This window comes from Chaetodon auriga, chromosome 18 (genome assembly GCF_051107435.1).
Source record: "Chaetodon auriga isolate fChaAug3 chromosome 18, fChaAug3.hap1, whole genome shotgun sequence".
NCBI classification, from domain to species: domain Eukaryota; kingdom Metazoa; phylum Chordata; class Actinopteri; order Chaetodontiformes; family Chaetodontidae; genus Chaetodon; species Chaetodon auriga.
The window spans coordinates 19,703,953-19,834,849 of record NC_135091.1 but is presented as its reverse complement, the minus strand read 5'-3'; the positions used below and the strand labels follow the sequence as shown (position 1 = coordinate 19,834,849).

Below are 130,897 nucleotides of genomic sequence, written 5' to 3'. Positions count from 1 at the left end.
GTACACGCAACTGAATTATTCAAAGTAAACAATGGAAAAGAAACGTTCCACAGAGTGCCTCATGCAGTGTCATTATTCCTTCACATTAAATAGGTTAGTCTCCTTTTGATTTAATTGAAAATGGTGAAGGCATTCAGCTGTTACACAGGACTGACTGAGAACCCAAATACAGAACACAGGAGCTGAGAGACGTACGTGCAACAAGGAGTTTATTAACACAATACTTAATATTAATAGATGGGCAGAAAAAGGGCTGAGCTGTGAGCCCCTGGGGTTGAGCAAGGCAAGGTCAGGGGTCATCAAAATAGCTCCTCCAGAAACAGTGGTACAATAATAACCTTATCGCACCAAACATGGAAGTGCATGCAGGGCGATGATAATGCAAATGGGTTGTGCATAAAAGCTATAAAACACAAAGATGACAAATGCCTAATGTGATGAATGCTAGCCGATGTAAATGTGGATGTAAACAATTCAGGTTTCAAAAGCTTAACAAAAAGCTTTGTAGGGGACGTAGTCTTTGGCTTTGTCTATGAATCTGTTATGGCTGTGTTTCTGGCTGCTCTGATTCTGCCTCTGTGTTTCCCCAGGGCCTGGAGTGTGGCGGGGGCAGGGCCGATCTCCTCTGAGGTGAGCGCGGCTGGACACACCTGTCCCTAATCCTGGCTCATCAGGACTCTCCTTTTTAAGCTGGCTTCTCTCACACTCCCGTGCCAGATGATTCTCACACGTGTCCTTTGTGTCTCGCCACAGACTGATCTCCTGCTCCCTGCCACGCTTCTCCAGCCGGCGTGTTGTCTCGCTGTATCTTGGTTCACTCCTGTGAGTTCATTTTTTGCCGGCCTGTGTGTTTTTTTTTTCCCGGTGATTTTTCGTTCCTATACTAGTGGTTGGTGAGTTCTCCTCCAGCAGTGGTCATTATGTTTTGCCTGCCTGTGTGCATTTTCTCCCTAACAGTGATTTTTTTGTTCCCTTACCAGTTGGCTGCTGAGTTTTACCTTCCAGCAGTGATTTTGTTTTTTCGTCTGCCTGAGCTGCATTATTCCCGTCTGGAGATTTGTGTTGTTTCTTTAATTAATAAACTGTGTTCGAACTACCTCTCTGCATTCTGGGTCCTCGCCTTCCTTGCAGTCCATAACATGAAGCAGTCTTTTTTGAACGACTCTTAAAGAGGTGTTAACTAGAGTTGCAAGCGGAAGTGATTTCAAAATCCTGCTTGTGTGTGTGGCATCCGCAATTTTGCATAAGAGACAGGTTAAACAATACAACAGTCATCACAAAGGACACTGGTCTCATAAATAAATCATTATTTTTTCCTCTTACAGTTAATGTCTACATAAAGACGACTGGAGCAGTTCCATGACATGAAATGCATCCCATATTACCTCCAAATGGACCCGAGGTTGGTGTATTATTGGTGTCTTTTGTCAGCAACAGAATGGGTCCATGCCCACATGAATGCACAGCGCTCTGCAGCCAGATAAAGTTCAGCTGTCTGTGCATTGATGCAGACACCTAAATGAACCATTGCTGCCTTAGTCTGGCCACAGGTGGGGTATGGCAGAAATTACAGCTACACCAGATATTTTTAGCTAATATTCCACACTTTATGACACACCTTCTTGAACCCTTGTGTTGATTTAATGCTATTGGCAGTCAATATTAGACTTTTAATCTTATCTGACAAGTAATCAATTCATAATAAAGCTCCCTTGTAGTTAAATCTTAAACGAGTGTGTTAGAGGCAATTTAATTTGCTTTATAGCTTATTGACTCTTCTCATGCATGATTACTCACTGTGTACTGTAATTTGTTCAGAGACACTCACTAGACAAGGCTTGACTATTAATTGCATATTCTATCAGCATGTCTCTCCACACCAAATGCATTGTTATGCTTTAGCTTAATCTATATGCAATCTAATGAATATTTTTATGCTCCAGCTTTTACTGTTATGAAATGATCCTTTTGTTTTATGTACATTTTTACATGAATTTTGTCTTTAATGACATAAGCAAGGCAACAGTTGGGTCTGACCTAGAGGTAATAAAGTACTGATGTGTTATGTGTGGCCCTCTTGATGTGAGCCTGTGAGTACAGACATTCTCAGCACTGCATGTATCTGAGAGGTTTAGTCAGAAGAAGTTCAAGCAGAGATCCACAGCTAAAGAAACTGACAGAAACAAAACACAGAAGTCATGTTAGGATGTCCTGAGGAAGAGTTAGGGTTAGCGCTGGGGTTACTGTTAATTATATTGTACTCTTATACACAGTTCTTGTTTGTAATGGCAAAGAACTTTGATGATCGTATGATACAACTTGTCATTGGTGTGGGCCAGAGATCCTGCCAATTTTAGGCTCAACACTACAAGTTTAGGTCCGGCAATGTTCACAAATCTGCTATTTAACATAGACATTTTTGCTATTGGATACTTTTTCGATGACAGGATTTTAGTGAAGTGCTAAAGTGTGAGGTATAATGAATGAATTGAGTCTGAAACCGCAATATTTTGATAATGATTTCTTACACTATCATGATTTCATGCAAACTACTAGATCCAACTTCACATCAGTATTGTAAGTGTAAAGGGTTGCAGTGTCATATAAAAACTCCTTATGGTAGCCTATGACAGTTTCATCAGTTGTTTCAGAGCCCTGACTAAGATCCACAGAGATCACACAACGGGTCAATCACCCAGTCAAAGCTTTTGCTAACTTTCTAGCCTACCTTACAGGTTAGACTCACTGCCTTCACTACATAGACTGTACAACTGTACTAAAAACCTCATCAAGGTGCTGGTTTTTACCACAGTGGCACATTGTCTTATGAAGGTCATGTTCACAAAGTCCAACGGTAAGCAAAAGATGCCCAACAGAGGCAGAGGGAGCCAAACAGCAACCTTTTCTTTGCAGCAACTGAGAGGATACTGCAATAATGAGCCTGTTATTACAGTTAAAGTTGGTATATGTATTGTTTTTATTTGATGAATAGTTATTTCCGTCTGTGTGCTGGAGTACAATGCATCTTGCACTCTATACTCCACTACTGAGAAGTGCCGACTAGCTCGTGTAGTCACACCTCTTCTGGTTGATAGTGCCAATTAAGTCTGTTCAAAACAGTGCCAGAGCAATGGTAGAAATGAGCTTCACACCTTGTTTGTATTTTCACACATTAAAACCAGCAGCATACGCACAAGGATGCCACAATTTTCTCCTCAAGGTGTCTGTCAAATTTTCTCATGTTGATTTAAATACAAGGCATCCTTCCACACAACTCTCCACAACTACTCCACTGTCTTTACTGCTTCTCCAAGAGAACCTCAGTTTTTACTGGCACAGGGTCGGAGCATGGGTGAAATACATTTTCAGCCGGAAATGACTGATTATTCTGCTCATGATACCAGTTAGTGTCTAGCAAGCTGCTGGACTGCATGAACCCTGCAAAAAACATGCTGACCTACTGTGACTTAGCAGACCTTAGCGGCACAGTTATGTGACATGTTCAAAGGACCCCTGCCCTCTCTCTCTCTCTCTCTGCTCCTCTCTCTCTCTCTCTCTCTCTCTCTCTCTCTCTCTCAGGCAGTTAGTGTGTCAGAGCAGAGAGTCAGAGGCTCTGTTTTGCAGCGTAAGCCTCGGCTGTCAGTGAACCACGGCTATCGGAGCCAGCAGCATCCTCCTCTCGCTCTTTTTAAAGCCCCCACTTCAACATTATGTCCCCCTCTGAAGTGTCAACTCCCAGATTGAACTCAAACCTTCCATACACAAGTTAGTATGTCTGATGCTGCTCTGTCTGACCCACCACATCAGCATGCACACACTCATACATGTGCAAATTCAAGCGGCCAACCCAAGTTGCTCATCTTTTCAGCTGAAAATACTGTGAACTTGACCCACAATAAACAATGTGTATGTTCAAATCTAAATGTATTGTTAAAAACCTGGAGTGTGTGGATCAGTTGAAACACAGTGTGTAAATGGACTGTTCAGATGCTGAATTCATATGAGACATTTCTATCAGCATTCACAAAGCACAACGGCTTCTCAGAAAACACTACCTTTCAGAAAACAAGACGATTTTTCAGAAACAACAATACTTCACAATGCACAATGTTTCAGGAAAAAAAAACTTTCAGAAAACATAACATTTCACTAAACACATTTCACAAAATAGAACATTAGAAAAAAAGACAAATGATCAGAAAAGAACCAATCACAGCAGCATAGCGTTTAGAGCATCCCCTGGCTGATCCAACCTGGCACCGGCCCACCTGAACACATCCATTGTTGTCACTTTTTACTTAATGTGTCATTGTGTTTTGTGAAATGTTTTTTCTGAAAGGTCATATCTGTCATATATATGATGATGCACTCAGGGCCACCGAACATATGATCAGCTTTTAAGTTAATATGGCAAACTTTTTGGCAAACAGTTAAGTATTTATATGTCCAGTAGCATTCAATTTGACATTTCAGTTGAGATATTTTTGCCTCTTGGCAAACTCTGCACACTCTCTTCGTGTTTTTGGTCTCCTGTTTTTTTGGTCATTACTGACTCTCAAGGGGAAATATCTGGCTCTTTATTTGCTAAATGCTCCACTATGTTCACCAGATAATCTCCGATTGTTTGCTGTTTGCTGCTGAACAGGTAGTGTACTTGAGTTTATCAGAGCTTCTTACCTGAAGGCAGCTGTCAGCTGCTGCTAGAAACAACTCTGTAAGAGTGGTGAGAGTGAACCAGAACAGGAAAGTTACAGACTGGACAGCTAAACAATGAGCTGAAACTCACTGCAAAGCTCTGTAAAGCTGGGGGAAGCTGCACATTCAGCTGATAAATGTCTGTAGGTTGATCACTACAAGCGACCTCTTTCACATTGCGACACTGTTTTCACATTGTCATGTATTGTTCACGTAAAATGAAATTAAAAATGAAAAAGAAAGTACATCGCACCAATCTATGGCAACATGTCTTACTGACAAATTGATTATTTTCACACACTGACTTGCAAGCTGCTCAGATATATTTGTTGAAGTGTTGTGATACTTGCCCAGGTACCTGATGAAGGTCGAACACACTGAAACATCATAAATTAATAAATATTCCAGCAGTCAGCAAAACAGTTTTCTCATTTTTATTCATGTTTTTAGATATTCAGGTGTACAGAAACTCTGCCAGTGTGTTTACTGCTGAAAGACACTTATTGATTACGGTATCATCCATGATACAGAGTAAAAAGAAAGACTTGATTGAAGAAAGTGGTTTGTGGTTCTTTTTTTAATTTAGATGGTGAATCAGACAAAATCAAAAATTTCAACAGTGAATCTAATACACTTGAGTCTAATCTGTTGTTTGTCCCAGTGTAAATCTGCAGTGATGCAGTTTCAAAGATTTCAAAAGGTTCTAATAAAGGGGTGTGCCAAGGGTGGTAAAGGACGTCTGTGTAGGCTGGCACCATGTGTCCTATCACATGTCTCCTCTTCCCATGTTCCTTAATCTTCAGAGCAGAAATCAATGGAAATAAGGGAATTTAAACAGAACAGAATAATTTACAGATCAGGCAGGGAGTGAGGAACAAAGAAATTAAGGACTTGGGATGTGTCTTTTAAATGTTTACCAGCGTTGCTCACCCCCCTCTCAGCTTCAGCAGCAAGCACGGGTCAAGCAGATGTGTGTGTGTGCATGTGTGCGTGCATGTGTGTGTCAGGGCTTTGGTTGGGGTTACAGATAATGAGATTGTACACAGGCAGCCATTACCATTGTTCCAAGCCATGCTCTAACTTTAGAAAGCCGAAATGAATGTCATTATTGCAGGAACCAAATGTTTACATTGTCTTTGTTGTTTTGTGTTGGACAGCTGAGCTGCAGCATGTCCTCCACTGCAGCATGCGTAGTTATAGCCCCTCCAACCCCCACTTTTCTCCTCAGCTCCCTCTTTTATGTCTTTGACACCATCAGTGTAACAGCATTATGGTGCACACAGCGGCCTGGGTGGTCTCTGATCACGTCACACGAAATGATACAGTAAAGAGGAAGTGGTTTTGCAGGTTTTAACCAAATCACTTGAAGTCATGTCTACTTGACATCACTGGTGACCATTTTCCAAAGCAAACCATTAGTTTAGCCCATCCTCTTGACAGCTGCTGCTTTCAGTTCGTGCCAGCTCAGCAAGAACGTGAGGAGACTTCATGTCATCGGTAATTCATCACAGTGAACATTTGGATGCCTTTATCATTTTAGCAAAGTTATGATATTGTTGTGTGGTAGTGCAGGGTATGTTTTGTTCTTTGGTGGTGCGTTGAAAGAAGTTTCGGCTTCAAAGAATGATTCACTTGTGAAAAACTGCAGGAACACACAAAAAACAAATTCGAGGAAAATGTATGGTAGCAACAAATCTCAAGGAAGTTTTAGTTTTCTGCAAGTTCATTTTTATTCCACACTGATATACAAGGTAAACAATGGCAGCCTGGAGGGAACCAGCCTCAGTTCCAGGGGAAATCTGAGAGGGAGTGAAAAGAAAAGGCCAAATGAATTCTGTAAACAGAGCAGGCAGCGAGAACACAACAGCCACAGCTGCGTAGAACAACAGGAATCTTCAACAATGAAGCAGACTGTTGAATATGAAGATAATAAATTCTCTGTGGTCTGAAGTTCACGACACACAGATGTAGCACGCGTGTAGAGCCTGCATGGCATTTCAACATGGTGACAGCGGCGGAGGTGTAGAGTTTACTCTGGGGATGTTAGCCCTGTTTGGCTTTGGAAGACAGCTTGGCAGGATTGTGCAATATCTACAGTTTGTAGTAATTGTTGAGATGCTTCAAAGTGTGCTCCCCACATGTGGCATTTCCCTCCTGTAACACTGTCAGACTTATGATGGACACTTTTGAAAAGGTTTTGAAAAGATCAAAATTGATTTGAACAGCAGAACCAGAGTTAGCGTCCTATTTATTCCATGCATGGCTCGCTCAGTCCATTACTCCCTTGCAAATATTTCAAATCTGCTGACAAAAAATGCTGACAATGGCAACCGTCTTGCTTTGCATTTTTGATGAACAGCTAGCCCAGTTAGCCAAAAACTTTGCGATGAATGTGTTGTTTCATGTAGCTGCTTACAGTAGTAAAAGTGAGTGAGACGGATATTGGTGACATGAAATTAAAACAGCAACCATGGATTACATGCTTTCTATATATATATAGATAGACATAGATATAGATATAGATATAGATATAGATATGTAATCGAGGAAGCCAGCTGATAGACAATAATTTAATGCCCGTTATCAGAATATCTGAGAATTAAGATCTGTCAGTCTTTTAAGTAATATTATGGTAGCTCATCATCCAAAGAGGACACAGAGAGCTGACAAGAGTATTAATTTAGATCTGGAAATCTATGTAAAAGTCATCACTAAATCTAATGTAACTTTTGACAGTAAGGATTAAAATAATGAAAAAGTAATTTAGCCATAACAGTAATGTAGTTATCACTAAATGTGAGCTACAGTAAATCTGCTCTTTAAAGTTGACATCTAGTAAAATACAAATAAAGTATGTGTCCGTGACACAGGTAAATGTCGATGAAGAGGAAATACTTTCTCATCCAAACACGATCATAATCACTTAGTTCCTGAGTATTTGTGTATATAAAGCTTCACTGAGAAATATCCTCTTCTCTTGATGCCGGCCAGTCTGAAGCATCATGTCACTCTTGAGCCTTACACCTGGATATTGATTCGTGTACTGCTGTCATCGAGATCTGATAAACTATGTCTAGAAATGGAAAGTGATGTGATGTGCACAAGTTCGAGTCCCAGCAGCATGTGACAAGCAAATCGGTCAAACAGAAATTGAATGTGCACAGTAATCAGTTTTGTATTTTCTGTCACTGTTCTGAAAGAGTGACTTGCTCTTTAAAGCCCAGGGGTTCAATATGTCCTCCACACCACATAAAGCTGCCATTCATTTTCTAACTCTTTGTATCTCCGGGTTCCCGAAAGGGAAATCTTGCTCTCTTATCCCCAGGAACTTCATTTATTTCCCATTATTGTGTGAGATGCCTATTTGTTCGCCAAATATAAGTCAGGTGTCCTTGGAGACAAGTGCACAAAGGATCCCCTTTGGGGGCAGGGAGTTAATTCATTGCTCGACAGCCTCCTCCCACCACATTCCATCAAGCTTTCACATAGCTCACATGAGTCTCAGTGAAATTACACAGTAGAACAGAATTGCATCTTCAGTACCTTGGGAGAAAACCCGGTAGGACACTTAAAATTGGATGGAAAAGATTGGCTCAGTTAAATGCACAATATTGTCTCATTTTTTGACACTGAGGTCAGGTTAGGATGGCAGCAACAACAAAATGTGAAGCACAATCCCAATCCAAGTGCTGGCTCTAACTGACCTTGATCACAGTTTTAGGGCCCCATTTTTTTTTTTTTTTTTGACATGGCAGCATGTTGCAATGTTAGCAATAGTCCGCATTTTACAATTGATTCCATCTGTATTGACTATACTGAACTGTATACCCCCGAAAAATGGGGGATATGGACAATTATCTGTCCAAGGCAACAAAAGATACCACAGAGATCCTGACAGGCGATCCAGCTGTGCAGTGGATTTTAGGTTAAGTGAATTCCTCTTTCCTCACTTCCTTTCCTTGCATGTTGTAGGGTCTAAGAAGAATAGACTAACCTGATTCCATGATCCCATATTCAGAGGTGTTCACAAACATGATGGTCACTGATGAACCATGACTTGCAAGTGTGACGGCCCCAGTATGTCTGTGTGGTGTGACTAACTGTGCTGTCTCTGAGGTGGGAGCTGATTGCAGTGGCGACCAGGAGGACCTGATTGTGGTTATTGGGAGCACCTGGGCTCAGTGCTCCGCAGGATATAAAAGGCCCAGCTTCTCGCCTGCCGCTCTCTTTCTGTCTCTCAGATTCTGACCACGCTTGCTTTTTTTTTTTTTTTTTTTTTTTTTTTTTTCAAAACTTTAGTTTACTTTTCTGCACAACACCCATCACCAAACCACACCATCCAGGCAACCACACAAACACTACTGATAATACTGATTGAAACACATCCCATTTCTTTTGGATTGTTGTTGATTTATAATAAAAGGGGGACGTGCCAGTCTTTTGTTGTCTTTTCCCTTCACTGTCATGGCATAGAGCCAGGTTTGTGACACAAGAAAAAAGACAAAATCTTTTTTATAAGATATTTGTAAGGAAATGTTGAGATTGAGATTGAGTTTCTTAATAGGTCTAATGATATCATGAAAGAGCATTATTAAGGGAACTTCATTCATGAGCTCATTGCCACAGAATCAAAAGGCAAAGAGTGGAGAACTGATGTCGTATTCAGAGGTCTGAGAGTCTTGTGACAGCAAATTGAGCGTGTGTTCAGGCCAGGATGTTCTCGTCTCCTCTGCTCTATCTAGAGGTCGTAGTTTTGAAGGTTATGGAATGTGAAGGATCTTAAACATGTGTTGATCATTATTTGAAGCACGGGACGTTATAGGCACCAGCCAGCTGACCTATACAATGATCTACTGGAAAGAGATAATGATACACATCGGGGGATTTTAGTGTGCGTAGGTAAGTGTGTGATTGTGTGCGTAAATATACATTGTGCTGGTGTCTGTGGAATGTGTGTTTGTTTCTGACATAGTTTTGGGGACAAAATTACAGACAAAAGACCAAGTAACCATGTCCCCAATTGTAAAAAAAAAAAAAAAAAAGCTGATTTTTGGGACAGTGGCTAAGGTTAGGGTTAGTCTCCAGGAAATGGATGTAAGTCATGTAATGTCTTCAAAAATGACGTGTGTGTGTGTGTGTGTGTGTGTGCGTGTGTGTGTGTGTGTGTAAGACTGTTAATATACTGTTCTGTCAATGACCATGCTTTTACTGAGTCTGGTTGTGGTGTGAACAAATGAAGGCCTGTCCTTAACAGAGAAGAAATCACTAGCGATGACCTGATCAGGTTTTTTCAGCCCTGATCGAACTTTAATTTGGGTATCTACCAATGTTGAGTCTGATCTGACACTTATATTGACCTTAATGTTGATTAAATATTTATCAGACACACTGAAATAACAGCTGTAGACTACGTCACCATATTTTTCACGACTTACTTGATCCATAAACATTTTTTTAAGCTTAATTTATCAATGTGACGCACATTAACCAGACAGGTAGGTTTGATTTTAGTCTGCCATCAAGTTACACATGAAATCAACCTGCAGTCAGCGATGGTCAGCGCAGGCTAAAAACGAGAAGCTGCTAGCTGCTTTCTAGTTGGTATATTTAAAGCCCTTAAAGTCACTTTTTGAGAATTTATGGCAGTGCTTCCCAACCTTTCCCCTTGAAAAAGAAGCTATGTCTACTTGATCCCTTATATATCATACTAAATGTGATGCTTTAGTTTAATTCCATTACCAAAATGCTTTTGTTTTTATTGCTAGCTTTCTTGTTAAGTTTTGTGGACTGTGTTTGAACTGTGTCTGGAGGTGGTAGAGTCAGTGGTAGGATACTGTATGCTTTGTTTTTGTCTCCCATCGCTGTCCTGCAGTCTCTCACCGATGGTCAGGCCTCAACGTTGCCCCATCTTTCAGAGATGCAGCAGACTTGTGGTGGACCCAGAGCTGTAATCACTCTGAAGCTGAAATCACTGTTATTTTAACCCAGCAGCATGAGGAAATACTACATTCCAAACGCAGCCGTGCAAGACAGAAATGGAGCATGTAGCTTATTTCTTGCTCCCAAAATGATTCTTCGGTCAGTTTCCTAGAAGTGTTGTCTGATCTCAGTAGTCCCGTATGATGCATCATTGATACGTATCAGGTGTGTCCAGATCCCTGGATTCCTACTGGAGGCCCCATTGCCAGGGTTGCATTACCCTAAGATGGCCTTAAACACACCATAAAATCATCCAGCTACTGCAGGGATTTTGACTTGCTTGTATATGAACTCTGGCAGGAGCTGCAGGAGACAGTCAGTCACAATTTCACCAAGCACACAGGTCATCTGATACTGCCAGTCCAAAGTGAGTCATTTGGGAGATTTTTGGGAGAGATTTGATAGATTTTTCCTGTACATTTCATTGAGAGCTTGTGTTCAGGTCAAGACCCTCAGGATTCAGGATCATTAAACTCTGGCAAACATTGAGAAAATGAAAAACATGAAGTTATTCCTCTCTTTGTATAAAATAGCGTGTCATTTTGTCCCGACGTGTTGCTGTACCAGCATGCAGGCTACTGTGTGTATAAATAAATGATATGCCTTGTTAACAGCAGATCAGCTTCACAGAAGAATGAAATGCACACCATAGCACACATTTATTTATTACTGTATATCATTTATTTCCCATAGCTTTTATTTTTCACACAGTTCTGTTGAATAACACATCTTTTTGTGCTTTCAATGCACAGATTTGACATAGTAATTTGAGGCGTCTTTTTCAGCCTTCTTACGACACAGACATGTTCAATACTCTTTTGGGGGCTCATGTGATGTCCATACAAACATTCCCATTGTTTTCCTCCCACAGAATCTATCCTCTCTGGGTATCATGGTCAGTAAGTGGATTACTGCAGAAAAAGTGTTTGGTCTGTCACACCATGAAGGAATTTCCTGCACTGCTCCAGCCTGGAGATTGTCACCCAGGTCAGTCTGTCCTTCACTGTTCAGAATAATGTGTCTGACGACCATTGTGCAGGCGTGTCAGCCTGTATCTGTGCCTGCCCACTAAAACGCCAATGCCCTGACCAGTAGACCATGGGAGGGATTGTGATGAGGGTCACAGACAGGCCATTTGGCCGTTTCAGGCAATCTAATGCCAACTCACCCCTCCCCTCCAGCCAGGGAGCGGTCATCTGTGTCCACAACACAGTCCGGTGCCGGACCTGCATATTGATTACGACGCAGACAATCTGAGGCTGTACACATGGCTCACTCCACCGAGAGCATGATCAAATGAGCCAAATGACCATCTGAGTGTCATATTGTTGTTTTCTAATGAGTTTTCCATTGTGTGCTCTCTGGCACAAGTCCAGCCTGCATTTAATCACACACAGTCTTTTATCCATAGTTGTGAGTGATGAGTTTGGGGTTTCAGTTACAACATGAAAGAGTGTTTGTTCAGCTGTTCCCTGTGGTCTCGAATCCATCCTGATGGAATTCAGAGAGCGTACGAGCTGTTAACAGCCGCAACCGAATGGTGTCAAATCAAATTTCAGTCACAAGATGATTATAAAGTTTTAAAGTTGTTCACATCCTAATGTCAATTATTTTGTACCCAAAATGATCAGTTTAACCAATTTAGTCAACTGAACCAAGATGAATGTCTTTAGGGATTACATGAAGCTGCCCGACAAGAAATAGACTTGTGGCTTGTGGCTTGTGACTTGTTTCCTATAAGAAAGTTGATATATTGTCATTTGGAAAATACAAGTACAGACTCATCGGGTAGAGTAAGCAATGTAAGACTCCAAATAAACTGGCTGCCCACACAGATTATTGTTCTGTGAAGCCAGAATAACAGTCCCAAGAAAATGTGGAAGACGAGTACACTTGTGTTTCCCGCACTGCAAAAAAATAATCCAACAAAAAAAACAAGATCCACAGTAATTTTAGGAACGATACAATGTTGAAAATATAGCTTTTAGATGTTGGGTATTGACTTCACATAGAGATTTCAATTTCTATGCTACTTTTTCAGATGATTGTTGAAGTCTTAATAAACTTTATTTATAAAATGCCTTTCAAAACAAGGTGCTGCAAACATAAAAAAAAATAGGAAGTTAAAACAGGAAATAAAGTCTCGCCCACATTTTGGACCAACAAGAGCAAAGACAGAGGAGCAACTCAGTAAACAGTGACTAACAGTAATCAAGATAGAAGGAGACAAAACATGGATGACTTTCTCCAGATCTTCAAAGGATAACACAGCTTTGATTTTGGAAATGGTTCTTAATTGGAAGAAACAGGATTTGACCGCTTCTGTTATGTGACACTCAGTTAACAGTTGACAGTTCATTTGTTGGTCAAAGAAATCACAGACTCATTTGAGGTTTGCTTCATATTAGCTGCTAAAAGACCAACACAGTGCTGTATTTCATCTGAAATGACCTCAGGATCTACGATGAGGACTTCTCTTTTGTCAGGGTCAAGTTTGAAGAAGTTATCTGACGTCCAGTCCTTGATATCAATTAGGCAGCTTTACAAGGTTTGATGAGGTCAACTGAAGTGAAAGAATAGTATTGCGGGGTGTCGTCCACATAACAGTGACAAGAAATACCCTGAAATCAATGAAGAAACCAAGGGGGAGCATGATATTATTAAATACACGGCAGTCTGAAATGTTGCAGTAATACAATGTAAAAATAATAGTTCAGCATTTGGAAAGTATGCTTATGTGACTTGAAGAGTCACATGAGATGATAAATACCACTCTTGTCTCTGTGTTCAGTACGGAGCTGGAGCAAGGTATGGGTTAGCCTAGCTTAGCACAAAGAATGAAAGCAGAGGAAATGGCTAGCCTGGCTCTGTGCACTGTGTGTTTGTGTGACAGCTCAGATCATGGCTGATCTCAGAGATTACCAGGAACTCCATTTGTTTCTGTTACATTTCTCTGTTCTCTACTATTTCTGCTCATTTTTGTGCATTTATGAAATAGATTCATAAAGGCCTACAAAATAGGTTGCTCAAGTTTGCCTCAATTTGCATTTCCAAGCGCATTTGCGTCCACAATGTGTGTCTAAAATTTGCTTAGCATTCTGTCTTAAAAACGTTAGAGAAAACTTACGTTGGAAGGTGCTTTTTTATGCCACGGTAGCTGATTCTATGTGTAACACACTGTATAAAGGATATTACTATTTGGGCTCAGTGACACTTCTTAAAACCATAGGCAGGAAACCGTTTGTTTGCAAATGATGGCATTCTGTTTTTATCCATGTTTTACACAGTGTCACAACTTTTTTGGCATTATGGTTGCACCTGCTTTAATCAAATTTTTTCTCATTTTGGGGGGGAGGGCCATCTGGGAGCAGCACAACAACACAACACATACACACACGACATATTATCATGGTATAAAGCTGAAATGGTGAACATGTTAGCTGAAGGGTTGCTCATTGTTACACATCAAGACACAGAGCAGCATTAACATTCACTTAGATCCATGTTTCTGGCCACCTGCCAAATGTAAGGCCAATATTCAGTCTCATTTTAGCTGTTTTGGTTTCCACTGACTCCTGAGGGAAATATGTGGTTCTGTCTGCTAAATGCTCCACTGTGTGTTCACCAGCGAGTCGCAAACTGTGTCTGTCTGCTGTTCGCTGCTGGGCAGGTGGTGTAGTGGCTTTATCAGAGCACTTTGCTGAAAACAGCTGCCTGCCTTAAATGGGGTTGAACAGAGCAGTGAGAGTGAACCAAAACAGTGATGTCGCAGGCCATAAAACCAAAACAACAGGATATACTGCACATATACTGCACTGCATGAGACCGAAGCTGCTGCCTTCCTGTGACACAGTTAGTTACTCAAGACAAGCAGCATCTTTCACTTCATCATGTGATCAACTACCAATAAAAAAATATTATTCAGAATAGCTTTTGTCTGAAATGTCTTGGCATCTCTTAAGTGTTCAGAACTCAAATCTTTCATCTCAGTGTTTTAGAGTTTTCAGAAATTTCATATTGTGGCCTCAAACCAACCAAAGAACAGCAGCAGTACAAGGAGCGTGTCCACCCAGCCGTCAGCTGAGTGGGCCACACATCCTCCCTCTCCTGAAGCACTCCTCATTAAAGTTGCATTAGTGAGGATTCAGCTCCGCCGTACCTCCCGAGTGAAGGGATTTTTCTTCAAACTTTCTCTACCCCCATGTTCAGCAAATGCACACACAATGGATGTTGAAAGACCAATATGCTTGGCTGAGATCAGCTTGACATTTGAATGGCCATGGAAGGTAAAGCAGAATGGGAAGTGGGGACTCTCTCAGGGGCCACTTCCTCCTCACTTTTTGATTTGAAAATAATCTGGAACTCACAACATTTTGCTGCAGAGATAAGATTTAACAGATATTTAATAGATACTTATGGTAATGAAATTTCTTCATCAGCAATCGTCCCTCATTGAGGTCCATACTGAAATATCTTGACTTTGGAAAGGATTGCCTTGAAATTCATTCCTTGAGGACAAATTCGATTTACTTTAATGATCCTCTGACTTTTCCTCTTGTGTCATCAGCAGGTCAAAAATATGAAGGCCTACAACTAAATAGTGCAAAAATATATTAAACATTATATGAAGTTAATGTCCAGAAACGAAAAAAATGACTCATCCTGCATCAATAAATGTCCATCCTGCATAGTTTTACAAGGCAGACAATTTCAATTTCCATGTAGGCCCCATAGGTGAAAACATGAATAGTGTATTCAGTATGCCTTCATACTTGCATCAAATACTGTATACGAATACAAAAACTGAACACCTATCTGAATGAAATACCAAGTTTTTAGGGAGTCCCTACTTAAATACAGCCTTAGAGCCACTAGCATGGCTATACACTCTTTGGTCTCTTTGATTCCTAAAACAGAATGCAAATGCAAGTACAATATCCAAAATCCCAATTTTGGTGACCATGACCATGACCATGAGTGTGTAGGATTTGGATTTGGATTAGGATTTGACCATGAGTGTGTAGGATTTGGTGGCATCTAGTGGTGAGGTTGCAGACTGCAACTGACTGAATACACCTCACCTCACCCTCCCCTACAGAGGTCACTTAAAATATCAAAATCAGTTCCTAGAAACTGTGCTTGTTATGTCCATTCTGGGCAAAAGGACCTGCTCCCTCTATAGATCTAAAGAGCTCATTCTGAAGTAATGAAAACATAACAGTTCTTACCTGTAGGTGATAACAGGTTATAAACTCATGAAAAAATAATTCTGATTATTATATTCTATTTCTGCCTATAGAGTTCCCCTCAAATCCTATACACTGGAGCTTTGAAAGCAACTGCAGTTGAAGGAAGGGAGGAAAGAGACTGAGGGCTCTGAGAGAGAGTAAAAAAAGTTGTAGAGTGGAGTTTCAAACTACAAAATCACAACACTTATTCAATTCAATTCAGTTCAATTCAGTTCAATTCAGTTCAATTCAATTCAATTCAATTCAATTCAATTCAATTCAATTCAATTCAATATTCCTTCATTTGTCCTGCGAGGGGAAATTCCAGATTACAGCAGCATCAGTAGAGCAGATTAACATAAGAAGTGCATGCAAATTAGAAACAACATCAGAATATATACAAAAGAATGAGAATTTTAAATAAAAGAAAGAAATTGTAAAAAATTGTAAGAAATTGTAAATAGTATTTAAAGAATGTTATGTGCATGTTTTATTGCACAGCTTTTTGTACAGACTATTGCACTGATTACTTGGAGCAGTTTTTATTGTACAGTCTGACAGCTGCAGGGAGGAACGACCCGCAATGCCGCTCTTTCACACACTTTGGATGTAGTTTATTATGCACTGCTCAATTTGGTAGAATGAAAAGCTAGTTGATGTACATCATTGCCCCAACAGCTAGAATCAATTTCTGTCGAAGTCCAGCTCAAACAATTGACATTATTGGTAAAACTGTTCGTCAATCACATTACAATATGTTTTCTATTACAAACTCGATTCTAAAAATGTTGGGCCCCTGTGTAATTCATAATAAAATTGACTCCATTCATTTGCAAATGAACTGTTCACCAACAACAGTGTTCCTGAGTCCATGTAGTAATCTTCTTCATACAATCATGTGTTCACAAAGTGGTGAACCTTGGTCCATCCTTGCTTGTGAACGACTGAGCCTTTCCAGGATGCTCCTTTCATACCCAATCATGATGCTATCACCTGTTACCAGTTAACCTGTTTACCTGTGGAATAATCCAAACAGGTGTTTTTGGAGCATTCCACAAATTTCCCAGGCTTTTTGATAAATATATTGTCTTTGTACTGTTTTCTGTTGAGTATATATCAAAAAGGATTGGTAAATTATCACGTTTTAATTTATGTTTTACACAGCCTCCCTGAAGTTGCGGTTTTATGATGAATGATCTGCAGTAGATGAAAAACCGTGCAGCAAACTGATAGAAGCAGAATTCTATGTATGTAAATGTATGTAAAAGGTGTTTAGAGATTCAGGAGAGCTCTGTGCATGTGCACCTCCTCCATCTTAAGCTACCAAATGATGGTCTGAGCAGGTTTTAATGTAAACACAATTCTGTCCCAAAATGAGAACCAGAATTGCATCTAATCAGCATAAACACAGCTTCAGCTGTACTTCCTCTTCCACCTTGGCACAAATCCATTTGTTTGGTGCCAAGAAATGACCAAACAGGCGCACATACAGTGTCCGAGGAAAATAGCATAAAAACTGCGTTTGCACTGGCTTTAGCCTGCATGAAACGTGTAGTGTTTTTGGTTGGTGGAGCTCGTTGGCAGCCATTCAGAGCCAGTGAGACAGGCAACGTTTAGACCAACATCAAAACTGTGTAAAAAAAAACAAAACACAGCCCCCTCATTCATTTCAATGAGACCACTGTGCACACAAAGCTGAGAAGATTACTTGATTGCTCTCTAATTTAAGTACGGAGTTGTAAAATCCTGTCTGATAATATTATCAACCGTTCTGCAGTATGTAGTGTATGAGAAGCATTCAGACTGATGGATCTTAGCTTTGCCTGTCTAAAGAAACAACACAGTAACATAACCAGCCTAATGCAGTGTTATTTTCAGTCTTAGAAGAAGAAGAAGAAGCTGACTTGGAGGGAAACCTAGACCCTTAGGACTGAATGTATTGGATTATTTATCAAGGCTCAGCAAAAGATGAGCAGAGGCTCTGGAATTTTAAGGGCAAGGAAAAAATTCATGTATTGGCCAATATATTTTTTTCCATAATCGCATCATAAACAAATTCCAAATATGTTTATAATTTGGGAGGGTGCAGCAATTTACATTTGAACAACAATCTTTATCAAAGTTGGCAAGTAAGAGAAAACACAAGATAACAATGAACTGGAAAGTAAATTATTCTACAGAGTAGATTAAAGAAAGGAAAACAAAAGTGTATCTTATATAACTTAATAATACATACAAATGAAGTGTGTAAAAACATTAGGTGCTGTAACTCATTCCTACATATATGCCAATATATATATACACAGTTATACAGCGCAGTTCTATCTATGATAAGCCAATCCTATCAAATAATGCAGGGATTATTTGTTTTTCTTCTTCGTAACACACCATCTCACATTCCTTGAGGGGCTGCTTTCTGTTATGAACCAACTATACCTTACTGTGCTGGGTGTACTGGGTGTACAGTACTAACCGTCGTGTAAATAGCGATAAGCAAAACATTATCTTTGAGCTAAAAGTGTAAGCAGCCATTCCGAGAATTTCACAGATTCTTGGATGAACGCAAAACAAACCAGACGACATAATGACAGTGTAGAAATGTTTGAAACAACAAAACAATATTCTGAGGTCATAACAGCAACCTGGTCAGTGCAGCGGCCCGGTCTGTTTACACTTGGAAGGGGGAGACATTGCAAGTGTAACCACAGTCAAAGAATGTGTGTGTTGATTGCTATCTTACATGTCCCGTATACATTCTGAGGATAGGAATGCTGGTGGTTTTTCCAGCTAAATGGTAACAGCTGTTTCTGAGTGATGTGTTTGATGGAGGTCGAGAGAGCGGTCTGCTTTTATTTACTTTGGCCACAGCCTTAGAAGGGGAATACTTCAAACGGACGTAGTCTGCCATCAGACGCCAGGCCCAGCAGTCAAACATTCTTTGGTTTCCTGCAGCAAAACATGGCATGTTACCCTGGGCGTTCAGTTTCAACGGGAAAGACCCAGTTTGTGTTGGGTTCCACAGGACCCACAGCTGGGATTTTACAGGTCAGCACATTTCAGCCGGAGGCTTTACGTCTGATTATGGGAGGGAAAAGGAAAGAAAATAGATTTACCTCAGCCTGGGAATGTGTTTACAGGCTGCTGGTTATCCTCACACTTCACAGATAGCATAGCTGTTTTTACTTCTCAGTGTGTTTACATGACAGCTTAGGGCCTCCACACACTACAATTTATGGCACCATTTGCCTGTCACTGACAAATTTCTTAGATCTGAGTCAAATAAACTGAAGTTGGCTTGAAATCTGCATACGTGCCTATCGCAGAAGACCCTCCAGTTGAAGCAGTTCCAGGATGGGTCCTGACCACACGGTGAGTTGTCCCAATGAGCTACACCAGTTTGAATATTTGATTTCATTGCACTTAGAAGCATAGTTGGGGCACCTTGGAGACAAGTCTGAGATGGGAGAACAAGGAAACAGAGGTCACGAAAAACAATACACCTTGTCGAAGGTCAGGTGTGTAGTTTGTGCTTCCTCATGGACACATAAGAAGAGTCAGGGACAAAACATGTCTTGTGGTTTGAGCAGCACAGCACCGCTAAGATTTTCAAACTCTTGGAGTCTACACTTATATTATCCAGTGAGAGTATGCCATGTCAGTGCAGTGGCAGATTTGCCTGCCTTAACTCGCTCATAAGCTTCGCTTCTTTAAGAGTCTCAGTCGGACCACAAATCAGACTGCAACTTCCTCCTTCAACCACACAGATCAATACTCTCTCACCCACACAGACTAGACTGATCAGGGATCAAATAGATAAATACAACAACACACTGCACCTCCTGTATGACCATTTTGCATTTTGAGATTGCTGGAGCTGCTGCTTTCCTGTGGCTTTAATGAGACCAGGAGAATGATGGCTCATTTCAGTGTTATCACAGGGAGCAGACCTTGCAGGCAGTTCCCACAGAGCACTTTCTGACTTACAGTAGTTATACTGTAGAGATCATGTATGTACCTTTTGATGCATTTCCATCTTTTCCAACATCTGGATAGAATGTTTCTCAAACCATCCAAGGTGGTTTTGGACTGCCAACAAAAGTGGTTTGAACAATCGGATTCCAAATCACCTATAATGCTTCATGGTAGCATTTTTCACTGAGCAGATCTGATGGTTATTCAATCATTCCAGGATGGACTAATGAAGTGAGTGGAACTGAGGTGTAAGTTGGGTTCCAGAAAGGATTCCATGAGGAGATATTGTGCTCTCTCTGCTCTCTTGGTTTCTTGTGTTTGTGTCTAAGGGTATACGTCTCTACCAGTTACATCAATCTCTCATTCAGAATATTTTCTAATCTCCTCGACCACAGCTTTCTCTGGATCTGAGCAGTTAAAAGCTGCAATAGATGGATGAATGGTCATTTTTAAAGATAGGGTAATTCAGAACATTTAGCCCATTGGAGACATTTTAAGAGCCAGAACCCGCACAGCACGCAAGCTTTGAGGTTGACTAATGCGTACTACAAGCTCTGCAGCCACTCAGTGTTACAGCTGCTAGTCATGCACAGGGGACATGTCCTGAAGTAACAGCATTAATCATGGTTTCACAGATAAATTAGATATTATCACAGAATCTCTAGAAGCATTTTTCGTGTGACCTGCACTTGAATCCAGTACTTGTTTCCTCTAAGATACAGTCGTCCGTTGACTTTGGAGGAAGTTTCCAAAACAAACATGTGTTCTGTGATTATGTTCAGCCTCCTCCATTTGTCTGTGTCTGTGATGTTGTACTGTATGGCCCGCCTCAGCCTAAACACTCCAATGCCCAACTGCCTGAGATGTTTAACATGTCTGCGGTGCTGGTGGTTGTCCACTATGTGTGGTATTTTGAGACAGAGGTTGTTAGTTAGTTAAACAGGATATTTATTCAATGCTTTGGTCAAAGATACCTCAGCAACTGCTGAATAGATTTCCATGAAATATGTGGTGGATATTCATGGTACCCAGAAGATGGTCTCCATGCATTTTGTCAACCTTCCAATCTTCCCTCTTGTGCCAACATAAGGCCAAATTTTCCATGTGTACAAATAACATTTGTGGTGTCTTTGCTTGGCTAGCTTTTGGATAAGTGTCTTAATTCTTTCTGATCCACAAGTTTTCCATCCACTTTTCCACTTTTTCTTACCCAATCTCAGGTCCAGCCTCAGAGTTGTTCAGCCTCTCATCAGATTCTGTTCATATATTCTGTTCATAGTTTCTTCATCTGTGTAGCTGCAAATTCAGTTTCACCAGGTGGTCATGACTGCTTAAACATCCATGTGACATGTCAAAGTTATGACCACACAAACTACATGTGTGAAACCTGTCCATGTACACAGACACCAAGTGTATTATGTACAAAACCTTGTGCACATTGACTGTCCATGCTGCTGTGTCTGCCCTGAGTATTTCAGGGTTTCAATGCAACAGTGGAAAGGTAATTGCTTTGAACAGCAGTTTGGTTTTTTTATACGTTCGATTTTGCATATATTTGCTATATAATGATACATGTAGATATTGGATCTGTAGTGATTTCATGATAATGATTTAGACCATATCACCCAGCCAGAGCCCAAGACAAACTTTACACTTGTTGCCCCAGATCTCTAAGGTTCTAAGACTAGGAACTCATTAGTATGCAACATACTTTCTAACGCTTTTGTATTGCATGCTGTAATTAACTTCAGAGTTTAATTCCACATGTTGTCACACTAATTTCTGAGAGACATTTTCTCAAATTGCCATTTTATCTCAGGTGTTTTGTTCCAGAGTTGCCACAGTTTCTTGTTGGGGCTGCACACTCATTCTCCAAAACCAATCAAATGTACAATGGGACTGCTGTAATCTTTTTATGCATGGGAAGGTGAAGTTGAACTTAGTCAACTCTGGCAGTAATCTCTTCTTCCTACACTGTCTTCACCTCCCTCCCTGCCCCACTCCTCCCCCTGAGACACAGAGAAGACAAGTGGGAGCTGAGGAATGCACTTTAGCACTGGCACAATGGAAGCCTTTTGTAGAAGATGAAAAGAATATTAGTCACCACTAATGAGATTTGATGTAGGACTGCCATTGTCAGTTCAGACCAGATGGGTAGGGAACATGGTGAGGCAGCCAGTCTCCACACATCAAAGATCCCTGTATTGCACACTCTTCTGGCATTTAATGCAGTGATAGAAATGAAGAGATTAATTAAAGGCATGGTTTTTGTAAGCTGCATTGCTAATGAGAAAGCTGTTCTGTGCGCAGCCTTAAGCAGCAGCCACCTACAATCCATGACTTGGGTCTGTGCTTTGAACTTGACAACAAAACATCCTCTTGGGCTGTATTCTTTTCATCTCACATTGTGCCTCCCTCTGATTCTTATCTTAGGTTGGTTCACTCTTCCTCCTCTGCACTGTTTGCAGATACTGTATGATGACACAGTCCTGAAAGTTTTGTAAAACATCTTTCCCATCTGCAACGAAATCATGGAAATATACTGTATGTCCATGAATCTAAACTCAGATTAGTTTTAGATTCAATATACTAAACACCATTATGCTGTGAATATACTGTATATAACTACATGTTAGTGAACACAAGTTATCCTTCCTAAAAATTAAAACTTTTGCAAATGAGATTTTCTCAAATTCTGCCTTACTGGAATCCTATTAGTTTAAATAGGATGAGAGGTTTATATTTTAGATCCCTTCGGTGATACTTTTGTTCTTTTGCGTATCATTTTTATTGTTAATAACATCATTGGGCTTACCGAGTTAGGTGTTTGAGATCTGGGACACATCATGAAAAAGAAGTCAGACCATTATACATTTTAGTCAAAATTTGAAAGAGAAAAAAAAAATGAATGGCAAAGTTATTACCCAACTTTTCAATTGCAAACATCCATCACAGTCTACAGCTGAGGTTGAGAATAGCAGCTCTGCATTCAGAGTTCAGGATGGTTCACCTTTTTCAACTTGCAGTGTGACCATGGCAACTACAGCAATGGAGACACTACAGGAGCTAATTTTATTGTATCTGAGTTCCCCAAGTGAAACACCTCTTCACCATCAATCAGATCAATGAAGAGAAACGGGATTTGGAGCAGCATTAGCTTCAAAGTCTGAGACAAGAAACAACTTTTATCATACCAGCAAGTCGCTCTAGTTAAGTGCGTAATGACATTACACTTGGTGATAGCACAAGATGATACAATATAATATATATATAATAGTACGCATAGATATAATAGTAATAATAATAAAATAAAAAGGAAGAAAGATTTCTGGGAGTTTTTAAAAGTTGGCAAAATGTAGATGACATTAGCGTAATTAGTCATTAGAAAATGACCGTATTTCAAGGAATTAAACACCAAGTTGAAGTAAGTTTGATAATCACTGGTTTTACCCAACACCATAGCTCCACTGAAGTTAGTTTAAACTTGCTATAAATGATTTTTCATCACCTGGGGGCAGCAACAAGCTGTGTTAGCAACATCTGCATTCATTATGAATTCACCTGAGGAATTTCAGTCCAATGTTCACTCTCCTTTGAGCTCTGTTTTGGTCTCCACCAACTACTGAGGGAGATATCTGGCTCTTCATCTGTTAAATACTCCACTATGTTCACCAGCTTATTGTTTACTATGTCTGTCTGCTGCTGACCAGATAGCATACAGTGAGTTTATCAGAGATCTTTTAGTGGAAACAGCTGCTGCTGCCTCTGAAAATTGCTATCAGAGCAGTAAATATATTGATCATAACCATTTTAAAGTTTGATATTGATCATGTCCCTTTGGGCAGAGCTACAGTTCACAAAGAGGACAGGACAGGAGATGGAACACTGGGTAGAGGTGCACTTCAACCTCCTGTCGCCAAAAATGGATATTACAACAACAAAGACATAGAAAAATGACCCTGAACACAAAAAAATCACCTGCCAAATTCACAACCTTTCCCCCGAGCTGTTTCACAAATGAAAAACAATTTAAGGGATTTAGAAAGATTATCATGGCTAAACATTTTTCCCTGTTATTAAGTCACAAACACAGGAGAGAAAACAATTAACAGCACACTCAGAAGATGGATCACCAGATTTTTTTTTCCCAGCTTGCCTCTCAGGGCTTCCATACTAAAGCCAAAATACCCTGCAGCATTGAGAGGTTATTTTAAGGCCATATCAATGTCTCTACCTCTTTCAGTTTTCTGTGGTTTAGGTAATCTAGTTAAACTGTTGGTTAACTTGCAACTTGTATGACGTTTTTCTGTCTGATTTTGCATATCTCAGCACTTCCTTTGGTGAATTCAGTGTTAGAACTAATGAAAATGAAGGCCCAAACTACAAAAACAATAACCAGGTTATAATAAACCATAATTATTCTTCCAGTTTCAACATCAAAACAAGCTCAATGTTCCATTTTAGCACTGACACTAACAGATGAAACAGTCTGCTGTGACTCTGTCTTTGTCAGAGGAGTATGAATGGTAAGATACATTTTCAAGCCTGGAGTCTCTGTTTTAACATTATAGCGGGCTGATTCCTTTGCATAAATCTTGATTGAGTGTCCACCACCAAAAGAAAAACCATATGTGGAATTTCCCATTGGATGTTTCTCTTCTTTATTAATGTACTGATGAAGACTTGAGCCAAACATACTTCATATAAATTTCTCTCTCTCATGATTAAGGATTGGAAACAGGCAGTCTTTATCAAATGTTTTCAACGAGTATATTACACTTGTTCTTTTCTTATCAGGGCTTAAATTAGATTTATTTCAGACTGAGGAGGTTTGCCAGATATTAATAGGAGATTTAAGGAAGATGTGTACGTGTGTATATTTCATGTAATACAACCCTTGATTCAGCTGAAGGGATTCCTTCCTTATTGGACACGATCCAGGCTTCTTTCTCCAGCTTCAGCTTGTAACAGCAGAGCAGTGCTAGAAATCTGTCTGGGGTGTTTTGCCAAACGATTGCAAACGCGCCATTTATGACGACCCATCTTCGTCAATGGAATCTAATGAACAACTTTGTTCTCTATGCCACTTTCAGCATCAGATGTTCATTTGTTGCTTTTTATGCATTACTAGCCTTGACTTCTCTCTCCATAGCTGGGATGATTGTTTTTAGCAGGCAGTGAGTAAAAATAGTGATAGAAAAATTAAGATGTGTGCCTTGTCTGTGCGAAACAATTCATGTGAAGGTTTTAAAAGTACGGAGCCCCTAAAAGGACATGGGGGGAAAAAAGAAAGAAAGAAAGAAAGAAAGAAAGGAAAACAAGCAGAAAAAAAAAGTTTAGATGGACGACGACGGATGGATCACGCACGCTCCAGAAACTTATCATGTTGGCTCGAGATACATATCTCATGCGCTTGATCACGTTAGCACGACATAGCATTTCTGGTATACAGGTTACCTGGCAGGCTAAGGTATCTCATCTGATCTGTATATTTCGTGATTTTAAGAAACCATACAGGTCCACTCCTGCAGCCATCCTCCAGAAAGTGCAGCTCTTCTTCATGTTCCTTTAGGGGCTCTGTAAAAAAGTCCACCATGAGTCTGTTTTCTGACCTGCCACCTCTGGGATTAAGGTCTGTTTAAGTTTTGGGACAAGCTGCCTTCATGGTTAAAAGAAATCCACATTGACTGTTGATGGAGACATGGTGAAAATGGTTTTCTGTGTTGAAGTCACACTTTGTAAGTCCTCTGTAAAGCTGAATTTATTGACATAAAAGATAAATGGGTTTTCAGATGATGTAACACCTACAATTAGGTAGGTTTTAGCGATCAAATTGCACCCATTGATTTTACCATGACAGCACTAAACAGATGAATGTACGTGATCGGGCTGTGTCACAATTTTAAATTCTGTTCCACACATAAACTGTGTTTACATGCTTTCATTCACTTTGTCTTATGAAGCAATGGTGGCCTATGAAAGCATTCATATAGCTAGAATAACTTCCACTTAACTTCTGTTTCCACCTTGTCTAATTACTGAATAGAAGATTACTGCTGTACAGTTGCTGTGTTTACATTCATTCATTCTCTGTGACAGAGAGCTGTGATTTCAGCACACTGAAGGTTTACACTGGAAGTGTCTTTGTTAGAGGTGCATCACTGAAAAACAGCAATCACTGAACTGTTCTTTGACTTGTTACTGGCTGTCTTTACTATCAATATTCTTTTCAATAATGACAAAAATACCTCCCTTTCTATTGTACTACCTTCTTATATGTTTTTGTCATGTGTGATCTGTGCCTCTTTTTTGTGCTTTTAATTTGGAGGCGCACTGAGTCGATGCCTGTCTTATGAAATGTGCCATATAGATAATATTGATTTGACTATCAACAATCTCCACTGGCAACACAAACTTGGAGCAAACACAAGCAGCACAAACTGACCAATCACAGTTCTTGCACTCTCCAGTTGGTCTCTTTGAAGCTCTGACAAATAGTTGCTTTTTTTTTGTTTCTTTTGTTTTATTTTTCAGATATTTTGACTTATTTCATGCCTTTAGAGAAGCAGTCGAGAGGTGACAGGGAATGACGTAACATTCCTAGCAAGTTCAAACTGTGGTTGTTGCAGCTTATGGTTTAAACTTTATGGCATCCTGCAGACACTTTTATGAGGAGCCACAAGTCAACTACAGTATAACTGCAATTATGTGCATAGGCTTCATAGTTTTTCTGTAACCCCATAACCCCATCTGCCTTGTTCAGTGCTACCTGAAGCCTGCTCATTCATTTCAATGTGACCACTGTGCTGATGATGTAAGGGTCCCAAAACAGAACGCTCTTCGCTCTAAGGCTCAAAATAGTTGAACCTGACTAAGCATTTGCTGCAGTCTTACAGTGATAGCTTTCCAGGGTTGTAAAGTTCTCTGTCTTTGTATTATAAATTGATGTGTTTGATGTCTGCATAAGTCTTTAAACTCATGTGTATCACTTAAACTGGACTTCCTAAATCATATTTCTCATTCTCACCAGTAGCTGTCACAGCATGCTAAAAAAAAAAAAAAAAAAAAAAAAGGCTCAGCTAATAGTGTGCTGAAATGAACAGAAACCAGTGGGTGCATGGAAGGTTAAAAGTCAGTTTAGAAAGTGATTTCATTCTTTGGAAAATGCTTGGCACAGTGTGGAGTGTACACAATTTATGGTTAACTGGAAAATGTGGTATTTCCTGATGGAAATGTGATTATGCCTTGGGAAGCAGTAACTGGCCGTCTCATATGTTGTACATTTTTTTGCACAGCTGGGGTTTGAACTGACAGTGTTTAATTGAGGCATAAGCTGATGCTAATGCATGATACTGTAGTGTGTCTGCAGGGCTGCAAGAAATTATCATTTTCATCAGCAAATAATCTGATTGATCAGATTCTCGATTGATGTACTTGTCTGTAAAATAACATGATAAATCTGATAAAGAACAGGTATAAACAGTAATGGCTATGTGAGTGACTTGCTCACAATGTTTAAACCTGGTAAGATAACAAGTAGATGGAGAGGTTTGAACCCTCAGATAAACTAGCAATGAATGGGAGAGGAAACACCATGCACCACTGTGAGCCATGCATTCTTGTGAAAACAGAAAGTTGCAGTGAATAAACCAAATTCAATTACCCGAACAGCACTGTCAGGAGCATCTTTGTCAACCAGGAGGGAGACTGCCAATAGCATTGAACTTTGAGCCTTCTGATTATGAGACTGTAGTGCTAAGGAGTGAGCCAACACAACTCCCACGAAATGGTTCACAAATTCTCATTTAGTTGAGGAGAAGTAATTGCCCAATGAGTAAAGCTTGCCGCTCTGAGACTTATATTATCAGTTGCAGCAGCAGTGCATGAGCATTAGGATTTATTGGTTGGTTATGGTGCACATAAGTAATGCTCTGCCTGCAGCAGGAATCAAACTCTGAACCCTTTGACTTAACACAGAACCCCAACCAGGGAACAGTTCTCACTACTGAGCCATTCAGGTATCCCATGAATACACGCAAGTTAATTGGCCCAAAACTGATGCTGCTACACTAAAGATTTTTGTGATATTAATGGCAGCAGGAGAAGCTAAGCGTGATGATATAATAATGTTACACAGTGTTAAAATTAAAGAAGAAATTGCATGTTGAAGAAAGTGAAAGGTGGCCTGCAGATAAAATGGCAGTGAATGAAGTTTGAGTGCACTGATACCAATTAAGGGTCAGATCTCAAAAACTGTAACTGCTGTGGGATAGACATTTATCTTTTGAGAAAGAAGAGGCTTGTGGCTCCATTTTAAGGCATTATATGGTTAAATTCATGCCCTAGAATAACCACTCCTCACAGCCTGATCACTGGCTGATCACGACACACAGCTGAAGCCTTAGAAAGCCTGTGAAAGCAGTCACTTTTGACTTAAATAGCTGCAAAAGTTCTAAAAGAAATCACAACGCAGAGCATCATTTTGGATGTTCACTGTCTTTCAAAGCTGAGTAGGTTTGAACAGAACTGGTTCATTCCTCTCATAGACTTTCATTGTGAAATCAGAATTTTCAAAATATGAATATGAAATTGGAATATGCTTTAAAACAAGTAATGGCTCATATCTGCTGAATGAGATGCACAATGTGAGGTTTATTTGATGCTATAGGGCAAACCACATGGGACTTGTTTGATGCCAAAAAACATACAAGAAAATCATACTATGAGATATATTCAGAAGTACCAAGAATTTTCATTCCTGTCAGCAACATCTCACCTCTGAACAGAAACAGCTCTGTATTTATTCAGCTTTTTATTTCCCAGTGGGCTGCTGGTCCCAGACACGGTTAGCTGAAGCTGGCCGGAGAGATGTTTACTTGACCCTGCAGGGAGATAACCCAAGTTCTGTCGTTATTCACACAATACAGCCACTTCCTTCCTACCCACCCTGATTAAGAGGAGAGGGTTCAGAGGTTTGGTTTGTGAAACTGTGTTCAACACCAGTGCATTATTTATGTCACTGCAGTGGCCTAACTCTGTCTGGAGTGTAGCTGTCTATTAGGATGATTTACAACCACAAATATTGACACTAAGATTGCAGTAATTTGAGGGGGTGCAATAGAGAAAACTGTCTTATCTGTAAAAAAAAAAAAAAAAAAAAAAGTGGCACTTACACATGTATCAATACAACACTGTGATTTTTTTTCTGATTTCCTAATGAGACACATAACATTTTCAGTGAAGCAGAATCAGTTTCATTGTTCTGTGCCAGTGAGGAGCAGACAGGAATTTCCTGGATGGATTTGTTTACTGGTGACCTGCAGTGGGTTTGGCAGGATGGCCTCTCACCTTTAGTCCCACAAATTCAAAATAACAGAATAAAGCTTCAGCTTCAGGCCTGCACTCAGCTATTATCGGTGTCACGTTCACAGGGAGCTCTCCGCTGCTCTTGGGTTTCGTCTTCATAATTCAATGGTTTTTAAAATGGTGTCTGTGAACCAACTGGTTCCTCCTCGGCTTTCTGCAGTGACTTGCTCACCACTTGTGGTCCTTTTTATTCCTTACCTTTTCTACATATGGTTAACTGCATTGCATTGCAGTAATATTTAATACCAGCAGGTGAGTGATTCATACATGAAAGTCTTATTTTTTCCCTTCTGTTGCCAAGTGTCTTGTTGATTGGACCAAGTGGATGCAGAAGCTCTTTCGAAGACAATGAGAAGTAGAATTTCAAGTGCAACCAAAGAAAAAACAGCAGTCAAGTAGCAGTGAAAATGTGTTTTTCCTCCTTTACTATTTATGTGTTTCCTCTCTGACAAACTAAACTGAAAACTTTGTAATTAACTATAGATGCATTCCTTCTGAAACATGACCGCTTGACATTCTCTGTATTTCCACCCCAAAGTGATGTGATCTACTGCTGAAAAGACTTTTCTCTTGGACATTAAATATGTTAGACAGAATATATTACCAACTTACTTTTGTCCTGTGCTTAGTTGCATAGAGCAAAGAGTTTAATTAACGTGCAGCAGTCTGTTGTTACTCCAAACTTTTACATTCAGTTCAGTACAAAAGCAGCCTGTAAAAGCACAGCACATAACAGCAGCCTATTATTTACAACTGAGTTATCAGATAATGATGGTTTCTGTGGCTTTCACTATCTTTTAATGAGCTTTGTCATTTGAACATAAACATGTCATTTTTTTCACTTAATGATGAGAAGTGCATTTTATTTGACTTTAACTAGAAAACATTTCTCAAGTGTGCAAACAGCAGGCATGCCCTGCAAACCAAAACAGATTCAGACCGCTGCTGCCAATGTATGGTGGCAATGGTCCAGCTGAGGGGGTCAACTTCAGTTTCTCTTTGAGCTGCAGGGCATGTTTCCCCCCCTGCCCCCCACCTACCCACACACACACACTTCCTCTGCCATCAAAATAAGTCAATCTCCTCAGCTTCCAGGAACAGGAGCTGCCCATTCAGTTCCCAGATTGCACACAATATAACCAAAAGGCTGTAACAGAATGTCGTTGTGACAACAGGAAAAGTGTTTATGCACAATCACAGCTGACGCAAATCAGAGAATTTAGCGGTAACAGTACGAAAACCAAGGCTATAATTTGACTCCTCTTCATCCCTGGGAATGAAAGTTGGTTTGGAATTCACACTGGTAATGAAAGTGGTGGACAGTTCAACAAGATGACATGGTGACGGTCTGGAGAGGAAGCCCTATATGACATTTTTAGAGACATCATTCTCTCAATGCAGGAAGTTTTCCTGTTGAGTTTCCTTCAACTATAATCAGTTACATTCCCCAACAAGTTTCCTGGAAATCCTGGATGTGGGCAGGACCAGCAGGACTTTTAAAACAAGCTTAGATCTTTGCCACCCTGCCCCAGAGCCTTATACCCAGTGTTTGAATCAGCTGACACACTTTGTGGATTTAATGAGTTGCATTGAAATGAACACCATCTGTCTAATTGGACAAACCATGCGCCTCCATGGCCTGGCTTGCACTGACTCATACACAGAGGTTAATGTGGAGGTTGAAACTGCCTGAGCCACCTGCAGGGTTTTCTGATGGGATCAGAGCTGATCTGTACATGACAAAGACCGCAGAGAGCTGCTTCCCATATGGCTTTGCCAATTCACAACTTAATGTCCAGTCTGCCTGTTACTCTGTAGGTGTCTGGCCTATTGTTTTCATATGCATACAATTAACTATGTGCCTACTGTAAATCATTGTTATTTTCAATTGCAGCTACCAGGTAATTGGTACAGTGATTTGCAGTTGAAAGGAAACCAGGGAGTCTAGTTTTAACCTGGATTGAATATGGTTGAAAAGTTTATAAGTACTGACTGACATTTGGCTCATATGGTCCAGACCAAGGAACAAAATGATTTGCTTTTGTCTTTTAGTTCTGGTCTTCATGTTTACACTGGCAAATTACAAATGAACAAAGAGCTTTAAGCATAAGCTTATGAGGACTGTAACTCATTGACTGGACAGTTTTGGTTGCATCGTGGTTACATGGACCAGAGACTGTCAGCAAAGACATGAGGCAGTTTTCTGAACCTGATGTGTTTATTTATGTTCTCTGGTGTCACAAAGAGCTCACTAAGAAACAACTGATTATGAGTATGAAAGACTTTGACCTAGAGAAATGACTGTAACAGGGGTCGTTACTGTGATGTTGCATAAATATAGACTATACACATGGCTTAAACAGATGAGGAGATAGCTTTCTGAACATTTCAAAATCAACAAATGAATTTAAAAGCGGACTGAACCAATTTTACGCATCAGCAGGCGTTTTTGTGTCTGATAAACTACAGTGATGTCACTTAAGTCAGCTTTGAAGTTAGAAAATGAAACAAATCTCATTAGATTTGTCTTAGTCTTAGATACTTGATGCAGATACTTGCAGCCACACAGAAACCATAAATTGACATGTAGTCTTGTTATATGATAAAGAAATATGTGATACTGTTATTAAGGTCATCAATTAGCCGAAGCTATCGCCAGTTTTTTTTTCCTTTGATCTGCATATTGAAATCTAATCAGTGCAGGTAAAACTAAGATCATAATAACAAAGTTGAAGGCCCTATGATCAGATTTCATTCCAGATATCATATTTATCCACAAAACATATTCAGATAACAGATGCATGCTCATAGCAGGTGGGAACGGGTACCTCGCTCTCACTCAATCTAAACATGCAGAAATTTTAGGACCTGCAACTCACTAAATCAGTCTTTACTGGGTATATTTTCCTGGCAAAACCCTATGTTCAGTCAAATGTAGTTTCTGGGATGCCTCACAATGCTCCATCAACATAGTCTAGTTCATTTTTACTCTACCTGCATCCATCTTGTTGTGCACCCTTGGCCAGTTCACTGGTGACTCAGGCAGCAGGTTTCCAGAGAGGACAAAGCCTGGAGCATCAGAAACTTGTGGAGAAAGGAGTGTTTTTGTTTAGGTCCTCAAAGGGACCCAGAGGCCGTCTGTCCCTCTCTATCTCCCTTCTGTCTGAGGAGGGAGTGGGGAGGGGTGCATGGTGACTTTTGACACCGGGCATCTGTTGCTTAACTAAGGAGCTTTTTCTGGAGTCCATGTGCAAACTAATACTGTACCAGCATCCCCCTCCCCCAGTAGCATCTGACCCACAGCACATGGCCCACACTTCTCAGGTTAATGTTGGACTAAACATCAATGGATTTGGTTTCACTTTTGTAGGGCAGTGTTTCAAGTGAGTCTAAGAAAAGTTTTTAAATCTCACAAGATTTGGAGGATGTTCAAGGGCTGACTAGTCTACATTTACAGCTTGTTTCATTGCAGGCAATTAGTTAATGACTCCATTGTCCCTCCAGAGGATAGAAACAGCAACAATGTGCTAATATGGGTAGTAGATACTTTTGTCAAGGGAAGAATGCACAATCTGTCTCCCATCTGAACATTAACAATGTCATGTTTCCAACTGTTTCCCTGAAAATGTGCTCTAAAGCTCCAAATGAATAGTACAATCTGTTTCCACTTGGATAAGGGAAACCCTCAGTTATTGTCAATCTGTGCTTTTTTTCTTAATTAAATAAGAGGTGTTCCTGTTTTTTTTTTCCTTTTCTTGCTCCGCTGAGTAATTCCCATTCATTAACGGCACTGCTGTGATTAATGGCTCCGCTTCAAGCAGGCAGTGTGCTACATCTGCTGTCCTCTCGGTCAGGGGGATGCAGAGTCCTTTTTAACTTGTAGGAGCAGAGACTTGGCCATGTGGATGGCGGTGAAGATCGGAATAATAGCCAGGACTTGAAAAATGAGCAAGTTCATTGAGCAGTCACAATGCACGAGTCGACTATTGTAGGATTAAATATACTATAAATGAATGTCAATGTTGAGAAAGGGATGGGCCTAGGTTTTTGCTTTAAACAGTTTACAGTTTATACAATAAAGTCATGGTCCAAATTTCAATGTTTAATTTGTCATAGGAAACTCTGTCTCTCCAGTAGATGAAATTGTGATTGTGGCAATGACCCTTTGGCACTGAATTTAAACTCAGGAAAATGCAAGGGAACAACATGCTCTCACTCCCAACTTGTCAAATACAGCAGCTTGGTCAGTGGCCATACACTTCAAACTATGATGGTATGAGTTCCCCTTTAGCTTCAGTTTTGTAGGTCTCAACAGTGAAGATACCAATAATAAAAATGTAAGGTCCAGTGTCAGAATTATACTTTCAAAATAAAGCTTGCTGAGAACAATAATAACCACATGGTTAATGTAAAATGGTTGCTGTTTGGTTAGGTTTAGGAACCGAAACATCATGGCTGGGTATGTTATGTATGTTCATTATGTACACTGGTTATGTACATTAAGTTTTATAACTTCAGTTACAAACATTATGTTCTTAAGTCAAAAAGGAGTTGCCACTTTTGGTTTCACATGGGACACTGACCTCCTGTGTAAAAGTCCTCTTTTTCAACCACCGCAACCTCCTCCATTTTTTTCTATGTTTGAAGTGCTTCAACAAGACAACTTTTTTGCAGTACTAGAAGACCTCTCATCCAAGAGCTCTTCTCCAGTTGGATGTGATGCGAAATGTCTTCTAGAACCTCCTGTTGCCTTTTTAAAGCTCTTAGAAGTACCATGGCCTGGATGAATGAGAGTCTTCATCCAGACAAACTTTTATTTTCTATCCATCTTTTTATGTTTATTCTATGTCTTTCTTTTATGTATCATATTATGAGCTAAAGGTGCTATGCAAATTAAGTTTATTATTATTATTATTATTATTATTTTCTTGCTGTTTATACTATGCCACTTGACTTCAGTTGCACAAAACATTATGCTAAAGGACCACCTTCAGATATGACAGTAGAGGGGTACCTACATCGTCAAAGTTTAAAGCATGGGGCCACTGATCAGGCTGCCATATTTGACACACTGGCAGTGAGAACAGGTTGGGAGGGAACACTGCAGGGCAAAGCCTGGGTTTTAATCATATACATCCCAGCAGAACTGATGTCAGTTGAGTGCTCTTGAGATTAACAGTAAAACCAGAGAAATGATCATATCCAGTACACACTACATTCCAGACTTGGACCCCTACAGTCCTACAGCCCCATCTCATGCCAAAGTGTTAGAACTGCCAATCCACCAGAGGATAGCATGTCAGCATGATGGGTTGCCTCACCAGTACGTGAAAAGCACATTCATCCATGAAGGTGCACTACCCGCAGGAGGCAATAATGAGAGTAGCGAAGGACAAATTTAGTATAAGAACTAGCAAATTCTGTCTAGATGTCCAGGGTACAGTGGAGGACCACTCAAGAGACATGGGCTCGCTTCCATGTTCAGCCAGTGTTGACTGTTTACTAATTATGTTAAGCGAAACCATTATCTCTTCCTGAGCCCAACCAGTTTTAGTGCCTACACACAGACGCAATTGACCAGCGTGCACACTTTGGTGCGATAGTGGGTTGACCCATGAAAATCACAGGACACCCTGTTGAAAAGGTCATTTGTCTTAAATACTTCAGAACTAATATAGATAGCCACCCTATTTTGTGCTAACCCTAGCCCATAGAAAATAGATTCTGTTTTCTGATTGTTTTTTAGTTTTTTTTTTTGTTTTTTTTTTTTTAAAAAAGCTATGCAGAGGATATACCTACATAGGAGGCAACAAAAACAAAGCCCTTGATATAATAATAATAATAATAATAATAATAATAATAATAATAATAAGTGATCCGTCCCATTCATTGTACCCACAGTCTGAATTCCTTCTCTTTAGGAGGGAGCTTTAGACTGCCACGAGCCACCTAAATTGTCTACAATAAACCATTTGTCCCAAGCACAGTTAAATTGTTAAATACATAGTTAATCAGGCAGTGCCGCTCCCTTACCTCACCCCTCACTGAATTTGTACATCTGTATGTTGGTGGAGGTTGGCACTTTGTACTTTTTGTAATAAGGCTATAATCCTGTGTTTAATTGCCTATGATTACTCCAAGCTCTCCCAATTTACTCTTACTTTTTACCATTGCCCATGTTGATTGTGTTGAAGTCAAAGACAATTTTCCACGTCATGGACATAAAGTTCTGTTCTAACAAGAACAGAATATGCTATTGGAATGAATTCATAGCTTAACAAAAGAAAAACTTAACTCAAGGTCCACTGACGAGCTGTCGCTCAAGCTTTCAACAGCACCTCACAGTCTTTCTTAGCTGTTGGGAATGGCTCAGTTGTCATGGAGCTGGCTCGTCACTCCATACTTAGGTCACATGATGACAACTGAGCCATCTCCATCTGGTGCAAAAGACTGTAAGATCCCTTTCAAGGCTTCAAAATGGTAGCATGTGAGCTGCCAATCTCAAAACAAACAAACAAACAAAAAACCTTCACACAATTTAAATGACTATCTGAAAAACTTTCACTTCCATTGCATTCCATTCCACATCCATTCCATACAGGCATGCCCATCTTGCTATACCTGGTTCTATTCAGGTTTTCTTGCAGCTTGTCAAATATGCTTCCACTGCTCTTTTTCTCCCCTGAACACTCCAGCCTCTATTTGCGATTATCAGTGAAGGCCAGCATGGATCAGTAGGCCTTTCCAACCTGACAAGGTAACACAGTAAGTCACTCTGAAGGATCCAAAGAGGGCTTCTCCGGGAGCTGGCCTGCTCGCTGAGCCAGAGAAAGCTGTCAAGTGCACCATTAAGCCAGGCGCAACAACCAATAAATCTGCCAGCAGAGATATGTTACAGATGTCTAATTCCACACACAAGAAAGACAAACGGGATGAGAGTGAACCAAGCATGGAAGGGTTTGAATGGTATGTGTCAAACATAAATCTCTGAAAACAGACGTCCCTCTCTCTCCGGTGTTTATGTTAAATTTCCCTTCCGAGACCACAGCATTATTGGATCTGCCCCTGGAATCAAACCAGAGTCAGGTTTGAAGCACTACTTAGCCAGTAATTTACGTAGATAAAACACTGAATGTTTAATGTCCCAGAGAGCTGAATGCAGTATTAAGTGCTTGTAAGCAGGAAATTAAACGCCTACTACTACAGTCCAGCAGTGTTCCTTAGTGCATTACATGAGAGTAAATGTGTAAAGAATGACTCTAAACTAGATCAGCTCATTTCCATGATATCATGACATTAGCATGATATCAGCAGTGCCACAAAAATGGCTCCCAATGGGGCCACCCATGCAAAATAATCTATGTATCATGACCCTTTAAGTGACTGATGAAATATTAACTTTTGAATATCATATTGAGTGGTTGTAGCTTAAATACTTTACTTAGACCTGACTCAGATTCTTATAAACCTAGACGATTCTTTGTCTGCAGGAAAGCAGAGGTGAACTGTTGAATCTTTGGGAAAAGGAGTGTCGGCTTTCAAAAAGGTCACTTCCTCCTTTGGGGGAAAAGTAAAGAGGAATCAGCCAAAGGGAACAGGATATGAGAAGCCAGGGCCTCCTTTGTGACTGAGCACTTTGTAATTAAACCCTATAAAGCCTTAATTATGGTGAACTTGTGTTAAATCATCTGTTAGAGATGAAGAAACTGGAGATTATGGGTGTGCCATCCCAGGATACACACTTTGACAATGTTGAAATGGGATTTAAATTGCTTTTTTTAAAAGACAAGGACAGACTGTGCCACCTATTAGCCCGAAGTCATGGCTGCTAAGCTGTGTTTGCCGCTGGCAGGTCTCCATTTCTTATCAGATAATCAGATTATGATCCTCTCGCCTGTCCAGACTATGATGTCATAATCGGCATGAAAACAGGAAGAAGAACTCAATATCCTCGTCATTATATTACAGATAAATGGCAGAACAACCAATGATAACACTGGGTTCCTGCAAATCCAATCAGGCGCCTTCACTGTGTGGCTTCATGCACCCATGACGTTCATGTGTGTGCAGTGGAACCTGGCTGCCGGTCTGTTCATCTGTACCATCTGCTGCTCTTTTGGACATTGAAGCACCACATCTGTCTCACTGCATTCTTGGATTTGTGCATTACTAATTTAGAAGATGACACACAGCAGAGAGTAGTGGCAAAAATGTTTGAAAGGTACCATTTCTCACATGTTGAATTTAAAAAATATATATATTTGTGGTTTAGAGAAAATATACATATCAAATTGCTATGTTGATGTTGCTCATACTGCTTAACCTGATTTAAAAGTTAAAGAGGGGAACTTCAATATCAAGGTTGTGTTCTGAGGCTGTTTAGTACTTTGTAGATGGCATCACACCAAGTGGCAGCACATCCTGATATAGTAGGATCGCTGTTATTACATTTATGCTCACTTTGTTTTGTGTAAGTATACTTTATTATTGTGTAACATTAATTTTCTTTTGTCCAGAATGATAGATTGCACATTAATACCCAGTTTCCATGTGATTGCCAAGAATTGATTATATTGGCTGCAGTTAAACTCAGAATAATGGAACTGTGTTTGATTTCTGGCAGTTAAAAAGGCCAAACAGGACATTTCCAAAACTCAGCACTATTCAAGAGAGTGAAGCTTATATATATAAAGACAAAATACAGAAACCAATCAATAAATTGAATAAATGTTATATTACACAGACTTACCAAATAAGAACACAACTGTTGTTGTTGTGTGTGTGTTGTTGCCATTGTCATCGTTGCTGTCGTAAGTTACATTGCCAAAGAGCCCCTATTCTGCACTGAAAAAACATGTTGTCATACTAGTATATTCAGGTAGTAGCCTCCATTACTTAAAACGTCCTGCACGCCTGCATGGGTAGTGCCTCTGAGGAGTACAAGCTACACACTGTTGCGCTTATATACTGTGAATTTCGAGCATGGAACTTCATTATTGACTTTCAGATGTAATTATGAGCTCCAAGAAGCTATTAAGCGGACCTAAAATTAACTAACAATTCCTGACACCTATTTTTACACCTTTTAATAGCTTTCTGAACTCTCAGAAAATCCTGGTACATTTGTCTTCCATTCAAAGATAAAGCAGAATTAGAAAGATAAACTGAATGGCTGATGTTTTGCCAGAAATTCTCATTCTGTGGAGATCTGCAGTCTCCCCTTCCCCATTCCTCTTCCTTGTGTCTCCTGTCTGTCTCTCCCCCATCTGTCTAGTCTGTGTTGCTGTAGGGCATGGCCAGCAGGTTGAGACCGGCCTCTTGAGCACACCTGTGCCCAATCATCAATCAGGACTCACCTGCTGGCTCAGTATATAAGCACCCAGGTTACAACCAGTATTCCTTGTATCATTTGCCTTGCTGCACGGTAATGACCAGACCTGTAGCTCGTGCTAGTACTCTGTCAGTATTTTTGTCTTGTCTGCCTTCTATATTCCTAATTAGTTGTTTTCCCTGTTGTGCTCAGGGACCTAGCCCACACCTGTTTTGTCCATGCCCTCTCTCCCTACTCTCACAAGGAGTTTGGATCTGCCAACCCTCCAGCTCAGTGACTCTGCCTCACCTGAACTCAGTCATTGCTTGTTACTAATAAAACAGTTTAGACTGTTTTTTCCACCATCTGCCTCATTTTTCTGAGCCTGGTAATTTGGGTCCTGCAAACTCAGCTAAAACTGAACACATTCAGCTTTGCCTCATATTCATTATTAACTTCTCTCCTCACGTAACAGGCCAGATCCTTATCACAGCCTGCCTTAAAGTATTGAGCTTTGTTTAGACAATTATTCCCTCCTCATGGATTTAAAAAGAAAAACATTTATCTTCCTCTAGCTCATGTGCAGCACATCATGGCAGGATATAAAGCTGTCCTACAAAAGGTATGCAGGGAACCTCAACTGTGAGCAGATAAGCACCATAATCCAGCAGATAATGTGAGTGTAATAGCTACCTTTTACACGGCTGTCTCTCTGTGTGTAACAGCAGGGATCCTCTAGATCTTAAAATATACCTTAAACAGTTTTTTTCATGTCAAGTCAGGTCATGTTTTATTCACACAGCATCCCACTCCAGAAATGTCGCTCTAAACTGTGTTGGAAAGAAAAACACATGCCTATCATTGTCATGGATGTCTAGTAAAAGAACATAAGAAATGGAAATGGCCATCCATCACAGCTATGACAGGACAGGAATAAGCACCTGACGCTCCATCATAACTACACTGTCCTGTTCAGTCCGTGTTGGGTCATCTTCATGCCAGAACACCTTCAAACAATCTTCATGTTGTCATTTTGTCTGTTCTGATAATGTGACTAAATGAAAAAAAATGCTCCATTGGAGTTAGAATCATTTATATTTTCCTTAAACCAAATGTTAATACTGTTTACAGCCATTTTCTAAATGAATCTCGAAAACAGTTTTCATTGGTACTGGCAGAGTCTGCCTTTGCCAGTCCACTAGTTTTTCTTTTGTTTTGTTTCTGAAGCTTTAAACCACAATAGCTCAGTATCACCGTGTCAGGGACAGGCCAGGTCGATACTGGGAGATCAATCCAAATAATAATGCTGGAGAGTCTTGCATGAAGGCGAAAAATAGTCTGGCACTGAGTGAGAGGAGGGGAGCAGCTTAAGTATTGTAGTGACTGGTGATGAGCCCCAGGTGTGTGTCAGGTGATTGAACAGGTATCCGTGGTTGCAGTGGTGCCAGAGTGCTGGCTGAGCAGATGAGAGGAAGAGTGGCAGCAGGTAAGGAGCCGACGAGTGTGACAAGTTCACTGTGCTTGAAACGAGATCATTCTTACGAGGTGTCATCTGTCAAAAGCAAAAGTTTTTCCAAAAGGGGCTTTCTGGGGCCCTAAAACTTCAAAGTCTTTTGTGGTGTTTCACCCAGTTTGTCACATGAAAAGTGACAGAAGTAGTTGTGTCAAGAATGAAAAAAAGACCAATCCCTGCTTACTCTCTCACCTCCATAGACCTGACCAATTGCTGTTTGAACTGGACATGATTGTGGGATTCACAGTCAGTAATGGAAGATTAGAATTGTTGTCAGACAAAGCCTCCCAATTCCACTGTCAAGTCTGTTGGAGGAGGAGTGTTTCAGAAGCTGTTAAACTATTTGAAAAGCTTCAAAGCATACTGTCCCCCCTTCAAAAGTCCTTTTTGTTAAAGCAGTGTAACACAATGAATTTGTTTGCTGCTTAGTGTGACATTTCTGACAGAGTGGCTTTTCAAGGCATTTGCTGCCCTCAGTGGTTGATACACATTGTTTTCTGTGTAGTAAAACACACTTGCAGTAATCACATTGTCACCAAATCAACCAGGACTGAAATCTTGAGCATTATAACTTTAAGGATACCAAAGATGGTTTTGCTTCTTCACATCTGTCTGGGAAAGCGAGTGTGGTTGTGTCAGGTTCAGAAATCCAGATCAGCAAATCAAGTCTCAGGTCATTTTCCACAACATTTCACAGGAAGTCTCACAATGACAATGAATAAACACGAAACCATAGGGAACGAGGATGCACTGAGGTTTCCCATCACAGTCGCTGAGGAACAGCGAGAGAGAGGGAGGTCACCTGCTTACTAGAGGGCGAAATGAAAGTAAAATATTCAGTGGTTACTAAAAATATCCCTGATCCCAGAAGCTCTTTAAAATTACATTCTTGTGTCTTGTAAGTTACGTGATAAATATTTAATTACCAGCTCTGTGCAGTTGCTCTCTGCTGGTTCTCTGCTTTGAAGTTTCTTTTTATTTTACATTTTTACGTTTGCTTGACTCTTGCTGTGAGGGTGTTGTGTGTGGGGATACATCAGGAGGCTAGAGAGTTGTATTGTGGTTTATAGTCTATTACACTTTAGCTTTTTGACCAAGGACAGCAACTGTGACAGAATCTTCTATGATGTGTTTAGAGAATACCAGTAAGACATACGGCTATAGAGTAGAGCAGAGGTAGGAATTATTTCAGGCATGTGAAGGTCCTGGAGCAGTTAGCTGCCAGTTGGAGCTTCAAGGCTTGGATGGGTATGAAACTGCTGGCTTAATATTATGTAGGAAAATGAAAAGGCTGCAAGCCTGTGCACGTAAACTATAGCAGAGAAGTCAACTATGCCTCACAAGGAGCATTTTGATAAGAAATATCACCTAACTTACATGTGCCACTGACAGTGAGCTGCAGCTAAAAATTACAAGTTGTAAAAACCTCATAATGCATTTATAAGTTTGCATCTGGTCACGTCTACTTTAGTTCTGATCCATCACTGAGGCTGATGGGTACCATAATATTCAGAGCCAGTCACCGTACCACCATACTTCTGAAAAACAAAGCTGAAATATTTAAAACTGACAATGCTGCTATTTTGAGGCCCATTGTGATAATCAGAAGATAAGAGAATAAATCTTTTGAATGATTATATACCATGGGCATTAATGTTCTGTAACTTTTTTAATCAACTGTGAGTTGAACAGTAAGTCCTTCATTATCGTAATATGATCACTGTGGGACGTTTAGTGCATTCAAAGAGTGATTACAAGATATTTCATGCTGATTCGTAATGATTGTATTAGTGATTTCCTACACCTCCCAGATTGAGTACACAACAACACGACACAGCCTGCTGCTTTCAGCTGTGAATTACAGCGATGATGGAATGAGCAGAAGTGAAAGCGATAGCGCAGACAGCAGAAGAATGGGGAGGAAACAACTTTCCAGCTGCCTTGTTGGCCTGTTGTGATGTAGTCTGACTTGAAAGACAGATTTTGAAACACTGTGCCTGAAGCGGGACTGCAGGTTTTTCAAGTACTGTAAAGAGTGATGTGTTTGTACTGTAAAAAGTGAGAGTGAGAGTCAACATGACATGTCATCCTGTGCTATTAAGTCTACTGTCAGGACAGAAATTGATATCCCCTTCTTCCCTATAGTGGAGTTCTCTCTATATGATTGCTACATCTCAGTGTAAAATTTAAAAAAAAGAATATCCAAACACCGGGCTCCAGAAATGGAAGCTAGATACAGTGTAAAGTGTTTTGTGGTCATTTTTCTCCATTGGTTAGTTATTGAAAGAGTAAAAGAATTTAAGTAGTCTACAGAACAGCCTGTTAAACCATTACTGAACGTACTGAATGTGTTTCCACCCTGATTTTCTACAGAATTATGTCCATGTTGGACAATTCCACCAATACAGGAAGTACCACATCTGACTTCCATGCAGGAGACTGGAGTTTGCATCCTGGCACAGACCTGCAATTCAAGTTTGCCCTTTTGCTAACTGTGTCTACAGTCTTATCCTGATCTCAACCGAGTCTAAATCTAAACATATCTTAACCATAATTTATTTGCCCATAATGCCCTGACCTTCCCTAACCTTAACCATGTCATAGTTGCTATGTGCAGATATTGTAGAAAGTGAGAAATGTAAAACCAATGATATTGAGTGCATTCCATGGTTTTAAAGCAGTCCAACATTGACATTGTTATGTGGTCATAGGGTTGCAGAAAAATGCCACTGGACAATTCTGCAAAACCATGGATTATGTTCAATGACCACATTTTGAATGTTCAATGCCAACATTTTTTTAGCCATTGTAGTGGCTTCGCTCTAGGGATGGCAGTGTTGGTCAGTCAGTTGGTCCACCGCTTTGGTCCTGAGTGAAATATCTCAACAGCTATTGGATGGGTTCCTGTGAAATTTTGTAGGTTACAGACACCCATGCACTGAAAAAAAATTGGAGTGACATTTACTTAAAAAAAGCTAGGCAAGTTTTTCCACACGGAAATCCCTTGTAATTTTTACTCAGGATAATTCTAAGTAGCATTTACTTCCTAAAAACACCTTTTCTTTACAAAAAAAACTCAAGTAAATCTCACAAGCAGTACTCGCCTATTGGAAGTAAATTTTACTTAATTACCATTGCATTTTAATTGCAAAATCCAGTTAAATATTTCTGGTGGTTCTTACTCTTATTTAACTAAGCTTTTCTTTGTTTAATTCTATGAAATGATTAAGTAATATTTACTTGAATTAAATTTAATTTATGACCTCACATTACCACAATAAATTTGTTGCCATTTCTGTGAAGTGAATAAATAAATAAACATTTTCAATTTTTCAAATGGACATTTTATTTTCCCGTTTGCACTGACATATATGTATGTCTACATAACATCATAACCTTCCTTTGGTGTACATGAACAAGGATTGAAAACACACACACACACCTCTGTCTCATTACAGACAGACACCCACTCACGCATGCATGCATGCACACACACTCCTGTCCACACACAATAGGGCTGAGAAACAGTGAACATCCTTTAAAATCTAATAAACACAGCTTTTTTATTGCACGTGAGGTATCCTCCCACACACTCAATGGAGAATTAGTGTGAATATCCTCCGACACCTCTTTCCCCTGTTGGCTGACATCCTGTGAAAACATATACAACTAGAATTAGAAATCAATGGCTGAGTCTAGATTTCAAACAGTTTGTGAAAGGGAGGTTGAATAACATGGAACAGTTAAAAATGCGGTAACACTTAACAATAAGGTACACAAAAAAAGAGAAGTTACTGAGGAACTAATGAAGAACTCATGAGTAGTTACTGAGGAACTGAGGTACACAAAATTAGAGTAGATTAAAATTAAATTAAATTAACCCTCTTCTCTGATTCAAACCTACATATCTTACACACCCATCTCATGTTGTTGCACCTGAAAAATACAAATTCAATACATAAAAACTAAGCCTGTGTTCTCTGTTCCTAATCATTACGAATTTGATCTTACCTTATCTCAGCTGTGGACTGGAAGTTGCAAAGTGATGAGCAAATGACCTTCTAGGTTCTGTAAAAGGGAAAAAAGTGTTATCTATTAACTTTTTAAATACATTTCTATTAACACAGCCACAGTCGACCCAGACAGACATACAGACACAGACACACACGTTTGTACTTCTATCTCCATGGGGACTCTCATTGACATAATGCATTACCTAGCTCCTTACCCTAAACCTAACCAAAACCCAATTCAAACATAAACTCTAAAACCAAGTCTTCATCCTCACAAAGAGACAGTTAGTCCCCACCAGTATAGTAAAAGTCAGAATTTTGTCCCCATGTGAATGGAAAAACACACGCACGCGCGGGCGCGATATCCCTCTCAAATGCGGGTATCCGGTTTTGCACTTGTTTTCATCCGAACTTTGCAAACATGGTCGGGAGTTGCAGAAGACTATGGGGCGACACATACACAGACACACAAAACCTACAAACAAGGTTGGGGCAGAGGACTAGCTGACCGGTGGGATCGAACGGGAGGGCTGCGGCTCGCGCTGGAATTTCGTAGGCGCGTCCAGTTTGAACCCAACTTTGAATTTGACCTGCGAAGGTGGTTGGGTGGGTCTGGGTCATACCCATAGGTCATACCAGACAGCACAATCACATTCGCTCAGCGTTAACGTTATATCTGTTAAACGTTTATCATATTACCATGCAAGCCAGCCATTCCACCCAGCAACATATCCAACTTTGATAAAACCACAGCCTCCAGGCAAAAACGACAAGTGCGCTAGCTAGCTAACATTAGCAGAAGACGACGACGACGACTAAAAACGAGCCGCACCGACTTACACGAAAAATAACACATGAAACGGGCCTCACAACGTCTGTGTGCTTGTTAGTTTTTGTCAAGACTTACCTCCGCGGTCCCATGTCGACTAAAATCCCACTGCTGATCGACGGTCTCAGGTGTCCACATGTGCGAGGGAAGAAGCACTCAACAGCACAGCGTGCAACGAACGGCCTCTGACGTCGCACACCGAGTGCAAAGGAGGTTGCCAGGTTCACTGATATCACCCAAGTACATTTTACTTGCACATTTCAACTAATAAAGTTAATGGAGTAGTTTAGTGAATATTACTTGGAATAAAGAGTAACATTTATATGCAAAATTGAGGATGCATTCTTACAAACAAACACCAAGTAACAAACCACATGAAAACCGACATTTTAAAGTAAAAGCACTCAAATGTTATTTGTTTGTAGAATTATATACGTAATTGAAGTAATAATTACAGGGACAAAAAATCATTTTTTTCAGTGTGGTCTGCATTGGGTGTATGACTTTAATTATCCCCTCACTTCTCTTCTAGTGCCACCACAGGGATGACATTTGTGGTTCAAAGTACATTTCCTTAAATCTATTTGATGACGTGCCATGCAGTTTGCTTTAAATGCTCAAGTTTCCCGGTGGAAAAATTCTCCTGACTTTGATGATCCTCTGATTTTTCCTACAGCACCACCAGGAGGTCACAATATCTATTTGTCCAATACATTGGTTTATGGCCAAATACCTGCAACACTACAGATATTCCCATCAGCTTCAGCTGTACTTTGTTTGCTGCTAATTAGCAAATGCTAAAATGCGAACATTAGCTGCTTTACATCAGCATGTTAGATATTGCGTATCTGCATGCTGAAACTGTCAGCATGCCAACGTTAGCATTTAGTTCAAAGCACAGCTATAGTGCAGCCTGACAGAGTTGCTAGACTCTAGACTCTTAGTCTTGGTGAAATCTTTAAACCTACAATATCCATACATAGAATAAAATAAGACCATAAGTTCAACTGAACCAGAATCATCTTCATGATCTGATTTGCAGGTGTGGCCATTTAATCCCGTTTTACATTGAATGTAGGTATGAACTGAACCATGGCACTAGGATATACTTCCCTTTTTCACTATTTCTGGTCAGAATTGAAATGGAAGGAAACACTTGGTGTGCTGTATCGGCTCATGAAATATTGATGTAAAAAATGTATTCAGTATGCAACAACACCCTCTAGGTCTCCGCAGTCTTCCTGGGCATGAGCTTTGAAGCCCTGTGAGTTGGTGTTCGCTGCCAACCATCTGTATAGGGAAAGGAGTGGGTTATATTTAGATATGCCTTGCATTCATGTGTAGACACCCACCAGGGGAATCATAGCTACTATCAATACACTTCCTGTCTGAGTTATTCGTAGGTTCCATAGGTTAGTTACAGGCTGCTTCCTGTGGGAGCTGATCATATACAAAAGAAAGTGGGCGACTTACTTAACCTTCCAAACGTATGTTGGAGATATGCATGCTAATTAATCTTGCTTTTTTGCATTATTCCTCCATTGTGTAACTGTTGAAAAATCACAGTTCAAATTGTGACACTTCCGTCCTTGTCACTCAAACCAACATGCAGTTTATCTATGTCGATCTTTATATTGTAGGTTTTGGATCACATTAAAGGGATAGTCATTTGAAATGAATCCAAATCTGGGCTCAAACAGTCCAGAAGGTTTTTGAGTTAACATGAATGCCAGTGTCTCCCTGGGAAGCTAATTAAAATGCATCCTGATAATAGAAAAATAATTGAAAACTTGTTGAAGGGGAAGTAAAGAATGTATTATCAAAGCATGGGATGTAAGGTGTAGGCATCGTAGGAAGTCTTTCTAATGAGGTAGAGAGTCCAAGTTGAAAGACTACAAAGCTGTAGCACAAACTCTTTTTCTATTTTTCATTACTTTTGTTTACTGTCCTGTGCTTTCGTGAAAAGTTGTTAAACATTGTTATTTAACCAAGGAGCAAAATTGTCTTTACATCATTTTGTACGAGTCTCAAGTCCGTGAGAGAAACACCCTGATGCCCTGAGAGTTAATCCGTACAGATCTTAATGAACAAGTTCAAATTTGATGTGAAAATTTGTACAGTTGACCAATGGCTTAATGCTGACATTTAAAGGAACTGAGATGTGGATGGTATGAAATGGAGGAAGCTATCCTGTGACCTGTTGCTGCACCATCCACTTTTACAACCCTGATTCCAAAAACTTGGGACGCTGTGTAAAATAGAAATAAAAACAGAATGCAGTCATTTGCAAACAAATCGTGTTTACTGGCAACGGTTTTATGAATTGTTCCTGAGCCCATGTAGCACCATCCTTTATCCAATCATGTGTTCACAAAGTGATGAACCACACTCCATCTTCGCTTGTGAATGACTGAGCCTTTGGAGGATGCTGCTTTCATACCTAATCATGATACTATCACTTGTTACCAATGAACCTGTTTACCTGTGAAATGTTCCAAACAGGTGTTTTTGGTTGCTCCTGAACCAACTTGTTTGAAAAGCGTTGCTGCATCAAATTCAGAATAAGCAGATATTTGCAAAAATCAATGAAGCTGATGAGGTCAAACATTAAATATATTGTCTTTGTGCTGTTTTTAATTCAGTATATGTCGAAAAAGAATGCGCAAATTATCATTCTGTTTTATGTTTTACACAACATCCCAACTTTTTGGAATCAGTCTTGTATATAACCCTGTTTTGCCAAAGTATAGCTCAAAAAAAGAAAAAAGAGTTGCAGTCAGTCATGATACAGGTACATCTGAGCTGAAAAGGAGATGAATGAGCCTTTCTTCACTGACTTGCTGTATTTACTGTGAACAATATCCATCAGCATCAGAAACTTGCAGGAGACAACACTATCAGCCCTTGCTGACCACTAATAGTTTTTGCAGTCCTCCTTTAGTAATTCTGTAATTGCAATATGTTGAATGTGTAGTCACAGTCTTCAGGACGCAAATATCAGCTACAGCACAGCCTAAGGCTACAGACAAGCTATGGAGTGTGTGCACACACAGTAGGTAGAGTGTAACCCCTTAATGCAGAATGAATCCAAGAGACAAGATACAAGTCTTTCTGAGATGTCTGAAGTTATTGTTTCACATATTTTTTATGTATTTATTTATTTTTCAGTGTTCTTACTTTCAAGTTCCAGATAATTCTGATCCTTCAGAAATCAAGTCTCATGGCAGCACGAAAGAAGTCATTGTTCCATTGAATGTTTTTGATGAAAAACTTTTATTTCAGTTTGAATATGAAAACTGCAAGCAGTTTAGATTTTGAAGCTTAGAAAGATCATGAAGAGGACATCATTACGGTTAACTTCAAAAAGATTAAATCATGAGAAACTCACAAGTAATAAATGATAAAATAATACGTTAATGAATTACTGCCCTCAAATGCCACTGTGGTCAAACATTGAACAGATGCAACTATTGTTGCTGTATTTGGTTTGAACACTTTCTCAGTCTGCTTGGAGCAGACAGACCTTCAAAGTCCACAGTCACCTCTGCACCAGTTGTTCTCTGAGCTTTATGTGGGGGTGCCTCATTCCTCAGTAATCTCCTCAGCCCTGGTCTGGCCTGAGCCATGACCCCTAGTGTCTTCCACTGCCATGTGATGAGCACTGCAAGGTCTTGTGGGTGCCGACGCTGTAAATCATCGATCCCAGCTGCACTATTGGATCAAGTGGAGGACAACGAGGCTTTTGTAAAGTGTCTCTAACTGATTCTCCAGGGTGATGAACACACTGGTTAGCCTCTTCTCCGGTGCTTGCTAGGGCTACATCGATTTTCTCCAACTTGTAACAAGTCACACACACTGGAGATTCCAACACAGAGAGGTTGGGATCCTCTTGGACACCTGTTCTGATTCACCTCACATACATGTCTTGTCTTTTTTTTCTTTTTTCTTTTTCTTAGTTTTGTTTTTACCAACTCAAGGTTTAGAATGTGGGCAGGCAGCTGCAGTTCATGATTTCAGAGGCTAAAGAAAAAAACAAAGGTGAGATAAAGACATCTGGTTCTGGTCATCCCCATTTCCAGCCCCCCCTCTAACATTTCAGGCCATAGGCTTTTAACCAGTGTCCATACATTACCATTAATGTCTTAGAAAATATACTTCCAAATACATGATGGGTTTATTTTCATCTATTTTCTCCTGTCAAACTGCTTTATGTGCAACACATTTGGAAGTAATCAACTAGAGATTCATTTTCTCACAGTGTTATATATAATACTGTTATACAGCTGCTCAGATGTTTTTTTTTTCACTTTTCAGTATACATAATCCGGCATTTGTTTTGTGAAACCAAACTAGGAAACCACTTGTCTCAAATGATGATCCCCTGCTACAGTTCCTCTCCTCTCGTTCGTGTTTGTATGATTTTCAGTTTCTCAGAGTTATCTGATTTTGTTAAGAATGATTGGATTTGCGCAAAACCTACTTGACAGAATATCAGCATCTGTTCAATTTGTGAACAGCTCTCCACTGCATCTCCACCAGTGTACCACAGGAAGGATACTTAGCATAAGGGAATGATTCTCTGAGAGCTCAGTCACAAGAGTAGAAATTTGAGGTTACTGTTGAGGATAGACCAAACTAATCAGCCTGACCAAAAGAGTATGGCTACTCTATATCCACATTATTCATGTTGCTGAGTCACATTTTTAGCCCCTCTAGTGGTGTGGCTTTATGTCGGTCACAACACCAACAGCCATGACATTTTCTATAAACATTCATGAGCCTGGATTTTTTTGGTTTTCATGTATCTGTTCACATCCATACCATTTGGTTAGATGAAGTTTGGTACAAATATTCATCCTTACCACAGGATGAATTGTTAAAACCTTGCTGATCCCCTGAAATTCTTGTCTAGTGTCATAATAAAATGAAGAATTCAGTTTGTCCAATACTGGTTAATAACTAAATACCTGCAAAAACTTCTTTGTTGATAGTAAAAATTACCTGCTAAACAATAGCATGTATACATTGGAATTAGTCATTTTAACCACAATGTTTACAAAGAAGTTTTTGTGGCTAAACATGACCAAACTTTAACCATAGTGTTGTCAGAACATCAGACAGATTTAGCGATTTGTAAGAGTTTGTGAGGGCACAGACAGATGATATCATCCTGACGATAGGGTCATCAGATCAGATGTCGTCTTCAGTCTTGATAAAACTGAACTGCCATCATTCAGAGACAGTATGCTGCGTTAACTAGTGGTGTAACAGAGAGTATTGTGATGCAGAATTATTGGACCAACAGAGTACTGACTAATCAGTGATACAGTATTGTTGAGAATAAGATCCCAATACCTGAGACCTGTTAGAAGTTAAACACATGTTACGTTTCAATCCAAGCCCTGATAACCCTAAACGGTGAATAGCTGTGTTTTTACTCTCAGAGTTTCTTGTGACAGAATGAGAAGTAAGTGGACAGAAAACAAACCATTCCCTTGTTTTTCATGCACATCCCTATTGATTCAAAAAGCTCAAGGGTTATTCTCTGCCTGTTCAGAGGGACTTGTGCTGGGAGTCATTCCAAAACCAGAATAAATTAATCAGAACTTCACATTGCTGCCTGGCCCCTGAGGAGCAGCCAGCACTATAATCAAAACAGGGCTCAGAGGGGTGCACTGTTTCCACAGGATCATCAGGAAGAAATCAGCCTCTCCACTTATCACACCAGTCACAGCAGAGAAAAAGCCGGCAAACTCCAATAGACTTTCCTAAGTGGGTGATGATGCAGGAGTTTTGCTAACACTTTGGAATGGCTCCATTCCATTGTGTTAGCCTGTGCATTATCAACCCTGCCTCCCAACAATGAGGCTACTGTCATGCAGTACACAACTGATTTGAATCAGCTAATACATTTAGGGTGATACATAATGCTGACTGGATTACATCTTTATCAGCATGTGTATTCAACATATCTGCAAACAGATGAACATGAATCTGACAATGAAAGTTATAGTTATTCAGAGACATTCCCATGGTTGTTTTCTATGTGCACAGATTTCAGGGATTCATTCTAACATGTCTCTCCCTTTAACATCTGTGAGTATATGAGGAGATTATGGGCAATACTGTAAATCAATGATCAGGACTCCACCTTGGTAATATTTGATTAAATGTATAGATGATTGGAATATTGGATGTTTATATGCTATTAGCATAGCATTGATTTGTCAGGTTTTTGATTCACTGCATTTGCCAAAAACAAATGGCCCTGTCTAGTATTTTATTCATTAATGAATTGGTAATCGTGATAATAACTAACAGTCAATCATTGACTGTCAACATATATTATCATTTATTTTCCTGTACCTGCTTGTGGCAATTAAAGCATATTAAATGGGGTTCTGATCAAATTTAAGCACCTCAAAGCTTGTGATTGAGGTTAGGAAGATTGTGGTCTTTTTTAAGTACTGAAAAGCCAACACTAGCTTGAACTAGAAGACAGAAGACTGATTTAAGATTTAAGCAAAACCCGCAATCTTTCGCTAACCTTAAAGGAAGAAGTGCAATGTTTGGGAAAAGTGGAGCCAATGGTTTGCCTCAGAAACTTCTCCATTTTAGCCGCCAGAGCTCTGATGGGTAGTTAGATTTTTGAGCAGGCGCACATCAGACATGACACAGCTACAGAGCCCACACTCATACAGCAGCTGTCATAGGCAGAATAAACCTTCAATGCAGTCATATGAATCCAACTTAACTCCACTAAAACCACAACTTATCATTTTCAGATTTCTGTTCACGTATTTGTTAAACATCATGTAACTAGCTTTATTTTGTTACTGTTTGTCACAGAGCCAGGCTCTTCCAGTCTTTCTGCTGACTGCAGCTCCATACTTAGCATAGACGTGAAATTGGTATTGATCTTCTCATCTCACTCAGGCAATAAAATTGCAACTGTTAATTTAAAGGTGCCATATGTAAGAACTGGCCACCTGTCAAAGGTCACTCCAAACAAAGAGAGGCAAGCATATTACCAGAACAACAGCTAACTGCTGCTCACTATATTCTTTGCTCTAGTTATCTATGGCTGTAGCTACAAGCTGCCATTATCTAATTAGTTCAGTTACCCATGCAGCTAGTGGTCTGCTAGTGGGGGTTTGTTGTTAACATTGCCGGCAACAGATGACAGCTCACATTACCAAGGTACTGGGGGCTGAGCTATACTATCAGACTATGGCCCCTGTGGGGACAAAGTTTTATTATTAGACAGGACGGGCCAGCTGGCTGGTACTGGTTAGCAACTTCAGTAGATGTCTCTGCAACACAATATATGGACATGTTTGACGTTACATCAACAGATATTTTCTGACATTCTGTTGATAATTTGAGTTAATTTTTGAATGTTTTAAATGAAACTTAGATAAAGATGACATATCACACCTTTACCCAAGTATTTTATTAGCCTAGACCAACCAACATTCAGGACACGCGACACAAAGTTTGGAGTGACCTTCAACAAAGGTTTGTGTCCGGCATGTCCTGTCTCTGCTGTCTGTGCTTTGTACACCCAACCATCCACCCTGATCTTCTCTATAAGAATGTCATACTGCCTTCAAGTGAAAAGATGTCAGCATTGAATGTAATCTGGGCAGCAATTACATTTCCTCCGAAACAAATTAGTTGTAAATAAATGTTTTTTAGGAGGCAAGGTCGGCATTACAACATGGAAAAAACCTGATAAATACAAAGTAGTTAATGATCTTTCTACCATAGCCGTAAAAGCACAATTTAAAGCCTGAAAATATAATGTACTCTCTATCTATCATATTGACAGGATTGCCATTGACCTTGGTTGGAGTTTACTGTGATTGATTTCTCTTCAGTTCCTCACCCCCCATTAGTGGAAACAGATAATGAATCAGGAGTCACTCAAAGCCAAAGAATCTTTTCAGTCCAGGAACAAGAAAGCTATTTAATGGCACAGACACACTTGTCTGCAATGATGAAGAATGTCCTTGTAATGCCAGCTTTTAATTACCCCGCAATATAAAGGAGATATATCGCAGTGCTGAACAACAAGTGGAGCATTCTCAGACATAACCACAGCCGCACACAGTGATATGTGTGCCACTGTTGATCACTGCCATCCCGACACACACTCAGGCTCTCCAGAGGACTGGACTGACATTGTAGTGTAAACCTACTTTAGCACTGGTTCAGAAACAATGGCAGTCATTTATCATCAAGTGATGTGCTACTTGTTGCTGTGTCTCTCTATGTCATAAATAGATATGGGACAAAAATGTACTTCAAAATGTATACAATAATTTTGTTTTGTTTAAATTTGAGAAAGGGGTGTAAAATTCAAAAATTAAAAGTTCCATTAATCCGGTTCATTATTTATTGAGTTTAGAGATATATTATTTCTCAGTTCTGTATGGGTCAGGATCCCAGTTTTCAAATAACATACAGGTCCAGTTTGGTTCTGGGTAGGACCTTTCCGGATCTCTTTGGGTTCGAGCACAAATTTCTTTTGCTGTAGAGAACAGAACAGCCATCTTATTTAAATGGACTAAACCATTTTCCAGTTTCTACAGATGATCATCTCCATTTGCTTGGGAGCTCGAGTACTGAAAGGTAATGGTGAGCACCCCCCCCCCCCCAAAAAAAAAAAAACATACATAGTTTAGATAGATAAATAGATTGATAACTTTCTCCAACAGAGATAAACAAGCGCAAATTTGCAAGAGCTGCAACCATATACGTGCATGCATTCACACACACAACCACACAAACACTTTACTTCACTGCCATGGCAAATTTCAGTCGCATAGAAAGAAAGCTGGAGTTGCTATAGGGTTGGCACACCTTTTGGACTGATAAACAGATAAATTTTTGTGGACAAATTAACTGATGGACCAACAAAATGAGACACAGAGCTGCTGGTTGCAGCTAAACATATTACACTCCTCTTAGGCTTCACATGTTGTTACTTCCACGCACATTATACCCTCCAATGAAGCCTCCCACAAGTGCCTCTTACAACAGATTCATGAAACAAGAAAGAGGACATGGCAAAATGGTGTGTGTGTGTATGTGTGTGTGTGTGTGTGTGTGTATGTGTCTTTCTTGAAAGTTTGATCATGTTACATTAGTCATTTTACAGGTTATGTGCCTTATTGTTATAGGCCAATCCCACTACCACGCCCCCTTTCAGTCAAGTGGCACACACACACACCTCCCCTCACTCACACACACACACACACACACACACACACACACACACACACTTGACCTCCATGCCAAATTTCAGCCAAAGGGTGGGGACATTTTGACCAACCGATGTGAAGTGTCAAAGCAGTGGGTTGTAGCTCAGTCAACGCTCTTGGTATCATCTGCCATATTAGTATCAATTAATATAATCACCAAAACCGTAAACCTTTAAATCTGATCAAAGTGAGAAAAACACATTCACTCAAATGTATGTATGTCTGTGTGCACTGACACATCTTTTATCTTATCTGAATCTGTGAATGTGGATACTGAAAATGAAAAATCTACATATATATTTCTACAATATTGCAAAAAAAAAAAAAAAAAAAATCCTTCGCAAAGCAAGAACTGTGCAACCATTTAAGGATTATTTTCATATAATTGAAGCTCCCTGTGGCACATAGCGCCGTCCACCATCCGGCCCTTAGGTCTCATTTGTCTGAGCAGAGCCATTAGCTCAGTCACACCACAGCGACTCTCCTGAGAGGCACTCAGGACCATATGGCAGATGACACCAGGCCCATGTCGTTCATCTGGACCTGTGTGGGAGCGTGGGTTACGCTGGCCTTGTTGTTATCCAAAGCCTTGATAAGAACACTTTAATATCCTCCTCCCATAACAGAGATCAGAAAGCACTGAAGGAGAGAGAGAGAGAGAAAGCGAGCGGCTGGGGAATAGTGGTGGAGAAGTGGGAAGGAGAGGGGTTGCCAAGGCAACTGGTTACTCAGCGACAAGCTCACCATAGAAATACACTCATGTTACATCAGTCTTATTACTCCATCGCTCCCCTCCCCCATCACATCAGAATGAGAGCTGTGTCAGTGAGCAAAAATCAAATGGGTGATGAAAGCCTTTAATAAAACCTATTTCTCTTCACTAGCCTCACGTCTTTGTGCAGAATACATACACAGCCTCATCAGACACTCGCCACCTTGATTAAACCATGACCAGCAATGACTCGAAGCATCCAGCGTCTTCATTTTTGTTTTCTTTGAATCAACAGGAAAAAAAAAAAATGAGATGCCGTCTGAGAGTGACAAATTCTGAGCAGCCCTCAATTAACAGCTGTTTTCAAGGGACTGCATTTGTGGCGTTCTTTGCTTTAAAGAACGGAAAACTGCAACGACTGCTTCGCTTGCAAGGGTTGAATAGTATTTAGGTTGCCATGGAAACTTCAGGAGCAAAACTGAAATAAAGGGAGTGGAGCGCAGCGGCCCTTTACTGGGTGACAAGGGAGTGATACTCTCTTTGTAGAGCAGAGGAATGTGAAAGGCTGCCTCATCTGTATTCTGGCACATGAACCAACCCAAAGATATCCTATGCATAATTGCAGTCGCCCGAGGCTACTTTAGAGGTAGAGGGGTTCTCTGCTTTCCCTCTGCTCCATTTAAAACTTCAACACTTCATCTCAAGTTATTTTTCCAATAGAGCTCTTCCTGGACAATTACCAGATAGAGTATCAGGCCTGCGCATAAACCTGAAACTTGTCACAGAGTGGAAAAACAACTTCCCCAGACATTCAGGATACAAGCCACTGAGCGGAATAATGAAGCGATCTCAGTCTCTCTCCAGGGTCTTCCCTGTTTAGCCGGCAAAATATAGTTATAGCGCTGAACATCGCTGAATGGTATCACGGACTCAGATCAGTGGCTTTGTTCGCTGGATTTGAGTCACCTTCGTCTGAGCCCTATAGAAACCCACAATCCTATAGGAGTGATCTGATTGGATAAGGAGCTGCATCGCTTGGTTTCCACTGTTGGCACACATGCGAAACAGTGAAGTGTCAAAACATCCTGCCATGCCAAGAAAGCCCTGCCTGTTGCTGTAATTAACATTAGTGTGACAGTAATAAAACGTTGTTGACTATGCAGATGGCAAATTGCTGACTTTGCTCTGAAGATGATCTTAATTTCATTGGCATAAGAACATATATTTCAGATGGCTTTTACCAGCCAGAGGCCTCTAACTGAGCCTGTCATTGGACTCAATCGAGCAATCAGTTTCAATTTTTCAAATGTTTCTTGATTTTATTCCCATATTTTATTATTTATCTATTGGGTCAGTTTATCCAAATTATAAAAAATCTTCATTTAGACTTGCACATTGTTTTGATTTAATTTATCCAGTTTTTAAGATATCTACATCTGAGAATTCTGCCTCTACCCCAATACATTGGATTGAGTGAAATCTCATTGCTGCTGCTCACAACACTGTATAAATCCATTTTGAAAATTCAATAACAATATTTCATTGCAGACACAGTTTCCCAGTTAAGCCCCAGTGACACCAGAAGGTGGTACAGCAAAGTTCATCCTCACTAAGTGCCAGAAACTTGGTGACGTGGTGAGTACTCACAGGGTTTGTTGGTCAATTAGTGAAGCTGCTGAGCTAAACACTAACATGCTAGCCAGCCAGGAACATGCCAGCCAGTCAGTCACAACACCTCTTCAAGCTAGCTAGCTTGCTAACTGACTAGCTGGATCAATAAGTTCATGTGATTTACTCGAGACATATTTGCACCATAAACACCTGTTTCTTGACTGCAAACCATGTCTCTTGTGGCCCAGTTCATACAGTGGCAGAGGAAGTGTAACCAGAACAGAATGACATGCTGCAATAGTTTCCTTTATTTTGGACTGCCCAGCTTTCACTTCCCTCAGCCAAGACTGTTTGCGATCGGGCAAAGGCAGAAATTGGTGTGAGTTCACCAAAGTTGAATTCTGCATGAAAGATAGGTCTATGGGTGGAATGGAACTTTAAATGATGTTTTGAGTGGGTTTTTAATGCAGCGTTCACAGAACAGGAAACATCAGAATTTCCTTTCAAAAATGATTTTAAAAAAGAAAAGACAAGAAAAGAAAAACTAAAAACACATACGCATACACACTGCGGTCTAGTTCCCATTTTTTTAAATTAATTTATTTTTAATTGTTCTACGTGGACATGACATCATCTGATAGTCACAGGTAATTAACACTCATCATCCTGCATGAACATATAAATAGCCTAAATTTGCAATTTTTGCTCCATTTTTGAACAACATGACATGAAGCATTATTCTGGAAAATCCACAGACCTCAGGGAGAACACATTTCAGTGGAACTTCTTTCTGCTGAACAAATAGTCCCTATGAAAAGTGAGGCCTGTGGTTTATCCTGACTGATTGAGACACAGTTACCAGAAAGAGATGTTGTGATATTTTATCATTTTTCAGTGTGATTTCCAAAGCTGTGTACTGCGTTCACCTCCATCTTCTGGGGTGGACAGAGTAATCTCGAAGATATCTGAAAATCTTGGCAATTAAAGCCAAAACTATCTGCCACACTAGGTAAATTGATGCTTAAAGCATGTGCGCTTTAAGCATTTTAACATATCTGCTCTTAACACAGAGAGCTCTTCAGCCTTCTCGTCACAGCTACTCACACATAGAAAAACACATCTGTGTTGATTCTGGACTTTACATCAGTGGACCTTACACACGGAAGTGCAGTGTAGCATTACCTCATCCCTAATCGCATTATTCAAATAAGTCCTCCTTTCTTTAAACATCACGCAGAGCAGACCGCAGTGCTCTCCTATTTACTGTGTACCACCAAGCTTTACTGAGGCTACTGTAGGAAGGATTTTCACTGTCCTCCCCTGGCATCAGTGTGCTCCGGTCAAACAGAAGTGAAACTGGATCAAAGTTGTTCTGCAGATATGGTCACGTGTAATAAGCCAAAACAAACAGGCTGGCATTGGAGTGACATTAAGCCAGCAATCCACCAATGCACAAGGGTTTTAATTTTCCTTGATTATTTTATTTCTTTGCCTGCACATGAGGATTCTACTGAGGCAAAGAAAAACAACTGCAGGTATTTAGTTGTGGTGAAAAGAATCTACATCCTCTCAAGTCCAGTCGTGGTAAACACAGCCTTGGGGAGGGACAGAAAGCCAGGGCCCAAACAGGAACATCCATCCCAGTGATAACAGAGCACAGATGCCTCAGATTCCAAATATTTTCAGTGTACCATATTAAATGGCTGCTTAGACGTCAGGGCCACATGCACATACTTGTCTCCTCCTATACCAACAACTGGAGGTGCTCTGTCCTGATGTTGCACTTCAAGACCTCCTCCTCCTTTCCCTCAGCTCTCCTTCCTCTGCTATTTCACTTTCCCCTCTGTCCCAGCTTGTGGTTGACCCACAGGGGGTAAATGGGTGACCCCTCTACTTTCTCTGGACACAATAGCCTTTGATACCAATGGTGGGAAAGGGAGCAGAAAGGGGGCTCAGTCCACATTCAGTCAAATTTGGGCAGCCTGGGCTGGAGCACTAGCAGCCCATAAATGGATGCTGCCATTGATGGTTAAATCAATTCGGGATGGTGACAGCGTAGCAAGGCTGCAGACTGTAACAATTGCAGATTACAACCGTCCTCCACCCCTCCCCCAACATACACCCCCATCCTCCAAACTCCTTCTCCTTGCACTGCCTTTTTAGATGAAGTGTGGGGACTTCAGAAGGGGTTAGAGGGGTGGGATTGGAGGGCGAGGGGGGACTTTAGATAGGCAGGGAGGGTTTAGGGTGACAAAGGAGAAGGATCTCCAGTGAAAGAGGAGAGGGCGAGAGGAGAATAGACACATTCGGCGCAGCTGAACGCACAATGCTGTTTCACTCTTTTCTGAAAAAGAAAAAAAAAAAAAGCCGGCGCGAAACATTACTCAGTGATGAGAGAGCGCTGCTTCACTCAGCTGCTCACTATCCTCCTCCTCCTCCTTCACTTTCCTTCCCTTCTCACTGCTGCACACATGCATTCATGCATGCATACCAGCACACACACACACACACACACAGAATACATTTTTTTTTTTTTGCTGTAGGTGATTTGGCGGGTGGGGGCGGGGGTCAGCGAGGTTTAAATCCCAGCCAGGGACTTTTAGTGCTGGATGGGTGGTCCCACATTCATAGTGTGGGTTGTGACACAGCAGGTTTGCGTGGATTTTTTTTGTAGTGAAGAATTGTCAACAGGGCTCAAGGCTCAAGGCTGCCCTCTTCAGATTAAAACTGGGGAAAACAAATTGGAGCTTTATATTGCCATCTCAGCGTTCTTCCAGCCTCTACGCTGCTGTATGTGGTGTTGGAGAGAAGATGAAATGGAGGAGTAAAAATCCTCAAGGATGACATTCTCTCAGTCTGCCTTGAATAGTTGGACTTTTTTAACTGCGTATATGAAATAACCTCCTTGCCGATGCAGAAACACAGAGTCATGCTACAAAGGAGCAAGACGGCAGTGTGTGCATATGTGTGTGTGTGTGTGTGTGTGTGTGTGTGTGTGAGGTGGTATTGGCTGACAAATGCACTAGAAGCCAGAGGTGGTCCATGGTTGCCATGACGACTGTGTGGGCTGAAGGAGCTGTGAGCATATTGAGTATGCAGAAAACTGGTCCCCTGAGATCTCTGAGTGGATTTAAGATGGCTGTCAGGAAGAGATCTGACTGGGCTTTCATTTGCTGTGGTGACAGCACGAGGAGACACAGTACAGAGGGATTATAACTTCATTTTATTTGGATTTTGGAGCACTGTAAAGATTGTGGCAAGAGATGAAGCCCAGTTGCCTTTTAAGTAAAAGATCTGTTGATGAATCAAGCTTCGACTCGTCTCCCTTTCATCCACAGTTGGCTTTTTTTCCGCTGCCTCTCAGCAGAAACATGGCTGAACTCCTCCTGTTGAACGCTGCCTTCGCCCAGAGCCCTGTTGCCATGGTCACAGTAACTACGTGACAAAGCAAAGGAAGCGGATGATATCTTCTCCAGATGTTGTCTTTTTCCCAACAGGCAGGAAATGAAAAGCAAATATTTCAAATGTGCTGATTTTCAAAATAATAATAACAAAGACGTGTGTTTACATACCAAGGAGAAGTCAGAGCGCCATATTTCCCTTTGATTCAAAAGCAACAAGAAACAGCTTGCAACTGAGAATATTTCTGAGAATTCATGGTAACTTGCCTATAATGACTTTTTTTTTTTTTTTAAGCACTATGCACATATTTTGACCATTCTTTTATTTGTATAAAACATGTATTGACTCACAAAACACATTTGACTCAGATGTGAGCACACCAGAAAACTAATAAATGAGCAATAACGAAAACTATGAACATATATGTCCAGATATGGCTGTCAGAAAACAATCTTCTTCTTTGTGTGTTTCAGTCTGTGAATCCTGCTCTTCCCCTGCTAGCTTGCTACAGCTACATTCTCCAAACATATATCTATCTACTTCCTGAGGCGAGTCTGTTAGCATTAGCAGCTAATACTACTCCAGGAGCACAATGGTCACCAACCCCGGATTGAGGGAAAATTCTGAAGTGCTGAGCTGTTTTAATGTTTCATTTACAAGCATATGTGCTCATGTAGTGCTGATGAAAATATCCCATTTTAAATGTGTGACACTGGCTACGTTTACTAATAACGTGATTATGGTCAATAATGTGATTAAGGCATTACTCCGATTAAGGTGTTTACATGATGTGGCAGTTCTTTGAAATCCTGTTTACTACTTGTTGTTATTTGGCTTTTGTGTGGAATTGTGGGTACCGTTAGTTTCTACATCCGTCGGCGCAAGTTATACTTCCGTTATGAGTGAAAAGGGCGAAGAAGAAGACGAGAACGAGAAGAGCATGCACAGGCCAGCTATGCTGTACTCTCAGTTAATATCGGTTACTGCCATTTTTATTGGCCTATTTCATCTGGAAAATGCTGCCCCAGTGACAAAAACACGTTTTTTTCAGTCCCGCCGCCATCTTTCGCGTGATGTTTATGATGCGTGTCACTTCCTGTACATGCACAATGTGATCAGAGGGAAAGAAATGTGATAAAGGTGTATACACGCCTTCATAATACAAGTAAAAACGCAGTACTCCAGGTATCTTAATGCGATTAAGACTAAACTGCCATTCATAATGGCACATTAAAGCAAGAATCTTGTCTATTGCCAATTTAAACCTATAAAAACATGAAATCCCATGAAATCTTATCTTAAATAATATTATCATTGCTGGATTGCATTGAAACAAATTCATAAGCTTCTGTCATCTTTTTTCTACATTTCTTTTGTGTGATAGTGGAACATGTATTGAGAAATCACTAAATCACTACCTGAGAGGGAGAGATACACTTTACTTACTAAAATTTGAATAGTCTACCCAGTAGAGTGCAGATGTCCTCCAAGCTTATAGTCAAGATGGCAGAAAAGATAACAAAAACGGGGATTTATTCACCTCGTATCTTGCCTAACTTTAGTGTATCATAACATATTGATTATAGAATTCATGTGCAGATGCTCCAGTTCAAGATGAGATCAAACTATTGTATGCACTTCAGAGCCACAGCAAAGGCCAAAATGTGGCCTGCACCAGAATAGGTAAACCTTGTTTTTAAGTCTAATGCCAGAAATGCCTTTTACTACATTGTCCTGAGCAGAAACAAGATTCCAAACTTAAGCAGCTATTGATCACTCCTACTGGCTATCTAAAAGGAGCGAGGAGTCAGCAGTCAATAAAACAGAGCAGTCAGTAAAACAGGTTTTTCAAAAATTGTGAATCACTGCAACCATAAGAGATCATTGAGCATACGGTCATAAATTAACACCAATAAATATGAGGATGGTGGCCTAGTAGTAAGCCAGATCAGCTGTGGACAGATACACATATGGATACATGCGCAAACACGACCAAACACATCATTCCCTCCAGGCTTATCTCTGGTGGAGATAAAAATGAAGTAATAGGCAGTGTATTGCATTACCACTCCATAAGTCCCAACCTTCTTAGCCTACATCATTAGCAGCACTGAGCATTGTAGAAATAGGATGAGATGAATTATTTAGAAAGAAAATCAATGTGTGTATTTTTTAATCTTACAAATAGACTGAAAAATTGAAATTCCCTCATGGAAACATAGTGGATTTGATCTTTCTATAATTTAGAGGATAAACTGCTGTCTGCTGGCCTAAAGGCCACTATAAATTCTCATAGATGACTGCCAGTGAAGGTAAAAGAAAAATGAAGATATAGTAAAATAGATTAGCATTAAAAATTGATTGCTAATGCAATTTCGTAACCATATTTTCATGTTTGCTGCCACAGAAACACATACAGCAAGGCAACAACCATGATAGCAAATGCTGCCTTTTACATTAAGCTTCTTGGCGGCGTTCAGAACCAAAGCTACACATCAAACAGCCTGGGTTCCGATTCATCCCGGACCATACTATTATACTTATGAATTCATTAAGCCCCTTTTCAAACGTACCACCTCCACACCACTTCACATGTTCTCCAGGACTGTTTCCATCCAATCAGAGTGGTGAATGTGTGTGTGTGTGTGTGTGTGTCTTCTTTCAGAGCAGGACTGGGAACAGATGTGGCTGAGATTGAAATTTGTGCCAAGTAATATCCAGTAGTTGAAGCATTTAGGCTTTGCTGGAGTCTAAAAATGCTGGAAGAGTAATTTTTTTTTTTGGCCCTTTGAAAATTTGGATGGGGTGTTCTTTGGTTGAAATCAGGCCCCGCAAGGCTTTGGAATGTCATAAATGAGGTCCCTTGTGGCAAGAATGAGATAAGTCTGGGAGCACTCCACTTTGAACTTGAGAGAGCTGGATTCTAGCAGAGCTACAGCGTGACAACAGAATGCCGCCTTCTCTGGCGTAGTCGCATCTTTTAATTTGTTTCAAACACTTGAAACCACATGTAAGAAAATATCCTTCATTGAGAACTGCATTTGTAATGTTGCTAGCACTCCTTTGAGTTTGTTTTTACTGAGGTCGAACGTGTGGTACTTCTCAGTTATTGCAATTAGAAATTCCTAGTTTGGGTATTTGAAAAGTTTCCACTTACAAGATTAACACAACACCAAAACAAGTGGTTTACCCCAACCTTGTGTGCCAAGGCCACCTGGATCTACCTCCCCTGAGTTCCAGTCTGCTGCAAGTGGCCATTTTTATAGCACACAAGGATCATGAAAGGAGCCTTTCATCTACAAGGTCTGGCTTGAACATGAAAAAGTTTCAGAAGTTCACACTTCTGTGCATTGCTAAAACAGCTGTTAAGTTACGCTTTTGAGAGGAAAGCATCTTTGTGTTGTCTCAAAGCTCTTGGACACAAAACCACACTTCCCTTTTACTGAGGACTTGTGGTAGAAAGAAACTTATTGAGTTGAGTGCCCCAAATCCTTTTCTCCCTCCTGTTTCTCTGCCCTGTATGCCTTTTAAGAAGAGCAAAGTACAAGCTTTTAAGATGTAGATTAAATGCTTCATGTGAACCCTTTACTGCTTCTTACCACTCCAGTATAGATTCACAGAATTAAGTGAATGAAAGGAAGTAATGTTTAGTTCTCACATTCGTCACTTGTCAGTGTTTCTGTTTTGTGGGTTGAAGGAGAGATTACTCTCAGTCTTGTGGTTTTTTTCTCCAGGATAAACACCCCCCTGCTCCATACCTACTGTATCTGGAGTTCCTCCCTGGATTCCATTCCACTTACCAAAGGTTTGTCCCGTGGGGCATAGCTAACATTGCCTAAGCTCTTTGAGGTGTATACATTTACCAAAGCATTGTTCATGGATCATGTATCATGTTAAGTGCCGTGGGCTAAAGTCTGTTTGGTTTCTCTGCTCAAGTGTTGCATTACATGAAATAACATCTCAGCCATTAGACTCATTTTGACTGTTTTGAAGAGAGAAAAACTGCAGCTTCTTATGCTTCTCATTTGGATTGTGAGGCTTTCCAAATGTATTTCCACCCTGTAGCCACAAGCACACAACAGCATCAATACTGGTCAGTTCCCTCGATCCTTGACTACGTTCAGTGAAAATGTTTATGTGCTTTGCTGAGGTTGCTAACATTTTGTGTTCTACACAATGGCAGAGTATTGCCTGCAGCGAAACTAAGAGTAACTTTTTGCACCCTAAGTAATGTCCAAGTCTCTCCCAAGGGCTGCATGTGGCCTCAAACAGCTCCACCAAGAATACACAGCAGCTCGTATTTTGCCTGAGGGGCAAAAAACTCACGAGCAAATTACTCCTTACACCAGTTACTGTTCTCTTCTCTCGTCATTGCTGGACGGAAAAAGAACAACATTTGGTGATTTTACTAAAAAAACAAACATGAAATTGTACAATTTTTTCCATAAGTGTAACTGACTTGTCTTCTTTGGGAGTTTTCATTGCTTATGAGTGATGAAACAAAATCTGCATATCCGAGTAACGTGAAATAGTCCTAATACTTCCCCAACAAACCACCTAATTCTGTGTTCCCACTGACAAAGACCCATTTCATCGCCCTGTTTTCCACAAAGATAAGTAGATCTAGGTTCCCACTAACAGTTACATGAAGGCTTACATCCCAAGTATTAAGGCCACAAAACTGTCCATGATTTAATTAAGCAAAGGAACAACTCCCCTCTGCATTTGGCAGAACTTGATAGCCCATGGATACAGCTCATTAGCAAAAGAAATCTCCATGACATTGGAGAAAAAATGTGCTTTCATAGGCCCAAGGGCAATGTTCCTTTTGACTGCTCTCACACAGTCAGTTCCTCTGTCCACCCTTTCAGTTCCTCTCTGGTCTCATCTCAGCAGACAGCACTAAGTGGTCATGACAAATATCACATCTACATAACCATAGTTGCTGGTTAAGCTTCTTTCATTGAGTGCACTAAAGATGGGCGCTGGACCATAACATTTGCAGATTGCACTTTTCTGATCATTTCACCTTATGTCAAGTCCAGGCTTAGAGTCAGCATTAAAACCCTGAAAGTAGTTTATGATATCAGTAAAAACAAACAAGAGCTGCTAAAAACAGCTGCTTGATGCAGCAGGAAATGGGGTTAATGAGAGCAGGGAGCCATAAAGCCAAAACAGTGACTTAAAATATGCTACAGTGCACCATAGAGTTTGTATTGCACCTGATCATAGAGAGGAACTGCAGAGTTGGGTGACACTTTCCTGTGGGTTCATTACTACAAGTTGTCTCTTTGCATTGTGTCAAAGGTAAATACTGATTTGTGTATCTTTAAGATTTCATTCTATTAAACCCCATATTTGATGCTATCAGCAATAGCCATTAATATGCTGTATGATTTCATCTCTGTAGTAGTTTTCATTGTTGTGTATAAAGTAGTTTCATTCTGTTGCACCTCAAGTGTTATCTACCAGGACTGAATTCTTAAGGATTACACCCTTGTAACAAGAAGACAGCTTGTGTAGTGGAGCATTGAAAAAAGCATTTCGTGTTGTCACTATGAAAAGACCAACCATCATTTTGTAAAGGTCATAGTGTTTGTGGGAACTGTTGTCTGGACCACTGTGGTTTACTGTGTGGTGCTGATAAGTTGAAATGTAGCTGCGGTTGTATAAATTCACATGATCCAGTAAGTCAGTCTTACAGTGTGGAAAAGCACACCTGTTACTGTAGGAAAAGTAAGCCCCACCTCAACGCTTCATCCCTCATTTTCAACTTTTTAATTAACCCCTCAACATAATGACAGCTGTTCATGTTTTTTAAATATATTTTTAAAGATGAAACTGTTTTTTAAGAGGATGCTGCAGAGATCATGCTGTGTTTGGACATAAACCCAGACAGACACCAGTTTAAATTGGACTCTGAAACAGTCTGTTGGTTAGAGAGGAAATGAGAGTATACAAGGTGTTCAAGAAGTTTCCCAAAAATGGTGGAGAGATAGAGATAGTGAGAGAGAGACCACAGATCATCGCCCGCCTTTCCCCCCACAGCTGTAGTAGGGGGTCCTGCGGGCTAGTCAGGTCCAGGGCCTCCCTGTTTCCTGACCCTGGGAGTCAGGGAACTCCAGGCTGCCTGGGCAGAAAGAAAGCACTCACCGACTGTGAAATATCTGCAAAGTATTAGTATTGCCTGGTGACAATGGCAGAGGCCCGCACACAATGCTGAGAAGTTCTGCACAGCAGTGCGCGATGACACATCCGGTGCAGGCCAAAAGAACACATCATCCCATTGTACACTATCAATGTGTGGCTGTGGGGTGCTCTCAGGGGAAGAGAGGCAATGTCTCCTCTTTGTTTTTATCTCTAACTGTCTTAATCCTTGCTCTTTTCATAGAGAGGCTGTGGTCTGGGCTGGACCTATGGAGCAGTGAAAAGAGCTTGACAGTTTGCAGGCAAGAAACAGGCTCCCAGACTCTAGTCAGCCCCTGTCACAACTTCCACTTTCACTTATTTTTCTTTTGAACCTGAGCCAACTTGAACTACCATTTCATCTCATCCCCTCCTCCTGAGCTACATTGTACTGCAGACTCTTCCCATTGCCAGAGAGACAGTATATACTGTAATAAAATATCTATATTCCTGGCACTGTGACAGTTTGGCCTCAGGTCAGGTGGAGAGCCGACTATAACAAGCTCTGCCACTTAGACAGAACCCAGCTTGAATTCGTAACAGTCATTGTACAGTTAAATTCACATTGTATATATTGACCTGCAAGTCAGAGCCAAAAGAAAAACGGAAGCACTTACTTCACAGTTGTTGTTCTTTGTCATCACAAGACATCTCACAGGCTTAAAACTGTAGTCCAGGATCCAGTTCACCAAGTACATTGATGTGTCAAATGAAAAACATGGGAAAGTTATACAAGCGTTTTCTATAAAATTACACCACAACTCTATGTAACATGGTTTCACACGCTACAGCTTGCATGTGCACACATGTGCATTGTGTGAAATGTTTTTTAAACCCACTGAAATGTGTTCATGTGGTAAAGTCCTCAGTGTAACTGGAACATTAACAGGAAGTAAATTATAAACTTGCCTTCCTGACAACACAGAACCAGCCGCCTGCAAAAATCCAACTCGACAAACATGAGCAAACAGCTAAAATGTTAAACAAACGCAGACAGGGCCATGGGGTGCCCCAGGTTTGTTTTAGGCAATATCATGACAAGAAGTAAAATACACAGGTCACTCAGCTACGAGCATGCCATCTAACATATAAGCAGAAAATGCTGTCAAAGTCGTTTGGCATGTCTAACTGCTGATGGGTAATCAATCACTATGTTTAACTGCGATGTGTTACACATAAAAATATAATATTAATTCATTAGAATACAAATTATTCACCTTTAACCATTGCCTTGTCCGTGCCTTTTCAAGTTGTTTTGTATTTCTCCTGACCATCTAAAATTTATTACAATTGCTCTAATTTGATCGTCATGTGATTGACTTCATCAAAATTGATTTAAGGATTTAAGTTTGTGCAAATGTCTCAGATTGCAAACTACACACTCCCTTTATCTTTTAAACGAGGTCAGAACAAAAAACAGTTTTTCAATAAAAATCTCAGAGGAAATGGCGTTCACCTTTCACAGATTACACATATTTTCAATTTTTTGGTATACATCTGACTTACATATATATATTTATTCAAGTCCATTTGTCACAGAGGACACTACCAAGAATAAAGACGAATGACAATACAAACTAGTTTTCCATGTATTAGTGACAAATTAGCTATCTTAGACTAAAATTGTGAGCCCCAGCAAGTGGCTTATAGAGACTGCAATGTTAATTACACCTCATAATGTGAAATTGTTGCTGAAACAAACTGACAGCTGTAATTTTCTTGCTGCCTTACCAGTATTGGGACGAACTATAAATGTAGCATGACAGGAAAGGCATTAGAATCAGTCAAATCAAAGATTATCCTCTTGGTAACATGAATATGCTCAGTACATTTCATTGCAAAGATTATTAGATATCTTTAAAGCTGTCAATTGATCTTGTCGGGTGTCACTGAAAGTCCTTGGACAGTGTGAATGCAAATGGATTGCCCTCCCATGACCATGAATGTGATCAGTACATTTCACAACAGATAACATTGCTATATAGCTACAGTATGTTTTTTGTGTCCAAGTGAAAATCTATGTTCCCTGATGGTTCTTAATCAGCATCTTGCTACCTTGTTCATATCAAAAATATGTCTCTGTAAGACCACAGGAGGAGTTTAATCTGTATTACAATTTCCTCTTTGACAGCAGCTAAGAAGAACTGCCTTAAAAAGACATCTGCTTTGACCACCATAAATGTTAAGCATGGACATGCTAGTCTATCAGCATTTAGGCACAGTGCTTTGCCCTGCACTCGAGCTGTGCAAGGTCAGAGCCCCATGTTGCCAGCCTGAGAAGGAGCCCAGCCAGAGCAGCCCGGGCAGCCAGGACTCCAGCCAAACAGCGAGGCCAGCTGGGTGCATTTCACGCCTGTTTTGAATCCAACCCAAAAAAGGCAAAGTTCTCCTGTTCAATGACGAGTATTCAGTTCAGTCATTGACACAGATGAATGGGGTTGTCATGCAAGCACCTGTATAAGCAATGACGCTGTAACGAGAGACTGGAAAGAGAGCTCTAGCTAAACAGAGAACACGCTCATCAGCACGTTCTCACAATGAGGAAGATATCAGGTTAATCAGTGCTGTGATCTCTCTCAGTTATTGCCTTCCTCACATTTATACTTGCGTGACAAGAGTTCAATCTGAAAAAGTAATTGAGTAATTATTCCCTTCAGTGTACTGAAGGTACAAACATTAGTACTGGACCGCATTCTGAAGTGATTGGATTTGTCCTACTGCTCAATCACTGTGAAGAAAACATGGCAATTTTGCATGATTGGATTTTGAACCAATGCTGTCTTCAAATTTGAACATGAAGGTTCATTGGAAGCAGAAGTTTGTTAAAACAGATCTTCCCTGTGGTTCCACTCAGTGGCCTTATCTGGAGCTTTTACCCACATGTCAAGGTCTTCCTAAGAAGATGGAGTATTCTCAGTTGTAATCTTCCCAAAGGTAGTTTTAGGACTTCTCATCTTAGTTGGCTTAAAAGTGAAAGTTCTGTCTTCAGCTCAACAATTGGCAATTTTGGTAGAAATATAGACTAGAAAATAGTGTTAAGGCCATGACATCCTACCATCACTTATTTAACTACAGGCAAGACATATCTTTTTTCAACCTTCATTTTCTCCCACATTGATATTTGGAACCAATACAGCTACTGCCCCACATTGTTGGCTGCAGAAGTCTGTTGACAGGGGTTTGGTGTCTTGCTTGAGACATCTTGGTATAGGTCTAGTGGAAGTGGTGTAAACTATTACCAATAGTCACTTTTGCTCATTGCCCATGTAATGTAAAGAAGGTATTTATCTCATCAAGTCCCTGTGTCCAACCTCGACAGCACACTGTCAGAGGCAGAAGTCTCCTCAGGTGGTCTGTGACTGACAGCTACCTGCTGACCCTGGCTAGACTCCACAACTATACTGGCCACACCAGCAATAATAACAGGAGGGATATTGATCCTCTCCCAGGCTATGTTTTCCTTCCACTGAGAGGATCTTCAAACACAGACCTCACAGCTGTCACAACAGAGGAGATTCAGGAGAAAGTTCAGATTGAGGTAAATGGACAGTATGGGCTGAGGGTACTCCAGAAACACCATCTGATGTTTGCTCAAATGCTTCAAACAGCCTATGTTAACATTTTCCTGAATAGCAAACTCTTGTGGCCATGCAGGTAATGACTTCCTCTGCTAGAAGCAAAGGATCAAGTAGCATGCAGTTGTCACACCTCTGAAAAACCTTTAAAGACTGCACAAAGAAGACAGTCATAGGGTCAGATTTGGTCGAGTCAAAAATTCGTCCCATGACTTGGCCCAGAAATATAGCAGACTACATGTTGGACCCAACCAATCATAGCTTGCCATGCTTTATGGTTTTTGTATGTATATAGATGATTGGGAAGGAGGTGCCTGAACCAGCTTCACTGGTCCACCTAACAACACCAATATCAGTACCTCTGCTTTGCCATGTCCATTGCTGTTTGTTCCTATGGGTCACTGTCACGGAACATGTTGCAGAAGTTATCAAACTAAGTGAGATGTATAAATGTATAATTTTGACACACTGATCTTTTAGTCTGTTGGATGCTGAATCGCTTGTTTTCCACGATGACACACAACATGCAATAAAATTAGCAATTGTCATGGCTTAGATTTTTGTCCCAGGTGCCATTCATCTGTCTGGTCAGTTCTTATTGTGTTGATGTCTCATCACAGCATTGGGGAAGAAGTCACGGTCAAACTGGTGCATTCTTTATCCAACCCGCACTGTTTTCTTTCAACTAGTTTTCATTTTGTCAGCTATTTTTACGTTTAACCGTAGTCTTAGTCCTGAGATCAAAAGTCCATGTTAGTCAAGTTTAGTCAACCTTGTCTTTTTATTTTTAGTTGACAAAAACATTTACCATTTTAGTCTAGGTTTTGGCAGAAATATTCCGAAAGCTGCTTTCATATAAATTTCATCCAACTGATTGTAGGCTAAAACAACTGGCACTGAAAATTAGTCACAAAATGACTGCTTGTATGATTAAGAATACAGCTTTGCAGAGATGCTGTCTGGTCTGGTCTTCATTTAAAGTTGCAGTAGATAAGATCGAGAAGAGAGCAGACTTAGCCTGAAAATTTGAATCAACACAAGTTCCATGTCACTCCCCCTCCCTCTCCGCTGCCCTCATGTCCTGCCTCCAAGCCCCTCCTCCCTGCAGCGTCTGCACGGCTGCCGTGACAACCAGTAACGTTAGCCTTAGCATTGCAAACAAGCCAACTCTGCCCAGCCGCTACATCACAGCCGCTAACATACTGTACACGCTCCAGAGTGTTACTGTAACAATCACCATATTAGCTTTATGGTTGTTTTGTTGTCTTAGCCGTATATGCTGTTGTTGGCAGCGGCAGTATGAACAGTTTCTCCTTTGAGGGTGGCTGTTGCTCCGCCATAGCTTTCAGTAGCCTCCTGACGCCGCTCACAGAGCTGATGACTGAGCGGCAGCCGGCAGCATGAGCAGAGGGAGGGGGCGGTTTGCAGGGTGTGTGAGTAGTGATTGACAAATGTCAGACACTCCCTCAGACGCTCCTCTGGCTCTGATTGGTTGTTTTGCGTCGGGCGCGGTGGATTCTTGCAAATCGAAGCAGTAGGTGGGACCAATGGAGCTGTTTTTTTCACAGATTACATGTTTCATGTACTGCTGTCTGGGCAACAAATTTGACAAAAAATTATTTTTATACAAGTTACCTACTGCAGTTTAAGCAATACATCCAGACATGAAACATGGTCTGATCTGCATATATATTTAGAACCAAGACAGTTCAAAAGAAATAAACTTAATTGGCTTAAGATCACACAAGTATGAGTAGCATAACTTTATTAAACATCTCAGCATTAACTTTACTTCAGTGTGTGTTTAGTGTACCTTGAGGTTTCTCTTTAGGTTTATCATATTCTTCCAGCTATTTTTTAGCAGCAGGGCTTCTTTTGTGACAGTAACATTACTAGCCAGATCCACGCTTTAACCCTGTTGGTGGTGTGTTGTTGGTGTGTTAAGCAGCTGGGAAGGTGATTTAGGCCCAGAGGAAAAGAAATATGCAGTTAATTATAAGATGGACATTTGGAATGCGTGATTGATTTTTAAAAAACAGTCTATGTAATTTTTCCTCTGCTTTGAGATTTTGCTTTAGTGTTTATTTTTAAATTCAATTTCAATCACCTCTTTCTTTTCTATCAGTGATACTGAAGGGAGATTTAGTCACAGTTGTTTAATGAAGTCAGTTTTGTTTTGTCAGCATCTTATGTTAATCATAGAATGACATTTTGTAAGCAAATAACCACTATTTCTAACCATGACCACGGGTTAGGGTCTTAACCAGAACCATGAGCCTAGCCCGTTCTCTACACTTAGTCAGACCTTAACCATAGTGAGGGTGAATCAGAAAACACCATATGAGTCACTGACAAACACTCATTCTTCCGCGATGATACTGACCTTCTTAGGTACAGGGACTTGTTGAGCTTGGCCTAGTGACTAGGTAGTAGGGGCAAACCATCAGAACTCAAAGTCAGTGAATCCAAAGGATTTTTGCTGAGACGAACATACTTTATGTCTTTTGCAAACTTGTCAAGGACAACTAAACATTAAGAATCTGTCAAAACAGTTCAGTCGCTTAGAGAGTGTATAATATAGGCCACGCATCAAGCAGTGGACTGTCTGCCAGTAAACTGTTTGTAGAACTGTTTGTGGGTTTGGCGATGGATGGGAGGATTATGGAGAGGTGATAAATTGTCATCTCAACAGTTTCAGTTGTGTCCAAACAGTTCAGGACAAGCCCAGGAGGGAGAGAGTAATTGCTCTCTGGCGATTCTAGTGTCAGAACTCAGACAGCCGGGAAGGATCTCTCCTGGGAGACATACAGTCGACTGCAGCTGGAAGTCTCTCTGCTGTCCACTTCTCACTTTCTAACATCTGACTTGGCCTGAAAAGAGAGATGTGAAACTATTCTGTTTCTTGTCAACATTTTTGGCACAGTGCTACATTACAGTACAGTCATTTTTCCTTCTGCTGCACTGTTTGGTTTTGTGCTCAGACTTGTGCTTTGATTTGTGTTATCAGCGTAGACAAGGATTCTCCTAATTCCTCTTCTACTACTTGATCACACATTTCCGGAGAGTGTACTTTTGTCGTCCCTGTTGCTTTATCATCATCCACACCATTATCATCACCACCACTCACTTCATATTACAGCAGTGTGTTAGTGACAGAGACCAGGTCCTGTTTTCTTACATTAATCAGACAGGCAAGACCACATGCTTAATGGATACATTTCCAATTACCAACACAAGGGAATGAACCCACGGAGCTATGGGAAATTTTGAGGAGGAGACAGTGACTGACCATCCAGTGGGATTTCCCAACACCAGGACAGTGGTGGCTCATGGACAGTAAGATATCAGGCATGTGGAGGTTTTCTTCCTCAGTTTTCGCCACCTCCAGTGTGATGTATTGTAAAACATATATTTTCCCTCCCTTCCCTCTCCAGCTGTGAAAATATTTTCTCTGTCAAACATCTGTTGGAGGAATGTGGGGACAGAGCCAGCCCGCTTCCTGTCAGTAAAGCTGCCGAGTGGTACACCCCCTCAGCCGCCCTCCCCTCTGCTGGCTGCTTCCCACAGTGGGTTCCCAAACCTGCCACATACTCCCATCTCACCAGCATCCTTATACTCACTTATACCCACAAATAGTTTTATATGTGTATAAGATATTGAACAATAGTTTGAGCCAGTATGACTACGCTGTGCCTGACTCAAATCAGGAATGTGCTCTATAGTTTCTCCCAGGAGAACTGTCCTATCAAACCCTAATTGGCTCTAATTGGATTGTCCATTTTTACATTATGACCATGTGAAAAGGCTAGGAAAATAAATTAATGTTGATCACATTAAAGCTGCACATCCTGCTCACCTGACTCTGCATCGCTGCTCAGCTCTATGGAGTTTTTATGCCTTTTTTTTACCTTATTTTCTTATTTTTTCAACCTTAAAACTCCACTCACATCAACCTCAGTTCCAACTACATCAGGGAGGTGTTTTCAGGAAAAAAACACTCATATAAACCCACTGTACACTAGTTTCTGAGTACCAGGGAGAGCACAAAGGTAGCAATTAGCCAGTGAACATAACTGAGCATTTAGCAGCTAAAGAGTGAGCTGAAAGATCTAAACAGAAATAAAGAGAGACTGGACTTGAATTTGTCACATGACCAGAAACACAAGTCGAAATTTGAAAGGTTATAATATGCCGATGTTGTTTTCAGCTTTTTCCAACTACCCCAAGCAGTGCAAAAGGAAAAGAAATCAATAGCCCTGTAAGGTTAATAGTAAGGTTTACATGACTAAATCATTGCTTAGGGTTAACAAGAAATGCTGCTGCTGTACTTATATTACATGTTTGTGGTTTAAACACAGTGTTAAATCAGCTAATAATACAGCAGGGGGCTCTTAAAAAGTGTAAAAAAAAAAAACAAAAAAAACACTGAGCATAACCTTGAGCTGCCATAAATTCCTGTAAACCTCCAAAAGCTGTCAACCATAATATTTTGTCACAATATTGTGCTGGTGGGTTTCATTTACTGGGAGGAGAAAAGTACGTTGTAGGCATTTACCGTAAAATGGATGTGTGATTTCATATGAAGAATTAGCTGACATTTTGAAAGGGGAATTGGTCATGTCAGTTAAGGTTTAAGTTAAAGACAAAGAAATTGTCTCAATTAAAGTAATGTTTCCATGCTGGTTAAGCATAAACAGCTTTAACTGAAAATGAATTCTGCAGGAGGAAAGGGGTCGCCATGCCCAACCACATCCTGCTGACTGTGCCATAGAACAGGCTGCTAATAATTAAAGACAATATGTTCAGGAATTCAAGTATGTTCTCTGTAACAGTTGGTGTTAAGCTGTCTGCCTGAAAGCAGCCTAAAATATCAAAGAAGTAAAAGTATATGTTCTCAAGCAATGTAACCAATACATACATCAATCCTCCACCCTTTGCATTCCATATGAGGTACATTATAGACACTGTCATATACAAATCGTTACACCTCTGTGCTTTCTGTTACTGAACATATATATGTTTAAACTGCAGATAGATGTTTCACTAATCTCATTACTTGAGTTAACCATCATTGAGTCAATTTAGTGCAAAACCTTAATAGCAAAATATAAAGTCAATCTAAAATCCTACAGCCATGTTAAGATTTACATTAAGGGAATGCCAAAGTTATTACAATTCATTTTTAAGAGGAACTTGAATATGTGCACTAATTTTTCGAGATATATCACTCAAAACCTCATGGTGACATTGGAGGAAAATTCTGAGGAATCACCTAAGTCAGCAGTATTCATCATCCATGCGCCATGAATACTTGTAATACATTTCTTGGCAATCCATCCAATAGTTGTTGAGACATGTCACCATAAACCCAAAAGGTCAACCTCATGGTGTTGCTAGAAGAAACGTCAGAGGATCATGAAAGTGATTGGGATTCATCCTCTTGGGGCTATGAATGCCTGTACAAAATGTCATTTTAATTCATCTAATAGTTGAGATAATTCACTTTAGACCAAAGTGGTGGACCAGCTGACAGACCGACGTTACCATCCCGGCGCCATGCTACTAGCATTCTGACCTTGGCAACACCTAATGACAGTATCTACTCATAAGGCTGCTGCATCAGCTTTTTTATGGGATTTCTACAAAAACAAAAACTGAAAGGATGACATGACAGTGAAAAACAATACTATGAAAGAATCCTTAATCACACAAAAGTATATACTCTGGGGTGTTAACCTTGGCTTGCTAGAAACACCATGAGACTCTGCTAATAATGTTCACCTCAACCAATAACTCTGCTGAGGTGTTCTTGATTTACATGAGCTGCTCTCCCTGCAGGCATCAGTAAAACATCACATTAAACAACCACTATGACTCAGAGATCAGATAAACAGCTTTCCATCATCAGCCATGGCCCATAGCATGATGGACAATAATTTGTCATTTTCTCTCAACATGGACTTTGCATTTACGCTTGACGACTTGTTGATGTGCTGTGCACACTGCTGCAATAACCCTGGGGTCATGAAACAAAGACAGTTTCTGTCAGTCGCTGCTGTTTATGTACTGACAGCTCTTAGCACTTTCATCGCATTAGGTCAATCACTGTCCTTTGATTATCTACCCACATCATCAGTCTGCTTATTCTGTCTCTGGCTTTGTTTCTATAAATATCCCTGTAGGCATATGTACAGACATTTATATGTCAGCATCAGATTATTGTGATGATGTACAATGGAAACCAAGGGTGTGAAGAGCCACATATTTAGTAGATCTTAATATTGTGATTTTCATTATCATTGGACCAAAATAATTAACAGGTTACATGTTACCAGTTTGTTCCACTGGCATAGCCTGGAGTAAGTTACAGTGGCCTGAATGGGTATTTCACTTTGAATATTTATGTGAACAGTTGGCTAATGGCTAGTATAATTTCATTTCTTTACATGAGTTGTAATTTCCCAAGAGGGGATTAATAAAGAACTTCTTAATGTTACATTAAGGCTACTTAAAGCTGCAATCCCCTATATTTTTACATTTTATGTGAAAGAAGTCACTTGTATGTGACAAATCAACATGGTCACCAGCTAGTTGCTAACTAGTTGCTAGCTGGTGGAACATAGTGGAAAATTTAGCAGCCATGAGGCAGAAATTTGTTGGAGGCTCAAACAGAGCTGACAGGAGAGTGAATATTGAACTTACATTCCCCATGTGGCCAAAAACTCAACTCCAAATGAAGGCAAAGATATCAGCGGTAATAACTTTATACTGTGGTAATAAGAATGTCAATTTTCTTTACAACTTGTTCTGCTGCCCTCAACTGCTCAAGACCTTTATTAATGCAGATCAATTGCATTGCCCATCATTGTTATAGTTAACAATAATGTTGTGCTCGACAATTGCTGAGATTGTGGAACACGACAATATCACTTCACAGAACTCAGATAGAGCATGATTCTGAGCTGTCAAACCATCACACTGATTTAAAAAAAAAAAAAAAAACAGGTTTAAACACACACAGTTTTTCTGATTCTGATTCAGATGGGCTCACTGCTTCATTTGCCTGTTTGTATATAACCTGTCAGATCATGGTGTTTCTTCACCCTACTGATGCCATATCAAAGCACTGGCTTTGTCGAATCCAATGTAATCAGGACTGATAGAAACAATATCCACACCTACAACACCCAGATTGCAATAAAATGAAATTATTACACTGTATAAGGTTAGGCAACTAAACACTTAAGTAAGATTCTGGATATGGTGGTGGTTACTTCATATCTACATAATGCTTTTGATAAAGGTTATGTATTTATTTATTATGTATAAATCTTATAAGTGAGACCAGGCTCAGTTTAGGCTAAGCAGAGGTCCATGATTCAATCAGAGGTCATCCACTCAATTGAAATAGACCATTGGTCTTCCTTGGCTCTTCCGCTGTGGTGTGAGTGACCTCCAAGGTCAGGCTGGCCAGGAAGCAGATGGGCTGGGGTCTGAGATATCACCACATGCTGTGGTCAGTTGTGATTGGCCACGTTCCTGTGAGGCTGGACGATGACAGAGTGTGTTATCAGAGCTGAGTGTGAGGGGCCTGCTGTTTGACTTTGGCTGCAATAGGGCCTGACAGGAGCAGCTGGGCCGCTGCACAGGGTTCCCATTATTCATTTGGGGTCCTGGCATTAGCACTTTTGCACACTGCTGTGCTGGGGGTGCTGCTCCAACTGCCATTTACTGTACAATCAAATCTGTAGAGGGACATGACAGAGGAGAAGGCAGTCGGTGGCTGCGAGTGTTTCCTGCCAAGAATCCTGAAAGACGGTCATGATACTGGGAAGAGTAGTTGTGCTGTAAACAAGAGTAATCTCACATTTAAACTGAACGCACCTTAAAGATGGTATTGTTTTTTTGGAGAGAATGGGGGACAGTGGCAAAACAAGTTGCATCATTTACATATTGTTACCTTACAAAATTAATATGACAAATGTGTGAGCAAACGGCCGTCTAATTTATGCATCCAGTTTGTGCCAGAAACAGCTGCCTGCTGCTGCTGGAAACAAGGTTTCAAACCAAAACAATGAGCTTAAAGAGTCTAAAAAGCTCCGTAGAGCCAAGAGGAACTACACTTGGGTTTATCACTACAAGTGACTTTTTTAATATTACACAGAGTCATTGGCCTATTGTAAAAATATTAAACAGCAGCATTAATAATAATCATTATGCTGTTGGCACTGCCCATCTTTACGCAGAGTGGAATGAAAATAGCTTCTTCTAGTAGCCACAAAGAGGGTTTCATACTGTTCTTTTGTGTTGCCCCTTTTAGGCTGAGCCTGGTGTGTGTCTTTAAATGACTGTAATGACTGTGATTCTAAGGATTTTTAAAATAGACCCCATCTCTTTATTGTCCCCGTTGCACAACAGAGAATTTACAAATCCTGGGCCCAGCTGCACTATCATCTATTCCACAGGGACCTCAACTGATTACAGTGGTTGCCTTCTACTCTTCCTGTCTGTGAAGCACCAATTCTCACTGAGCTCAGTTCGTCGAGCAGCTTGTCCTCCCTTTGCCTTCCCCCCGGTGGGATGATTAGCACTGAGATGTGGACAGTGAGAGTAGAGCATAAAATCTGGGCTAATCCACTGCCCCCCTCTTCTGCACTCTGCACCTCAGCTCAGGATAATAACCCCAGACTTCCTGCCAGGAGTCAAACAAGGATCCAGTATATCCGAGCATACTTGTAAAATAATCTTATTATGGAGCCACTGAGCACATTAATTGGTGAAGCAGGAGTCTTTCATTCCATTTCATCTCAAGTGCAGCGTGGTGCTGATTGTCCATGGTTGATGCCCCAGTCATACCATTCCTCCTGTTGCCAATCTTTATGCTAAACTAAGATAGCCAACTGCAGGCAGGAGGTTCATGTTTCAAAAAACAGATAAGAGAGTGGTATCAACCTTGTCATCTGACTCTCAGCAAGAAAGTAAAGCATATTGTGCATGTCAAATAATTATTTTGTCACAAAGAATTTGTAAAATAAGGATTTAGGTCAGCTGCTTCCACACTGAGCCATAACTGTTTACTGTGTGACTGCAGGTGGTAGTATTTTCAAATGAAGGGGACCTTATTTTGGAACGAAAGTCTTCAGTTCCTTATTATGAGTCATGCCATAAAACAGGGTTAATGTTTGTTCAGAGACTGAGGGAATCTAACCAGAAACAGCTGTGGATGTGTTGATTATGCCCCAGTGAATAGAAAACTGCAGTGGCCTCTGGTCAGTCGACTCGACAGCTGGCTGCACTGTACTGTGTTCTTCAGAGAGAGTGACTGGGAAGATTGACAGAACGTTGAGAATATTTTGGAGAAATTGTATCATTTGGAATGACTAACTAGCCCATGTTGTGTGTAGAGTCTTAAATCTTTGCTGTTCAAGGTTACACGATCAAAGCACATCTGCTGGAGTTTGGCTAAATATTGGACAGTTCTGCTACTGAGGCTTTTTCCAGCTCCATGTATTAAATTGAAAAAGTTCTTTGAGGAGGTGACATGTTGAACAGATTTAATCATTCAAATGTCAACCCAGACTGGACTTTATTATACATGACCTTGTCTGACAAAGGGATTTTTGCATAAATGGTAGTTAATGGTGTATTTTCCATTTGGACTGGGAGAGAATGGAAAAATGTGTCCCATCTCTGGTGAATTAAAGTGTATTAGTTCATGCTGTTATACACAAACTGGAGAGCTTAGAAAAAGGGAAGCATTTCAAAAAATACTTAATTGAATAATGACTCCATGATTCGTTATTTTGTGGGCATTCAGTAATAATGTCAACACTGCACTAAGCATATGCTACAGCCTGTATCAAGCGGCCTGACTGGCACAAACGAACAAAGAGTATAAAACTGGCTGATAAATTAAGCATATTGTTGACTTTTCATTACTTATAAAACTAAATTTGCAGTTAATCCTCAAAAAAAAAAATCACATGCCTGCAAGAATTTGTTCGAATTGTTGTTCTGAAAAAGGAAAGAATTACTTCAGACCTCAGCCCTGAATTACAAAATGATATGGACAGAAGACACACGTTGTTCTGTTTATGCTACATTGTGTGCATGCAGGACATATTCACACATGCAGATTCATCTCCAGATAACGCTTTGGATTGACAAAGGTCTTCCTTGCTAAACCCAGTACTAGTGACATTTTACACTAGTGGTTCTTCATCAAAATTTCGCAATAATGGCTGGATCATCCTGTTAGCTGTGGGGCCCCATTCAGACCCTGTATGTGGTCATTTGGTTCAACACAAATTTTTGTAAAAGTATACATTATGTAAATATGCGGCCTGCCTCAGGGCCCTTATTATGTGCTTTAGTGTACCCTTTCTGCAAAACAGCTAAGTGGGATGCTACATGGACAACATCAGAATTAAAATGTGTGAAACACTACAAAATAGTAACCTAGTATCCAACCCCCTTTAATATTTCCTACTTTGAGATTTTTTGCTTAGGACTTGATAGGTTTTTAGGGTATAATTATGTCACTGTGGGAATACTGAGGTGCACAAAATTCAAATCTTTCATATTTGTCAGTACAATTGACTGTATCGTGAATTCTGCCTCCTGATGATACCTTTTGAAGTCTGTCATGGATGTTGGACTTCAGCTGTAAATCCAAACAGAAAATCTAGTCCGTGCACGCCACTGTGACTCCCAAGGTATTACCTCCATATTGCACAGTTGAGCACCCTACTGCTGTCATCCAATGCAACCATTCAGTATAAATGTAAGAAGTACTGTGGTGTGAGCTATACTGTATGTAGCAAGGCAGAAACTGAAGGTGTGGAGGTCAGGGTGGATGGGTATGTAATGCATTTTTCTTTCACACAGGAGACCAGAGTTCATGTCCTGTAATGGACTTGGAATTAAAGTGCTTTGTTATTAGCTGTGACATGATCTTTCATGTTTAAGTTGCCTAATCTTGACCCTAATTGAGAGTTTTAGTTGCCCAACTCTAACCTGAACCAAATGTTTTAGTGCAGTCAGTTTTCTTTTCTTCAGTAGGGTCAGGGGAAATTTTTTCAAGTCAAACACAAAAGTCAAAAACAACATCCCACCAAACAGGACCTCAGCCTTAACTAATGGTGGATCCCATATTGAGAGTCAATATGTGTGTAGAAAAATGGATGTACAGTTGCATTGTAACAACTCTTAATGACTTTTGTCCATGAAGAAATGAAGGATTAAACACTCTCACATTACCAAGAGCTGGCTGTTGTGTACACTGTAATGAATACACCGTGGCAGAGAGTCACAACTGCAGAAGTAGAGGGAACGCCTCAGTCCCTGAGAGAAAAGCAAATCATTTCTCACTCTTTGAAAAATAAGCTTGGCAGATAGAATCACCTGGAAATGTTCCAGATGGGTTCAAACAAAAACAGAGAGCGAGGTTCAGTGCATGGCAAACAACGCTGCTTATTTGAGGACGTTTGACTGACTGTTATTACTTCGTCTTTTGAGGGTAACACGGTGCCACTCAGACAATTATTACAGCAAGTACTGCATTATGGTCCTGCACCAGAGGTGACTTCTGATCTCAAGTGTTTAAGTGTCTTTGCATTTTGTTCACAACACTGTGAGGACACTGATTTATGTTCCGCAGTTTGAAAAATGTGATGGATGTTGGAGAGTGGGAGGAGGAGAGCCAGCGCTATTCATTCTCTGCATGTGAAGGGTCACAGAAGGATGTGGAGTACGTTGGCAGCAGTTCTGTGTCTATGATCAACATGGCTGATGTGCACCCATGACCTCTGTAGCTCCAGGGAACAGATTAAATCTCCTCTCACATGTCTGACACAGGAAGCGCAAATGTACACAGCCATCATTTTGTTATGGGTGTGAGCAGTGAGCCATTAGAGCTATAGTGTTTTTTTGCTGATGTTTGTTGTTTTTTTGCACCCATGGTCTTCAACACATCTGGCCGAATGTGACTGATGCTTAATATCTGAATATTTCATTATCACCCCGTCAATATTTCATAACACTTGCTTTTAAGTCAGCCTTGACCTCTTCCCATTCTCCTTGCAAAGTATTAGAATACAGATTAGACAGGAGTGATGTTGAGGGATGTATTTGTCATTATATGTCAGAGCTGGGCGTCAGAGGGAGTTCAACACTGCAGAAAATGTCGAGTACCACTGGGAGTAGTTTTCCTATAAATCCGCGTTTTAGACTCACCACTGGATAAAATCACATGCTTTGATATTTGAGGTGGACATTTTCTTCAGTGTGGGATCTGTGACCAGGAGGAGCGTGATTTACAACTCAGGGAATCTGGAGAGTGACAGGCGTGATGGGTCACCTACAAGATTGATTGTAAATTAGAGCCCCATCACATGAGGAGAGCCCTGCCCTGCCCGGCCCGGCCAAACCCTCTTATACATCCAACAACATCTATCTGCATTCAATCAATAAACCCTTCGAATGCAGATATACAGCACGGTATATGCGCAGGTATCTAGAATCCATAATGCATTTCAGTGCTCTTTCTGGTTGCACGTTAATTAAACCTTGACAGCACACAGGATCCAAATTCTGCAACCCTGATGGAATTCTAATGGATCCAGAATACACATGTAAAGGGTTCCAAAATCGTAACAGTTGTCCAAGGCATCAACATTGCATTTACAGTCCTTTTGAATCCTGATAATTACCCATAGACCACTTAAGAATCTAAATTCATACCCAAGAGCTAAGCATAATATATGTTTGGAGGTCCCCAAAATCTAGAACATACCTTTATAGTCCACCAAACTTCAGGATCTGTAATTAACCTTTGCATTCCTCAAGAATCTGGCATACCTTTACACTTTTCATGGATCCAACATGTACTGTATGTTTAGGTGGCCCTTAAATCTAGAATACACCACTGAGGCACTTCCGATTCCTAATACTTACACAATGGCAGCACACTAGGTCTATCATCAACCTTTAAGCTACTCCAGAGGCCCTGCTACACTCCAAGAATGAGATGAATACATCAGTACACAGTAACAAGCCTAGAATAGGCCTTTACCAATCCTCCGCAATCCAAATTCAGAAAACCCACCAAAATTTGCAGGAAACAAAATTAACTTCTACATTCTTCCTAGATCCAAAATATCCATACTCATATTCATATTAATTGCTTTATTGCATCTCAAAATCTGGAATATATGTTTATAAATTGTTAAGAATCAAGATAAATGTCCCCTCAGGGTCCAAAGGACACCTTTATGGTATTGGAGGATAAACCTTAAACCTTTACAGGTCCCAAAATCTAAACAGATATCCAGATCCAGGATCCAGATAAATATTACTATAAAACTTGTCTTCCAGGAAACAAAATTGAACTCTGCATTCATCCAGAATCCATAGTGCACCTTGCTGGCTTTAAAAACCTAGAATAAATGTATAAATATCCAAAGGATCCTTCATTGCTTTATCTTCTCCACTAGTCTGGAGAATACACCTTTATGGGCCTCACAAATCTAGAATAAACCTTTCCAATCTTCTCTTCAATGAGTCTACAGTTTTCCTTAGCACACCTTTTCATAATCCAGATCTATACGCCTCAACTGTCTCCCAAGCAATAAAATCCACCTTCATTTATTTGTTGTTTCTTACAATGTGTTTAAAGCATCCAGATGAATACAGCCGAGCTTTCACACTGGATATAAGATGCTCCTTTAATGTCATTATGAATATCCAGATACCCATATCCAGATAAATACACCTCATAATTAAATTCAGCATGTAGGTCTTTACAGTCCTCTTGAATCCAGAATGCATCCTTGAACACTTTCAAAATCACCAATCTTTTCTCAGAATACACCTCTACAGATCTCCAGGGTCCCAAATAGACCTTCACAATCCTCTGAGGTCCATATGGTAGTGTGGTGGAATACATTTGTTGTGCTTGGTTACCATTCTGCAATCTGTACAGACAGCACAGTCTGCTGCAGATAAGGTCCACTCCGATGCCTGAACAAAAAGTGGCACTCCAGTGAAAAGGACATCTCAAAGAATACATAATACATAATTCATTGTTTGAGAACACTCAGCTGACTCGGCCTCCCTGTGACTGAACACAGCAGGTTTTCTTCTTCATCTTTTATTTCTATGTAAAGCAGTGATATGACAGTAAGACATAGTGTATCTTTACCCCGTATGACACCCCGAGTGGAAATAAAATGCTTCTATAATTGCTGTATAGCTGCAGCCATAACACTCAATAAGTGAGCCATGCCAGATCTGCAGATTTGTGATCTGTCTGCCATGCCACCATTTTTCATTTTTCATTTTTTTCACTCAGCATTTCAGAGGAAGGCTGGCAGGGGTCCCGTCCTGCAGCAACTGGGAAACAAAAGAGGAAGAGAGCCTCCTTCCTCCTCGCCAGGAGGCCCTGGGGAGACGCTGCAGCTGGTTCTTCAGCTTCAATCTGAGAGCAACACTGCCCTCCAGAGTGTCTGCTGCTGTAGCTGCAGCTTCAGAGGAGGGGTGGGGAGGGTGGCAGACAACCAGCCTGGTGTTTGCTGGTGCATTGAGGGGGGTGACAGTGGTGGGGAATGCTGATGATGATAAATCAGATTGTTTATCCTCACTGGATCTGATTTAGTGCTTTGTTTTCTCATGCAGATGTTGACTAAGCCGCAGCAACAGCGTCTTTGTGTCTGCATGTTGCGGGAAATGTACAGTGTGTGTGTGTGTGTGAGTGTGTGTGTGTGTGTCTGTTTGTGTGTGTGAGAGTGCGTACATCGTGCAAATATCCTGTGTGATTTGGATTTAAAGTGTACCTGAAAAGCTCATTAGCAGAGATCTGACAGTTTTAAGGTTAATTGTTCATTAAGGATGATGATGATGATGATGATGATGATGATGACACACGATGAAATAATTTCAAACCATGTTCAGGGCTGTGATTGTGATTTTCTCTGATTGGGTGACAGTTATAGACTCATTAAGTTGATTCAGTTCTCTTGTTGACAGGCTTTTCTCTCACACATGTCAGAAATCCTCAGTCATTACAAGTCTTAATGTGTCAGATTCAACCTTCAAGATGGATTTCTCTTAAAATGAGAAGATGTTCTGTACCCAGTACGGGTGATTGGGAGGGACTGAAGAGGTTTGGTCTAGATTTTGGAGCCCTCTAAATGTGTTTTTTCTGGATCCATGTAAACTGCAAAGGTGTTTTTCAGATCCTTCAGGGATGAGGAAGTTATTTGGGTCCCAGTGATTCCATTTCTTTTGATTTGAAATACACAAATGTTTAAGATTGATTCTGATATGTTTAATACAAAATATCTTAAAATCTGGCTTTGTTAGGCAAAAGAGGTAAATGAATTAAAATAAAAGTAATTTTATTCTTATTCACCAGAATTAGACACCTGACAATGTAGTGATGGCTTTGAAACATTTAGACAGCAGTGATTAGAGAGGTAAAATGTAAATGACTGTTTTTGATGTTTGATGTTTTTAAACACAAATCTTACAGAGAATATGACAGGGTTTGATTGGTGGCTAATGAGGTGGGTGAGATTCTGACGGTCAGTATTTCGCAAAATTCTGCTGGCGTGAACATTTAGAACTGGTTCTCAGTTTGACGGAGACACAGTGTAACTCGTTTTAGTCTCTGGAGTGGATGTTCATTCATTCATTCATCTTCTATACCCACATATCCCTTTCAGGGTTGTGGGGGGCTGGAGCCTATCCCAGCTGGCAATGGGGTACACCCTGAACCGTTTGCCAGCCAATTGCAGGGCAACAGAGACAGACATATAACCATTCACATTCACACCTATGGTGTGGTCTGTGGGAGGAAGCCGGAGTGCCCAGAGAGAATCCACGCATGTAAGGGAGAGGCCCTGCCCGACCCGGGGATTGAACCAGCGACCTCTTTGCTGTTAGGCACGCGCACTACCTGCTGCGCCACCGCGCTGCTGGAGTGGATGTAAATGACAAAACTTAAATCTTGCCACAGTAAGTATTGATAATTCTGCACTTCTGGCTCATTATCATAAATATGACTAGAATATTTAGTTTATCGACTATCAGGCAGCTGTGGAACACAAGTGCAGTCATACAGACTGTTCATGTAAATGCAGTCCTCATCTTGCAGACACACTTCATTTTAAGAAGTCCTATAGTTATGGTCTCGATTTGTGCACTGTTTTTGTTTCTTGCCCTGCCTGTGTTTGTCCTCTTCCCCTCTTGTTCTCTCTCTCTGCAGCGCTGGAGTGTGGAAGGAGGCGGGTCGATCTCCTGGCCACTTTGGAGACACACCTGAACGGCATCAGCTCATCAGCCGCTGGCTACTTCAACCAGCCTTTCCACCTGCTCAGTGCCGGAAGATTTCTTGGTTTGCTCACACGTGTCTTGCCACGTTGTTTGCCTTGCTCCAGCGTCTTTGCTAGGTTATTTCCGTTCTCTGTTTATTTTTAGTGTTTCCCTGAGAAGGTGATTTTTGGTTCAAGAGTATTTCTAGTTTTTCCCCATTGTGGTGTTTTCAAGTTTTTTGCCTTTTGCAGTTCACTTTGCCTTTTTCCCCTAGCAGTGATCTTTCATTGCCCTTTGTTTGTACTTTTTTTTTTTGGGTGAAATAAACTCTGTTCCTCGTTCTCTGCAATCTGGGTCCTGGCCGTGTTTGTCGTAGCTCATACCGTAACACCTATAACCTAATTTTCTGTAAATAAGTAAACCAATATTTCATGTGATCTGATCTCCAATAAAAGTTCATCTTTCATTCTCCATCTTTTGTCTAGATATTCATAAAATAATGTAAGCACAGGAAGCTGCTCTGGAAACAAGTGGAATGCTCTTTCTCTGCTGTGTTGCTGTATATGAGACTAAGTGTCTTGTTAAAATGGATCTGTTGCAGTATAGCCACTTCATTTATTGCATGGTGTGCAGGGTAACATACACACAGCACAGAGCATTCTGGTATATATGCCAAATTGTTCATTTTGCTCATTTCTGGTAAATAACGATCTTTGCAGTAAAGAAACAATAAGATGTCCAAGATGATTCAGAAAACAATTCTGAAAAATCTGTTTAACTCATATTAAGAAATCTATTTGAGCCCATTTTTGCAGGACTGACAGACTACTGAGAAATGGCAGTTTTTCTATAGCTGTAGCTGTGTGTGTTGAGTGCCCATAAATCAAGTTTGTGAGTTTGTCTCATTCCTGGAAGAAAGCATCCAATCCTCCAAACACTGTAACCGTGCTGAGTAAACGGATACTCTTGAACAAATATTTGGCCATTTTAATTGGCTGTCTTTGCTTTGAGCCACTTCTCATTTCTCAACATTTTTTTTTATCTCTCTCCTCTCATGGACTCCATGTCTGCTCTCTCTTATCTCTTACTTTTTGATTTCTCTCTCTGTCAGCCCATCTCTATCCTCTATCCTTCTTTCTTTTCGAGATTATAAGGATTTATTCTATCATTTTTCATCTGCAGAATTTTTCTTATTCTGGTCTCCCTGTGATCCTTTCTCAAGGCTTTGTTCCACACAATAACCCTATAATAATCTCTGATCTTGAGCTTGAGTTCAGTGTACAAGGGATCAGACAAAGTAATAGAATGACCTTATTCAATAGCCATGTAGATAACCAGCTTTATCCTTTATCCTTATGATGTAAGCTCATAAGGGTCGATGTTGATTCAACTCAGTGGTCTGTAGCTGGTGTATCAGTCACGAACACTGCAAATTTATGACGAGATGCAAAGATTATATAGTTCCAGTAAAAAAAGAGAGAAATGGGCCTTTAAGAATCTACAGTATGCTGCTAGATAGACAAAGTAGAACAATGTCAACAGCTGCATTAATTGAGTTTTTAGCCCCTTGGGGCAGCTGCAGACGCTGTACATCCATGTAATCCTCGTGCATTCAGTGTGGCAGCACGTGATTTCCTTCCATGTTATTTGACCTTTGAAAATATGGTTAAAACATCTTTTTGTCTTTGGACTCATTGTTCTCCTGCTATCGTCCATCCATCAGCTGCACCTACACATAACTCATTGTTGTTAACTTTCTCAGAGCTCACTGACGCAGGGAGAGCAGGCCACAACCTCCCCTCCAGGCTAAACTCACAATGAGCTCTCCTTTCACAATAACTTTAACATTGTAATATTATAACACAACATAGGGCACATGTGGATGGGAAACGTGATGATAACAGGAGTTTCCCTCACAGTGCTTAGCTATGTTCACCGGCTAACTGTGTGTGTCTACTGGTTGGTGCTGAGCAGGTGGTGTATAGTGGCTTCTTGTTAAAAAACAGCTGCCTGTCGTGGCTGGAAATTAGGTTGATGAAACTGAACCAAGTGGAGTAAAGTTGTGTGGACATAAAACCAAAACCATGATCTGAAAGATGCTAAGATGCTCTGTAGTTGGTGATGGTGATTCTCTGTGGGTTTGTCATGACAAGGGACACCTGTTACATTAGACTAATAAATATTTGACCCATTGTTAACATGAAATCTAATTAGTATTGCAGCTTTAAGCTACTTTAGCATACATTCAGGGCTTGTTAGGGCTTGGGCTTGTTCATGGGACACATGCAGTGGTGAGATCATGTCTGGGCAATTTGCCAAAGGGGTTATTGAAAATCTATTTAATCCAGCATTTTGATCAGGTTAATTTCAATGTTTTACAGGTTTCAGGTCATTCAGTAACAGAACATATTGAACACGAGTAAAAATCATGTTGCGACCTCTTTGAAAACAAGCTGGCCGCCTGCTCACCACGAAATAGTTTGGTGGAAGTTTTCCAGACCAGACAGCAGGTGTAGGATTTGATTTGAGGGACTATCTGAGATATCTGAGCTTCTGAGCTTTTTGGGTTGTCGTTTTATCGCTTTGTATGTAATTGTACAGATGCTAGTGCCTATGCTTATACACTGACTGAGGGAATAGTTCTGATTGGCTGTCTTTGTCAGAGTGACATTGGAAGCATTCTCATGTTTTATGTTTTTAAGTGCAGCGCTGGAGTCATGATGTGGTTAGCCTAGCATAAAGACAACAAGTAGCTCTAGCTTTGTGCTTCCATTTCTGCTAATTAATGAGCTTTAGATGTGGGAATTTTCTCACTTTTGACAAAGCCGAGCTAGCTGTTTCCAGCCTCTATGCTACGCTAGGCTAACCTCATCCTGACCCCAGCTCCGCACTTATAAGACAGACATGAGCGTGGCAACGTAGCATATTTTCCAAAATGTTAAACTACTGTTGTCATCTAAACGGGTCACCTTGACTTCCACAGTTTGTAAAAAGTTGAAAAAAGAAACTTGAACAGCATGTATTTATGCTGTGCTTCTGTTATTTTGTCCTCTCCTCGTCTATGTAATGTCTTCCAGTCTGCATGTTCAGCCGCTGAATCCCTTTGAAGTGTGTGATAATGACGTTCTGACACACACTTCTGAGGGCTGAAAGCTTCTAAAATGAACCCAGACTGTGTCAAACACTAATGACGATGTCAGAGAGGCTCAGTTTGAAGAGCAGGTGTTTTCATTTGGCAGACAGAGCAGCAGACTCTGCACTGAGTGTGCAACCAATTAGATAAAGTGCATTTGTCGCCCCAAACTCTTGCAGGCCAGTCTCCTAACATAATAGGAAAGATGAGTGAAGCTTGTGGCAGAGATGCAGGGCAGGAAAAGAGAATGAAATCAGTTTGTGTTCTGTTTCCTCCCAGTCATGTGTATGTATGGGTGACAGGCAGACTTTAGGCTGTCTCACAGGGACATTTGTCTGTCTCACAGCAGCAGAGCAGAGAGGTGGACAGCAGCTAGACAGACTGACTGTCCTCTGAAGGCTACAGCTGTCTGATGTGTGAGGTGTTCCAAGGCTTGTTGATTCATGACAGTCAGGTACCAACTCTTTGTTTCTCACCTTTCATACAAACTTTGTTTGTCTGTCAAGATTTAGTTACAGGCACTATATTCGATTGTCATTAATACAACAAAGCTCAACATGATATGATCAATGTCATATTCTGAAGGTCTGAGAGCAGAACGCCCTAACAGCCAGTGTAGACATATCCGGCTGTGTCATGTTCTGCCTCCATCATGGCTGCCGGAGATGATCCGTTTTAGCCGTTGTCGCTGGTGTGTGTGTGTCCATCGGGTCTGTGTGTGGAGTGTGTCTCTTTTCCTCACTCAGCTGTCTTTACTTCCAAGGTTTATATTGCTTGAGTAGCTCATCTGTGTGTACAGATGAGGTCTTGTATCTAAACTGGAAGTTGGCTTAAAATCTATTTTTAGTGTTGCCATGAACAAATACACAAACACTTTTGGTCTGTAGGTGTTTGGTCATAGTTTGGGCTAAGGCCCTTGGCTGGGTTTATGTTTTTGAAATTGCATGTTCAGAAACCACATGTGGGTGTAATGTTGACCTGTCCACAGACTTTTGGCCTTGTGACACTAAATGACTGTATATGTATTAGTCATACAGTATTTACAGTCTACAAAATGTCAGAATCTGCATGTTGAAGACATACAGTCTCTCAACTCTTCTTAACTGTTCCTGACTTTTGACCTCTGACTTTCTTCTTTTTGTTAAGATTTCTTTCTTTTTTGGTGAATTTTAATCTTTTTTTTTTTTTTTTAAATACATTTTGATGTATTCTTCATATTCATATTTACCAGAGATGTTAAATTGTTTTAGCTTTGTGGCTTGAAAAGTGAAGGTAGTGTTTTTAAGTGCTTGGGTTGATTGCGAGCCTCACATTTCCCTGCCATTTCGACAAATTTTTAAAAGTATCTAGAGGGTTTGAGCCCCAAGGTCTCTCTACCGCTCCCCCCGCCGCACACTCAGCCACATACTCGCACCTCTTTGACATCATTTTTCTTGATTTCCCCGTTCAAATATTCCCACCAATGTCAAAACGTATTAAATGTAAATGCGGCCAATCAGTTGCTTTAAAATGAGCTGCCTTTCACTTTTTGACCAGTAGGGTGCACTCATTTTTACTGTGTCAATGGAAAAGAGCACATCAGGCTTCACAAGTCCTAATTTCCAAATTTAGTTAAAGCAGCTATGAGTGTGTGTCTGATAACAGGACGCAGTGTGTTCTCATAGTGTTGAAGAGGGGCCTTTCCTGTTCCCCTCAGCATGACACAGCCCTGTTCAGCATCCACACTGCTGTCTGTCATGTTACTCTTCACCCCGAGGCTGCAGCACAACGCTCAGCCATCCAAACACTTCCTCTCATACCTCTATATGGTGAGTGTTGTGCTGATGGACCGCATCCTGCTCTGAGTCATTTTTGTAAACACTTCAGGCTGAACATGGCAGGATACTGAGCTTGGTGTCTGAGTTTATGACGGTAAAGTTGTGCTGAATACTCAATGTTAGGTCAGTGCGTAAAACTGTACAGCTCACATGAAGAAGTGTATCATGTCTTTCCGACCCTGCACATTTAGCACAGGGTTTCCAAATACTATTCATGTCGGGCCAATATCAGCCAATGATGTAAACCATCTTCACAGCATGCATTATGACATGCCGTGGAAGAGAAATCACACCTGTAATGGATCCTTTTTAATGTGGTTTTTCTGTTATGACATGTCCAAAGTGCTCAGATAAACAACATGAAGCATGTTACCTCCTTATGGACAAAGAGGACCTTCCTCAGGACCTTCTTCCTGTGTTTAATATCTCCCGTGTTTAATATTTCACTCCCACCCCAGACGCATCTAACCAATGAGTGGAGCGGACATTCTCACATGGCTTTCAGTGACTGGTTGAAAAGAAACAGGACCAAGAGGAAAACGAAAAAAGTTAATCAGCTCGTCCATTGTTTGGAAAATGTCATGAAATATACTAATTCCACTGCAACATGTTGTAGAGGTTCTTGATACAGTAAATCATGAGTGTTTGCTACATTAGAAACACTTTACACATTAAAATGTTCCTGTCCTCTGCACTTGCTGATTGCTGGTTGCTGGTCAATCCATCTGTTCGTCCATCTTCAACACTGTGATCCAAAGCATGATGTCAAATAACTAGACTTCCATCCAAGTTGGGATGTGTATTCATGACTCTTCGAGGACAATTCCTGATTTCTGTGACTCCCTGACTTTTCCTCTAGTGCCATCCTCAGGTCAAAATTGACCAACTCTCTTGTGCAGCTGTGGAGGACACTGCAAAAACCGCCTTAAACTTTAACATTATATACTGAAACGGTGATGCATAAACTGGAAATCTAAATTGGCCACTGGCCCTGCAGCACTATACAGTACCGGATAGCAGCATACTTTGGCAAGCAAACACAAGTAATCTTATACTGAAGCACATAAGCTGGTTTGATCTGTTGGAAGATATTGAGAAGACCAGCTCAAGTTCCAAAACAAACAGTTATGACTCAAACTGTGTGATGTGCTGCACGTAATCAGTCACTGAATGCATAAGATAGAAATGGAAAACTTATGAGTCCTCTGAGAACAGCTGCATGCAGATGTCTGTCTTTAATGTGTATCACAACTACAGCATATTCTGTAGAGAGCCCCACAGCTGTAGTTAGTCCGCTTTGTAATGCCATAACTCAGCCTGTGTGGGCAGAGGACACTGTTTGAATACTTAAATACACCATCAACTGCTGGGTTATGACATAATCTCAACAGATTTTCCCCAGACTTCTTGATGATCATTTGTCTGTACAGTTAAAAAGAATGACTGCAGTCTGCCAGTACGACATACTGTATATTCTGTGTCCTGTATGAGCTTGCCCTCTTAATTGCAGCTATTCAATGTTTACAGTAAAGTAAAAATAGTAGAAATAAAAATTTTGATTCTATGTTTTATATGGCTGTAATTTCCCATCAAATATAATTCTTGAACATGTTTTGTGCATCATGTCCTAGGGGCATGGTTTGAGGGACATTAATGTCAGTCTGTTACTCAGTGAGTCTGTCCACCACTGTGGTCCAGATACCTCCAAACCTAATGGTATCCCCATCAGCCTCAGCTCTACTTTGTGTTCAGTGTTAATTTAGCAAATGATCGTGGTAAACATTCCACCTGCTAAAAGTCAGCATGTTAGCATTGTTATTGTAAGCATGTGAGAACATTTAGTTCAAAGCACCACTAGTTCACGCTATTCCACTGATCAACAGTTATGAATGATGCAATGTGCCAACAAAGGCACGGAAGATGAGGACTGCTTAAAATGCCTGATTTAAAATATTTATTTAAATGTTCAATTAGGGAGAAAAAGCTTTCAACATGTTAGTTAGACCTCAAACATGAACGTAATTCTTTGAATGAGTGAATGAAATGCATGAAGAAAATTCTACAGACGCTTTAAGAAAATCTTTGCTTGGATATTTCTGCAGTTAAAGCAAAATGAAACTGAAATTCTTTTCCCTACAATAAGTGTTTACAATTTCTGGGTGTTTGAAATAGATTTGGCTGCAGAGTAATCATCAAGGGGTTATATTAAAAAGATCCACAATGTATGAAAATATCACGTTGGCTTTTTTCCATCTCTTTATTGTAGTTACATGATGCTGTCACTGGGTAATATTCAAAGAAGATGCATTTACTGTCTAAGGTCTGCACCATTACATTGATGTTCAAGATGCAGGGGCTTAATTGATTTTCCCAAACTCTTGTAGCAGTGATAGGCATACTGCACCTTCATCACCACAGGGTTAATGTTTTGAAACAACCAACATTTGCTTTGGTTTAGGTCAATGTGCGTCACCAGATCTTCATCATTACATGGTTAATGTTATTAAATGTTGTGAAATGAATTCATGCCTGTACTCCAAATGTTTTCTTCTACTCTGCCTTCCACCCTGAGGCCAACCCTGCTCCACTTCTGCTTCACAGAAACTTGCAAACAAATGCTCTGCATCCGGTGTTACTGGTAGCAAGCTGGGCGTTAAGAGTCTAAGCCAGTGAACCCAGGTGCAGACAAAGAGTCAGGAATGAGACTGAAGGTATTTTATTGAGCCAAGCAGAGAGACCAGGGATGATCTGGGGAGACGCTAAGCGGAGGTACGAGACAGGATCAGGACTGACGAGACAGAGGGGTTGGAGACAGGGGCCAGAGCAAAGCAGACGTGACTGCAGGCAGAGGAGAGCCCGGATTAGTCAAGGTGAAGAAGAAACACAGACTGACTGAGCAGGGACTACGATCTGGCAGTGTGAATTTGGCAGAGCTGAGTCTTTGTAGGACTCTTGAATGCAGGATATGATGGAACTGTAGATGCTGTGCTCTGGCACACATCTCCACTAAGGCAATCACACACCACACAGACACAGAGAGACAGAGGGTCCGAGGGAGACAGGAAGTTACCACAGATCTAGTGGTAAATGTTACTCTGAGGAAAACAGAAAGCAATCTGCTCGTCTTTTACACATTCGCACCAACAGTAAGACCACTTGGAAATGCTAAGGAGAGTTGAAAAGTCTGTTTCCACTTTAAATTACTGGAAGTCAATGCTGACTTTCGGTTTCACGCGGAACATGAGCCGCGGTCTCCAGGGTGAAAGTTCTGTTTGTTTGACCCATTCATCCACGCCACTTACCTCCACATCTGGACTTTCTTGCTCTTTATACTACGTCACCTGACATCTTCCTTTCCTCCCGGCGTAATTACTATGGCCACTAGTGGTCGCAGCCTAACATTAAACGTAAATATTGATCGTAATAACCTTCATGCAGATAACCTATACAGTCGTTTTTGAGGTGAGGATGGGATGCATGCTGGGTATCCTTTAAAAACCTTGAGATATTGATTCTGTAAGTTTGAATAATGCCAGTGCATCAGGTTATCAAGCTAAAGACATTTAATCTTAAATTAAAATTCCATGTAAATGTTGTGATTTAATTTTCTTTAATTCCAATAATCAGTCCTCTTGGTATGTGAAAAATCTAGCCAGCTGAGGTTCACCTACTTTTTTGGCCTGCTGTTTTTCCATCAGTTCCTGGGAAGAGTCTGGCCTCAGAGCAGATGATGGGCTAAACTAAATGCACAGGAAATCACGCAAGCACTGCCAAACATTTACACATGTGATTTGTAGATAGTTTCAGTTTTCAGTGAGGACAGCTTACGTGAGTGGAGATTGAATCATTCCATTTTCCCACCAAGTCAGACCTCTGCTGTACATTTTTTTTTATCGCTCCCTCTCACACTCCTTCTTCCATCTGTTTCTAATCAACACTCACTGCCAAGATACTCTTCTCCCTGAAGACTCAACTCACACACTGAGAGAAACTGTGAAGCAGTCTATAAGTAGGACAGTAAGAGGATCCCACAGGAGAGATTCAGTTGTATATGCTATAAAGATGATTTTGATGAAATTGCATTGGAACCTATACAAGGCATCTATCTAAATGTTTACTCCTTTGAATGCTTACATGAGCTTGAAAATATTTAGTTCCACTGGAAAAGTATATCATTAGCTATCATCTCATTTGTCACGTTGTGACAGACTTTTTTCACTGCAGACATTTTCAATTGTCATAGCAAGAAAAGCACAGGTGGAGCCAAAAACAATAAACATGGCTTCATTCCTTTTGGGTGTTCTAGTAACTCATGTTGAAGCACCAGACTGCAGAGCACTGGAGTCCTGGAACTGGCAGACTTAACTCACATGTATCTTGTAAATAAGGTTTAGAACATGAAGGAGTGCAGATTTTGTACTGTACTGTCTAAAGGCATAAGTATACTTCAAGCGAAGTACATGTCAGCGCATCTAACAGCATGTGATATTCTCTTTTTAGTAGCAGGTTTGTGAAACTATCCAAAAGTGACAACAACCACACCCACTTTACACAGCAACTAGTCAGGTGTTTGGAGAGATGGAAGTAGGCAGAATTATTTGACCATCTCACACATACTCTTTTTTTTCTTTCATGATTCAAGTGTGGCGATTCGGAAGATGACACCTTGTCCAATCTAGTTCAATTGAAGCATATTGAGACCTTAACAAGAGTAACATTGGTCAGTCCAACAATTTGGTCCACAGCCAAATAGCTCTACAACTACTGGCCAGATTGCCTTGAAATTTCATATGGATATTTATGGTCCCCAAATGGATAATTCATGATGATTTTGGGGACTTCAAAACTTACATAATGCTACCCATCTAATGTCAAACATTTATTCATCTTTGAAAAGTTGTTCTTTTTTGCCCAAGGAGCATGCAGAACTACAGTACCAGTAAATGTGCACCATTAAAGTGAGAAGGCGTTAGTTGTTTTAGAGGTTATAGTTTTCTCTGGTATGTATGGAGAGTGTAAGGAGACACCGCAGGCTGAGAGGAGAGGGCTGACCTGCTGGACCCTCTGACCTCTCAGTTCTCTCAGCAGAGGCTACCATGCCTCTCTCCTTCTGCTCGGATCTGGAAGTGAACCTAAGCTAGCATGCATGAGTTGGGAGCAATCTGCTTTCAAAATAAGTTTGAATACGTGATCAATTCCTTGTTTTTCCTGTCGGGTGACTCTAAAGGTAGTTCCAAGGAAGTTGTGTGGATGGATGCGATGGATGTTTGCAATGGACAGTTTTACAATCATGTTCATGATAAGTGCAACAATATTTCCATTAGAAGTAATGGTCAAAATCATAGAAACAAGACATGTAAACCATTTTAAAATACAACATATTGTCGGCCAAAGATCAGAAACATAAAGTGCAAGTGTCATTAACACACTGTGGTTGCGGCAAAGCCTTGTTGTTCTACATTAAGTGGGATCTTGTGATACTCACACTGCAGCACAGCAGATAGATTTCTTCCTGTTGCTTTTGGCTCAGAGGGCAGTGTTGCACTGTGCCATGCCTGCCGTATCGCTCAGCTGCCAGGCCCAGCAGTGGTCTTTGATCACATGAATGGCCTTAGCTGAATGGGTTGGCAAAGAAGACCACCCGGGACAAACTCACCCCTTTGTAGAGAAGTTACTGTAAGAAAACAGGGCTGCAGCTATGAAACCTCCTCGATCGCTGAATAAGACTCTGGCCAGTGAGTGATCTCTGGTGTTTATGCTTTGCCTGTGCTGAGAATACCAATGTGCAGTGGACCAAACATGGAGAAGAAAATGTCTTCTCCATCTCACTGAGCTGGTAAAGTAAACAGATTGTGGTTCAGCAAACCCTAACATCAGCTTTCTGGTGGTTAGTACCATGCCTGTTCCATTTACATTGCATGAAAGTGTTTTATAAAGACTGAAATTGGACTCGAAAGTGCATATCTGGAGTCTACAGTTACTACCAAGACAGCAATTAACTTTGTTATGGTACCACAGTCTTTTCAGAAGCAGGTAGCCTAATAAAAGGGTATAGAGGCGAATATTGAAACTAATGTTAACCAGTCCTTTTACTTTCTACTGTGAAATATGAAATTTAAAAAAAGGTCAAAATATTGCAAAAAAGCTTTTAAACTTGTGTCTGTTAAAAAGTTGTTGTAATCTATAATAACAAAATGCAACAAAGACTGTAACTTTCCTCAAATGAATACATGAAATAAACATTACTGTCATACATCCATCATGTTTTCCACATGAGGTTTGATGTGCGTTATGCCCAAATATTCCTAATATTCACACTAGTGAGTGGAAACACATACTAATTTGCATTTTATTTTGCCAATTTTGTCGAAATTCATTTAAGATTTGCCTGACATTTGGAAACTTGGCGTCACACTCAGCATCTGTTGAAATGACCAAAAAAAGGAACAGTGGGATTGAATGCTAATGTTAGCTAGCTAGGATAAACACCCTCCACTTTCCTGGATGCTAGTCAGCCTAGCTTGCTAGCTTCAGCTTTCTGAGTGGAATACAAACTTTCCCGAAGGTTAAATGCTGTTCAGGGACAGACATCTTAAATAACTACCTAGTCTGTGTGTGTGCGCACTGGAATTGGGAAAATTGTCTTAGCCACGTTCAAGTTCACAGCACAAAACCAGCTCTTGGATGTCAGTCAACGTCTGTCATGAGAAACTTGGCTGCAGAGGCTTGAAGCTTCAATGCTGTCTGCACAATTGTGTCCAAAAATGGTCTCATCCTCTTTGGAAAACTGAAAATAAATTGCTGCAATCAAAGCATATTTTATATTTCCTTATGCAAAAAGAAAACAAAATGTGTATTTCATTTCAAATGCAACCCTGGTTCTATTTGGAATAGTCCCAGCTGCCTGAGGCCTTGTTTTGCTCTTGTGTGGATGACATCTCTGCCATACATAACTGGAATGTGACAACCTGTTTATAAGTCACTTGAGACATATAACTTCCACATGGTCCTATGAGCTAGTGCGACATAACTTGGACGTATTTGGAACTGCTTACAACATGGTCTTTGTGGAGAAGTCACAACTGTCTTTGGGCCCATGTGACATGTCTGCTTAGAGGCGTTAGCTTCAACATGTGCAAAACAACTTTTAAGTAGCCTTCATAGTATCTAGCCATTCAGATCTTAGGGAGCTACTGTTTTTAGTCACTGACAATAAGTCTTTTGTGCTGGAAGAGTCACATTTCCTTTTAAGAGTCTCACATAATATCTATAAATTTAGCAGCTTTTGATGGTCTGACCTTGGAAAACAAACAGAAAGCTTGTGTCTGGGGCTGCGAGGTGGAACTGGGCCTGGATATCAGAGCAGCTGTTTCTTTTCTGCCTGTGGAGTGCAGAGTGAGTGTTGAAGCTTTAGACCCTCTGCCCACCCTGGCTAAACAGAGAGGAAGGGGAGGGGGGAGAGAAGAGGGAGGGGTGCTGCCTGTTGAGCCCAAGGTGAAAGGGTGCCACGGTCCTGCAAATGGAGATATTCAATCTGACTCTGCCAGTCAGGGGAGAGATATGCAGTTTGGATGGGTGCACTGTCAGCCTTGAGCCTGCCTTCTGCCCAAGAGACAGAAGCCCTCTGTTGCTCATTTGCCTCTCTGTCTGTCATTCTTTCTCTCTTTCTCTTTCCCCCTCTCACTCTTTCCCTCGGTTTCGAGCCTTCCCATCTGTATGTGATTTAGGCACTGGCTCAGGGGAGACGCAAGTCCGCTAGGGGAGAGGAATCAGGGCAGGGAGGGAGGGAGAGAAAGGGAGGAAGTCCACACAAGTTTGTTTTACAGGACTCAGCCCAGGCCAGCACTAGGCGCAGTGCCGCATCTGGAGGTCGGAGCAGTGGAAAAGTGAAGCCAACGGGTGCAGCAGCACAAGAGGAGCTGCCCAGAGACTTTCCTACAGCCAGGAGACACTGACAGAGACACTGACAGAGAGCAGGATCAGTGCTCCACTGGGCAAACACACAAATATGGCTGCTAAATCTCTGTCCTGCCTCTGCCTTCTCTGCATCCTCTCAGGGATTGTTTATCCAGCTTCTGCCGCCAGGCTTGGGGAACAGCAACAGTCGGTGCTGAAAGTAAGACAGATTTTTGTTTCACCTCTTTTTGGCTGATAAACTGTACGTCCTAGCCTAGCTATGTTTAGTTTCTGACTTTTTCTAAGGTTGCTGATCATGTCGGCATATCTTAAGGTGAAAGCTGTGAAGGATGAGGCAGGTTTGTGTGTGTTTTGGGAGGGATTAGTTCTGGCTGTCTGGAGATCTCTCTCAGGACTTCTCTGGACTTCACCACGGTCCTGCTTTGTGTTCACGCATGTGTGTGTTTGTGTCATCTGAGGTACCCCAAGGCTAAAGCTCACATGGGCTCTGAGTTACTGTCTCCACCGCTGTCATGCCCCTCCTGCCCCTCCCTGACAGTTCCCTAATGGCAACCAGCTGCTAAATGTTGAGCAACACCCCAGAGAGAGAGAAAGAGAGAGCACAATAGACAGTAAGGGCATGAGAAGCCATACAGGACGACTGGCCAGTGTTCCCTTGGCTTAGTTTAGCTCCAAATGATGTTAGATCAGAGGCCAAAGTTTCAACCGTGCAGAACGTTTTCACTGAAATTGAAATTATACTGTAGTTTCTAATTCTAAGTTCACCTCTTTGGATTTAAACATAGAATCTGTTAGATTTTCATGATCAGACCTATTTTTGATACTGTTTATGGCCAGAAATGTTGTACAATCGCCATTCAATGTAAAGTATTTGCATTCTATAATTGCATCCGGATATAGAAACTTAACATTTGCGGCAATTCTGTCTTTAACACATGATTGAAGCATATCCATGCACAAACGATTCACTGGAAACAATGCATGCACATACTGGACAAGATACGGAAGACAAAAGCCAGTGCTGTCCGGTGTCTGCTGTCAACTGTCTTCTTTTGCTCAATTTACAGTTTGTCTGCACTGTGAACAGATACAGCAGTTGCTCTTTTTCCATTATATTTTTGACAGCTTAGCTTCTCAAGGCATATTTGTTGCTCCCAGTGGTCAATACAAGTGTCATTTCCAACGATATTAAAATGCACTTGTTGCTACCACCAGTATCCACAGCTGTTGCAAATCAAACAGCACTCAAATAGTCAAGATTCTGTCTTTTATAAGCTTCAATGAAGTGAGTGAAACCTCCATTTGTGTATAATTTATCATCCAATGCAGTAGTTCTTGGAATTCTGTTTTGTGCATTATGTAGATATTGGATTGGACCATTCTGCACCTCAGATTTTCTCCATGCACAAAGTAGTGTGTCCTTATTGGAATGAGGCAGGAAGGGTGTGGAGGTTGCAGGGGTAGGGGGGGCATGTAGGGCATCTCTCATGAGACTTGAGTTCAAGTCTTATCAAAAAACTGCACTTGAAATTTGGTTCTTCATTAACCACACCGGTGATTCCCTCACCTTAATGACATGGAGTAGATGTCTAACACTACCGTAACCACATTTCATCTGCCATAACCACATTCGCTCCACATTCCCAGTCTGAACCACACCATGGTGGCACGCAAAGATTTGGTAGCAAGCAAGAATTTTAGAAACACTGGCATTGGAAGTAAAATTTTTGCCATCAAACATAATCTGACCTGAGTCAACGTTCTTGTGTCATCAACTCAATCCGAGCAAAATGCAAATGCATTACTTTAGAACATCTTGCTCTCCAGATTGTTTGATGCACAGCACCTGATGAACCATTTCATGTTTGCAAAAAATCAACCGAAAATCATGTCCTGATTTCCTGATCAATAATGAGATTGACAACCTTTTTTGCACAGATTTGATGTCATCTTAGTCATCACTGCTGCACATTCCTGCATGCTGTGCTTGTGCTCGCTGTCTGTAGCTTCAAATAAGAAGATGTCAAGCCACAGAAGAACTACAATTTTATCGTTTTACAGAAACGTTCCATAAAACTGTGTCATTATGCGGCTGCTTTGGTGGCTTTTGGGGTTGATTTGTGTCCATTGGCTCAATAGAACTGAACTGGAGAGCTATGATTCTTGGCAGCCAGATGTAAGTGGCTATATAATGACTTTGCTCCGAGCTGTATGAAGAAATATCCTGGGAAAATGGGTTGTAGGTCAAAAATGTCAAAGAGAATGTGGAGGTGCTCAATCCCAAAGCTTGGCAATGCTAAACCAGTGCGATTTAAGTATCCCCTCCTCATTTATTTTTCGTTGCACATGTTTATTTCTAAATGTCTGACTTTTCTTAGTTGAACTTCCCCAGAGAGGAGGCCTCGCCCCTGCAGCCAGACTGTCTGTGCATAGTTATTGAGATACGATGAGATTCTCATGACCCTGGATCTGTAGTGTCCTGAGGATGTTCAGACAGACTTAGCATGACTAAATCCAGTGTCTGAACCCCTCTTCAAGGACAATATAAGCACAGCATTCAGCTCCAGTTGGGAGGCAAAGCGGAAATGAGATTCAACCTTCAAGCATTAACATATAATCCACTTAATTCTCCCACGCAGGGAAAGCTCCGTCGACAAGCAGATGTACTGTACATAAAAATGCACAGAACACAAGTGAAGGACCAATCACAATTAAAAGTTATATTTATAAGACAACATTCTAGAGTTCCAGCTCTGTGAGGCTTCCCACCCCCACACACACACTGCAGAGAGAGGGCATGGCCACAGCTTTGGAGCTACATGACCAGAGTGTGTTGACTTTGGACAGCACTCATCTGTAAAGCCAAATCCTGTTCTTGAGCTTGATACGGGCTTCATTTGTTTGGTTCTGTACTGCAGAGATAGCAGCTTATGGTCTACCCTGTAAGCTTTCAGTCATCACACAGGAAATACACTGATACATGCTGAAAGCGAGGGCAGAGCACTGGAAGAGGCAGCTTCACATGAAAACAGAGAGGCTATACATGTTGAATGTCATCTTTGTCCTCCACTGTTGTGGGCACAGTGGGAGGGCTGCAGAAATAGTTCACATTACCGAGTGTGCTCATAGTTGGCAGAAGGCTGCAAATGTCTGTGCAATTGTTTTAATTTCCATGACAGTTAGAGATGAATTTAAGTTATCACCACGTTTGAAATTCCTATTCAAAGTTCTCAAATTTCAGATTCGGTATTACTGAACAACCCCAAAGCTGTCCCCTCCACTCAAGGCTGCGTTCAACTTGTTTCGTAACAGGATGAACAAATATACAATGCAATACAGCAATTAGAATAGATGTTCATCCAAAACCAGAAAACAACTTGTTTTCACTTATCTGCCCCGACTGCGCCTCCACAAAAACACTGTCATTGGCAGTGCATAGATAGACCTGTACAGCTGATTCTGTTGGGTACAGATTATCCTCAGCATTGTCCTTTTGCTGGTCACGTTGTGACGTATCATCAGTCTGAAAACATGAGTCAAGAGATATTCTTTGGCTCAACAAACTATGGGACAACTGAGTAGCCTGCTGTAGAGTGCAGATCTCCACCAGGCAGTGATGCCTGGGTCGCAGTTGCAGATCATCTGTGGATCAGGTGGGGTGGGTCATAAAAATTAACCTTCTGATTAATAGTGGATGGGTTGGGTGGGTGAAATAAAGCACCATTAATGAGGAAAATATCAATTACATTACCTGCAGCTATCACCCGCAGCACAAACAATAAGCACGTCTCCCCATTAAAAGAGCTACTGTGCACATTTACACATTAGACACAGGAGCGTTACTTTTTCATTATTTAAATCTCCCCATACTCCAATAGGATCGGTCTGAATCTTATGTTGATTAATGATCTGTGTTTGGAGTAAAGCAGCTATCCTCCTGATAAATCTGTCTGAAAAAAAAAAATGTACTTCAGAAGCTAAACATTTAATTCCTCTGGAGAGCTTCTTCTGTCCTGTCAAGTTTCTAACTGAAGTTTTTATGTCTGCTGCTTAAATGTCTGACAACACAAACAACAACAGTTCTTTCAGCTTGACATGGCTCACAAAACTCAGATTAGCAGCATCTACATCTGCTTACATTTTTGACAGGCAAGAACCAAAAAGAGATTCAAGCAAACATGTTTGTCGAAACCACAATATGATGAAGCCAAGATGAGCTTTGGGTCTTTTTTTAGTGAAAAAGTTTAGCAGGTTTGCCATTTTTATGTTCACAAAACTGACTACTGGAAAGGCAGCATGTCATGGTGGTGGTCATGATAAGGTTATTTCAGCAACTTGACTTGTTTGTTACTAATGCGATTAGGAAATAATTGCCTGTTTACCCATCCAGAAGGTGCAGAGCAACACTCGCACTGATTTGAAGTCAATATTCCCTCTACTTTTAGCTCAGTTTTTGTCTCTGCAACTGTCTTTCTGCTGTTTGGTGCAGGGCAACAAGGTATATTTTCAACTTAAGACTGATGACTTTTTAGCTTCAGAAGACGTCCTGACTCCAGTTTCATAGTTAATGAACGTGAGAGTGGTACCATGCTACTCATCACACTCTCAAAATAAAAGTGACTGAACCAGTTTCCCCAAAATGTTCAGCTATTCCTTTTAGGTCTGGAGCTTCATTTAAAAAAGGCAAATGATGAGGCTACAACACCAAATCATTCAAACACAGGCAGAAAAAATGTTATTCAACAAGATGTTGAACTGTTTACTTGAGATGCATTCCTCTCATTTTAGAGTCTAAAGAGTCCATGTCCTACCTCAAGACCATCTGCTGCCTCTCCCTGTAACCCTCACCCCCTGCCCTGTGCTCCCCCGTGTATACACTCTGCAGCTGTTTGACCCATCACACACTGTCACACAGCTAATAGGTCTGAACCATTTCAAAACTCTTTTAAGTGCTTTTACAAATGGTAAATAGCTTAGACTGTCAGTGGTTTCCCCATAAACTTGTGCTTTATAACTCCTAATGGCTTGGATTACCATTTGGGGCCAAAACTTTTAGCATGTTTCTTTAAGCACTGAAGCTGTTTACATCATTGGTTGAATTTCCAGAATGTGTTTACATGAAAGGTTGATACATTGAGTATTTATATGGTAAAGATGGATGGGCCTGGTATAAGTGTATGTGGACTGTGGGTCAGGGAAACCACAGGAAAAGGGTCTGCAGGAAGAATCAGTGCTGCTGTTCACAGGATGTTTCACATCAGCCGGCTACAGAAGCATGCCTTTGTCTCACAGCCCATCTGTGAATAAATCAAAGGAAAATGTGAATCATACTGTAAGCGAGCATACAGTACTGGATGTGTGTGGAATGTTCCATCTTCTGGCTGCTCTGGATGCACAAGCGTCCATGTCCAATTGACTGAGTGGAGCGAGGAGGTCAAACTATGGAGTTCTAACAGACGTCTGCACACAAAGTGCCATTGTACACCTCAATGAATGGCGCTACTTCAAATGTTCAAAGATGTTCAAAGGGCTGTGCGTGTGTGTGTGTGTGTGTGTGTGTGTGTGTGTCGTTGTTTGGAGGCAGGGGGACTCTGACATCACACCATCCTGAGAACCTCTGGTGAACAAACATCAGACAGGATGCAGGTTTTAAAATGACCTTCTGTCAGGGAACTGTTGTCATTCAGAGGAATTTCCTCACAACACAACTGGTGACTTTTTAAGGCACCATCTTTTTTACCTGACACGTTTAGATCAAAACATTTAACCACTTATCAGTATTAGCATGAATATTACTGATTATCTGTTTTTAATAATGTTCATTTATTAGCTGCAGTACTTACCAACTAGATTTCAGACGTGAACAGATGGCAGTCTGCTGTCAAGCACGTTTAAATTGAAAAAGTAGAATCAGTAAATTGCTTTAGTTATTTACTATAGCGACTTAGTAACTTAACCTACACTATATGTGATGTTGAGCTACATAATGGTGACCAAAACCCTAACCCTTTACAAAAGTACAGGTTTGGCCTTGGCTTAGCTCAGGATCAAAACATGATTGGGGCACACCTGCTTTCGACTGAGATCTTAGTCATTCTGTGTTGATAACACTCAATTTATACACGGGCTCTGGCTAAGAGGCCCTCTGACCCTTTGGACCCCTGTGCCTGTGTCTAGTGGGCCTATTCAGTAATCTGTCAAAGCTTGCAGAGCTTTCTTTCCAGTCATTTTTCAGACGGAGATTTGCAATAACCAAGTGTTAAAGAGTTGTAGTATAGTGGATTCACTCGACTTGGCAATAGTGGCCTGAGTTTATATTGGAAATACAGTATCGTGCAGCTTTTCTGTGAATATTCACTTTGATCATGAGACTCTTTCCTCTGGAACAGTTAATGTTACAGGCCCCACTGAGACAGTATATGTGTATTCATTGAGTCTGTTTTGGAATTGGGGCAAAGTTTCAGTGTAACTGATCCATTTGTTAATTTAAGAGATGATCCAAAAATGCTTAAACTCAAATGTACCAATGAGGCAAAAGTGAAGAAAATCATTTCAACTTTAACTTTAAAATTCTAAGGTTGCATCCCACCACGTTCTCATTTACTCCTCAAGTTGCTAAGAAGCTCAGTGACTCATGTCTTAACGTGAATATAAAGAAAACAGTAGCAATGTATTTTGCTAATAAACAAAAAACATTTTGTGTTAATTGAGGACAAATATAAATAATAAATAATCAAAAATGATAATGAAGTTAAATATTTAGGTATGAGTTCGGACTTTTGAAAGCCATATGAAAAAGATGAGTAAAACTATCAAATGTAACATTAGTTAATTAAGACATATTAGGAACTTGTTCACAATAACCCATCAAAACATTTTTGCATGCAATGATGTTTTCATATCTGCATTAGTGCATATCCTGCTGATCCCAGGCCAGTAAGACTGTGCTGAAATGTTTGATTGGTATAAGATCATTGACAATTCCACTTCTTCCTCTGCACCACTGAAGAGCTTTTTTTCAGCTTCGCTCTGAGGACCTCTCAATCTGCCTCTGCAACTCAGACTTAAACGTCCCACTGCAGCAGTCAGCATTTGCACAACCTGTGTTTTCATTTATGAGCATGGTGGTCATCTACAACAAGAGGAGACAAGCTTATAGGCTTAAGTTACTCTGCAGATGAGAGTGAATAGAACATACCTGCAGTGCAAAGGGCTCATTTGGCAGAAGAATTCAAAGTGAACCACGTCATTGTCGGGGGCTTGATATTACTGTTCTACATTTTTGCTTAAGGAAGAATTTATATTTCTGTTCCTGCTGCAGGTGTGCGCAAAGGGATTTTTCCTGAGCGAGCAGGATGTGTGCTTACCATGTAACTGCAAAGGCCACGCAGATTACTGCGATGACATCACTGGTGTTTGTACAGTAAGTTTTCCCACATTATCATTCGCTGAAGTATCAGAGTGATCAAGCCACTTCAATGCATTTCATTTCCGTGAACAAATGGGAGAATGCTGCCATCAACTGTAATGTTATCTCTCTCAGAACTGCAGGGACCACAGTACAGGGGATTTCTGTGAAATGTGTGAAGATGGCTATATGCTGGCCCCCAGTCTGGACGGACGCCACGTATGCCGACCCTGTGCCTGCCCCCTCTCCGTCCCTTCCAATAAGTGAGCTATTCCATTCTTGTTTCTGCAGCCATAAGACCGTGACTGTGTGTTGGCAAGCACTGGGCGATGTCTGAAATACTTTCCCCTGTGTGTCCGGCCAGTTTTGCAGTGCGCTGTGACAGAGGAGGTGCCATTCTGCGGTGCAAATGCCAAGAGGGCTACGCCGGACATGTCTGTGAGAGGTCAGTGCGGAGACGGCTTCCGGCATAAGCACTGAAGTTCTTTGTGCACATTCAATATCAAGTACAGATTACTGGCTTACAGTAGGCTCCAGTGCAAGCCACCAGAGAACAACTGCAACATCTGCTGTATATATGCAGCAACTACTCTATCTCCCATGCAACAGCAGCTTTTTCTTTTTCAAAAGTTGTAATAGAATCGAGACAACTTAACAGGTGAAGTTTGGAGCCAAACCTAAAAACTAGCTGAAATTAGCTGCTAAAGGATACGCACAACTGCTTCCACAAGCATGCACAGATTTTCTACTCTCTGAATTACTGTGTGAATGCAGACAGAGTGAAAAGTTCTTCAGTGGAAGCCTCAGCCCCCTATAACCCACTGCTACCACAAGACACTAAATACTGAAAATAAAGAAATCATTAATAGACTTCATTGTAAAAGAACTTCTGGCACGCACAGAAAACCAAAGAGAGCACCCAAAAGTGTTTTTGTCCCTCACTCACTCATTCTAACAGGCAGTGGTATCATCCTATCCAGGTGCGCTCCAGGTTACTATGGCAACCCAATGATGATTGGTAATTCCTGTAAGAGATGCGACTGTAACGGCAATTCCGACCCTAACCTGATCTTCAACGAGTGCCACAACGTGACGGGCCACTGCCAGCACTGCTGGGCAAACACCGCCGGTGCCAACTGTGAGAGGTGTGCTCCAGGTTTCTATGGCGACGCCATCAGTGCTAAGAACTGCATAGGTGAGAGCAACGAGTGAACTCCTCCTTAACATTTATTCAAGAGATGTTTGAGTCACGCTCGCCAGACTGACGATGTTAATTAGCTTCCGTGTTCAAAGGTAATGCTGGAGTGAAGGTGCAGTTGTTGCTTAATGTTCTTATGAAAGCTGAACAATTCTAAGCGTGCATCTTAAACCAACATCAAAGCAGGGTGTATATTGAAGGCAGGGAAATTGAGTTTGTTGACACAGTTGTTCTGGCAGACTGCTGAACATTCCTCTCGTAGACCACTGACAGCAGTTCAGCATTCTTCCAGGTCCGTGTAGCACAGCACAAGATGACCTGAGATGTTATGTCACACTGTGTTGGAGTCAGCATATGAACAGCTTCAACGAATTCTGTTTTTCACCACCTATTGTTTTTCATCTCAGCGATATCAAAATGATTCTAAACAGTATATGCAGCAGAGTTGGGAGTTGTTTTTGTTGTTTTTCACTGCTATCTGCTCTCTGCATGTATGACATCCTGAAGCTGTTCAGTGGAAAAACTAGACAAGGTCACAATTCAGGATCAAGGATTACCTTATGCCTTTCGAGGTCCTGCAAGTCCAAAAATAACCCTTTCCACTGCGCTCATGCCATTATTTGACATCTAATGTTCCCACCATTGCATGCACATATGTCTGTCACAGAGTGCGAGTGCAATAGCTGCGGAACCTCTTCATGTGACGACAGAACAGGAGTGTGTCACTGCAAGCCAGGCGTCACTGGACGACTCTGTGACCAGTGTGAGGTGAGAGGAACTGCCTGACTTCCCAGTCCAGGTAGTATTTCTGCTGGGAGACTCAGGAATTTAATTTGTAGCATTGATAGGAGTGATAGGAGTTGAAGTGTCAGTTGAAGTGCTGATACGGTGTGTTGGTAAAAGGTTAATCACTGCAGTGAGCTGAAGTGTCAGCTCAAGTGAGAGTGCAGAAGACAACTGAAGTGTTAGTTAAGGTGCATTGGCTGAAAACAGCTGGACTCTCATTTGAAGAGTATGAAAGTAGTTGAACTGTCCATTGAAGAACAAGGGATGGAAACAGTTGAAGTGTCAATTGAGAAAAAGCCCTTGAGATAGTTGCAGCATATGCCCTTGATACGTAATTTGAAGTGTAAGAGAAGAAAGTAGGTGAAATGCCACCTCAGAAGCATTATTTTAAAACGACTGTGATCTGTAAAATCATGCTGTTTGTTATAAAAACATGCACCAAAGTTTACAGGTTATCCTGGTTCAGATTTGATCTCTGTTCCATTATTACCAACATTTCAGCTCAGTTGAGTTTTGTCTCCAAATAACATGGTGTAGATAATTTGGCTAAAGTGTTTTTGGGACAATCTGTCTGATCGTCATAGTGCTTGTATCCCATAACCCACCGAACTTACTTTACTTAATACTTTAATGCGTATGATGTTTTCATAAGTGATATAAATTATAGCCAAAATATAATAGATGGGAAGTATCCTTTGAATGATGCATGACAACAAGCTTGAAAATGAACTTGAACAGCCAGATATTGGGCTCTAACAGCGTTCTTCATTCATGTAATCTAGGAGGGGTACTCGGGTTTCTCCAGCTGTCAGGGCTGTCGGAGGTGTGAATGTGGGCCAGCCTCCATCCGCACCACCTGCCACCCTCTCACCCACAGCTGTCCGTGCCACCCGGGGGCCGGAGGTCGTTACTGCGAGCGCTGCCTCCCAGGCTACTGGGACTACAGCCCCTCTGGCTGCCAGAGTAAGTCATCTGTCCATCATATAGCATGTCCAATGTTCTCTCCCCCAGACAAATGGTCTGGGGGTGCAGATAACGCTTTCCCAGAAGCAAAGTCTGCGCTGAGCACTCAAGTTCCCACACCCACCACCACAGTGGTTTACATGATGTCAGAGAAGAATCTGCTGAGAGCTGTGACCCTGTGGCCAGAGACTCTGTGGAGAGCTGAATGACATCACCATGCAGCCCAAATCTATGCACACACACAGCTGCTAAAACCATCAGTCCCACACAAGAGAGGCCACCAGACAGATGTGCAGGCCTAAAGCCAAGACACCATCTATGGGGTCGTGATATATATTTGATAACTGCACTGCTGATCAAAGCTTTAGACGGATGTCCAGAACTTTCTGTCTTAAACTGTGTGATGAATTGCATCTGTTCTGTTTTTTTACAGAGTGTGACTGTGAGAGCGGCCACTGTGATATGCATACAGGAGAGTGCCTGCCAGAGGCCGCAACAGTCAACCTGTGCAACATCAGTAAGTGGAGCTAACAGCTGTAGCAGAGACTCCACTACCACAACTTTGTTCAAGTTTATAACACATTACAGCTGAGCTGTAATGCTGTCATCACTTATTTGCTTTTAGGTTGTGATGAGTGCATTTGGCATCTGATTGGGGACTTGCGGCTCTCAAATAAGACACTAGACCAGCTGAAAGTCGGAGTGCTGAACATCTCCACTGGGGCTGCTGCTAACGACAGGCTCAAATACTACAACTACACTGCTCATCGACTGCAGGTACTTTTAGCCTCTTTTAGCTCATTGTTTTGGTTTAATGGCCCACAAATGTATTGTTTGGTCCAGTTTCACCGTATTCATCCACCTTGTGTCCTGTCATCATGCAGCAGTTTTCCAGCAAAACAGTTCTGACTGGACACAAACTGAACACTAAATGAGAAAAAACAATAGCAACTAACAAGTGAAAGTGGATCATTGTATCAAGATGATACAGTGAAAAAGTCAATTACAGTGCTGCAATACACCATAGTTCTTGAAATGCAGTGAACGTCACGGATTAGTCCTGTTTAACAATAAGGTTTATGTTTAATTTTTCCTTTACATGTTCCTTACTGTACATTGCCACCATTTCCACCATTCCTAATTCATTATAATGTGGTATAATAAATGAATTAATGTCCTTTGATCTCAGACTCAGTTTCAAGGCTGGAGAAACAAGTCCTCTGTGATGAAGGCCCAGAGTGGGGAGCTGGAGGAGGCCACAGAAGCTGTAGTGATGGACATCAAACAGTTGGGAGAGTCGGTCAGCAAAGCAATCATGATTTATTTCATGCACATTAACCATTGAAGGGCAGGCTTTAGAAGTTTAAGCCAATGTTTGTTCCCTAGGTAACATGGATGCATCATATCTTAACATGTACATTCAAAAATCAGATTAAAGTACTAAAGTGTTTCAAACTTCTTTACTGCATACTCATGTGCTTCTAAACAGTATGTCAGTCAAATCTGTGCATTATTTCCACTGCAGGGTCTTAACAACATAAGACAGTATACAAAGTTGGACCTGACATGTTCTAGTTGTTAAAATTCTTTCTCTGTCTAATCTTTGTGCAAGACACCTGAGAGTTCCAGCTTGGTCTTTCGAGGCCAGTGACTTCAGTCACTGATTGATGTGTCATTGATTAGTTTTTGCTGTGGTTTTCCAGGAGAGTGTGGTGAAGACTCTGGGGAACGAGTTAGACAACGACACGCTGGAGACCTTCACCCTGGCTGAGCAGCTCAGCACAAACCTCACGGATCTCAACGTGCGCATTGAAGGTACCAAGCAGCTCTGCAATAATAATGCAGTAATGCAATAATGAACATTATTGACTAGCTTTTAGGAGTTTTGCAGGCTGCATACAGTCATTTTAAATATACAGTATCCTACAAGTGCCAAACTATATGAAGCCAGTTGACCTCTGAGTCTACACTTGCAATGTGCTTAAGTTGCTAACTGATATATGTGTGTAATTGTATGTGCACAGAGATGATCCATGACTGGGAGCTGTACAGTGTTCATCAGGATGTGGATCCAGAGGTGGTCAGACAGAACACTGAGGTGGCCCAGGGAATGGTGAACTGGATGAGGACACTGGATCTGTCTCCACGAGAGCCCATCGCCACTGACGAGTCGACTGAAGCCCATGACTGTGAGGACATACACAACAATTCACAAAACACACACGTGCTTGATGCACTGATTATTTCTTGTTACTTTCATTGTCTTCATTTCAGTATGGCAAGACAGAGTCCTCATGAAACTGTATCCAAATGACTCTTTCATTTTTAGCCACAACCAGCAGCTCTATTCCTGGTTCTGTCGGTTGGTTGGTCGGTCAGTCCACAAAAGATTCTCCACACAATCCTAAGCGGTCACGTGTGTGTGTGTGTGTGTGTGTGTGTGTGTGTGTGTGTGTGTGTGTGTGTGTGTGTGTGTGTGTTTGAGAGAGAGAGAGAGAGAGGGAGGAAAAAAATGGTGTGTTTTTATGTTCATGTCAATTGGCTAAAAGGGGGCTTGGCAATGGGAGTCGCTAGAAAAGGGCACATAACTTAATGTGTGCATATAATGTGGATGCACGTGGTCGCAGCAATTGCGAATTTGTGCTCGTTTCCCATTAAAGTGGAGAATGAAGATTAGAAAGATAAAGATCATTAAGGCTTACATGTTTCCAGGAAACTGTGTTCATGTGAGGAAAATCGATTGGTGACCTTCAACTAATGTTTAAAGTGAACATGTGTAAATTGTTTTGAACAATGGCTGATAAAGGACAGTTACGGGATGAAATGACTGTAGCATAACAGAAGAAAAAGTAGAGAATTGTCATAAAGTCAGTAAACTGTATTATACAACAATAATTTAAGCTAGCATTTGCTAACCTTAACCATTATCCAGCCCAAGCTCCTGATACCCAGGCAAAGTAGATTTTCTAGCCTGTAGCAGCAAAACCCCTGAGGATACTGATGTGAGCAAGAATGTGTTTTGTTTTTTCTGAATTCAGCTTTTCATTTGAAAGCCACAACAAATTTTCGAAAACAGATGTAGTATTTTCAAATTTGAATGCAAGAAGGAAAGAGCAGAAACAGCTCTGGAAAAGGTCCATTTGTCCCGTCAGCCATGTGAATGAGAGAGAGAAATAATAACCTGATACTGCTGAAATTACAGTTACAGAAATTACCAAAAAAAAAGCCAGTAATGGACAACACAGCACCACAGGCATTTTTGAAATAAAATACAAAATTTATGCTGCAGGATTCATGTACATGGACAATGAATTTTCCATTTTTTCACTTCACTCAACAGGACTTTCTATTTCGCTAATGTGTTTCAGTTGGAAGAACCGCATCCATCGTTCTCATTTTAGACTTTCAAAATAAAGCTTGCTGAGAAATGTTTATGGTGATGGTCATGTCGGCTTAGATTTAGGTACCCACACTACATGGTTAGATTTAGAAAAAGAATAAGGTTTGGGTTAAAAGGACTATTGGTTTCACACTGGAGCGTCTTGTCTGAAAGTCCTGTGACCACGTCCCTGCACAGACTTTGTCACTCTGTGTCCTTTGTTCCTCTTTATCAGTTTGAAAGTCGAGCACAGTGTCATGATAAATATAGAACATTTGTGTCCATTCACATGAATCTATGCTGATATTTAGCAGGTAATATTTGCCATGGTCACCATCATGTTAGCATGCTAGCATTTGCTAATTTGCACTCAAAATAATGCACAGGAGAGGCTGATTGGTCCCGTAAAGCATTGGACAAATAATGGTGAGACAGTGGCGCCAAATGAAAGTCAGCAGATAATTAGTAATACATTGTTATACTCCATCCTGAGCGGAACAAGAATATCTTAATCTGATGTCATGGCATCAAGTACTTGTCGACACGTTTCACTCTGGACCAAAAATAGCAACCTGCTTGTGGCACTAGATTAAAGGTCAGGGGGTCGTCACATTCCTTAGATTCATGTTTCATTCAATTATTATGAGAACAAGCACTGTTATACAAGAATATGTGCTGATAGAAGTTTAATTCACTTAAACAATAAAGAAAAAAGCATTGCTGTGTTCCAAAAACACAATTACATTTGGACACACACACATGAAGACACAGCACATAATTAGATACATGTTGTTGCATCACCAGCCCACCAGTACTGAACACACACACACGTATTTGATTTTCACTCAGCAACAGAGTAACAGAAATAGCCATTTTGGCCTGAGTGTCTCCAGTAGCAAGTCCTGAGTCACTCAAATATCACACTAACGATGATTCTGTAAAGTATTGGCTCATGTTTCTGATTGTGTTCACAGTGCTGAGGCGTATCCGTCAGTTGGAGAAGAAGTTGATTATCACAGAAGGCCGCCTCCCACCCGTCAGGGAGGTCCTGTCCCGCTTTTCCACCAAGCTGTCTGATGCTCAGGGCTTTCTCCAGAAAGCTGCCAGCACCGTCCAGGAGACGGACAACAGGAACAAAGCCAGCATCCTCAAATTCCAGAGGAATCAGGTGATTTCCCATGACCCCCCAGTGCCACTCCCTCCTCTCATCTCTCCTGCAGCTTCTCATGCTGTATCTGTCAGAATGGATGCATTAGTCCTGTCAAAGAGCCGTCCTCCCTTCTGTGAAGGAGTGTTCTGGCATGGAGTCCCTCCTCTAAGTGTGGTCTGCTTTATCTCCTCAAACAATCTTGAGATTTGTTCTATCACATGGAGGTACCTGCCCCGAAAACAGCCTTTTTTTAGCATGCACTGCACAGTTGCAAAAGGGTGTGAGAGAGAAATCTGGTTGTTGTTTGTCAGTCATGTCAGAGAAGTCTACAGAAACACAAATCCATCTGTGGAGCTTTGGACTGTTGTATTCGGAGGAGGATTGCACAAGATGAGGGACGGAGGGCTTGGGAGCAATGCAGCAATGTAAATTTTTCCCATCATAATATTGAGTCTACACACAGAAAACCTGACTTTATTTTCCCATGATACATTCTGTCGCCAACACACAGATTTATTACTATCCATACAAGATTTAGACTGCTCAGAAATTATTTAGTATGTATGGTAGAGTGGTCGTAAAGATATAGTGGTGCATATACGCAGATATACTGCATATATCCACCTCTGGGCAGGAGGATTTGCTATGTATATCTATCATAATGTAGCTAGGGATACATATTATAATAACATCTACCTCGCATTCTCCCAGGTCACAGAGGAACCACCCTAAAGGCCCAGTGATCGTAGTATATTTAAATAAATAAATATCAGACATGACACTCTGTGCTGGATTACTTGCAGCATTTGAAGCAAGTTTTAACCCTCTGTAAGTTCATGTTCATTCTGTAGTGAGATGTAGAAATAACTTTAAAACATATAAATATCTAAACATATGCCAAGAAAAATGTTTGGCCTTAATGTAAATACACATGATTTGTAATAAATGAGCTAACACGTGCAAAAACACTGTTATGGGCTGTCCAGTCCTTGAGTTTATATGCTGTATCTTAATGTCATTTCCTCTGGATTTGTTGATTTACAGCTGTGTAAAATCATGTGTGGTTGGAATTTGGATCCAGGAAGTTGTGATTCAGCCCTCGTCGTCATGCCTTGGTTGACATTATGGGTCTGCTGTCCAGCAGAACAGCTGCTGCAGAGTTCTGTGTGTGTCTGTGTTTGTGTATTTGCGTGCGCATGTGTTATCAGGAGTGGGGATCTCCATGATCAGGGTCTCTGCTGTAAATCAATGCCATGAATGGTGTACTAACCAAACATGGAGCCTCTCCTAATCTGGGGCTCTTCCTAGCCTCAGCACAGACCGGTCGACACTAGCTGCAGCCACAGTGTGCACAGTGCTGGGTGACCACAGCCAATCAAATGATCTCATCATTGTGCCATACCCAGTCATGCAGTCAAATTATCAAACCGGGGATACCGCGTCCATGTGGACGTATGTTAACCACTCTCCCACCTGGATGCCCCATTGTCATAGTTTTTCATCTGTGAACACCAGCATGGTGTGAAAAAAAAGTTCTAACAAGCTAAAATTGTGTCCCACAATTGAACTTAAAAAGTAAAATACAGACTAAACTTTAAATCTGAATATAGACAAAAAATAAAAAAATAGTGTTTGCTTTAACTATCAGTCTCATGTCCTTGTGTTAAATACAAAGTTGGAGCCAGGGGGTGATTTGTTTAGTTAGCTTAGTTTAGCTTAGCACTGGAAGTATGAGAAGACAACAGTTAGAGGTTTTACAGGGAGTTTGTGATGTAGCGATTTCTTGGTGAGCAACAGATGACAGAAGTGAGTTCAGAGTGTTATTGTCACAATGATGTTGCTACAATGGATAAGCTGTTGTTCACAAAAAAATGCTTCCAGCGTGTACCTCCGTTTATATTGTAGCTACAATGTGTACAAATGAGATATAATATGTTTATTAGTGAGCTTTACAGGTGATGAAAGGTGTTCAGCTTCAATGCCAGGCTAGCTGTTTCCCATTGTTTCCAGTATTCATGCTAAGCTAAGCTAATCGCCTCCTGGCTTTACTCCAAATGTAACATACAGACATGAGTGGTATCAATCCACTCATCCAACTCCTGGCAAGAAAGTGAAGAATTGTATTTGCTGAAATGACAAACTGTTCCTTTAGAGACAGTGTTTCAGGGTGTTTGGTGGCCATGGCCCCTGAGGTTTAAGACACTAAATATGTAATTGCAGTGTCATCCTGTTCGAGTCCATCTGGAGATCCACCTTCTCATTTCACAACTATTTCTACTGCATCATATCTAATAAAGACAGAAAAATGATAAAGTAGTATTGGAATAAGTTCTGAAGCTTGAATTGTGGCTAACTTATCATGTTTATTTCCTTTGGCCCTCAGGCTAGGCAGCAGAGACTGGCAGAGGATCACGCTGCTGTCAACGAAACACTGGATATAGCCAGCGGCTTCATCTCTGAAACAGAGAGGACTGTGGCTGAGGTGGATGCCATAGTGCAGGTGAGGCCTACATGACTGTAATGACCCATGATGATTTCATAGCTGGGGTCAAGGGTGAGAATGAAGTCCCTGCTGTCCAGTGATGCTAAGGTTCTCTTTATGGCTCACTGAATGAGGGAGTATGTATCATAATCTAATAGACTTTGATATGGAGCTGCAATATCTCAGAGCCTGCATTGAATTTATTCATGAAATGGATTCCCAAGATGCAGGCTGTGTCAGATTCTAAAGCTGGCCAATTTGATTTGGAAGCAATTTGTGGATTGCTAGAGATTGAATAAGGCGTGTTCTCAAACAGCTCTCCCTTTTTTGTCCAGTAGCTCTTTATTGAGTTACTCTGGGGGGAATTACAATCATCCTGACATAACAATGTTAGCTTGTCTGTGCATGTGTGTGTGTGTGTGTGTGTGTGTGTGTGTGTGTGTGTGTGTATGTGTGTGTGCGTTTTCTTCTATTATGGACTTTAAGTAATCACCAGGTAGAAAGATTCCTAGAATAGGACATAAATTTAAAGCAGTGGAATGTCCTGGCAAATAGTAAATGAAATATTTATGTATCTGCGTGTTTGCACGAATACACCTTTGCATACAGAATGTTACCGAGTACCATGCAGCAATTGATGGCGCCAGCCAAAGGCTGAAGGACAAGACGGAGCGTCTCTCTCTGGCTGACAGAGATCTGGTGCAGAGGGCCGACCAGCACGCTGAGGAGCTGGAGAAACAGGCCAACGAACTAGAAGAGTGAGACACTGTTATTTGACTCATTGTTAAAATAAAAATATTAGTGCATTAGATTACTACAACTTTAGTTCAACAGGATTTCCACGAGCACTAGAATTTCTTGGAAATTGGACTGTAACATCTATCATCCTGTGTCCTCCAGGGATCTGAGAGAGAGCGATGCCAATGGCTTTGTGCAGAGAGCCATAAGTGCTGCCAACGTCTATAACAACATAGTGAAATACATCGACGATGCCAATATCACCTCACTCACCACCGCCAACTTATCCCAGAGAGCTGAAGATGTATGTTACACGACAGAAACACATAGCATGCATCCACTGAGACTCCCATCACCATTCTGTAGCTTTGTTATGTGCTCTGTGTTTTAGGCCATCACTGGCATCAACGTGCAGCTTGGGTACCTGGTGACGCAGAGCGACAATGTTTTCAAGGAGTCTGTTACGTTACATTCAGAACAAACTGGTATGGTGTTGTCACAGACTGACATATCACTTAAAGGTTTTCACTGTAAATATGTCCATCAGATGTCCCTTTGACAGTTACTGTATGTCTCTGTGACAGAGGTAGAAATTGAGGTGCTTGACAAGACGAAATACATCGAGGAGACCAAAGAGACCATGGACAAAAACACCAATAAACTTGCAGAAATAGTGGAGGGTATCAGTGGAATTCACAAAGGTAAGGCATTGCTCAGTTATTTTTAAGTAACAGTGTGATGTTTTGCTGGCAAAACCAGAGACGGACCAATGTTTTACTTATTTTCCCATTTTTAAGATATAATTTAGTACTAGTAGTTTTGCCATCAATAAGCCGAGTTCCTTTGAATTTGAATCAAAGGGTTCCGTCAACTACTTTCACCATCACCTAAATGCTCTAAACCCCGCTATATCACAATTATCTTTCTTGGCTTTTGCATCCGTTACAGACAGAACACCACAGCGACTGGAGTTCACCCTGAAGGTGGCTGAGGAGACTCTCAACCGCTCAGCAGATGTTCTTCAAACCGTCATGCCTATCGCCAACAAAGTGGAGGAGTGGGCCAACAACATGCGAAACAATGAATACTCTACAGATGCTTATGAACAGGCTGTCTTGTCTGCCGGCGAAGCAGGTATCATAACTGCTCTAACACATACATATATTGGATATTTTAAATATCCTCAGTGGAAAATCTGCCGTTTTGTAGTACCATTCATGAGATTGCTCACTTTCCTCAATGTCCTGTTTGTATCATCCTGTTTAAATTCTTGTTTCCTATCAATGTAACTTCAATGTAACTTGTAGTGGAGAACCTAGATGTGCTCGTTCCTAAACTGCTGGACAAGCTGAAGGTTGTGGAGGAGAAGAAGCCTGTCAATGTGACCACCAACATCATGAGGATCAGAGAGCTCATAGCCCAGGCCAGGAGTGTGGCCAAGAAAGTTAGTTCATTTCATTAATCATGCTTACAGTGTGGTCAATTTAGGTCAGATCAAGCTCCCTTTAAGACCTGTTTCCTATTCACTAACCATCAAGGACACATACACAGACCACTGTCATAATCCCATGGCACAGCAGTTTACATATGGACAGTGTCACCAGTGACACTGGTGCATTTCCAAACATTTTTAAACTGCACACCTTCTATTGATAGACATCTGTTGCCTAGTTAACATTATACATAGAATTCAAGTGAGTAATGGCAGCTCCTAGCAGTGTACAGTGTACAGGTAGTGAGAGAGGTAGTGTGTGTTGACCAAACCATCAATAAACAGCACAGGTTAAGAGAACAGATGGCGCCATGCACAAGTAACATTACCATGAAATTAGGTTAAGGCCCCTCATTCTGGATACTACATTTGTTACGTTAGAATCTGTAAAACTTCCAGCTGTACACCCATGAAAGCACTTCAACTGATCACTACTGAACTGATTGAAGAACCTGATAAACTTTCACACCATTCATTAAGCAGCCAGAAATCGTATTAATATCCAGGACTCTGATTAGATAGTTCATTGCTCATAGATAACATGGAGATGTCCTTCTTTGGATAATGAATATTTTCCGTGGGATACTTTTGTGATTCAATTTACACCAACGACTTTAAGTCACTGTGCTTCATTTTCTACCCCAGGTCCAAGTGTCCATGAAGTTCAACGGTCAGTCCTCAGTGGAGGTTCACCCTCACAGCAACCTGGAAGAACTGAAGACAGTGACGTCCATCAGCTTGTTCATTAGAGTGGACCCTGACAAAGATCCCATCGAGGACCGTTTCATCCTATATCTGGGAGACAGAAATGTGAGGAATCCAGTGAAAACAAAAGTGGTTGCTTTGCCATTTGGGGTAATGAGTTACTATAAAACAAATGCCTACCACGAAGAATGCTAAGTGGGTACAACTGGGAGCCGTTACATCAAGCAAAAGCACTGTGGATCTGTTAAATAAGTGCTACTTAGCTAGGAGGTTTTATGATGGATATGTGGCCCAGGTCTGTTGCTGAAGCTTCACAAACTTGCGCGCAGAGGCCCAGGCCAGAGATGAAAGGCTGGGAGTAGTTTGCGGGCATGAATAGTTTGTTGTGATCACGGGGGCAGGAGTGACAGGCTTTGAAAGAGCACAGTTGCCCCTTTCAAAAGGTCTCCAAGAGACGCCTGTGACAATAGTGCATGTGTGTGCCTTCAAAGTTGCAGTTCATTTACATAAATACCGTTAGCCTCCACCCACCGGGGCACAGAAACAGTGCAGCTACCCAGTGTGAGGCCTCTCTGTTCTCTTTAACAACACTTCACCGTGGTGATATCCCTGCCACTGTTGTCTATGCAGTGGTGTTTGTCTGCGGCTTTTCAGAGTGGAATAATAGCCTCAGCATGAATACTATTGGTAGTCACAAATGAAGGATGTTTATGTTTTTGATAGCACCATATTTCAAGGTGAACTCACATTGAATATTGAACTCACCATGACGCAACATGCTGATTTCTGCTGTTTTTGTTCACAGGGTAGGAAGGACTACATGGGACTCGCCATCAAGAATGACAACCTGGTGTACGTGTACAACCTCGGGGGTGAAGATATTGAGATCCCACTGGGCTCCAAGCCTGTAAGCCAATGGCCCGCAGTCTTCAACTACATCAAAGTCGAGAGGTAATCAACTTTGGGCCTCATGCAAGAATCACTCATAAAAAAACAGATTTGTCAAATTGCTGCTATAAAGTGATCGAATAGAACTTGCCACATGAAAAGATTTTCTCCAATAATTAAATCTGAATGAATTTAAGTGTCTCAGTAACACAGTGGAGCAAAGTTTTTACAGCTGGGTTCCTGTTTTGATTGATTAATACGAACACACAGTGACAAACATGCACACCTCCTGTAATTTGGCCAGCAGTTTCATGCTGTTGCACTGCAGTGGTGGTGATGCACCAACAAATGTAGCTGTGAACAATGGAAGGCAGTGAAGAAGAAGACAGCTAATAAGTGAGCTTTGAAGAAGAGGGAAATTCAGCAACACGTTTGTGATACATCAAACGTGCATACAGTGGGTTCTGGTGAGTAATAGTGAATGTAAACACTGCTTATAATAAAGTCCACAGGACTCCTTTAATGTAACATGTATAAACTGCTACCTATGTTATTACCACCACAGCTTTCCAAATTAATAAGGTCGGAGAATGTATTTATTTCTTTCTCTTCTTTTCTTATTCAGTTCAGTTCAAATCCTCTTCCTCCAACAGCAGCCTCAGGCGTCTCTCTGCAGGTTGACATGTATTTTGCAGCTGAAATTCTTCTTTGGAAACATTTTTGTTAATGAACCATAATGGGACGCAGAGCCTTAGGTAGAAATCTTGCACTTATTACGCTAATAATCTGACCTCACGATAGTGCACCTACTGACAAACAGGAGGAATTCATTGAAACAAACAATATACAACAAGTCTGTGCAGTCGAGAGGGTTTGCTGAATCTGACTTGTGTGAGTGTGACTCAAGAAGGAAGAGAGAAGTCTGATAAGAATACAATCATGTTCTTCCATGAGGCCCCTGTCTCACATACTGCACGTCTACTGTGCTAAAATCACTTTGGTCACTCGTGTCCCTTTGTGCTCTTTGCTTGCAGGCTGGGCAGACATGGAAAAATCTTCCTGACCATCCCCAGTCAGAGCACCACAGACGAGCAGAAATTCATCCAGAAAGGCGAGGCACCAGGCACCGACTCACTGTTCGACATCGACCCCACGGATATGGTGTTCTTTGTTGGTGGTGTCCCACCAGATGTCAAGGTGATGCCTTTTTACAAACATTCCATAAATGACTTTATGGAAAATCATCAGTTTTTTTCCTAAATGATGACATTTGTTTGTTTTTTGACTAACCAGCTTCCTCCTCCTCTGAGTCTTGCTCCGTTCGTGGGCTGCATCGAGTTGGGTTCACTGAACAACGATGTGATCAGTCTATACAATTTCAAAAAAACTCACAGTATGGATGTAGTCACATCAACACCGTGCCCCAGGTACACATGTCTGTATTAGCCTGTTATAAAACCTGTAATCCAACCCTCTCATTTGATGCATGTGCATTATTAGATGAAGATCTGAAGATCATCACAGAGTCTGTTTCAAAATATTCAAATAATATTCATCTTTTTTTTCCTTCTGCCCTCAGGTACAAGTTGGCATTTTCCCAGAGTCGTATTGCGAGCTACCTGTTTGATGGGACGGGCTACGCACTCATCAATAACATTGAGAGGAGGGGCAAATTTGGTGTTGTCACAAGATTTGACATTGCAGTGCGAACTGTCGCAAACAATGGTGTCCTTTTCCTCATGGTCAATGGGGTAAGTCGAGAAACTACCACAGATCTTTTACACTGAAATACAAGGATAAATCTAACATCTCAAACTGATTTTTTGCCGTATTCAGAGAAACTCACCATGTGTTAAATGTTGAGTTTCTCAGACCTGAGAGGCTGGGCATTAATGGATATGAAAGTTCTATACAAAAATTTCCACATACACAATACATTCAACATACAGTATATCTCACTGTGTTCCATTTTCTTCTTTCTAGACATAATGACAACTGATGAAGTGTAGAAGCATATGTAGTTTTCATTGTTCAGTGTAACTGAAACGTCACTGTCACATCCTAATGTGTTTTGACCTCTTCTTTCCAGGATAAATATTTCCTTTTAGAGTTAAAGAATGGCTTCCTGCGCCTAATGTACGACTTTGGCTTCAGCACTGGACCACAGCTTTTGGAGAATAACTTACCAAAGCTGCAGATAAATGATGCACGATACCATGAGGTAGATTCCATCTTCTTTTTTTGCTGGTTAGACAATCCCATCTTGAACTTGTGAATGATGGGATGTCATGTGTTGCTCTAACTGTTGGTGCTGGGCCATTTGCACAGGTGTCAGTGATCTACCATCAGTCAAAGAAGGTTATCCTACTGGTGGACAAGAGTCATGTTAAATCAATGGAGAATCCAAAAACCACTCTGCCTTTCTCGGATATCTACATAGGCGGGGCTCCCTCGAGCATTCTCAAATCAAGGTCAGTTAAATACACGAGCAACCAAACGTATTACACTGAACATAACAAAGTCTGATTTCCAGAAACTGCATGTTTCTCATGTGCAGACCAAAACACTCAAAGCTGAACTGGCAGAGCTGGCCGTCACCCTTCTGAAACCCCAAGTGGCAGCTCAGCTCAGAGCAACGTATTTCACTTATGAAAGTCTGAGTCCAACTTCTGTGGATGACACCGCCGTTAAGACTGCATTTTTGATTTCTTTCTCGCGTAAGGGCACAGGAACAATTAGTAAATATAGTATTGACCTTGACATACCACTGTATTAAGTTATTGGAGGAAACATGTTAGCATTTTCACATCCATCAGAGAAAGAGCAACATTAGCATTCATTTAAATGGTGTCTCTAACCATCTGGCTCAGCTAAGCAGCTAAATGCTCCACTCTGTTCACCAGCTAGATGCTAGCTGTGTCTGTCTGCTGCTTGACATTGGACAGATAGAGTACAGTGGGTTTAGCAGAGCTTTTTCACTGAAAACAGCAATTAGTTCAGCTTCATCAGTAACCTGATGAAGGTCCTTGTATCAAAATATCGATGTCAATAAATGTTTCTGATTGCAAGTGTAGAGGATAGTGTGACACATGGTCTTCTATGCCCCTGCCCATCTTTTGGTGTGAATAGCTAAAGACCAAATAATTTTCTCAGGAGTTGGTGGAAAACAAATCAGAGCTAAATTGGAGCTATATTTGACAGGTGGCCACAAACATGAGTCCAAATGAATGCTGCTGTGCCTCTGCTAGATGTGAAAAAAGGCAACTGTTTGCTAAAATGCCAGCCATAACAACCTCACAAGCCCATTACTATCAGAGGTGTGTTTTTAGTTTGTTATGGAGTTCTTCTGCTCCCAAGTAGCCAAAAAATATACAATTGCACCTTGAAAGGAAAGTTTGTATTTCACTTTAAAGTTTCACTTCATTGCTTTGTGTTTGTCAAGAGATTTCCTTGTAGAAATTATACCTGACAGTGTACAAATGGGGCAAATAGGTAATTCCTTTAGTCTAGATATGGTTAAGACCCACTCTGCAATTTGGCAGGATAAGAAGGATGTTTTTGGCATAAATACCTTGTCTGCAGCAGCCAATAATCTCACAATAGGATGGTGACATTATGTGTATCATCACAGGCCGGAGTTGTCTGCTGTTGTGGGCCTGAAAGGCTGTGTGAAAGGTTTCCAGTTCCAGAAAAAAGACTTCAACCTGCTGGAGGAGCCTGGCACCATTGGCATCAGCAGCGGCTGCCCTGAGGAGTCCTTTGTAAGTGCTCCTTATTGCACTGCATATGTCCCTCCTGAATCAATTCTGATTATGGATGAAGAGTAAACTACACACACATGCAGGCTCACACACATCTACACACATACACAAACTTTCAATCTCAATTGAGAGAAAATAATTGGCTGTTCTAGTTGAACAGCTTTCACATGAGTCATTCGATATTCCCATCTGGGAGTCACTGACCTGTGGGCTGAGCAGTGAGTGACAGGTAAAGAAGCGATGACACTGAGGTGTGTTTTACTGTGACAGATGTCCCGTGAAGCCTATTTCACTGGAGAGAGCTACCTGGGGTCCACAGCAAAGATTTCACCCTTCGACAACTTTGAGGGAGGACTCAACTTTAGAACGCTGCAGCCCAGCGGACTCCTGTTCTACCACAGTGAAGGGGTAAACACTATTCTACATCCTGATACACAGGGAAAAAAAGTCATATTTTACAAAGTGGTATAATGTTAAATTTCAATTTTTTTGTGGCTTTTACTGCTGTCCCAATAGAATTTGAGGTTAGAATAAGGTTAATCACAAGCATCTTTGTCATAAATCACGACAAATCAAGAATTTACCTTGGTTGTTTTTTAATAGAAAAAAAGAACATCTCCTTAAGGCCTTCCTGTACTGCTGAGTAATAACTATAATCTTATTTTCTCCCACTTCAGTCTGATGAGTTCAGCATCTCCCTGGAGAACGGAGCAGTGGTGCTGAACTGCAGAGGCACCCGAGTTAAATCTCACAAGAAGCAGTACAACGACGGAAGGACACACTTCTTAGTGGCCTCAGTGAACAATCAGAAGTAAGTATTCAGCTTCACAGCTGCAGGGTCATGCTAACAGCTGTCCTTTGTGCACTTCTGTGTTGGGTTTTGAGTTCAACCAACTATAAATCATGCTTCCTCTCCACTGTAGAACATTAGACAGACTTGAATTTACACATATGGAGAGAGCAGAACTCCTCTTAGAACAGCTCTCCATCCGCATTCATTAAATTTCAAGAGTATTTGATTGCTTAACCCATGTGAGCCTGAATATGGAGAAAGTGTCAGTTTGGTCTATTGGCATATTTTTTTGCTTGTAGGAAAATGAGATGCTGACAGAAATCGAAGGAGAAACACTCACTCCATCAGTTTATTAAGTGGTTTATGTCTAATTTAAAGTTTTAAGTCCAATTCTGTGTGCATAAACAATCAAAGCACTGGGAGATGTATTTCAATACTGAATGCAGGTGGACATGAAGACAAATGAAAAAAACATCAAAGAAGAAAATCAGAATTATCCTATTCCCATTGTATCTCTATAGAAACTGCCTGTTTTTTTTTCTTATTATTATTTGATAGTGAGCTGAGCACAAACTGCGTGCAATTTCTATTGTCAGTATCATTTATATATTCCTTAAGTGACTGATATTCCTCTCTTATCTGTATTTTGTTTTGTGTTTTGTGTTTGCATGACTTTCAATTAATCATATCATACCATTTAGTAACACACATTCTCTTATAGCTACACATCAATAGGTTTATGATAGTTTTCTCATATGACATCAGTAGAATATTACAGGGACTGTCAGAGTGTGTGTCCTGTCCAAAGCCTGGTCAGATTACAGCAATGAGATTTGTCTGTTAGCTTTCTGGCACAAGTGCGACTGCACTAGCCAGAGCTGTAGCATGGCAGTGTGACCAAGCACTAACAGGAAATCCTCTGGGCACTGTGGCTATATTGGACCTTACTTTCAGTTTATCACCATGACAATGAAGACCTGGAAATCTGAAGAATTCAATAATTATCAAGATATAGTAGGATATGGTGACTAAAGAAAAAGTGAATGGCTGACTGGTCGAACTGTTCACCGTAGGTATTCACTGTTAGTGGACGACAAAGACAAGCAGGACAAAAAACGTCCGTCATCAGCTACGAGATCCCCATCAGGTTCTGCTGTAAAGACTTTCTACTATGGAGGGTCTCCAAGCAGCAGCTTCAAGAACTTCACGGGCTGCATCAGCTACGCCTACATCAACAGGTAAATAACCAGTGAACAGTCATTGCAGCCTAGAGTAATAGATATTCACATATCTGACAACTGCAATTGAGATTACATTGAGAAGTTTCTACATAATTTGATTCAATTTGGCTCCAGTTGCTGTTTGGTGTGGCAGCTTTACCCGCTCCCCCTCTATGTGAGGAAGACACTCACAAGTAAAGCTATCAGCTGAGTGCTTAAGGACATAGAAATTGTTGCTATGCAGACATGTTGGTGTTCTGAGAGCCAACTCCACACCTCTCTGTCCCTCCTTCTACCTGTATATCTGTAGACAGGACCGGGACATTGAGCCTGAGGACTTCCAGCGGTACACAGTGAAGGTCCAGACCTCCTTGCAGGACTGTCCAGTCCAGCGCCCCCCTGCAGGTCTGCTGTCAAGACACAGAGAAGACACTTCTAGAGCCAAACATAGCCGCTCACAGAGGGTAAAATGCCTTCAGTAGACCCCAATGAACACAGTTTTTGGGGGGATCTATCCTTTTTCTTTTGGTTGCAATGACTTGGGTCATCTTGATAACCAATAAATGTTCTTATAGGTTAGCAGGGAGAAGTTCAGCCTCCCCCTGGGCCTGATGGATCTGAAGAGTGATGACCAGGAGCCATCAGAGGTGAACATCAAGCCCTGCTACCTCTCTTCAAGTCCCAGAGCAATCCGCCAAGCCTTCCACTATGGCGGCATTGCTAACAGCAGGCAGCACTACTCAGACATCCCAGACTCCCTTTCTGAGAGGTATATCAAGCAAAGAGCTCTTTACAAGTAACCTCAAGGTCAAGTCTGTTCGAAAGCTCACTCTGCACATGTGCTTTCGAGTTTTTCTTTGAGTGTGCATGCATGACTGAATGCACCTACCATCTCCCAGGTCCCACTTCTCCTTGTCCCTGAAGACCCACTCATCCTTTGGCCTCATCTTTTATATATCGGATGTCCAAGAGGACAACTTCATGGCTCTGTTCCTGGCCCATGGGAAGCTCGTATACACCTTCAACGTAGCAGACCAAAGGGTCAAAATCAAGAGCGAGGAGAAATACAATGATGGTGCATGGCACAATGTAAGTTCTTTCGATCAGTGTATATGCATGGCTGGATGCATTTTAGTTATGTGTCAACAATTTCTACAGTGACGACCTCTCTTCTCCTCCTGAAGGTTATATTTATCCGTGATGGGAGCATGGGCCGGTTAATAATTGATGGGCTTACAGTGCTGGAAGACAGAGCTCAGGGAAGCAACGTCTCCTGGCATGTCAGCAGTCCCATCTATGTCGGAGGAGTTCCTCCAGGGAGAGCCCAGAAGAACGTTCAGGTATGGCTTAAACTTTATGGATTTAACATTGAAAACATACACAGCATGGCTCAATTGGAATGCATGAATATTCTAGAGAGGTCCGTCGCTCTGAGTAAAACAGTAACCTCTTACAACTCTCTGTAATTTGTAACTCTTATATTGTCATACCAGAAGGCATCCAGCTCTGCTCAGTTTAGACTGCTGTTCCCACAGACAGCAGGAAACCAGCATTGTGATCCTCATCCCCAACAGGAAGGCATCGTCTGATTTTTTTATAGCAGTATTCATTTTCTTTCCTATTACTCATAGTCACATGTTCGATTGTTGATATTGAAAGTATGAATTAGTGCAGCTACCCTATTTAACTTTTGCTTAAGAGCACACAATGGCCACAAATGGTAATCACTGGTAAATGCTAAAATGCATCATAACAGTCACACAAGTAACGAATCCAGAATAAACTGTGGTGGCAAAAGTGTACAGAACTGAGCAAGGATGTGTTTTATGTTTATGAATTCAACTTTTAATTTATAAGTATTTTACTTTTTTCTCCCACATTTACATCTCTTAAATATCTACCTCACTGTGGTTTTCAAAACTGAATATGAACCTTCTAACAAGCGTTTCCATGCGTGTCCCTTTCAGAGAAACTCTGCATACAGCTTTACCGGCTGTTTGAAGAACCTTCAGCTTGATGGCCAGTGGCTGTCCTCCATGACGGAGACTTTTGGGGTCACTCCATGCTTTGAGGGACTCTCTGAGGCGGGAACATACTTCTCAGAGGAAGGAGGATACGTCGGGCTGGGTAAGTTTCTCCTTTTTTTTTTAATGGATAACAAAAAGAACAGGCTTGTTTTTCCTCCAGTTTCAAACTGAAACTAAAGAACTATAAATCATAAATACAGAGTTTGCAAAGTGTTGATTTTGTGCAATCTTTCTTCCCCAATGGACCACCACCTAAATTTGGCAGGATCTGCAACTCTTTGCAAACTGAACATCTGTTATATTACATGGCTCATTAGATTTCCTTTTGGAAAACTCACAAGCCCCTCTGGTCGTCCACCATCTCATGTGCATGAGAGAGTTCGGTTGGGTGAGGGAACATGATGCCCTCAGTGCAGCTGTGGTGAAACTGGGTCTCTGCTGAGGGGGAGAACAGAGGACGGGGGGGAGGTGAAGACCCAAAGTAACATGGGAACTGAGCTGCATCTGTTAAACGAGTCGAGTAATTTCACACATGCAGACTCCACAGAGAAAAATGGCGGAGTAATGCAGCAGAGAGGTGAAGCCCAGAGAGGGTGAAGTACTCAGAACTCACTTCATCTCGCTCTCTCTGTTTGTCTCCCTCAGATGAAACATTTGACCTCGGGCTGAGGTTTGAGCTGGTGATGGAGGTGCGCCCCCGTGTGGCATCCGGAGTGCTACTGCATGTGTACGCAGCAGAGGGCAATTTCACAATGTTCATTCATCAAGGGGAGGTAAGTCATTGGCACAGTCATCCAGAAAGCTACACACATTCAGGTCAGGTAATTCTTCTCCTGTTCGCAAAGTATAGATACACTGTTGGTGTATTTTTCCAGGTCGTGGTTCTCGTGAAAGATGGGTCTCAGGAGTTCTTCACAAAGGTGGCACCGAGACAGGGTCTGTGTGATGGCACCTGGCACAGAATCACTGGTGAGAATTTTCAAATGAACATTGAAAAGCCAATTAAAAGAAACAGTGAACAATAAGAAGACTGAATGATTTACTCCTCAGATATGATGCTTTTTCAGACACTTTACACTGCATTTTTAATTGTGGTCAATATCTGATGCCAATCTGAACAATTTCACACTGTATTTATAATAAGAGTAACAAATATAAGAGAAACTAAACAAAGGCAAGTCTAAGTAGGTGGGTGTCGAGCTGCAGTAGATGCCAGGGAGGCCAGTGTAAAGAAATCTAGATTTCTGTCACAAGAGACCTTTTATAGACCCTGGCTAAAAGCTTTCCAGCAGCATTCTGCAGGGAGTATGAAATGCTCATCGCACAGCTTCACCGTTTTTGTTTTTTTTTTTCACTGTTTGTTTTATAGCTCTTAACTGTATGTTAAAGTGGCCCTGCTCAGCTGCTTCTAGTGCCACTTAATCTCACACACCATTTTGTCACTTTGGAGTTTTGCTGCTGTTAAGCAAAGGTCTAACAACTCCCTGTCCCTCACCTGAGCACCTCCATAGCAGCTCTCGTCGTCTTTTCTCAAGCACCACCATGAAGTCATCACAAATGTTGTGCTGGATTGACACACTTTGCACGGATTTGCATTGGCAAAAATCAATGCAACCTGTTTCTACAGTTACCTAGTTCCTCTTTCTTACTGTTATTTCTTTTCATTTAGTTTTTCTGTTGGATGAGTCTGTTTTGATGTGTCTAAAATCAGTTTGATTCTGTTCACACTGTCAATAAAACACATCCAAATCCCATATAGGGATCAGGTTTTGGCCACTGTCACAGACTGAGAACATTTATTCAATTACTGTATTGAAGGACAGTTTTGAGGTACTGTCTTATTGTCATTAAACTGAGTTTTTTCAAGCAAAACATACTGGGATGATCAACTTAGAAAATAAATATATACAGTACATTGTGTGGTGTAGTGTACACACTATATACACTATAATGTTGAGTTTTTATTGGATACTATGGTAAATACATTACATACATTAGCACTATACTTACATAAAATGCAGGAACTGGCAAGAGAAGGATATTAAAAAGGTCAAACCTGAAGCAGCAAAGGCCAACATATCTTGAAGTATAGTCTCTAATATGGGTCAACCTCCAGAAAGATCCTATGCTTCCCATTATGCAACTCCCTAATGACATCACTATTACATCATAAGGGTTTTTAAAGCTCCCTACTTAGCCATAGTAGAAATTCTAAAGCTGTTTTTGTGGACTGAGTATTACTAACCAGGAAATCCTCTTTATGTGTAAAATATGTAGGGTAACCCTTTAAAATGTGCTCACATGTTGATTCATCAGTACTAACAATTCTGTAATGTAATACATATTACATTACTGAAACGGGTTCTACATGGTGACTACTTTTAATTTTGTGCTTTAGTTTATTTTAATGAGGACACTTTTGTATTTTTAATTAGTATTTTTAAATGCCAGATTTTACTTGTAACTGAGTATTTTACAGTGTCTTATCGATATTTAAGTAAAATACTGGAATAAGGAGATTAAAAACAATAAAAATTCACAATAGTAAGTCACAGTGCTTTGGTTGCATGACAAAACTTCACAGTGTGATTCAGGCTTCTTTAGAGCTTTTAGGCTAAACTGATGCATTCTGTACTGCTTGACCTCAGTGATCCGGGATGCCAATGTTGTCCAGCTGGATGTGGACTCTGAAGTCAACCATGTGGTGGGACCTCTGAACCCCAGCTCCACAGATACCAGGAAGCCAGTGTTCATCGGTGGAGCTCCGGGTGAGAAATATATTCCTTCTGATTTTCTCCTGTTATACTAACATTGCATCTCTCTAATCATGTGATGCACTGCTCTCCTCTCAGATCTCTTCCTCCCAAAGAATATCATCACCAGGAAGGCGTATGTGGGCTGTATGAGAAACCTGACCATCAATAACAGCCAAGTGAGCTTCAGCAAAGCTGTCCTGGTCAGTGGAGCAGTCAGCATTGGAACCTGTCCAGCAGCATAACAGTCCTGTCCACACCATCACTGTCCCCAATACAGCACTGACCAAACACATTAAAAACTCTCTTTCTGTAAAAG

The 130,897-nt window shown here is 40.9% G+C and overlaps 1 protein-coding gene and 1 long non-coding RNA gene across 2 annotated transcripts in view; both read left to right on the top strand.

Moving 5' to 3' along the window:
* The first annotated feature begins 11,558 nt into the window (after positions 1–11,558).
* On the top strand, positions 11,559–86,394 carry LOC143336405 (uncharacterized). The gene is made up of 3 exons (XR_013078521.1): positions 11,559–11,661; positions 84,008–85,671; positions 85,922–86,394. It is a non-coding gene; the product is annotated as an uncharacterized LOC143336405 (long non-coding RNA).
* Positions 86,395–98,701: 12,307 nt separating this feature from the next.
* lama4 (laminin, alpha 4) overlaps positions 98,702–130,897 on the top strand; it is a 32,552-nt gene continuing 356 nt past the window's right edge. The window contains exons 1-40 of the mRNA XM_076757015.1: positions 98,702–99,034; positions 106,157–106,258; positions 106,379–106,506; positions 106,608–106,688; positions 107,224–107,438; positions 108,109–108,209; positions 109,010–109,190; positions 109,624–109,707; positions 109,816–109,967; positions 110,380–110,490; positions 110,894–111,005; positions 111,215–111,379; positions 113,544–113,737; positions 116,103–116,219; positions 116,811–116,959; positions 117,102–117,243; positions 117,331–117,424; positions 117,524–117,640; positions 117,888–118,073; positions 118,247–118,383; positions 119,077–119,241; positions 119,942–120,087; positions 121,059–121,221; positions 121,318–121,451; positions 121,604–121,775; positions 122,114–122,245; positions 122,353–122,495; positions 123,656–123,785; positions 124,056–124,193; positions 124,463–124,596; positions 125,652–125,816; positions 126,109–126,262; positions 126,374–126,567; positions 126,698–126,887; positions 126,983–127,138; positions 127,766–127,925; positions 128,471–128,598; positions 128,701–128,794; positions 130,474–130,593; positions 130,678–130,897. The exon at positions 130,678–130,897 is cut by the window's right edge and continues 356 nt beyond it. Coding sequence (XP_076613130.1) covers positions 98,927–99,034; positions 106,157–106,258; positions 106,379–106,506; positions 106,608–106,688; positions 107,224–107,438; positions 108,109–108,209; positions 109,010–109,190; positions 109,624–109,707; positions 109,816–109,967; positions 110,380–110,490; positions 110,894–111,005; positions 111,215–111,379; positions 113,544–113,737; positions 116,103–116,219; positions 116,811–116,959; positions 117,102–117,243; positions 117,331–117,424; positions 117,524–117,640; positions 117,888–118,073; positions 118,247–118,383; positions 119,077–119,241; positions 119,942–120,087; positions 121,059–121,221; positions 121,318–121,451; positions 121,604–121,775; positions 122,114–122,245; positions 122,353–122,495; positions 123,656–123,785; positions 124,056–124,193; positions 124,463–124,596; positions 125,652–125,816; positions 126,109–126,262; positions 126,374–126,567; positions 126,698–126,887; positions 126,983–127,138; positions 127,766–127,925; positions 128,471–128,598; positions 128,701–128,794; positions 130,474–130,593; positions 130,678–130,823 — 5,640 coding nt within the window. The 5' untranslated portion in view covers positions 98,702–98,926 and the 3' untranslated portion in view covers positions 130,824–130,897. The remainder of the gene's footprint in view (positions 99,035–106,156; positions 106,259–106,378; positions 106,507–106,607; positions 106,689–107,223; positions 107,439–108,108; positions 108,210–109,009; positions 109,191–109,623; positions 109,708–109,815; positions 109,968–110,379; positions 110,491–110,893; positions 111,006–111,214; positions 111,380–113,543; positions 113,738–116,102; positions 116,220–116,810; positions 116,960–117,101; positions 117,244–117,330; positions 117,425–117,523; positions 117,641–117,887; positions 118,074–118,246; positions 118,384–119,076; positions 119,242–119,941; positions 120,088–121,058; positions 121,222–121,317; positions 121,452–121,603; positions 121,776–122,113; positions 122,246–122,352; positions 122,496–123,655; positions 123,786–124,055; positions 124,194–124,462; positions 124,597–125,651; positions 125,817–126,108; positions 126,263–126,373; positions 126,568–126,697; positions 126,888–126,982; positions 127,139–127,765; positions 127,926–128,470; positions 128,599–128,700; positions 128,795–130,473; positions 130,594–130,677) is intronic.